At 45.0% G+C, this 144,179-nt stretch overlaps 2 protein-coding genes and 1 long non-coding RNA gene across 3 annotated transcripts; 2 read left to right on the forward strand and 1 right to left on the reverse strand.

The window, feature by feature from the left end:
• Positions 1–17,068: 17,068 nt before the first annotated feature.
• On the forward strand, positions 17,069–22,187 carry INS (insulin). Its single transcript, XM_006134914.4, has 3 exons — positions 17,069–17,339; positions 18,639–18,842; positions 21,169–22,187. Exons 2-3 carry the CDS (start codon positions 18,656–18,658, stop codon positions 21,300–21,302), a joined length of 321 nt encoding a protein of 106 aa, XP_006134976.1. The 5' UTR covers positions 17,069–17,339; positions 18,639–18,655; the 3' UTR covers positions 21,303–22,187.
• A 42,915-nt stretch (positions 22,188–65,102) lies between these two features.
• Positions 65,103–67,576, reverse strand: LOC142829245 (uncharacterized). The gene is made up of 2 exons (XR_012903672.1): positions 66,724–67,576; positions 65,103–66,078 (listed from the first exon to the last, which is right to left on the reverse strand). It is a non-coding gene; the product is annotated as an uncharacterized LOC142829245 (long non-coding RNA).
• Positions 67,577–67,705: 129 nt separating this feature from the next.
• Positions 67,706–105,862, forward strand: IGF2 (insulin like growth factor 2). Its single transcript, XM_006134915.4, has 4 exons — positions 67,706–68,026; positions 85,894–86,056; positions 98,654–98,820; positions 99,823–105,862. Exons 1-4 carry the CDS (start codon positions 67,928–67,930, stop codon positions 100,060–100,062), a joined length of 669 nt encoding a protein of 222 aa, XP_006134977.1. The 5' UTR covers positions 67,706–67,927; the 3' UTR covers positions 100,063–105,862.
• Positions 105,863–144,179: the final 38,317 nt, after the last annotated feature.

The raw sequence follows: 144,179 nt of genomic DNA on the forward strand, positions 1-144,179 counted from the left end.
CGGAATAGGCACCCTAGTCCGAACTACCTAGTTCGAGCCCCGTGTAGCCGCGCTACACGGGGTTCGAAGCAGCGGGGATTTAAAAATGGCGGCTCCCCGCTTATGCTAATGAAGCCCGGGAAATTCAAATCCCGGGCTTCATTAGCAAGTGCGGTATGCATACATTACCCTCCTAGTTCGAACTAGGAGGGTAGTGTAGACATACCCTTACTTCTAAAGCATTAGAGGAAAAAAAAATTCTTACTAGTAACACCAAGTGGAAGTTTGCTTCAGCCTTGCTTTCAATATTGGAAAAGAAGACTGAGAGGGGACATGATAACAACTGTCAAGTAGCTAACAGGGTGTTACAAGGAGGAGGGAGAAAAATTATTCTCCTTAATCTCTGATGACAGGACAAGAAGCAATGGGCTTAAATTGCAGCAGGGAGGTTTAGGTTGGACATTAGGAAAAATTTCCTGTTGGGGTGGTTAAGCACTGGAATAAATTGCCTAAGGAGGTTGTGGGATCTCCATCACTGGAGATATTTAAAGCAGGTTAGCCAGACACCTGTCAGGGATGATCTTGATGGAGTTTGACCCTGTCATGAGTGCAGCTGACTGGACTTGATGATCTTTCGATGTCCCTTCCAGTCCTATGATTCTATGACTAACTTTTGTCCATTCTAAAATACTATTGCTAGCCAAAGTTCAGGCATTAGTACTGGTGAGAGTGCTAGCTTAATCAATGTGTCTCTTTGTCCCTCTCTAGGGGCTAAAGTATTTGGCTTTGTCTACACAACCCAAGGCAGCCAGCCTCCCAATCTGGATCAACAGACTTGGGCTTGGGCTATTGCTCTGAACAACAGCTGTGTAGACAGATGCCATTTTGAAGTTGCGGCTTGAGTTGGAGATTGGGGTCAGAAGCCCATCCCACTTCCTGCACTTACAGCCTGAACTTCAGCTCAAGCTATAACAACGAAAAGCTGTCTAGACAGCTGTGTTTAGAACATTAGCACAAGCCCAAGTCTATTGACCTGCGTTTGAAAGCTTGCTGCCAAGGGCTGTGAAGATTTAACCGTAGGGAGGTTAATGAGTCTATTACCGTCTCAACAATAATGCAGTTGTCCTTCTGGCTCAAACATTAGTGGCTTATATTTTTAGAGCCTGTCTTCAGTACACGGTGAATGATCAATCCACCAGAGATCGATCAATCCACCGAATCAATCCACTGGAGATTGATTTATCTTGTCTGCTTAGACATGATAAATCAACCTCCAAGCACTCTCCTGATGATGCCAGTACTCCACCAAGATAAGAAGAGTAGCTGGAGTCAATGGGAGAGCAGCTCCTGCTGCCCTTACCACGTGGAAGACACCACAGTAAGGACATTAAATTCAGCTATGCTATTTGCATTGCTGAAATTGCATTGGTTAGATCGACACAGGAATGTAGTGTACAAGATGAGGTACTAGATCCATAAGTCCAAGCAGGGTCCAATCCTTGCAGATGACTTAGGGATCATGTAGGTATGACCATGAACAGCCTAGTTATAACATAACAAGTGCACGTATGACAGCAGAACGTTATAAACTGTAATAACACAAAGTGATTTTGATGGGGATGAAAATTGCACTGGCTTCAGCTACAGCTGGGCAGAGCTACCGACAAGCTATCTGCTGCACTGTGTACATTAGTGCTCGCTTCAGAGGAGCCACACCAGTGGTACCAAGAGAGGGAAATTATAGAGAGCAAAAAGTGGCATGTACCTTTCTGAATCAGTTTGTTGAGCTAAACAAACTTTGGATCATGCCCAATTCACTGCACAAACCAATGCAATTATATGTTTCAGGTTTTTATTACAGAAGATTTTGTCCTGGAAACATCTAAAGGTATTTTTAAGAAATATTTTGACTTTAACAAACAAAAAATTTCCAAATACTACTTTTTAAAAAAAATAATTGTATATTATTATTTTTCAGTGGCATCTTTTTAAAAAAATTGTGACAGCTGGATTTGCTGTTTCGCAACAGCAATCCATGAACCTAAACTCTGCCTGCTATATGTCACACTGCCGGTGTGTGTGTGTGTGTGTGTGTGTGTGTGTGTGTGCGCGCGCGCCCACAGGCACATATGAATTGATTTGAATAAAATAAGAACCAACCTGAATCTCACCCAAAATTCTAATCAAGCTCAAATCAACCTTTTTCAGAAAGAAAGAAAGAAAGAAAGAAAGAAAGAAAGAAAGAAAGAAAGAAAGAAAGAAAGAAAGAAAGAAAGAAAGAAAGAAAGAAAAGTTGGTTCTGGACTTTTCTTTATTAGTTTCAATAGTCCAGCTCTCTTATGTTTGGGACCGCAAGCAAAAGTCGTAAAGAAAAGTCGTGTGCTATTTCTGGCATAGCCAAAAGGAGGAAGTATCAAAGAACTCATGAAAATGCCTGATTGAGAAATTTTCATTCCCAGTTTGCTGACTCACTAAATTTGGAGAGATCACATAGGGACTGACAATTAAACATACACAAACACTGCCTATAAAACAGAAGTCATAGAACATTGTTGAGTTCTCAACATACAACTTCCATTACAAACTAAGCAAACACATTACAATTATTTTACAGCATGCTTTGTAGACTTAAGAGAATAAAATAAGCTGCTAGGGGCCGAATGTTCAAGCTTGCACACCCTTTCATATACGCCTGCCTTTCATAGATACATATTGGGATTTATGCATGACCATAAGCAGACAGATCTTGACTTGCAAGTACTCATTGGGAATTATACACACACTGCCATGTTTTAGCTCTGATGTGAACAGAGGAGTTTTGCATAGGTGAGTTTCAAAACTTGTGGTTATCCTAACTAGAGAAAGCTCCATTTCCCCCTCACCAGCCAAAGAATCCCAAACCCTGGCACTGAGCATCCTACAATTTTAAAGAACGTGGATACTGCTCTAAATTCACAAGGTCGTGGCTCATCCAATCCTAAGCCAGCCACCTCAGACTCTGAACCTTCAGAGGTTTGCCCTGCGATGATAAAGAGCTAGAGGTGGACATACATCGCTACATAATATACCAGCAATTCAGCCAGAGAGGTGCTGGAAGTGCTAATTAGGAATGAAACACAAGTACTTTTTGAGATGTGAGCCAAAGGGATGGCAAATGGATGACTCAGACTTAAGCAGGAACCATCTTAATTGGGCTGCATGGAGAAACAATGACGTAAGATCCATTTTTAGCCATGCTGTTAATCCCTCTTATCCTTTTATTATTTAGGGTGTTTTACTATATCTATGTAACTGAGCAACGAAATGATTTCAAAAATATTTGTATGGCCTGGGAAGTATACGGGCTCCTGCTCTGATGTCACAATCCCCAGCGAAAGAGAAAAATAGTGAGACTGGGGAGTTCATTCTTATTCCACTGAGGTCAGCCCTAACTAACTCTTCTGCCTCCCTTTGGGGCACAGGCAAGATAACGAGGACAACGATGTCAGAGCAAAGTGCGGGGGGCCCCTCGATTTATAGCGAAGGTTAAACCACTAACGAACAGATTGGAGCTTTCTTTCTAAACAGTGATAAGAATGGAGAGGAGGTAACTGAACTAATGGGAGCAGCTCTTCAGCGGGAGCGCCCCCACTACTAGTGAGAGCCCAGTGCCTCGAGTCACTTCCATGGTGAATGCTGAAGTGCCAGAGGTAGGCTGCACAGCTGGCAGCCTGGTGAAAGGCACAGCAGAGAATCCGCTCTCCACTAATCATCTCCTCTGAGGACTTAGCGATTCATGTGCCTGTCTCCAACCACACCACTCCCCAGCCTACCACTGGCTTAGTTTCTGTGGACCCTGAGCACTAAGGGTGCTTATCAGTGGGATTTACACCTCGTTGTCTAGGACCCCAGTAAACCAGTAGTCAAAAATCTACCTCCCAGTTTTTGCTGCGCCTCTAAGCCTTAAGTGCTCTGAACAAGCCACTTAGCCAGTGATTATTATTGGTATCTGATCCCAAGGGAGTTGATAGATTTCCAGAATAATTGGGAAAGTCTTAAAGACCTGGGTCTCTCTCCGTGTGTGTACAGGAGAGGATTAACCCTTCTGTAACCTCACTGTGCTTCTGAGGGCCAGGGGCTATCCAAGAGTTAAGTGTAAAGGATGAGACATAAAGTTATGGATAAAATACACTAAATCCAGGCACAAGCCTCAAAACAGTAGTCATCCTTCCCTGTGTCTCAATGTTCCCATCTGTAAAATGGGGCTAAATCGTGTCCCTGGCCCTTTTTTGTGAAGTGCTTTGAGATCTGCTAATAAAGATGCACCAGAGCTTGGTTTTACTAAGAAATCTACACAGCCCAATGTGCTTAGAGACATGCTGAAGGGCAAACTGGTTTATTTTCAGTAAGGAACACTAATGGGATGTTATGTGTAACTTAAACTCCAAACCACCTCCATGAGCCAGGCTTCCATCACACAAACAGCCCAGTCTTCTACTTTATTGCTTTGGAAAGAAGCGTATGTGGAGAAGCGTAACTAAAGAGGGAAGTATGGCTGGAAAGCAGAATTATCCAGACTCCTAGGGATGTGCAAAGGGATGAAGGAATTGGCCCAGCTGATTCTTCCCTTCTGCAATGTCACTGATGGATGAAGAAATCATATTAAGAGCTGGAGTCAAGAAGCCATCAGCTGTATATTGCAACAACTTTATTGAACTTTCTGCCTAACAAACAATGCTACGTATTCTTATATACTAGTATATAGCACTGCTTATATGTACCGTCTTCCTTCTCTAGCAGTCTTGGAATGGATCAGATGTGATGGGAGTGTCTGAGGGTACATCTACACTAGCCCCTTAGTTCAAATTAAGGAGGCTAATGAGGGTGACCGAAATTGCAAATGAAGCGCGGGATTTAAATATCCCGCGCTTCATTAGCATGTAGGCCCTCCACTTTATATTATTGCACCACTGCTGTGGTTGGCACTCTACAAACACAGAAGACAAAGTTCCCTGCCCAACGGAGCTTGGAAAGTTGTGAAATCCAGTCTGGTAGTAACAATCTTCCTTTAGCATCCTAGCTAGAGGGGAGATCAGGTCAGTTCCAAAGAGGTGTGCCAGTTGACAGCCTGGATTAGTTTGCAGAAACAAGCTGGTTTGCTTTGATTCCAGATAGCGGAGTGAAGTCCTTCTTGTCTTGCACAATGTTCTTTTTGACACAGTGATATCTCTCATTGTATGGCTCCAGATAAGCTTTTATAGCTTGCCACCACTGCTCTGGGCCTCCATCTCTCCCTCATAGGATGAAATTCCCTGACACACCTGCAGGTTGAAGCTACATCACTGTTCTGCTCCCACATGCTTTTAATCCTGGGTTTAAATCCCATTCCTGCTGCCAGTCCACCCAGCATTTCCATTGCAGATTCCTCATTTCCTCTATCGTTTTGCTATTGCATCAAAATAATGAGTAGTCCTGTGGCACCTTGTTATTTTGAAATAACAAGCAGAGTGTCCACGCTATCAGGACTGCTATTACAAAAGAAGGGGCTGGTTATTTTGAAATAATAACTCCTGTTTTCCGTGAGGGATAACGCTTATTTCAAAATAGTTATTTCAAAACAGCAGTAGTGTGGACACTTCATTGCTGCAATTTCAAAATAACTACTCCCCAGAGCCATTCAAAGTAATTAATCCCCAGTGCTTCCTAGGGCTCTAAGTCGAGGTAGCCCGTCCATATTAAGGGAGCCTGCCTCAGACTAATTTCGAGGCTTCCCTGTAGTGTGGATACGCTACTTCGAGAGTTATTATTTCAAAATAAGTTGTTTGGAAATAATTTCCTGGTGTAGACCTGCCCTGAGAGACTAACACAAATATATGTAGTATCATAGAATCACAGAACTGGAAGGGACCTTGAGAGGTCATCAAGTCCAGTCCCCTGCCCTCATAACAGGACCAAGCACTGTCTCGATCATGGACTTTCATTGGCACAACCCCTTTCATCAGATGAACTGGAGTGAAAAAAAGGGTACCCAGAATTTATAACAGAAAAATGAGAGAGAGAGAGAGAGAGAGAGAGAGAGAGAGAAATAAGTATGTGTCAATTGTATTGCCAGTGCTAATGAGGCTAATTGAGTGGACAGGAAGTGTCCCATACTTAGTTTTTGATATAAATGAGGTATTAAATGTATGGAAGTCTGGTTTTATAATGGGACATCCAGTTAATTTGTCTTTGTTTAAACCTAGGGAAACTGTCAGATTTGCTATCTTGTTTAAGGAAGTAGCACACTGAGGCCCCATTGTGCTAAGCACCCTGAGGATTTAATATGAGTAACAGAGAACTAATCTAACACGTAGTGAGAAATGGCCCCGGAGCTTCCAGTATATTGTAACACAGGACTTTGGGTAGAGGGGAAGAGATGAAATGACTTTCCAAGGTCACCCAAAAGAGAGGGGAACAGAACCCACCTTTCCTGATCTCTGGTTCTGTGTCCAACCAGACTCATCTCCTCTTTTCATTATGCTGAGCATAAGGATTTAGTAGGAGAGGGTCACATGCAGAGTGACATGGGCTGGGTGACCCTGTGAATTGATGCATTGGCCTTTTACCAGTAGACTCCATGATGCTCAGTTTTCCCACCACCAGTACAAAGCAACTGCCAGTGAAACCAAGGGGATTTACTTGCACACTGCAGTTAGAGAAACAGAGCCCCGGCTTTAGGCCCAGATTAGATCTCAGTTACGAGTGGGCTGGTCCTGGCCCTTGCTAGGTGGGCATCATAAAAGCTGCCACGGATGCCAATGCTTACAAACAGCTCAAGGGGCCTGTTGCTGTTGGATCGGTGTGAAGGTGCATTGGCAGACAGGTAAGGGGAAAGCTCAAAGAATTCTGGCATGCATGCTGCCTAGCTCTGCTACAATTGCTTTAGTAAGCAATGAATTTCCCCGCAATTCGAAAGAAAGAAGATGATGGCGATATGACAACACACGCTCCCTGAAGGGAATGACCCTAGAGTCTCTGCCCATTCCCAATAAAAATGTGCTCATAGCACAAAAACCATCCTCACAATGAACAGCCTCCTGCAGGGATAAAAAACAGAGCAATTGACTAATCAGTCAGCTAAGGACTGCACGTCTGTACCTGTTTAATGGAGAAAGGGCTTCACTTTCTACTGCTGATCCATATCCTTTCACAAGCACTTAACTCCAAACTGAGAGCAGATGGGTAACAGTTGGACACTGTTAAATAGCAGTGTGATAAGATCTGGCTGGTGAGAGAGCTGTCAGTGGCATGGGGACAGGGCAGCCCTCACTGTGAGTGGTGAACACAAGTGCAGCAGCTAGAGCCATGGGTGTCACTTGTGGTACCCATTGGTTTACTCAATGAGAACTTGTTCCCCTCTGAAGCTGACCTTTGGTTTCAGTCGAACTTGCACAAACTTGTAATTGTTAACCAGTTCCCCCCTTATAGTCCTGTTATTTTTCAGGACAGCGCTCGCAAATGCTAGACATCGACTGTAGTAAAGGTTTTATTGTGCTGGCAACAGACTGTAAAACCTGATTACACGACGCTGAGGATTGCCTAAACCAAGTTCCCATTGATGTAAGCGCTTAGGGTCAGGGGAGGCACAAGTCTAACTTGAAGATCGTTTCAAGTCACGTCCAGAGCTGATATGTCACACAGGGCAGAAGTCGTGAGCAATTCAACAACCCCCACCCAGCATGGCTTTCTGTCCAAATGACCAGAGGATGGGGCAATGCAGTGGGTTTGAACACATTGTTCGAATCTGGCCTAAAACCAAAGAATTGTTTATGATTTTGGCCCATTTCCATTTAATCAAATGAAAATCCAGGGGTAAGTGCACCCCAGAAAGAAACTGAGTCAGATGAGTTTTTTTCACACATTTTTCACTGGAAAATGACATTCTTACAAAACCCACAACTTTTTGCACACATTTGTCTTCCTTGACAACTTCCCTCTGGTGCAAAATTTTCCAGAAAGTTTGTATGAATATTTTATTAAAATTCATATAAAATGTTTCTTATTTCTGAAAGTCCGTGTTTGAAATGCAATATAAGTAATAATGATTTTGAGGGGCAAAGATCATAGAAAGCTTTCACCTGAAGTGGAAAATGGGTCTATTTTGAACCCTGAAAAGACTGACATTTTGAATTTTTACCCAAAATCACTTCCCCGCCATCTCTAAAAACTGAGCTGTTGGCAGAAATGGAAAATAAACTGAACAAAATGTAACACTCTAAGGCTATGTCTATACTGGCGCGATCTTGCGCCAGAGCTATGCAAATGAGACTAAGTGTGGAATATCGCTGAGCCTCATTTGCATATATAATGAGCCACCATTTTTGCAAAAGAGGCTCTTGTGCAAGAAGGAGCTGTCTACACTGCCCCTTCTTGCGCAAGAAAAACCCTCTTGCGCAATGCCATTATTCCTGAAAATAATCAGCGTAGCGGCATTGCGCAAGAGGGTTTTTCTTGTGCAAGAAGGGGCAGTGTAGACAGCTCCTTCTTGCGCAAGAGCCTCTTTTGCAAAAATAGCGGCTTATTATATATGCAAATGAGACTCAGTGATATTCCATGCTTAGCCTCATTTGCATTGCTCTGGTGCAAGATCGTGCCAGTGTATACATAGCCTAAGAGTCTTAGCAAGTGCTCTCAGCTACTCAAACCTACAGGAATTACTGTCTGGACAAGTGCAGTTCGGTTTGTCTCCTTTTTCACAGCTACCTGTTATTTTTTTTCTGAAAAGACTGGTGCCATAATAGACCACATGCATGCATGGCCCGCTAACAGCAGAGGGGGCAAAGGAAGCAGTTGCCCTGGGGCCTGGCAATTCAAAGGGGATTGGTGCTCCCAGCCACTGCTACTACTACTGTGGTGGAGGCTGGAGCCCTATGCCCTTTATATTGCTGCTGGAGAGGGCTGTGGGGAGGTGGGGAGGCAGGGCCCACTGCGCTCTGGGTGGTACTGGGTGGCTGCTTGGCCCCGCCCCTTCTGCCTGAGGCCCCACCCCATTTGGGAGTGCAGAGCTGCTCCCCCGCCTTGCTCAGGGGCCTGTGGAAGCTGTCGGCTCCCCTGCAAGAGTGCTTGCTACAGAAACAGGATGAGGTTTTCACATCTGCTTAAGGAATTTGGAAATGCAGAATTAATGGGAACTCTAGATGGAGGGATAGGCCTGTAGCCAAAATCCATGTAATCACCAACCAAAATGGGTTTTGAGTGCAATTGGAAGCAGTGATTCAGGCATCTGAGGAAGGCCCATCAATGAAATGATAGGACTAAGGCAGCTGGGGCAGCTGCTGAATCAGTGTCATATGGGCCACCATCCTTGGCTGGCGTAAATCAGAAGAGTCCAATGGACTTTCTGGACTCACATCAGTTTACAGCTGCTGAGGATGCTTCCTAAAATGTACAAAGTCTCCCACACCCTTGCTCCAGAGCAGGCTGCTTCTGGAAGCAGCCCCAAAGGCACTTTACCGGCTAGGTCAGGCAAATCGGCAGCCTTTCCGCTGTGAAGTGTGGCCAAAAGGCAGCAGCAGACTCTGGATAGGGACACATGCAAGATTCAAGTGGCTGCAAAGGCTGCTTAGCATAAGTGGGTGGGAGCAAGGACATCCTGACTCTGAGGCGGTGGGGCTTGTATTCAGACTTTTCCGGGCAGGAGCAGGATGCTGAAAGGGTCCTGTTGTATCAATGCTTGCTTTAAAACCTCCAGGGTTTTCAATAGATGTGAGGGTGAAGATGTGGGTCTCTTCTCTGCAGCAATCTGTCGCAAACACCGAGAGAGATTTTCCAGTCCAGCCTTCTTATCATGATGCTTTTGATGCTTAACAGCTGTCACTAGTGATTAAACTGACAACAAGCAGGGCTGAGAACAGAGAGCCTTGCATGGTGCCTCTGCTCAAAGGACACAGTTCTAAGGTGTGGAAGAGAGAAGAGGAAGAGGAAATATGAACAAAAGTCTAAAACATAATTAATGGCATAATTAATGGCACACCTATTACCAGTCATGCAAGTATGAGGGAGCATTAGGGCAACATTTAAAAAGGAAACACTTTTCTAAAATAACAGCTCTTGTAATTAATCTCTGGAACTCATTGCTACAGGATATTGTTGAGGCAATCAGGTTAGTGAACTACTGTTCTTCAAGAGCCTAAAATGTGCAGTATATTGATAGAGTAGTCATAGCCGCATTGCAGGAGGGGGAACTCAAAAAGACTAACTTGTAATGGAACTTGTGCTCCTAAATTGGTTTTGCCGATGCCCCCCGTAATGTCAGAAGCTTACCATTGTGTGGGATTTGTTTATTGGGATCAATATAGTAGGAGAAATTGTCAAAAGCACAAAGATTTGGTGGGCCCCAGTTTCTATTTATGGCTTTGAAAATCTTTGACCATTGTACCATCTCAGTTTTGTGGTTTAGGCACAAATACCTAGGAAGCAGGTATTGCTCTATCACAGATCAGTGGAAGTTGGCATGATTAAGTGAATTCACTGTACTCGGATCTTTTTGGAACCTGAGATCCTATGCTGGAATATGCAACATGTTACACAGCAGTGCATCAAAAGGCCTTTGGAAGGAGTAGTTGAAGATAATGTTACACATTGTGTAGAGATGCTATTAACTTATTTCGATGTCATCACTTAGGGTATGTCTACACTACCCCGCTAGTTCGAACTAGCGGGGTAATGTATGCATACCGCACTTGCTAATGAAGCCCGGGATTTGAATTTCCCGGGCTTCATTAGCATAAGCGGGGAGCGGCCATTTTTAAATCCCCGCTGCTTCGAACCCCGTGTAGCGCGGCTACACGGGGCTCGAACTAGGTAGTTCGGACTAGGGTGCCTATTCCGAACTACCGGTACACCTCGTTTCACGAGGAGTACCGGTAGTTCGGAATAGGACCCTAGTCCGAACTACCTAGTTCGAGCCCCGTGTAGCCGCGCTACACGGGGTTCGAAGCAGCGGGGATTTAAAAATGGCCGCTCCCCGCTTATGCTAATGAAGCCCGGGAAATTCAAATCCCGGGCTTCATTAGCAAGTGCGGTATGCATACATTACCCCGCTAGTTCGAACTAGCGGGGTAGTGTAGACATACCCCCAGATATATTAGCATGAGGAAGAAAGAGCGCAGATATAACAGAGGACATGATTGATAATGTTGTCTTATGGCCATTTGGTTACATAAATCCTCTCTAACTACTTATCAGAGATTTATTACTTTTCATAAGACGTTCTGCTCACATACTAATTTAGCAAACACATGATGTTATATTCCCTGAAAATATGAAGATGCCAAACAGGAGTTACTCCTTACTGAGCATTGGCAGTTATGGAAGACATAATCCCTTACCTAAGGATGTTAGCTCACGTCATCTTTTACATTGGTCAGACTAGTCATTTCAAAAGAATTCAGATTTATACAGGTGTAAAAGAAGAATCAGGCCCTTAATTTCTAGATTAAACAGGCAGGGAAGTTAAGAGCTATAAGGTCCTGAATTTCAGAGGTGCTGAGTGCCTCTAGTGAATAGTGTAACAGAAGGGCAGAAGATGGTCTAATCCCAAGAGTCCTGTTTTTTAAAATGATATTCTTTTGCAGTGGGACTTTGCAGAAAAAATGTTGTGAAGAAGGTGATGCAAGCTCATTGGTGGCAGCAGGTGTGTGAGCTCAAATGTACAGGAGGTGTAGCCCTATTGTGAGGGCAAGGCAAAAAGCGTGCCACCTGGGCTATGTCTAGACTGCAGGCTTCTTTCGAAAGATGCTCTTTCGAAAGATGCTCTTTCGCGTCTAGACTGCAGGCGGATCTTTCGAAAGAAAAATCCGCTTTTTCGAAAGAGAGCACCCAGCGAGTCTGGATGCTCTCTTTCGAAGACGGCCTCTTTACATTGAAGAACCCCTTCCTTCGAAAGAGGAACTTTCGAAGGAAGGCGTTCTTCCTCGTGAAACGAGGTTTACCGCCATCGAAAGAAAAGCCGCGTTCTTTCGAAATAATTTCGAAAGAACGCGGCTTGAGTCTGGACGCAGGGGAAGTTTTTTTGGGAAAAGGCTACTTTTCCCGAAAAAAACCCTGAGTCTGGACACGGCCCTGGTGTGGTAGGCTACTGCAGTGTTTCAAAGTTGAGCTTACTTTCAGGAAAATGAATCTGATGCCCATCCTTTGCTGGTCAATTATTTGACCTTGCCTATTTTGCGTAATGATGGTGTACAGCTACATAATATGATGCTTTCTTTCCTCTCTTTGCTGAGCAGTGTAATAGTTAAAACATGTCGACATTTAAAGTATCATCATTTGCTTCTGGGTCAGCACCCATTGACATGAACAGAGCAATTCACACCTGCTGTGAGCTATTCTTTCCAGCTCTCTGAAAATTCAGGTGCAACCATCTCTACAGTGTTTCCATGTTTTCCTGGAGTTCTCCTGAGGGTTTTCTTCTCAAACCTACCAGCTAAAGACTGGAGAACAATACGGAGTTCCACCCACATCCCGCGCTTTGGGAAACAATGGGCAAATGCAAATCAATGGAATGCTCAATGACAAGGTGTGTGTTGTGACCAGATAGTTAGAAAAAAGAGTGATTTTAGCAGCATAATCCTGTATTGAGTGGAGGGGAGTAAAATGAGTTTCAGGAGGGCTGTAAGAAGAGGGGGCTACTAAAAATAAAAGTGAGTGATCCACTTTTCTGCTGATGTCTGGTTGTTTTCCTATATGTGAGCTGGTTACACTTGAACTATAACTTCTTCCCTAGGATGTTCCTTCAATCTCTTCCTTTGCTCAGTCTCACCCAACCTTCATTCTGCCATGAACCAAACAACTACTCCCCATGCTTTTTACCTTCCATAATTCCTTTTATTGCTGTGTGATAGAGACACTACGGTAATAAACCTCTTAAAAGGAGCAGAGATGTCCACCTGTTGTATTTCCCCTATTGATTTTGTATCGTTTGGATACTAGTACGGAAGTACAGAATAATAATAATAAAACCTCCACACTCTGTCTTCAGTGTGTTTTATACAGCACCTTTTTATGCTGCAAGTGCTTTCCAGAGTAACATAGCACCTGGACAGGTAATTGTAGCTGTCATTGTGCACTCAGCAACGTGAACTCCTAAAAAACCTGGAACAACATTAACATCCCATGTACTCCGAGGAGAAACAGACATAATTCTGCTGTTATCTCCCTGCATTCTGCAGCATTCTAAGAGAAATTGGAAATACTGTGGCATCCTAGGGTGAACTCAAAAAAGCGTTTTGGTTTTATGACTATGGATAATTTATTCAGCACTGTAGACTCTCCATTATTTATTCTGATATTAAACTCTATTTATTTTGTTTTCTCCTCACATTTTCAATTTATAATATGATAAATGTTATCATTAGGATTCAGAATTAACATGCTAGTAATATAAATGGCAAAAGTTCCCACCTTCTCCAAGCTATTCCTTCTAGTTGTCTGCGGACATCAGTGTACTGCTTTACATTTGGGGTCACAGTTTTAAGCTTTCTGTTGGGATCCTGAAGGCAAGAAACCTAATTCTTAAGAAAAAAAATCCGAAGAGATTAATAGATTCCAGGGCCAGAAAAGACCATTGATATCATCTAGTTTGAGCTCCTGTATAAGAAAGGTCATAGACTTGCCCCCAAAATAATTCCTAGAGCATCTTTTAGCAAAATATCCAATCTTTTATTTAAAAATTGCCAGCAATTAATAGAATTTTGCAGAAAATTACATGGCTGCAGAACCATGGAATATACAAGTCCAGGAGTTTCATTCAGATAGGAGGATGGGCAGTATTAGTGAAGACTCAGATAATAAACGATATTCTGTTTTCTCTTTAACTTCTCCCTCTGTCCATACAAAGCAGGAACCTGATTTTCAGCATCCCACCATCGGGTATGTCTACACTACAACGTTAATTCGAACTAACTTAGTTCGAATTAGTTAATTCGAACTAAGCTAATTCGAACTAACGGATCCAGACTAAAAAACTAGTTCGAATTAGCGTTTTGATAATTCGAACTAGCATGTCCACATTAAGTGGACGCTGAACCGAGGTTAAAGATGGCCGGAAGCAGTGCCGGCAGGGCATCAGAGGAGGACTTAGAGCGTGGAGATGCTGTCTCAGGCTAGCCGAGGGCTGCGCTTAAAGGGACCCGACCCCCAACCCCGGACAGACAGTTCTCAGGGGTGCCCCGCTTGAAAACCAGTCCTGGCTTGTAGTGCCCGGAATGCCCACACTGGGCACATCACAGCACTCGGCCATCAGACCGGCTGCACTTGCCGCAGGCTGCCATCTGGGGAGAGGGGGCAATTGGGAGGCTGCAGGAGAGCTTCCACCCCCAGAAACCCACAGAGCCAGCCCAGTCTTCCCCATCGGGGGCTCGTGCCCCATTCCTCCCTCACCTCCTTCCACTTACCCTTCCCTAGCCCCCCTTCCTGATGTACAAAATAAAGGACAATTGTGGTCAAAAATGGAATCTGTCTTTATTGAACAAAACTGGGGGAGACTGGGAAAAGGAGGTGGGAGAGGGGAAGAGAGAGGGTGGGAGAGGGGAGGGCAACTAAAATGATCAGGGGTTGAGAACAGGTCCCATATGAAGAGAGGCTAAAGAGACTGGGACTTCTCAGCTTAGAAAAGAGGAGACGGAGGGGGGACAGGATAGAGGTCTCTAAAAACAGGAGTTGGGTGGAGACGGTGCATACAGAAAAGTTCTTCATTAGTTCCCATAATAGAAGGACTAGAGGACACCAAAGGAAAGGACTGGGTAGCAGGCTTCAAACTAGTAACAGAAAGTTGTTCTTCACAAAGCAAAGAGTCAACCTGTGGAACTCCTTGCTGCAGGAGGCTGTGAAGGCTAGAACTAGAACAGAGTTTAAAGGGAAGAGAGATCAAGTCATGGAGGTTGGGTCCATGGAGTGGTATTAGTCAGGGGGTAGGAGTGGTGTCCCTGCCCAAGGTTTGTGGAAGGCTAGAGAGGGATGGCACGAGACAAATGGCTTGGTCACTGTCTTCGGTCCATCCCCTCCAGGGTCCCTAGGGTTGGCCGCTGTCGGCAGACAGGCTACTGGGCTAGATGGACCTTTGGTCTGACCCAGGACGGCCATTGTAAGCTCAGGGCTCAGGGTCGGGGGTCTCAGTGGACCCCCTTGAATCTCTTGCACACCTGCTCCTGGGTGTCCAGGCTGGCAGCTCTCCTGCCCTAGCCGGCCGCTTTCCTGTGCCTAGTGCGGAGAACGTGGACGAGGTCCATGATGTCTGCACTAGCCCAGGCGGGTGCCCGCCTCTTGCGGTCCCGGGCAAGCTCCCGGGAGCTGCCAGCCTGGTCCCGGGAAGAGGGGGAGGGCTGGGGGGCATCGGGTGGGTGGCTCGATCCGTGCCAGGTGCAGGGTCTGCTGGCTGAGTGCTGGCAGACTTGCACCTGGCACGGGCACCATAGCCAGCCCGTGTCCCTTTAAGGGGTCCGGGGCCGGATGGCGGGCAGAAGAGTTTCCCTGGTGTTGGCCAGAGTGGCCACCAGGGAAAGCTGGGGAGGGCTAGCCTCCCACTAGTTCGAATTAAGGGGCTACACACCCCTTAATTCGAACTAGCTAGTTCAAACTAGGCTTAATCCTCGTAAAATGAGGTTTTCCTAGTTCGAACTAAGCGCTCCGCTAGTTCGATTTAAATTCGAACTAGCGGAGTGCTAGTGTAGCGCCTATTAAAGTTAATTCGAACTAACGTCTGTTAGTTCGAATTAACTTTGTAGTGTAGACATACCCATAGATAGCCCATCTTGAAGGATACGTCTACATTACAGCCTTAACTTAACCTGGATTCAGGCTAGCATGAGAAAATGTGACTTCACTGCAAAATAACAGCCTGCTGTAAGCCACCAAGCAAGGTAGTTGCCCAGACTACTGTTACCAGCAACCCACAGTTGAGGGGGTTTCTGTCTGGATAGGGGGGATGGGTTAATGGGAAAAAGTAAGCTAGACTTAAAGCTAATCTCTAATGTGGAGAAGCCCTAAGAATACAACAGCATCGCCTACCTCATCACACATTCTAAAGGTCACATACAAGCATAGGTCCCATTCTGGGACTCACTGCCTTCCGGTCTACAGGTGAGAGTGCTACCAATAAAGCCATTCTTCCTAATATAGCTCTAGAATAGAGCTGCTTGATTTTTTTTGACAGATCTTTTCTCCATTGAATGCTGTTGAATTGAAACCAAAAGGTTTCATGGAAACATGTCTATCTCAAACAAATGTTCACCAGGGAAGTTTTCCCACGGCCAGAATCACTTTCTAGTCAAAACGAGAGAGAGTAAGCAAGCACGCCATCACTGAATAGCCTGTTGGCTAATAAATAGAGCTGGGATATGGAAAACCCAAGTTCAAGTTGGAGTAGGGTGTTCAGATGGAGTAGGGACTTGAATGTGGGTCACTCACTTGGCTATTCCAGAGGTCTCATGTTTTTTGCTGTTTTCCAGCCAGTCCTTGTATAAGACACACCTGCGTATTCATCTCAGTGCTTCTTTTTTGCCCCACACAGACTTACCTAAGGCAGTGGTAGAAATGTAGCCGTGTTAGTCTGGGGTAGCTGAAGCAAAATGCAGGACAATGTAGCACTTTAAAGACTAACAAGATGGTTTATTAGATGATGAGCTTTCGTGGGCCAGACCCACTTCCTCATTTCAAAATGATCTGAGGAAGTGGGTCTGGCCCACGAAAGCTCATCATCTAATAAACCATCTTGTTAGTCTTTAAAGTGCTACATTATCCTGCATTTTACCTAAAGCAGTATCCCTGGCCTCAGATTTCCTTCCTTCTAATGAAGTGTTTTCTTTCCTCCTTAACACCTGGCTCTAGCACAATCTCATCAACAGCTCCAGCCTAGCATCAGTTACTCAGTGGGATGAAATTAACCTAACATATTAACATGTTTGCTCTTCTCTAATTTTACACTTCAGAAACAGCTGTTGAGACTGGCAGCCACTTAGCCTCCTCAATCCCAGCAGTGCCTATTGCCCGGCATTAGTGTAATCGTTAGCGCTTTAATAGCCGCATTATCTCCTGCTAAAAGGGTTGCCACCATTCAGGGCAGAGCTTCTGCCAAGCAAACATAGGCTTGCAGGTGAAATGAGATGGAAACTGCAAACTGTTGCTTCTATCTTAGCCCTCCTAAACACTTTGTTGACACTGTGCACTGGGGACTTAATGTGCCTAGGCAGCAAAAATTTTGGCTTGGGCATGCTGAGAAGGTGGAGTTCTGAATAACTCCTGTGTTATTCGGACAAACGTGAAGGATATAAATACAGGGAAGGAGGATGGCGCAGTCACTCTTGCCTCTCCAAGCAGACTTCCCTTGTCCTGCTGCACCTCATTAGGTAAGTCCATTTTCCTCGCTATCCTCTCAGCTTCTATCTGTGCTTTTTTCCCAAGCCCTTTTCTTAGGAGAATGTAGTGCTAGTGAACAGTATCGGCTTGACAGCTCTGGCAGATGAGGTCGCTTCTCTGCAGTATCAGCACAACACAGGAATCAAAATTTCCCGCACCCCTGGCAAAGAATCTCAAAGTTGGGCATGAATATGTTACTTCTAGGACACTAGCTTCTAGAACGGCAGCATCCACACCTGCTCAGTCTTTGTGGTCTCTCTGCTAGGACAGCAAACAAGGGTGCTAGCTAGTGCCCGCAGCCATCGCGGTTTTGTGATGTTTGTAGCACAGAGAGGCACCGGATATGGGATGAGATGACCGACAAGACTGAACAATTAAAGTCGATCTTGAGTGCTTTCCTCTCAAGTATTTATTGCTGGGGTAACCTGCTGGAAGGGAGAAAAACCCACAGGGCTTTAAGCAAATTTGAGCTAAAATTTAAAGTGCCCCCCTTAGTTTTTTATGACTGGGTGAGGGCTGCCTTCTTATCCAGGCCATGGCTGAATGCATTGGTAGGATGGGTATGGAAGCTGGCACAGCTATGGCACATGTTGTGCCTGCTCTGTGGATAAGCAGAAGTTGCTTGAGTGGGCCTGTGTCACCCTTTTGCGTGCGTCTTGGGATTAACATACCGAATGAAGGGGTCTGCAGCATTCCGTTCAAAAGACTAGAGCCCCGGTCCTGGTGTGTGGAGTAGCCATCCCATAGCTAGCCTCATGCGACTAGCATTACTGGTCGTAAAAGGCTCACCCTGCTCTAAGAACTCCTAGAGAACAACCCCTCAGCGCTGGTGATAGGAATGCTGACTGATTGCTGCCCCAGGATTTGGGGAGATCCTCAGCTCTCTTTGCATTCTCCTCCCGAGGCTGTGAGCGGTGGCTGATGTACAGAAGAGCAGCTCTCTTATTTCATACTCAGGCACTTAGGGTCCTGTCAAGTTCCTTGGGAGAAGAGCCCCCGGGGCAGATAAATTAGACATGAGCCATACATCCTGGGTACATGCTGCTTTGAAATATTATTTTTGTGGGAAGCACCAAAAGATTTCCTGTTGCTGGGATACATAAAAGCACCCTCTCACCCATAATTCTCATGGACTGGTAGCAGAGCCCTTCCATCATCTTGCATTGAATCTCTTGCCAAGAGTTTAAGATGCACGATGACACAAGCCTCATATTAAACGCTCTCCTCCCTGTCTCTAGCTCATTATCGGCCTCATTCTCCTCCTCTCCCTCTCTCTGCCGCTCTCTTAGGTCTCACCTCTTTCACCATGGCTCTCTGGATCCGATCACTGCCTCTCCTGGCCCTCCTTGCTCTTTCTGGCCCACCTATCAGCCATGCTGCTGCCAACCAGCACCTTTGTGGCTCACACCTAGTGGAGGCCCTCTACCTGGTGTGTGGAGAAAGGGGCTTCTTCTACTCTCCGAAAGCCCGACGGGACCTTGAGCAGCCCCTAGGTAAGTCAGTTCTTTCCAGAAGTCCCACTTGCATCTCCTGCAGCTCGCTAGAGCCTCTTTTACTTTGTAAGCCACTCCTCTTTACACAGGAACTCACAGGTGAGGTGTACGCAGGTAGGAAGATATTGCTGAAACAGAACAAGAAGATGTTTCTCCATCGGAGGGTGGCCAATCAGAAAAGGGGATGTCTGTATGACAAGTGATGGAAGGGAGAAAACTAGGGCACAACATGTCTCAGTAGTTCCCTCATAGAAATGATGCTGATTATTGATTAGTACAGAGGGAGAGCCTAGAAATCCCAGGCACAAATCTGGATCCCACAGTGGTAGCCGCTGCACAAATTCTGGGAAATCATCATTCAACTGAAGCACTTATTTTAAAAGGCAAAGGATGGCTGGTTGATCAAGCAGTACAGCGACATGCTGCCAGGCTGTAGGAATTATCACTGCAGGCTCACACTTGTCTTCTCCCCTGGAAAGCTGGAGCCAGAAACAGTGCTATTCCCAGCTCCTGATGGGCTCATGAAGCACTTCATGCTGCCTCGTGACTACATGGAAGTGATAGACAGGCACCAAGGCTCTTCTCAGACAGCTGGCACAACTTTTGAAGGAAGAGCAAGGCTTGTCTGCATGGTGGCCCAAGACTTTGGATGCATTCTAAGGTCTTGACTCTACTTCTCGAGAGAGCAATGCTCTGGAGATCAATTGTCCTGGGTTTGTTTTAGCAGGTCTAGTAAGGACCTGCTAAATCGACCACTGACAGCACCTCTGTCAGCCCCAGTACTCCACAGGGTCGCGAGGAGTAAGGGAAGTCAATGGGAGACTTTCTCCTGTCAACCTCCTACAATGGGGATGCTGCGGAAATTTAATGTAAAGTACAGTACATCAATTCCAGCAACGCTATTCTTGTAGCTGGAGTTACGTATCTTAAGTTGACTTTCTCCCTAGGGATAGACATAGCCTAAGGCAAAGAGGGGCTCCCCAGGTAAAAACACCATGGTGCAGAAATCTGGAGCTCACTTGGGCACCAGTGGCATTGTAGCATTGTTCTGACTGAGGTGCAGAGTAAGTGGGCTTCTTTTCAAGATACTCTCTTTGACAGTAAAAGGACTGGCTGGAAAATTTCAATTGAGCAGGAAGCCCCTTTGTGCTAGGTGCTTTTCAAACATAAAACCAAGAGCTCCAAAGAACTTGTAAACAAAGACAAAGAGCAGGTGGGAATGCGATGCACTAATAGAAAAGGTCAACAATTTTTCATCTCAACTTTTGTAGTTGAACAATTGCTTGTTTTTCGGGTTTTTTTTTAATTCCAAGCAAAAGTTTTCATTTCATTTGAAGTTTTCCATGTTTTCTATTAAAAAGCCAAATATTTCTATTGACCAAAAATTCAGTTAATCAAAAAATCTGGAAAAATTGGTTGAAATGTTTTGTAAAATATTCCTTTTTTCTTTTTCAAAATGTTTCACTAAACATAAATGTGTACCCTTTCCAGTCCTAGGGTATGTGCAGCCAAAGAAGAGAGACTATCCAAGATCCACAATCAGGGCTGTCCTAAAGTGGGCACAGGGTCTAGGGCAACTCCCTCTAGTGCCCTAAGCTCTTGGTCAGGGCAGCTCCCTCCGCCCCTCTCCATATCCCACTTCTGCTCCTCCCCTCACGCTACTCCTTTACCCCCTTGCCCAAGCAATGTGGCTTGGGTGATTACAGGGGTCTGGCAAGGCGGGGGCAGCGGGGATCACCTCCTCCCCCCATACACACTCACCATGCAGGCGGCAGGAACTGGAGCTTCCTGCTTCCAGCTGCTGCTGAAAAGCCACATGCAGCGGGGTAGGCCGAGCTGGCTTCTGGGCTGCTCTGGCTCCTGCTGCCTATGTGGTGAGTGTGTATGGGGGCAGGGAGGTGACCCCTGCTGCCTGACCGGGCCTCCGTAATCCCCTGATCCCTCCCGTCCATAGGACGGTTGGGGTGGCCATCATGGGGGGCCCCCTTGCCCCAAAAGTGCAGGGCCTGAGGTGGCTGCCCCTATGGATGAGATGGCTCTGTACACAATCCTGTGGGCAGTGCAGTTGTTTGCTCCAACTCACAAGACCGAGCCCCTAATACTGGGATTGTTCTGATAAAAGTGGCACATCTGGTCACCCTAAATACAGGGCCTTTGGATGCTACAAGTCAAAGGAAAATACATTCAGCTTGTCCCTATTTTCCAACCAGCTCTAGATCACAAGTACTGGTCACTAGAAAGAGGTGCCCCAGCCGAGCTATAACAGCCAACAGTAATTCTAAACGTATCCATAAGGTGTGGTTTTTTTTTGTTTGTTTCCTGGCAGTGAATGGTCATCTGCAGAATGAGGTGGAACTGCCATTCCAGCAACAGGAATTCCAGCAAGCAAAGAGGGGAATTGTTGAGCAATGCTGCCACAACACCTGCTCCCTGTACCAGTTGGAAAACTACTGCAATTAGAAGAGACACAGATTGGGGGAAAGGGTGTGTCTGTGAGAGAAAAAGGCACTTTTGGTATTGCACCTTCAAAGCAATTGAATAAAAATGCTGTGAATCTACTTCAGGAGCTGGGGGATCCATTATGTTTGCCCTGGGCGCCTGCTCCATATTTGTTTTAGGAATACGGAGTTGCAAAGTCCTTTGCAGTTGGATAGGTCCGTCTCAAAGGGATTAGAGAGGAGTAGAGTCACTCACCACGTAACAATACCTTTACCCAGCTCTGAAGACTTCTTGGGATGTGGAGAATCCTAAAAGCACCAAGGAAAACACAATCCTAAACTGGGCATGATGTCAGTTAGTAATAGGAACTACCATCAGTGACGTAGGGATGGGTGCTAAAAGGGGGAGGGGGCTAAGAGGAAGCACGTTTTGCCAGGAAATTATTGTACCATCTCCATTTGATACTGACTAACTTTCTGTAGGTCTATAGTCCAAATGCAGAAGTGCTGCTAGGAAAATGGATCCCATTCAGACAGCAGAAGCTAGCAGGGCTCAGGTTATTATAAGCAGAAAGTGGAGTAATCTCTTAACTATATAGCTGGTTATGTTAACCATTATAAACACCTGATTAAATGAATCCAGCCCGCTTTCTGTTTGCAAATCACCCACAAGGAGCTTACAGTTATTAAAAATGTGTTTCTCAAAAGTCTTTGACAAACTGTAGCTATAAAGCTAATTTCAGTGAAAGGAGTTTCCCCCAAACCATTCGTAGTGACGACTCATGGATTGTTCACTGTTCAGAACTTGCTGCTTGAGTTGTGGAACATGGAGTTGTTTCTTTTCTCTTTGCTGGGATTTTCCTAACCCATATAAACAAATGGCCGTTTCCACTCAAAACAAGCGGCTGCATCACAACATGAGTTTCATTTCTTGATTGGTCAGATCTCAGCTGCAACCCAAACTGCCTCGATTCAATAAAAAGAAGGTTACTGAGACTCCAATGCTGCATGCATAGGGAGACGATTCCCATCTTATATTTGCACCTAGGTGTTTGACTTTATCTTCCCTTTTTGTGGGGCGATCCTGCACACTCCTGTGCTCCACAGCCAGCCCCATTACTGAAGCATCAGCCAGGGATCTACCACTCTCCCACCCCCGGCCCACGCAAAGAAACAGATGGGAGAAGTCATTTCTTTTAACTTCGGATGGTGAGAGAGACAAGCATTATAAAGGACTTTTTGGTCCACTGAGTAAAAAGCAAGCACTTCAATGTGGCTGTGGCGTCCATTTTTTTCTTTCCTCTGTCACCACTGAATGGTTGCTTGTTTTCAGGAAAAGAAACCCAATTCTTTCCTTTCAGAGGCAAATTCTGATAATTTCACTTGGAGTTCAGTATATGAGGCAGGCTAATAGTAGTTGGAACATAGACCACCCGTCTTCGCTGAAGCGACACTGTCCATGGTTAATTTTAATTGACTGATAAACATATGGGCTACGTCTAGACTGGCATGATTTTTCAGAAATGCTTTTAACAGAAAAGTTTTCCGTTAAAAGCATTTTTGGAAAAGCACATCTAGATTGGCAGGACACTTTTCTGAAAAAGCACTTTTTGCGGAAAAGCGTTCTGGCCAATCTAGATGCGCTTTTCCGCAAAAAAAGCCCCGATTGCCATTTTTGCGATCGTGGCTTTTTTGCGGAAAACAAATCTCAGCTGTCTACACTGGCCCTTTTGCGCAAAAGGGACTTTTGCCTGAATGGGAGCAGAATAATATTTCCGCAAGAAGCACTGATTTCTTAGGGTATGTCTACACTACAGCACTAATTTGAACTAACTTAATTCGAATTAGTTAATTCGAACTAAGCTAATTCGAACTAGTGCATCTAGACCTAAAAACTAGTTCGAATTAGCATTTTGCTAATTCGAACTAGCATGTCCACATTGCGTGGACCCTGAACCAAGGTTAAGGCTGGCCGGAAGCAGTGCCGGCAGGGCATCATATTAGGACTGAGAGCGTGGAGCTGCTGTCTCAGGCTAGCCGAGGGCTGTGCTTAAAGGGACCCGACCCCCACCCCGGACAGACAGTTCTCAGGGGTTCCCTGCTTGCTTGTCTAACTCGATGAGGGACAGCAAAGCAGTCCTGGCTTGGAGTGCCCTGAGTGCCCACACTGGGCACATCACAGCACTCGGCCATCAGCCCGGCTGCACTTGCCCCAGGGTGCCATCCGGGGAGAAGGGTCAATCGGGGGGCTGCAGGAGAGCTTTCACCCCGAGGAGCCCACAGAGCCACCCCAGTCCTCCCCATCGGGGGCTCGTACCCCATTCCTCCCTCACATCCTTCCATTTACCCCTCCCTAGCCCCCCTTCCTGATATACAAAATAAAGAACATGTGTGTTCAAAAATATAAACTCTCTTTATTGAACTAAACTCGGGGAGACTGGGAAAAGGAGGTGGGAGAGGGGAAGAGAGAGGGTGGGAGAGGGAAGGGCAACTAAAATGATCAGGGGTTGGGAACAGGTCCCATATGAAGAGAGGCTAAAGAGACTGGGACTTCTCAGCTTAGAAAAGAGGAGACTGAGGGGGGATATGATAGAGGTCTATAAAAGCATGAGTGGTGTGGAGAGGGTGCAGAAAGAAAAGTTCTTCATTAGTTCCCATAATAGAAGGACTATAGGACACCAAATGAAATGAATGGGTAGCAGGCTTCAAACTAATAACAGAAAGTGAAACTCCTTGCTGCAGGAGGCTGTGAAGGCTAGAACTAGAACAGAGTTTAAAGAGAAGTGAGATAAAGTCATGGAGGTTGGGTCCATGGAGTGCTATTAGCCAGGGGGTAGAAATGGTGTCCCTGGCCTCTGTTTGTGGAAGGCTGGAGATCGATGGCACGAGACAAATGGCTTGGTCATTGTCTTCGGTCCATCCCCTCCATGGTCCCTAGGGTTGGCCGCTGTCGGCAGACAGGCTACTGGGCTAGATGGACCTTTGGTCTGACCCAGTACGGCCATTCTAAGCTCAGGGCTCAGGGTCGGGGGTCTCACTGGACCACCTTGATTTTCATGCAAACCTGCTCCTGGGTGGCCAGGCTGGCAACTATCCTGCCATAGACGGCCACTTTCCTGTTCCTAGTGCGGAGGTCGTGGATGAGGTCCACGATGTCTGCACTAGAAAAGGCGGGCACCCGCCTCTTGCAGACCTGGGCAGGCTCCCGGGAGCCGCCAGCCTGGTCCCGGGAAGAGGCGGAGGGCTGGGTGGCAGCAGGTGGCTGGTTCGAGCCGTGCCAGGTGCAGGGTCTGCTGGCTGGGTGCTGGCAGGCTTGCACCTGGCACGGGCACCATTGCCAGACCGTGTCCCTTTAAGGGCTCCGGGGCCGGGAGGCGGGCAGAAGAGTTTCCCTGGTGGTGCCTAGAGTGGCCAGCAGGGCAAGCTGGGGAGGGCTAGCCTCCCACTAGTTCGAATTAAGTGGCCACACAGCCCTTAATTCGAACTACTTAATTCGAACTAGGCGTTAGTCCTCGTGGAATGAGGTTTACCTAGTTCGAATTAAGCGCTCCACTAGTTCGAATTAAGTTCGAACTAGCGGTTTGCTAGTGTAGCGCCTATCAAAGTTAATTCGAACTAACATCTGTTAGTTCGAATTAACTTTGTAGTGTAGACAATACCCTTACAGTAGGAAGTCAGTACTTTTGCGGAAATTCAAGCAGCCAGTGTAGACAGCTGGCAAGTTTTTCTGGAAAAGCATCTGATTTTCTGGAAAAACTGGCCAGTCTAGACACAGCCATGGGTTCTAGAGCATCCTTGCTGGTCTGTAGTCTCACAAGCATAATGTGCCCTACTTGGGTTCTACCTGTATATGCCTCACAAAGATTCAGATTCCTTACTCTTCCCACAAGCCCTCTTCACAGAACCCAGCTGCAGAGATGCCAGAACTGCTGTTTCCTAGTATGGGATCACAGTAACCCAGGTGTCATCTTTTAATATTTTCCTAGTTCAACCACAGACACGATCTGGCAAAATTGGTGACAAATGCGAGGGCTGGAAAAATGAGGGCTTGGGTGAGCACCTTGGCAGAAGAGCAGGCAGGAAACACCACACCTGCACAAAATGGAAAAAATCAAACGGCATGAGACTTTCCATCCCGATAACTCCTTCCACTCTAGGCACGTATATGGTCCCAATTTTACAGCCTCATGCATTGATTTATTTATCCTCACTATACCCCGAGAGGGAAGGCAGGGCTGTTGTCCCCATTCTACTACTGGGGAATTGAGCTACGAAGGATTCAAGCCCAGTTCTATTGAAAATTCCCAGTCACTTACCAGGTCAGGATTTCACCTAAAGAAATTAAGTGCTTTGCTTAACATCACACAAGAAGCCTGTGGTAGAAGCAGGGACTGAGACTGGGTCAGGGGGTTCTTAGTTCAGTGCCTTAACCACAGGATCACTCGTATCTTAGCAGCTCACTTCTGCAACTTCCACCAACCTGGACTAGAGCACATCTCTTTTGCCTCTCTTCTGTAGAATGGCTGCCTGTGGTTGTGCTAGAGCAGTGTTTCTTAAATGTTTTAAGACCGAGGAACACCAAACAATAATTTTTTTTATGAAGAACACCAAGGATCTTTGGTTGAGCAAAAAAAAAAAAAATCAGGGGAGGGGGGAAGGATAGGGGGAAAGTTATTGAGCCAACCCCCCCCCCCAAAAAAACCCCCAAAGGTCGCCTGCCCCTGACATAGCCCCGAAGTGAGAAGCGGAAAGACACTCCCCTACATGCCCCTCGCACACCCAAGGTTGTGAGTTGGATCCTGCTCTGGCTTGCTTGACTCCAGCCCACAAGGTTCAGAGTTCCTCCCTGCACAGTTGGGAACCAGTGCTGGTGCTCCAGCTGTGCGGGGGGAACTGGGGTGGGGCTAGACCACATGTGCTAGCTCCCCACTGTGTGGGGAGGAGCTTGAGCCTAGGGGGCCAGACCCAGGCAAGCCAGAAGCCAGATCCAGCCTCCGGGCCTTAGGTTCTGCACCCCTGCTAGGGAGACCCAGGCCACAAGCCTGCAGCTGGGAAGATACCTCAAGACATTTGCATGGGGGGGCACTTTCATTGTAACCGGTCTCCAAACAAGGCTATCTGAGAAGCACTTCATTAGTTTCTAGGGAAGACCCCGGAGAAGCACTTATCACAGCTGCTCTAATGCCCAGTGAGATCACCCGGATTCAGATTATTGCAATAAAAATACCAAGAGCAATCGCTAATGATAAGGCTGTTATTTAATTAAATCCAGGCAGTCAGCTTGCGTTCCACCCATCACACACTCCCTGTCATGCCAGAGGAGCAGAGCTACATGGCGCCCCAGCGACAGAAGCGAGAATCCGATGCAGACTCCCCCTGCATACGTGGAACGCCCAGCAGCTCCAAAGAGGAAAGCTGCATGAACAAAGAATCATCGTGAGGCAGGCGTTCCTCCGGCTTCATCTACACTACGAGTTTTCTCGGCAAAAAATATGCTAATGAGGGACTCATTTGCATGAGTCACAATCTCATTTGCATCTTTTCTGCTGATCCATTTTTGCACTGGGGGTTTTTGTGCAAAAAGAAGCAGTGTGGACATTTTCTTTTTGCGCAAAACAGCCCTTTTTCTGCAAAATTGGTATACCTCCTTTTTTGGGGCATAAGGATCTTCCGGAAAAAGTTTTTTTTTGCGCAAAAAGAAAACGTCCCCACTGCTTGTGCAAAACGGATCAACAGAAAACATGCAAATGAGATCGCGACTCATGCATATTTTTTGCAGAGAAAACTTGTAGTGTAGACATAGCCTCTGTGGCCGGATTGAGAGGTGCCAGAGTAGTTCTTTCCTTAGAGAAAAATGCAGATTGGAGTCCTCTTAGCAATAGCAGCAGAAAAGCCCGGCTTAAGTAAGTCTCCTTCGAGGTCAGTCTGTTGAGACCTGCAGCACAGTGTGGGATCGACTTTCCATCAGGAGCAGCGCTTTAGAGAGTGAAAAGCTCAAGAAACACCCCCGGGCTGCAGCAAGTGGCACTGGCCATTCAGCAAATGGCAGTCTCCCCTTGGAATTGGAGCTAAGCCAGTGGCCTGGAGCGTCATCCTACTGCATGGGCTGGCTCGCGGGCCGCTTGCTCGCCTTAGCACAGGCTGCTTCACAGTGTTGCCAGACAGCAGCAATAGAGTCCCTGGCATTATGGGGCCCATTAGATTAGACCATTATTTACGCTCTTGCTCCAGTGCTGTCTGGTACAATGTGGAGGCTGCTTCATGAAGACAAAGACTGGGGGGAGGTCAGAAGTGTCTGAAGCCCCCAAGGGGAACCAGGACATCTCCCTATTTCTCTTGGCAGACTCTTTCTCCTCCTGCTCAGGAAACACCCCCCCCCCCAACTCCTCCTGGCCAAGCACATACACCACTTCTTTGCCCATATCCTACCCTATTGCGGGGGCTGAAATCTTACCTCCTTACCCCTCCCTCACTCTAGCTGGCATGAGACCGGCATAGGTGCTGGAGCTAGGGGTGTGGCGGGTGCTGCAGCACCCCCTGGCTTTAAGTGGTTTCCATTATCTACAGGGTTTCCAGTTCAACACCTCTCAGCACCACCACTCTAAAAATTGCCCCAGCACCCCTGGAGACCAGTTTGGGGTGGATGGGGAAAGTTATTCACTGCTTCCTGGGCTTTGCAGGTGAAAGCCCCATCAAAGGGCTTTTCAGGGAGCCACAGATTTACTACACCAGCCTGGATGCTATGGATGAGAATGTTCATCCTGGAGGCTCACCCCCCAAAAAGCACATCCCACTCTGGGTCCTCTCCATAGAGCCTGCCCCAAAAGATGCCAGAATTTCTCTCTGCTTCTTCTCCCAGAAGAGATTCCCAGCCTGGGCATTATTTTCTTGCACATGAGCACTCAGAAAGGAGTCTCTCACCTGCTTCCCATGACCACTGTCCTCCTCCCATCCCATCCCTTAGCTACTTTGTGTGCATATAGAAGAGGAGCAGGGATGAGAAAGGCTCCTAGTCAAAATCAGCAGCTCTCAGGCACCTGGGATTACTTTCCTGTGTATTTAAAGCACTCAGATACCACAGCAATGAGTGCAATAGCAGCACCTGGAGAGAAGGCAGTGTTACATTTGCTTGCATGCTGTCAGAGTGAAACAGTGAGGGCGCAATTACAAATACAATAATGAACACATTTGCATCCCTGAACATCCCTGGGTGCTATCATGTTTAAGCCCCCCTTCCACTGGTGGTAGGGGAAGCTTCGTACATTGCATGATTGCCACGGTGTAGGTGCTTATGGAAATTAGAGAAGTGTCTTCGTCCGCATTAGCTATTTGTAGGACGGTAACACCTAGAAGCCCCGGCTGAGGTCAGGACCCCCTGTGCTAGATGGAGCCAAGACACACGTAGAGCATCTCTACCCAAAAGCGTGCACACGCTCTTATCAGACAAAGGTTGGAGAGGACATTATTGTCATCCCTGTTTTACAGAAGGAAAATGGAAATACCAGCAGATTAAGTGACTTGCTCAGGGTAGCAGAGGAAACATGTGCCAGAGCCAAAAACTGAACCTGTATCACCCAAGTTCTAGGTCAGCACCTTAACCACAAGAATTATCTTTTCGTTCTGGTGTCTCTTCTGCTTGGTAGCAGTGGCCATTCCCCACTAGAAAAAGGGCTTCGTGTCATACCCAGTGAGCAGCACCCACTGAATGTTCTCATTGGATGTAGTCACATGCCTCTCCTGCCTCTTCTAATTCAACATCAGAGCCGGGGAAAGTGTGTGTGTGGGAAGGGAGGGGGAGAACTGGTATCATGAAAGGTCTCACATAGTGAGTAGCTGTTTTTTTTAAAGATGACCCACCACTGGGAAAAATAAATCCATGCCCTTTTGTGCTAAGTGAAGAAGATTTTGGAAAGGTACTATATTGTATCCCACTTCAGGGTAACAGAGTCCCCTTGCCACTGGGCAAGATTTTTTTTGTCTTTTTAGGCATTCCTCAGTTTCAGGTGCCACTTTTGCAAGAGATGGTAGGGGTTTACCACCAGAGGGCTCTCCACTCCTCATAGCTACTTCACCCTCTTGTAAGAGTCCCTACCTCTTGTAAGAGTCCCAGGGCAGGATCCCACTGCTTCCTCTCCTGCTAGGTCTCCTTCTTCTCCCTAACCAACTCCCCTTTCTTCAGTAGAGTGACTGCCAACTTCCTCCCTGCAGCCCCCTCTCAGCTTTATACTTGTACACCAGCTCCTCCCGCAGCTGTTTCATCAGCCATTAGGCCCTATGAAGTCCTGAGTAGTTTAATCTGGGATGGAAGGAGCCAATTAAAAAGATGGAATGCACCATGATGTTAATTGGCCCCTTCTGTCCCAGATTAATCTACTCAGGGCTTCTATGGGGGTGAACACTCTATTACACAATGCTTGTCATGTCTTAGTACCGCTAGATCACCAGTCCTCCATGGAATTTTCCAGCACTAACAGGGCAGTTCAAACCTGATACTTTTTATGAAAACAAAAACATCCCAAGCAGAAACAGCATTTTCAGCCCTCCTTCAGACTTTATCAAATAGTGGAGAGAGGAATACCAACGCAATGTTTTCCTTTGCAGGTCATCTCTAAAGCTCTCTGCAGATATAGTCTCATGGCAGACTCCAGTCTGTCTGGAGGAGCTGAACTAAAGCCAGGCTGCAAAGTGAGCAAAGATGGAGGTCTTGCTTGGTGTCAGGGCTGTATCCAAAGTGGTTGTCTTCATATCAGGCAACTGGCAAGTTCCTGAGGCATAACAGGCGCTTCCCTTTTTAGGGAGAGAATGTTTCCCCTTTCCACGCAACATTACCATAAACAAAAGCCTGTCAGTGGGATAAGATATGCAAGACCCATCACTGAGAAGGTGCATTCTGCTTGCTTCACAGGGAGCGTCCATAGGCTAGCCATGCAAACCTGCCTAGAGGCTAGGGTGGGGGTAGAGGAGGGAGAATGCAGAGCAAGCATTTCTGGTAACCGGAGGTATGAGAGAGCGAGCAAGGACCAAAGTCTATTCTCTCTGGGTCAGCTGGTTTCACATCAATAACCTTTAACCACTTCTGACACTGTTTGAACATTTCCAAATTGAATCCCCTCATATGGCCTATTCGTTCCATAGCTTCCTGCTCTGTTGCAGAGAAGGCACAGCTGGAGGAGAGCAGAAAAGGGTGAGTTAGCGGCCCCTGTATTGCCTAACCTTTTTCTAAAGATGACATAAACAATTTCTCAGAAAAAAAAAGGTCAAACGTGCCCTTAGCTGTCATCATAGCTCTTGACTGTGTTTTTCTAGGAATGGGAATGAGTCACATGTACTGTAACCTCGCCCGTTAGCTTTGCTTTCCCTGCTGCTCGAAGAGGGTGAGGATGGAAGAAGAGGGAAGGATCTACTTTACACGTGAAATGTATTTGCTAAAAATTCATCATTCACATGAAGGACACCATATTGGCAAAGGAGGGGGAGGGAGGAAGGGGGAAATGAAAGGAGAAGGTAAACTATATAGGTGCGTCTAGACTGGCAAGATTTTGCACAAAAGCAGTCGCTTTTGCGCAAAAACTTGCCGCCTGTCTACACTGGCCACTTGAATTTGCGCAAGAGCACAAAATGTACAAAATCAGTGCTTCTTGCACAAATATTTTGATGCTCCCACTCAGGCATAAGCCCTCTTGCACAAGAATACTTGCGCAAGAGGGCCAGTGTAGACAGGTGCCTTAATTTCTTGTGCAAGAAAGCCCGATGGCTAAAATGGCCATCGGAGCTTTCTTGCACAAAAGTGCGTCTATACTGGCCACGGATGCTTTTGCACAAAAGCACTTTTTGCGTAAAAGCATCCGTGCCAATCTAGATGCTCTTTTGCGGAAATACTTTTAACGGAAAAACATTTCCGTTAAAAGTATTTCTGTAAAATCATGCCAGTCTAGACGCAGCCTATAGGAAAATTTGAAGGCAAACTATAACTTTCAAGAATAGGCATCTCATCAGACCTTGCCTAAAAGACAAATCTAAGCCATCAGCATAAAGAAAGAAATCATTAGGGTGGGCTGCTAGCGCAGACATCACTAGGGCAGGCTGTGCCATGACAGACAGACATGATTTCCCAGACAGACATGAGCAAAATTTAGTTTCACAAAAGAGTCTATTTCCCTATTCTAACCAATCAAGCATGAACACAGACATGCTGTACCTCCATTATATTAATAAAACCAGAGCCAGGTCTTCTATTTCGGAGAGCATATACCAATTAATTAATACACCAATGCTTTATTTTAATGTAAACAGCTAGCAGCTTTTTCAGGCTTCATACCTACTTAGAACTAAGACTCCTAGCCCTTCATGCAACAAGTCTTCTGTAAAGCTTGAAATGGATTTATGGAGTGACTTTGGTTATTCCAAAATCCTGCAGGATTGTGGAGGGGAAATTCCCAGCACTTTACATTTGTTCTGGTTGCTGACATGGAAATGGTAGGTAAAATCAGAGGAAAAGCAAGATTATCTCATAGAAGATATCGTAGCTCTTTCATGCTAGCTTGATCTTTAGAGGGCAGTAAGGGGTGGGGAGAAACATGGGGGCTATGTCTACACTGGCATGATTTTCTGGAAATACTTTTAACGGAAAAGTTTTCCGTTAAAAGCATTTTCGGAAAAGCGCGTCTAGATTGGCAGGACGCTTTTCCGCAAAAGCACTTTTTGCAGAAAAGCGTCCATGGCCAATCTAGATGCACTTTTCCGCAAAAAAGCCCCGATCGCCATTTTCGCAATCGGGGCTTTTTTGCGCAAAACAAATCTCTGCTGTCTACACTGGACCTTTTGCGCAAAAGTTTTTTGGAAAAAGACTTTTTCCCGAACGGGAGCAGCATAGTATTTCCGCAAAAGCACTGACAATCTTACATGAGATCGTCAGTGCTTTTGCGGAAATTCAAGCGGCCAGTGTAGACAGCTGGCAAGTTTTTCCGGAAAAGCGGCTGCTTTTCCGGAAAAAGTGGCCAGTCTAGACACAGCCGGAAAGTAAGTTGTGTTCTTTCATATTTTATCATTTAGATAGGAGGAGATGGAAACTTGAAACACTTGTTCAAGAGGAATGACTGTTTCCCTCTACTGATAATAAAAAATACACCCTTTTCCTTCTCTTCTGAGAAATAGTTTTTTTCCTATGGTGTCAAAGAAAATACAAAATGGAAAGCACCAGACATTCATATATGAAGCACCCAAAAGGGATGCAGCTATTAGGCTTAGAGTAAGCAGGGAGCCATGGTGAGTCTTGATTTTCAGAGCTCAGTGATTAGGAGATATTCAAATCAATTATCTGGGTTGTTTTTCCTGGGAATACTCCAATGGTCAGTCCAATATTCACTTTGCACAACTCAAAAATTAAGGTTATTAGTTGCTGACTTGAAAATCAGTCTGAACTATTTAAAATTGTTACAATTTGTAATTCACCTGTAGTAAGCATTGTGGGAGTCCATTTATTTCCCAGAGTCAAGACTGGATGTCAATATAGCTTCGCTAGTAGTCAGCTGTTTCAGTGACAGGGCATTACCATCAAGGACCAAATTAACATGGATATAGATATGAACTGTGAGGATGCAGGAGTAAAAGTTCCCTTTACTGAGCCAATTGCCAGGTACTGAGGGATGCGGCTCTCCTTCCGCTAGGACGAATTCTGTAATGGACAGAGTTAACTTGAGAGAGGCTATCGTCAAATGGCTGAAGCAAAGAACTGGGAGCTAGGAATACCTGAGTACTTATCTCAAGTCTGCTCCTGATTCCCATGTGACTTTGGGCAAAACAGTTCATTTCCACATGCTTCTGTTTCCCCATCTGTAATAAGGGGGTAAAATTCTTCCTTCCCTCACAAGGTTTTAGGAGCAGTGTGGGTGCTATGGGAACACATCAACAGGAGAGAACTGTGCATCCAGATTCTAGACAAATGCAGCTTTTATTCTTCCTCTTTTCCTAACTTAAATCAGGGTCAGGGTTTGGTGGTGCCAGGACAATGGGATGTGCCTGGAATTTGATTGTTTCTCAAAAAATGGAAAGGGAGGGGTCTGGTAGGAGGGACAGTTATACTGAAGAATGACCACTGAGGGAGGTCAGCAGGGGGCCAGGGATGGGGACCAGGCAGCTATAACTCCATTGGGCCAACAGGGGGCAGGAGTGGAGAAAGGGACAGCTATCGACTATATATTTCAGAGATCTTGTCTGTGTGTCTGTCTGTATGTCTCTGTCCCGCAGCTGGGGGACATGCACACATCTCTCAGTTCTGCCCGCTGGAGCTGCAGCAGCCATGGAGAGTGCTTCTCACCTGGACCCAAACTGCTGCAGTGTGAGAGAGCTGGGGTTGTCCTCTCTCTTCAGGGAAGCCTGCATCCCGAGCCCCTCATTCCCAGACCCACCCTAAAACAATGATTTAAATGAAAAAAAAAAAAACGTATGTGAGTTAAGGACCTGAGCAACAGCATGTAAATCTTCTAATAGAATTATAATTATAATTATAATTAATTACTTGGGATTGTTGTAGTGCCAAGAGGCCCCAGTCCCAGCTAGCTGCTGTACAATTAATTTATATACGTTATTTCAATGCAGGTTTTTCAATTTCCAGTGATAGTCTGCTCATGGGAAACCCAATGTTTTCATCCCAGAGGGGCTTCTGCAGCCATGGTAATCTTGATTCCTTCTTGAAGATATTTTGGGGTCACTTTTAGGACCAAATTTTCAAAACTTGGCATCTAAGTTGCACTCCCCACATTTATGGTGGCACACATTTTGTGTGTACACTGCTCTGATGGCCATTTCCAAGTACAGGATGAGTAATTACAGGGGTATGTGTGTGTCTGTTTGTGCTTGCAGTTACCAGTTTTGCTGGCGTGTTTTCTGTTTGCCTACAGTTCTGTGTGCACTTGGGATCCCTCCCCATGCACATTTTTCCAGTGCTATTTAGGCAGCCACGGATAGATCCTCAGCTGGTGTCTGTTGGGGCAGCAGCACTGAAGTCAATGCCACACCGGTATATGCTAGCTGAAGCCATGGTTTGGAATATTTGGTGTGTGATGCTTCTCAAGCCCAGTGACAATGCAGCATGCAGGACAGCCCTAGATACACATCAAGAACATGGACAAGCAGCAACCTGAACTGACATATGCCTAGGACAGACAGTGTCCTAGTTTGTAGCTCAGGACAAATTTACATATGGAACCTCCTTCAAAGTTTGGCAGGCACATTGCACTCACATAGGAATGGGACAACTCCCCAGCCCTTATAATCAATCCAATGAAGAGCTGCCAACAACACTTGTAGATTCGTAAAGGGGTGAGTGACTCAGAGTGACAAAATGTGATAACCCTCTGCCCCATCATTGTGCTTTGGGAGGAGGAGAATCTATCCTGAGCAATTTATTCTGACTCAGCAATCCCCTTGAAGCGATTTTGTGGAGGTGGTGTGGCCTCAAGCCCGACTAAAATATCTTGGCTCTGCTATTCTTGCAACAAGCATACAAAGGTCTCATGCCAGCAGCGGAGGTCAATTTGAAGAGAAGGCAAACAAAGACTTAAGTTCATTCAGATTGTTTGAATAGAGAACTGGAAACTAAGCTGCAGAGCCAACGTGTTGTTAACAATGCCTAGAAAGAGAGGGATAAAAGTTACCCTCCGTCTCTGATTGTGTGCCTTTACCCCAAAGGCCTTGGTCTAGTTTCCAGGAAACAGGGTTGAATCAGTCTGACATAAACCCGGCATGTATAATTGTGAATCTGAATTACCTCTTTGGAAACCAAGGGAGATGAACCAGCTGCTGGGTGGGTGGCTGAAGCTGTCAATGCTGCTTGTGTGGCTGCCTCAGACAGAGAGTGACACATGATGTTGCTGTGTGACCAGAGAGCTCAAGAATAGGAGCTTGGCTTTATCTAAAAAGGAAGGGAAGCTTCCCACTTTGCTGAAGCTAATCTCACTGTATTATTTCCCTTTCCTGGAAGGCATGGACAAAGGAATGTTATCCATGGCCTTGAGGGCCCCTGGAGTCCCTCTTTCCTATGAAATAGCTAAACTGACCCAGGTTATTTTTAAAAAGGATTAGGCCAGAATATAGAGATGTGATGTGTTTTAAACCCACCTACAATCTGTCTTTTGACTTGGGAAGGTATTTTGCTAAGGAAGCCCAAACTACCATATAAAGCAGGGGGTCTCAAATGGCCCCAGCACTTCCCAAATGCGGCCCACGAAGTATTTTGGAAAAGTTCTGTAATAAGGCCCACCAGGCTGCCAGCCCAGGAGCAGGGGCAGTGCATGGGTATGCATCCTCTCTGGCCTTAAAATCCCCACATCTATTGTGTGTAAAATTGTTGGCCATGACAGGCTGAATAAAACTAAATCAAATCTGTTTGGACTGACCAGCACGAATGGTTACGTAGATCCAGCCCACTGCAGTGATTGCTAGATCACAAGGCCTCACTCATATCTATTTGAACAATAAAACAAAAATGCTATTTGTTTCCCAGAGAGAAAGTAACCTTGTTACTGTACGCTGAACATAGTCCTTCCTCCCTCCCCGAAAAAGTACAGTCGAGGTGTCTGTAAACCAACAATATCTTAGCACGTGACACTACATCAAGTCTTAGCATCAAGGACAGGGGACTAAAGAAAGCAGAACAGTAGCTAGAAACAGCTTGAACAATGGAGGGAGCGATGCGTAAATGCATGGAGTGTTTCTGATAAAGATTCCAGCAGATTTGTGGTTTTGGTAAACAGAATGAAGGGCGTTGCATGGCATCAGTTTGCAGAAGCACATTTGGTGACCTCGAAGCACCAGAGCACTGGGCGTTTGCAGGCGGTATTTCTGTTAGGAATGAAGATCATCCTTTGCCCCCAATGTGGCAGCTTTCATCTAAGGATTTAAATGGCCTTCAGAATATTTATTTCACAGCCAACAATCCACTCCCTGCCAGCCAGGCTTTGTACGAATTTTGAGGCAGGTGCAAACTGAGATACAGATATGCTACTACAGGGATGATTCTGAGAGTTCCTGAGCACCCACTGGTCTGATTAAAGTCAGGGGGAACTACGGATGTTCAGTACCTTTGAAAATGTGTGTTAAGCTGCTCACACAGCAAGTCAGTGGCACAGGTCCTGAGTCAGAGCAGCAGGAGATAACCAATCTGATGATTGCTCAGCTTTCCCAATTACTAGACAACACTCCTGCAGTAAGCAATTCTTTGGCCTGGGTCAAGGTGGGACACAGAGAGTGGGTGTGTCCTCATATTCTTTATTCTTGTCATATATAGAACTGGGTAGGAAATTATTTTCCTGGCTTGCGAAAACGTTTGTGAGTTTGGAAATTTTCCAATTGGCTGTCAGAATGAACACCAGATCCTCTTAAAAAAACAACCAAACAAAAACGGGAAACCCATCTGAACAAAGCCAATAGCCCAGTGGTTGGACCAGCCACCGGTTTGTTTTTATATGTTGTTACCCACTTGCAGGTGCTTTTACTAGCAATTGGGGTTCACACTTTCAAAACTGGGTCCCAGATGTGGGGCACCCAATTGGAACCTGATTTTCCAAAACTTGACAGCCGTTGCAGCTGCTGGTGCTCTGCCCTTCTGAAAATCAGACCCCTCTCCCCTTTTAAAGAATCTCATGTTGTCCAGTCACAAACAATGGCCATTTCTGAAAATTTTGGTGTAAATCAATCTGCAGCAGTCGCCTCTTCTTCTAGCTTCTCCCCTTAAAGGGAAGTTGGACGTCTGAGTTCATGACCTAAATGTAAAGGGGGTTAGATGCAACTCCCTTCCAAAGTAAACTGTTTGTCCAGCCACCATCTTCCCTGAGATTTAAAATTTGCTGATGTCCATGTGACACTGGCTAATTCTAGCTGGAACCACCTAGGAAAACATAAGGCTTCCACACTGGCTTTTAAGGAACTGCTGTGACTGCAATACTAAAAGCGCTGGCCCAGCTCCTTCTACTACATCACGGTAGTTTGTTCCCAAGAATCCTTCATCTCGCAGCAAAGCCTTCTGCCTGTCCCTGCAACAATGTCGAGCTGCCAGAGCCCCGCCCCCTCCCCGATCCTCCCTTGTGCAGTATATAAATGTGAAGTTCAAAACCAAAATGGAATTTACCTACCATTGACACTATGCCAATGCCTAAAGCCCCTAGCCAAGATTGCAGTTCCATTGGAAAAGTGTCTGAAATCTAAGTATCTTGTTCAGGCTCCCATGTGCATGCTAGCACCTGCATTCTCTGCCAGTCATTCAGGCCTGGGAGCAATACTTTATCATGTGTGTCAATTTAAGCATGTATGCAGTCTCATCATGGAAAGAGTTAAGTGCTTTGGAGGATTCGGACTTCAGAATTTCTTGTGTCTTCATTGTTTCTTGTATTGCTATGTCTGTAAATTGTTTAGCGCGTACATAGCATATTCTTTCACACCAGTGCCCTTCATCTTGAAGTCCTGGGGATAAGGTGAAGTTGTGTATAAGGTTGTTTTTTTTCCAAACTCTTGAGCTTGAGCTAAACTCATGATCTGTGAGAATGGCTAATGTATGAGCTCTACATGTTTGGGATAGGCAGTACTGCAGGAGTGTTCCTTGTTTCTCGCACCACTGTTATGCTCTTTCAATGAATGGCTGGACTCCCCACCGCCACCCTGCTCAGGCTGGCTTAACAAAACATGAACAGGCTTTGATCAAAAATCTTTGATTTGCTCTTGGGTAAGTGTTAAGGATTAGCCTATGTGGATGAGTGGGGGAGGGGGAAAGAGGCCTCTGCAGAAGGAAGGAATTGGGGGATAGTGTGACAGAGATTAATGAAGGCTCATTCCACATAGGAACGGGGAATAGTATGAATGGTCTATGGGGATGTGGATATGGATGGGGGGAGCGGATATAACCCTTCTCCTCCACCGTTGGGTTATACTTTGTTCAGCATAAAGCTTTTTCTAAATATGTGGTTAAATGAAGCAGATTCAGGGATGAAAAAGGATTTGGTGTTTAAAAATTCAGGAATAACATTTTAAATCAAAGCAAGTCTGAGACAGATTTTTTTGAAGTTAACAAATCATCTTCTTGACTAGGACTTGAACTCAGCGTCTTTGCAACATAAGACTGACACTGCCCGGAGAAAATTTAAGATTAGAGAAAGATGTGAATGTGTTGTGTTGGCCAGCAGAGGGTGCTCACATTGTTCCATCAACAGAACAAAACATAGTGGGGATTCAGGAGGAAAACAAATTTTAAAAAGGATCATAAGAGTTAAAAATTTGGTACAAAGACCCTGAGCCTGTAACAACCTGCTTGTGGATGTAAATTATATCCACATGGAGCTCCACTGAAGTCCCACGGGGGTCTGCCCATACAAAAGTCATTGCACAATCAAGGCCAAAATATGGCCTGATTCAAACCAGGCTTGATGTGCATGGAGTTCACAATTTTAAAAACACCAGATTTAAAGCACTGTTAGGTTTTGTTTGGCTAAGATGCAAAGGCATTTTAAAAATAACATGTGGTTATACATTCCTCCTGTATATGGAGCTCCATCTGTGAGGTTCAAGTGAGTTAGGAGCCCAAAGCCCCCCCTAATAAACCCAAGGCTCCTAATGAGCATTGGCCCCTAGACAAAAGAAAAAAGGTGCAAAAACTTTGTATTGCGGTTGTGTAGCAAAGGGGCGTAGCCTTCCACGGCGAATCCCAAAGAAGAGGAACCCAATGCCTTCTGGTGGCAGCAACTGGTGAAGTCTCTGACCCCTTGCTGGAAGCGGAAGGGTGGAGCCCCTGCAGGAACAGGAAGTATAAGAGGTGGGACCTGCAGCTCATTCTGGGATGAACTGCAAGAGAAGGCACAACCCTCCCCCCTGCACTCAAGTTGGGAAACTACCTCTGGGAGTGCTGACAACAGGCTGGGGGCCTCTGACCAGCAGTAAAGGTTGATTACAGTGAGCAGCGACTGCCATGCTGAGGGGTTTTCCAGGGATCTTGGACCACCAGATGCACCCAAAGCAGAGGAACTGTTGGGGCTACTCCTCGCTGCATACCCTAAGGAGGACACGGACGAGCTGCAGATGCAAATATGACTGAGGGGGAATTTAGGAAGTAGCCCAGGGGAGCGTAAGTATTGTTTGGCTGTGGGCTTCTGCGAGCAATGGTCAGTGTATTGTGGTGGGATTCCCTGCTAGCACTTCTGCCACTGAAAGGGCCCTGGGTTGGGGCGGGGCTGCCATCTATGCCTGGCAGCGAGTGGCAGTACTCCCCCTCCTCAGTGGACAAGGTGCCTCAAGCTTTTCCCCCACTCCCTAGACTGGTGCTGGGTGCCTCAACTCTGTGTTGTTGGGTGCCTGGAACCCATGCTCAGGACACAACCCACTGAACACATAGGTCCCACTCTAGAGAAGGACCTGGAGCCAGACAATGCTCATTCCCCACTATTGAACTAGTTCTAGAGCGGGAGTAGCAAAAGGGTGTGGCCTTCCATGGAGAACCCCAGCCCCTTTAATGGGAAGGCCTTGGGACATCCTGCTCACTACACTCCTACAACCTGCAACATGGCATCATTTCCTGGACATTAGGCCCTGTTATATGGCCTGATCAGAAGCCCATTCAAGTCAATGGAAAGCTCTCATTAACTATAATTTAGGATTATGTCCATATATTTGCATTCTCAAGTTCCTTCAGGTCACTGTTGCAAGTCAGGCATTCAGAGAAAATAACTCCCCCATTACTGCTATTATTTCTATTAAAGCACTTCCTCCTACCTTTGACCCCCATGGCACATAACACTGCCAGTGAAATGGCCTTTCAAGCACTATTTTAGTTCTGCTTCTAGTTTCAGCTGCAACCAGGAACAACACTAAGATATTTTGGAACCTGCACCAAGTTTAGTTCCAGTTTGAGCCAATTCTTGTGTCCGGCGTTACATTTTAACTAGAGCTTTGTTCAAGTCCAGAACAACAGAGAAAAATGAGCAACACAAATTTTTGAAAGTTTTCTTTGCCCATCAAGGGTCCAAAGACAATTAAGAGCAAATTTGTAATTTGCTCTTAATTTGACTCAGTAAAAGGGTTGCATTTATTCTCCACAGAGTCTCACTGTTCTCAGATACAATCACGTAAGCGTGGTGATAATTACATAACATTCTGGAGAATCTTAATTACTTAAATTCCCCAGGTTTTTAAATGAATCCTTTGAATGAGCAAATGGGCAATTATCAAATGTATTTCTACACAGATTGGTAACTGGAAAGAGACATAGGCCATGTCTACACTAGCACTTAGCTCCGCAAAACTTTTGCATTCAGGGTGTGAGAAAAAAACAGGGAGGCTTCAAATTTAGTCCATGGCAGGCTCCCTGAATATGGACACGCTACCTCAACTTAGAGCTCCAGGAAGCACTGGGGAGTAATTTCTTTGAATGACTCTGGGGAGCAGTGATAGAAATGTAGCCGTGTTAGTCTTGGGTAGTTGAAGCAAAATGCAGGACAATGTAGCACTTTAAAGACTAACAAGATGGTTTATTAGATGATGAGCTTTCGTGGGCCAGACCCACTTCCTCAGATCAAATAGTGGAAGAAAGTAGTCACAACCATATATACCAAAGGATACAATTAAAAAAAATGAACAAATATGAAAAGGACAAATCACATTGCAGAACAGAAGGGGGATGCGGGGGGGGGGGGGGGAGGGTGGGAAGGGGGAGGAAGGAAGGTGAGTTAATGGTATTACAGGTGATAATTGGGGAAACTGTCTTGGTAATGGGTGAGCAGTTATTTCAAAATAGCAGCAGTGGAGCAACCACACTCTCGCTATTTTGAAATAACTATTTTGAAATAAGTGTTATTCCTCATAGAAAGCAGGACTTATTATTTCGAAATAACAGGCTTGGAGACGCTCCGCTTGTTATTTCGAAATAAGGGGAGTCATTTAAAAATAACTCCCTAATGTAGACCAGGGCTCAGAGAGCACTTATTCCAGCAAAATTCATGTTGCTCAAGGGGGCGTGCTATTTCGAAATAGTTATTTCAGGAGTTATTATTTCAAAATAATTTCATAGTGCAGACATGCCCCCAGTGACAGCAATTGTAACTTGTTGAGCTGGTTTTATTACTTTGTCTCACTTGTATCCGCATAATGTGACTACACCGGTGCTCTTACAGCAGCACAGCTGTGTCAGGACAGTAGTGTCGCTGGAAACTTGTACATGTAAACATAGCCTGATGTAACATGAATACATCTACATTACAGAAAAACACCTGCAGCAGCAAGTTTGAGAGCAACAAGTCTCAGAGTCTATCTGTGCTCCTTTCAGGCCCATAGAGCAAGCCTCACTCAATGGATCCAGGATCTAAAACAAAGTGTGGGGTTTGTTTTTCAGACAAAGGCATAATAAGATCCAATGGCTAGAAACTAAAGCTAGAGAACTTCAGTTTAGAGAATAAGACAGGGTATGTCTACACTACCCCGCTAGTTTGAACTAGCGGGGTAATGTATGCATACTGAACTTGCTAATGAAGCCCGGGATTTGAATTTCCCGGGCTTCATTAGCATAAAGCCGGCGCCGCCATTTTTAAAAGCCGGCTAGTGCGAACCCCATGCCGCGCGGCTACACGCGGCACGGGCTAGATAGTTCGAACTACGTAGCCATTCCACGAGGAGTACAGATAGTTCGGAATGGCTACGTAGTTCGAACTATCTAGCCCGTGCCGCGTGTAGCCGCGCGGCACGGGGTTCGCACTAGCCGGCTTTTAAAAATGGCGGCGCCGGCTTTATGCTAATGAAGCCCGGGAAATTCAAATCCTGGGCTTCATTAGCAAGTTCGGTATGCATACATTACCCCGCTAGTCCGAACTAGCGGGGTAGTGTAGACATACCCACAGAGCATATCTTATTGGCTCTTTATAAATCTATGGTATGCCCCATCTTGAATGCTGCAGAAAAATATGGTTGCCTCATCTCAAAAAAAGTTATTTTGGCACTGGAAAAAGTTCAGAAATTGGCAACAAAAATGAACGTTTGGAATGGCTGCCATATGAGGAATTATTAATGAAACTGGGACTTTTCAGTTTAGAAAAAAGGAGACTAAGGAGGGATATAAAAGATGTCTATAAAATCATGAATGATGTGGAGAAAGTAGATAAGGAAAAGTTATTTACTGAGGGTATGTCTACACTACAGCGCTAATTCGAACTAACTTAGTTCGAATTAGTTAATTCGAACTAAGCTAATTCGAACTAACGCATCTAGAACTAAAAACTAGTTCGAATTAGCGATTTGCTAATTCGAACTAGCGCGTCCACATTAAGTGGACTCTGAAGCGGGGTTAAGGATGGCCAGAAGCAGTGCTGGCAGGGCATCAGAGGAGGAATTAGAGCGTGGAGATGCTGTCTCAGGCTAGCCGAGGGCTGTGCTTAAAGGGTCCCGACCCCCACCCCGAACAGACAGTTCTCAGGGGTGCCCCGCTTGCAAAGAAGTCCTGGCTTGGAGTGCCCGGACTACCCACACTTGGCACATCACACCACTCGGCCATCAGCCCGGCTGCACTTGCCGCAGGCTGCCATCTGGGGAGAGGAGGCAATTGGGGGGCTGCAGGAGAGCTTCCACCCCCAGAAGCCCGCAGAGCCAGCCCAGTCCTCCCCATCGGGGGCTTGTGCCCCATTCCTCCCTCACCTACTTCCACTTACCCTTCCCTAGCCCCTCTTCTTGATGTACAAAATAAAGATAACGTGTCTTCCAAAATGGAATCTGTCTTTATTGAACAAAACTGGGGGAGACTGGGAAAAGGAGGTGGGAGAGGGGAAGAGAGAGGGTGGGAGAGGGGAGGGCAACTAAAATGATCAGGGGTTGGGAACAGGTCCCATATGAAGAGAGGCTAAAGAGACTGGGACTTTTCAGCTTAGAAAAGAGGAAACGGAGGGGGGACAGGATAGAGGTCTCTAAAAGCAGGAGTTGGGTGGAGACGGTGCATCAAGAAAAGTTCTTCATTAGTTCCCATAAAGAAGTGAGATCAAGTCATGGAGGTTGGGTCCATGGAGTGGTATTAGCCAGGGGGTAAGAGTGGTGTCCCTGCCCAAGGTTTGTGGAAGGCTGGAGAGGGATGGCACGAGACAAATGGCTTGGTCACTGTCTTCGGTCCATCCCCTCCAGGGTCCCTAGGGTTGGCTGCTGTCAGCAGACAGGCTACTGGGCTAGATGGACCTTTGGTCTGACCCAGGACGGCCATTGTAAGCTCAGGGTCGGGGGCTCAGGGCTCAGTGGACCCCCTTGATTCTCTTGCACACCTGCTCCTGGGTGGCCAGGCTGGCAGCTCTCCTCCCCAAGCCGGCCACTTTCCTGTGCCTAGTGCGGAGATCATGGACGAGGTCCATGATGTCCGCACTAGCCCAGGCGGGTGCCCGCCTCTTGCGGTCCCGGGCAAGCTCCCGGGAGCCGCTAGCCTGGTCCCGGGAAGAGGTGGAGGGCTGGGGGGCATCGGGTGGGTGGCTCGATCTGTTCCAGGTGCAGGGTCTGCTGGCTGGGTGCTGGCAGGCTTGCACCTGGCATGGGCACCGTAGCCAGCCCGTGCCCCTTCAAGGGGTCCGGGGCCGGGAGGGGAGCAGTAGAGTTTCCCTGGTGTTGGCCAGAGTGGCCACCAGGGAAACCTGGGGAGGGCTAGCCTCCCACTAGTTCGAATTAAGGGGCTACACACCCCTTAATTCGAACTAGCTAGTTCGAACTAGGCTTAATCCTCGTGGAATGAGGATTACCTAGTTTGAACTAACGGAGCGCTAGTGTAGCGCCTATGAAAGTTAGTTCGAACTAACATCCGTTAGTTCGAACTAACTTTGTAGTGTAGACATACCCTTACTCCCATAACACAAGAACTAGGGATCACCAAATGAAATTAATAGGTAGCAGATTTAAAACAAATAGGATATATTTTATCACACAACACGGAGAACCTCTGGAACTCCTTGCCAGAGGATGCTGTGAAGACCAGGACTTTCACAGCGTTCAATAAAGAACTAGATAAATTCATGGTGAATAGGTCCATTAATGGCTATTAGCAGGATGGGTAGGAATGGTGTCCCAGGCTTCTGTTTGTCAGAAGCTGGGAATGGGTGGCAGGGGATAGATCACTTGATGGTTCACTGTTCTGTTCATTCCTGCAGGGGCATCGGGCATTGGCCAATGTCAGAAGACAGGATAATGGACTAGATGGACCTTTGGTCTGACCCAGTATGGCTGTTTTTATATTCTTAGAAATAAGATTCAGATTTTTAACAGTGAGGATAAATGACCATTAGAAGGTTTTATTTAGGGACGGTGGGCTGTCTATCACATGCAGTCTTTAAATAAAGATTGGCTTTTTCTCAACATTATGCACTGGGTCAGCCAGAAATGATGGGTTTGAGTCAAGGATCATTGGGTGACATTCTCTGGCCCTAATTTAGGCAGGAAAAACAGACTGAATGTTCATAGTGGTCCCTTCTGGCCTTAAAATCTATATAGGCACCAAAATAAGTAGCCAGATTTGCAGAAGGGTTCAACGTGCTGGGTCTTGAGACTTCCTCAAAATCTGATTTCAATTGTGGGTGCAGAGCACATGAAAATCTGGCCCTGAGTTCTTCGGAAATCTTCTTTTTCCACTCAGTTAGTAAATGTTTAACTCCTAAGCAGTGAGCTGGTACAACTCCACACTATGACCCGGCAGTGCTGACCATTCCCATTCTCAGGATGAATGATCTGATTTTATATCCTCAGTTGTGAAATGCTTTTCATTAGAGGTGAGCTTACCAAAAAGTTCTTTTATCTCCCTCAGGACTGGCATTTCAAAGTTGGGTTTCTGAACCATTTGGTGGCATGTTTGTATTAAAATCACTCTCAACCAAGCTAAGGACATGGTGTTTAGGTGTGTCCCATTATATTACTTGATGCTCCCAGTATTCAGTTTCTTTGACAATAGCTGAGGGAGCTATTGTCAAAATTCCTCATTATTTGAGGAGTACAGGATCTTTTGAAAAAGGGTTGTATTTTCGATTGATCCCCGTCTAAATGGCCGTTTTTCTTTTGAAAAGCCCCATTTGGAAAAAAACCGCGGCGGCCATTATACAAATGAAGCACGGGAAATTTAAATCCTGGCTTCATTTGCAATTTCCAAGTGTCTAATTTACATCACTTTTTCGAGAAAACGGATGTAGTTTATACACAGCCTAAGAGCCTGAAAGCTTCATCCAGTTGATGTCTGGTCTGTGGAGGGGAGGGATTTCTCCTTCCTCACCCACACCTGTGAAGATAGTCAGACTTCTTATTTTGGCTATAAGAGCCCCAAGCTACCATTAAATCATAGATTTTGAACATTATATGTAGCAAGCATGAGAGAAAGATTAGCACGTTGCTAAACACATACCTGTTGGTTCACTGCCCTCTTGTTTTCCTTTTCTGTACTTTTCCTTCTGTATCTTGATCCACCTTTTCTTTCGAGCATTTTTATTTTTTGATAAGCTTCTCCCATTCCATTTCTATCCGACTGCTCCTGCCTGCCCAAATCTATTGCCCCTCTTGGCACCTGTCCTCTTGATCCTCCATTATGTGCAGGATGACCGTGTCTAAGAAGGAGGATGAATTAGTTCCATGAGCCATTTTCCTAGTGTGAATGAGCTGCTGGGATTGGGTGGGTGGACTTCTACAATTTATTCTTCAAGTGAAATCAGTATCCAATAAGTTCCCCTACATCTTCATTATCCATGGAGGCTTCCAATACCCACTTCTGGATGGAGAATTCTGTGCCCAGGTTTCAGATGGATTCCTAGGATGCACTGTCCTGATTAGGCCTCCCATATCCCATAAGTGTCATGGGTCCTCCTAGTACTTTTTGTTCATGTGCTCCACTTGTCCTGAAGTAGGCGCTTGTCTGTATGGGTGGAGAAAGAGCCATGATAAACTAAGCTCTCAGATCTGTCATACAGACTCCTGAATATTTATAGGAGCTTATTCATGCCAAATTGCATGACTGATGGTTTGGATGCTCTAGATTCTCAGTAGGATTCTCAAACTGAGATTATTACATAGGTGGGTCACGACAAGTTGTCGGCCTCCACCTCAAATCCCACTTTGCATCCATCATTTATAATGGTGTTAAGTATATAAAAGTGGTTTTAATTTATAAAGGCGGGGGGAGGGGTGTTGTACACAGTGGCCTACTGTGTGAAAGGGGTCACCAGTACAAAAGTTTGACAGCCACAATTTTAGAGAAAGGCAATGTTTGAATTCTGTCTGTGCTACTTCACAGCTTCAACACAGCAATGATTTCATAGCACAACTGCCCTTCCCATCCCCAGATTTTGTTATTCCATTCTCTATACACAAGGGAGATCTGAAGTGTTCAACTGACTGAAGAGAGAGTGAGAAGAGTTTTTATTCTGAATCTCATGTTTGTTTGGTTTTCCTACAAGCACTAAGGCTGCGTCTACACTCGCATGATTTTGCGCAAATACTTTTAACGGAAAAGTTTTTCCATTAAAAGTATTTGCAAAGAGAGCGTCTACAGTGGCATGTGCTTTTGCGCAAAACATGTGCTTTTGCGCAAAAGCATCTGTGCCAGTGTAGACTCTCTCTTGCGCAAGAAAGCTCTGCTGGCCATTTTAGCCATTGGGCTTTCTTGCGCAAGAAATTAACATTGCCTGTCTACACTGGCCTCTTGCGCAAGAATACTTGCTCAAAAAGGGCTTATCCCTGAGCGGGAGCGTCAGAATATTTGCACAAGAAACACTGATTTTGTACAACGTCAGTGTTCTTGCACAAATACTCACGGCCAGTGTAGACAGGCGGCAAGATTTTGCGCAAAAGCGGCCATTTTTGCGCAAAATCTTGCCAATGTAGACACAGCCTAAAGGTTTCCAATGTAGGAAAGCCCATCTTTGATTTACTATCAAGCTTTCTAGTCATAATGATCATGCAACATGCCTTTAGCAGATTTCAGTTTCAAAATGCCACTGATGGTCGGAGATAGGTTTCAAGTTGGTACAGACAAACAATAACAACTTAGAGAAGTTTTCTCGGCAGTCATGTGCAGTTTGTGATATAGATGGTCCATTTAAATCCCGCAACTTGTTCTCACATCAAAGCTGGGCTGCTGGCCTTTTAGAAATGGGCCACATTTAATTATAATAATTAGAATGGAAGCAGAATGGAACAGGAAAAAAAAAACAATGAAAATAATCTGAAAATATGACTATGGATCAAATGTTGGGGCTTCTGAAAGTGATATACATGTAGTTGTAGATACAGGTAGTACAACTAAACGGCCACTATCTCTTTTTTAGGCCTGGAAGGACCTGCGGGCTCCTGCACAGCTTTATAAATTTCACTTCAGTCTTAACCTATAGTCCCCAACCTTCTTATATTCCACAAACTATCATTGCTGTAGGAAGAGTTCAGTTTGAACCACATGACATTTAACAATGCTTAGAGTAGCGATGAGAAATGTTGAAAAGTACTGCATTCCTGCAGGAGACACCTAACCTGGGCCTCAATTACCCATCTATAAAATGGGAATAATAATCCTCCTTTTCTCCCATCTTTGTCCAACTTATCTATTTATCCTATAAATGATTACACAGGCAGGCACTGTCTCTTATCACGTGTATATCTGGCACCTAATGCAATGACTAAGCTGGAGATCTCCAGGCATTACTGTAATACAAAGGGTCAGTGTAGTCCACGGTAGCAGGGGCTACAAGAATAAGTAACCCAATGCCCTAGACTTTGTGCTTTTATCTGTACCTGTGAGCGAACACTACTTCCCTGGGTAATTTAAACTACACGTATCATTGTCCACACTGATTCTCAGACATAAAGCCAGTCTTCTGAAAGTCTGGTGCCATGGTAACAAAAATGGTTTGGGTACCACTAAAAGTTCATAACAGGTACTGTAAGTGGCATCCTTATTTGGCTGACAGTCAGTTGGGGTGGGTGGTTAGTGATGACGGGAAGAATAGCCCAATACTTAGAATGTAATGCTATGTCTACATTCAGACCCATTGACGAGGGGGAAAAGGGAGGCTTGAAGGCTTGGCGATTCTAAGGGACCCAAGGCTCCTGGCCACTGCCACTGGTACTGAGGCAGCTGAAGCCCGGGCCCTTGAAAATCATCTCAGGAGCACCATCACATCACGCCCCAGAACCCCACACAACGTGCTCCAGTTGGTGCTGAGGACCAGTGGGGAGGAAGGTGCCATGCTATCTGGGCAACATTGGGGGCTGGATGCCCCTGCCCTTTCCATCCCGGGCCTGGCTCCTTCTGGGTGTGTAGAACTGCCCTCCCCCCTCACCCTCCCCCACACACATTACCGAGGGGGCCAGCAATCCTGTCAACTCCTCTGTGTACACTGCAGGGATCACTGGCTTAGATACTCGATACAGCTATGGCCACATAACCCCGTAGCATAGAGGCTACCTTACAGCAAAGGAAGGGCTCTTTCTGCTGGTGTCCCACCAACCCCTGTTCTTCTACTGAGGTGAAGGGTTAGGTTGGCATAGCTACACCTCTCAGAGGGGTGGGTTTCTCACACTCCTGAGCACCACAGTTGGGTCAGCTTTAAATTTTACAGGTAGATCAGGCCAAAGTTGACAGAATCAGGCCCAGCAATATGCATTAGATTTACCACACTATGGTCTTCCCTTCATCTCAAACCCATTTTTTTTTACTAAACAAAAGTTTTTTTAAAATTATTCTGCTTATTACAATAAATTCTACCCTCTTTCTCCTATGTCTCCCCCACCCCCACCCCCCCAAGCCCTTGAGGTCATGTTCTATACATGCAAAATCCAGGAAATTCAGAGTTAACCTTGGTGTTACCCCTTGGCCTGTAGCTGTGAAGGGAACAGCATCCTGAAAGTGCTGCAGTGCGTCAGTCTTTACCCTGCATTCCCTGGCTTTGCTATTAAAGCTTCACTGTGAGGAGTCCCTGTGGTACCAGAAGGGTGGAGGTGGATGGGAGAAAGCAGGCTGTAAAACATGCATTATTCACTGAAGGGGCTGTGGGCCTCCTGGTTACGTTTCTGTTGACAAGGGGAACCTTCCTGACAGACGCCTAGTGAGTAATAAATACCCTGATCCAGCAAGCTGCTTCCAAGTCAGTGGGGCCCCATTTGGGCACAGGGGGTGTACCGACTTGCTGAAGTGGAGCCTCAAGAGTGCTCAAGCATGGAAGGGTGCAATCAGGAAGGCCAAAGTGCAATTGGAATTGCAGCTAGCAAGGGATGTGAAAGGTAGCAAGAAAGGTTTCTACAGGCACATTGGCAATAAGAGGGTGGTCAGGGAAGGAGTGGGACACTTACTGAAAGAGAGAGGTAAGCTAGTGACAGATGATGTGGGAAAAGCTTTTTTTGCCTCTGTCTTCACAGACAAAGTCAGCTCCCAGCCTACTGCACAGTATGAGGAGGTGGGCAGCCCTCAGTGGAGAAAGAACAGATTAAGAACTACTTAGAAAACCTGGACATATATCCATGGGGCCAGATCAAATGCATCCGAGGGTGCTGAGCGAGTTGGCATATGTAATTGCTGAGCCATTGACCATTATCTCTGAAAACTCATGAAGATCGGGGGAGGTCCCGGACAATTGGAAAAAGGCAAATCCATTGCCCATCTTAAAAAAAAGGGAAGAAGGACAATCGAGAGAACTATAGACCAGTCAGCCTCACCTCATTCCCCAGAAAAATCATGGAGGGAATCCTCAAGGAATATATTTTAAAGCACTTGGAAGAGGGGAAAGTAATCAGGAATGACAACATGGATTCACCAAAGGCAAATCATGCCCAACCAACCTGATTGCCTTCTTTGAGGTAACTGGCTATGTGGATATTGGAAAGGTGATGGATGTGCTACCTGGAGTTTAGCAAAGCTTTTGAAACGGTCTCTCAGAGTATTCTTGCGAGCAAGTTAAAGTAGAATGGATTGGATAAATGGACTGTAAGGTGGATAGAAAGCTGACTAGATCAACAGGGTTAACGGGCAGTGATCAATAGCTCAATAGCTGGTTGGCACCAAGGAGAGTCCCCAAGGATTGGTTCTGCAACCGATTTTGTTCAACATCTTTATTAATGACCTGGATGAGAGGATGGATTGCACACTCAGCAAGTTTGTGGATGACATTAAGCCGGGGAGGGGGCGGGGGGAGGAGGGGAGAGGTAGATATGCCGTTGGGTAGGAAGAGAGTCCATAGTTACCTAGAGAAATTTGAGGATTGTGCCAAAAGAAATCCAATGAGGTTCAACAAGTACAAGTTCAGAGTCCTACACTTGGGACAGAAGACTCCCAACCACTGTTACAGGCTGGGGACCAACTGGCTAAATAGCAGTTTGACAGAAAAAGACCTGGGGATTACAGTGGATGAGAAGCTGGATATGAGTCAACAGTGTGCCCTTGTAGCCAAGAAGGCTAATGGCATATTAGGATGCATTAGTAGAAGCATTGCCAGCAGATCTAGATAAGTGATTATTCCCCTTTATTTCACACTTGTGAGGCCATATTTGGAGTATTGCATCCAATTCTTGCCCCCCACCCCATTACAGAAAGGATGTGGATGCACTGGAGAGAGTCCAGAGGACGGCAACAAAAATGAGTAGGGGGCTGGCACACATGACCTACAAGGAGTGGCTGAGGGACTTGGGCTTATTTAGTCTGCAGAAGAGAAGAGTGAGGGGGGATTTGATAGCAGCCTTCAACTACCTGAAGGGAGATGCCAAAGAGGATGGAGCGAGGCTGTTCTCAGTTATGACAGATGACAAAACAAGCAGCAATGGTCTCAAGTTGCAGTGGAGGAGGTTTAGGTCAGATATTGAAAATACTATTTCACTGGGAGGCTGGTGAAGCGCCTGGAGTGGGTTACCTAGGCAGGTGGTGAAATCTCCATCCCTAGAGGTTTTTAAGTCCTGGCTGGGATGATTTAGCTGGGAATTGTCTTGCTTTTAGCAGGGGGTTGGACTTGATGACCTCCTGAGGTCTCTTCTAACCGTATGAGTCTATGATTCTAATAGGAATTTAGGGTTCAATGTAAGGAGGTTGGTGGAGAACTTTAAAAGCACCAAAGTGATTTAAGAGCACAGCCAGTGAGATTAATTTAAAATTAAACTAAAATCCCTAAAGGATCTGGGCCTTCATGCCCCAGTGCATAGAGCACTGAACAGGGGCTTGGGAGATCCGGATTGTATTCCCTGATCTGTCACTGGTCTGTTGGGTGACCTTGACCAAGTCAATTCCTCTGTCTGTCCCTCAGTTTTCACATCTGTAAAATGGGAGTAATCAGACTGCTCTCCTTTGTGATCCACAGAGGGGGAGCCTTTGAAAATCCCTCCCTTTAAGATTAAAGCTGGTTAAAGTATGGGGGGAAATTATGAACATTGTCACAAAGAAATCTGGCCCTGCTATTTGTTGAGAAATTACAGACTAACAGTTTTTTCAGCTCACTCTAATTATGAGAATTCTTTGAGAAGCGGGCACTGAGGATGCCTACTAGGTGACTTTTAGAGGTTCTGTCTCTCTGTGTTTTGTTTTCTCTGCATACTAAACTAATCAAAGTCTCTGTAATTTTCTTGGTCACTTTGAGGAGTTATTTTTTTTTTAGAAATCACACCCCTATTTTGAGTTAGACTTGTGGGGAAAAAATCTGAACAAGTATATTTTCAGTTTATTGCACTTGGGTTGTTTTGAAAGGGTAAACCAGTAGTAATATATTTTAATTTAATTTAATGTTTTAATCAAATCAAAACCAACCCTAAATGTTTCACTCTGGGGCTAAGATCTGGTGCACCAAAGTTTCACCTGGGTGATGTTTATGGCTGAGTAATAAACCAATTCGGGGGACGAGAAGGAGGGGGGCAGATTTGACAGACTGATTCAATTTCCATTGCTGTAATTACATGCCTGTTAATCATTAATGACATTCATGTATTTGCATAGCTATGGAGGCTCAGTGTGTTAACCTTTCATAGCTGGAACTCTTCTATGCTGAAGACTTCACATCCCTTAGGGCCTGGTTCAGACTCTCCAGAAGTCAAGAGGATTCTTTCAATTGACTTCAATGGGCCTTGGACCAGGTCCTTAAAAGGGCGGGGAGGGAATGGGGCACCTGACATGATTGTAGATCCATGCAGCTTTGCAATGCTTATAGGAGAATTTACCAATCCAAGCTCAAAAATTTGCTCTTCCCGAGATGATGGATAAACAAATAATAATGCTGTGATCCAAACAGAAAAAAAAAATCCCATCCTAGAGGAGAAGTAGACATTGGCAAAGTGGATTAATTTTCCAGCTGTGTGAATAATTTACTGGGAATTATTTACTAGGTGAATTTAGCTTCTGTTTGAGGAAATGTCAGTGCAGATGTCAAATTCCCTCTATCATTCATTTGCATTTATTTCATGGTTTTTTTGGCCAGGTGTAGGTTGCTTTTTAATTACCAATTGGATGACACAGTAATCAGCTTGCTCACAGAGTAAGATAGAGTTTATATCGGCTGCAGAGTGAGGTAGAGTTTATATATGCTGGGATTCTTTGCTGTCCCTCCTAGGCTGCCTATGTCTGACATAGACTTCTGTAAGCCACTGTTGCATGCTCAAGATTCTGGGCTACTCTGGGGTCTGCCTATGCACACCCTATTACCGCCCTGCACACTCCTGCAACTGGCTCTGAACTGTCATTCATGTTAAAATTCGACACTTACCAACAAGGACTTAACAAGTCTTTGAACTTTCTCACCCATTATCAAGACAGTTTCCCCAATTATCACCTGTAATACCATTAACTCACAAACATCCCACTCTCCCTACCTTTAATATCAGCAATTCACAGACACTTACCTTCCTTCCTCCCCCTTCCCACCCCCCCGCATCCTCCTTCTGTTCTGCAATGTGATTTGTCCTTTTCATATTTGTTCATTTTTTTTAAATTGTATCCTTTGGTATATATGGTTGTGACTACTTTCTTCCACTATTTGATCTGAGGAAGTGGGTCTGGCCCACGAAAGCTCATCATCTAATAAACCATCTTGTTAGTCTTTAAAGTGCTACATTGTCCTGCATTTTGGCTCTACCCCAGCGCTGCAAACAATGTAGGCATGATGATGATAGTTAAAGTCCTGCCTGGAGGCTGTTTACAGTCCCTCACATACCAAACAGGCGAGCACAGTCTCTCCCCATGAGTGTTTGATATTCAAATTTCAATCTGTGTTGGTTAGCTAGCTGTGATTGGTCACTTAAGTCACAAGGTATTGTTTATTCTCCCTGATGGGATGAGTGTGGCTCTTGCAACTGAAGCAGAGCATATCAAAGACAAGGGCTTTGAATCTGTAAGGGAGTGAGCCGATAAGGGTACGTCTACATTGCAATCATGGCCGGTCTGTGCCAGTTGACTCAGGCTCTTGAGCTGTCTATTTGCCATGTAGACATTCCTGCTTGGGCTGAAGCTTGAATTCGGGGCCCTCCCACCTCAGAGTCCCAGATTCAGGGCTCCGTCCTGAGTCCAGATGTCTACACTACAATTAAACACTTGCTTAGTTTAAGCCCGCTGGCATGGGCCAGCTGTGGGTTTTTAACTTCAGTGTAGACAGACATACCCTTAGTGGAGTTAGGGAATTCAAATAAATAAACCTTTTCCTATGTGGGCCAAGCAGGTCTCACCTAAGGCATCATTCCTAGGGATTAAAAATAGGCTGCGGTAAGATTTATGAGCACGGTCCAAGTTATGAAGGGATGTTGTCAGAGCCTTGTCTGGCAAACATTGTCCCCTAGCTGTGTCCTGCAGCATTTCATCCTTGCCATGCAGTATGCCAAATCTGTTCACCAGGCCTCCATTTACAGCACCTACTCTCTGACCATGTCTTGGCCTTGCACTAAGATTTTGCTTCTGCTTAAATTACATTTGAAAAGTAAATCAGTTAACACATTTACTACTATTTCTATTCAGATATTGTTACATCAAGTTCATAGAACTCAGACCAGATTCTTATGAGAGGAAGAAGGGTCCAGTGGTTAGTGTGCCTAGCACTTGAGACCGCAGTTCAAATTGCTGTTTTGGCATAGGCTTCCTGTGTGAATCTGGACAAGTCAGTCAGTTTCTTTGTCTCAGATGCCCATCTATAAAATGGAGATATCCCCTCCTAACGTCACGGGGATATTGTGAGAACAAATATTTTAAAGGTTGTGAGGTGCTCAGAGCCTATGAAGACTGGGTACTACAGATGGATTCCAAATCTAGAGTAAACTTACTTTCTGATGTCATGTGGGATGACTTTCAACTCTTAATTGTCTAGGTTGGAAGTAGACTGTGCACTCCTTTAAACTGCTTGAATTGTAGTACGCCATCCATGATTAGCAATGTCCCAATTAATTCAACCAAGGATGGTTACCTCAGTTCCTGTATACAGAGGGTCTGACAGACTTACTGGGCCTCTGGGCAAGATGTGGGGGGCAGCTCTGCACCTTGGAAAGGGTGGGGTCTCTGGCAGAAGGAGCAGGGCTGGGGCTAGCTCCCCGCAGGTAACTCTCAGTGCTGCTTGGAACATGCTGCACATGGCTCCGGCAACAATTTAGAGCCTGGGGCTCTGGCTGCTGCTGTCAGGGGCAACTGCAGCACTTTTTTGAATTGCCAGGCCTCAAGGCAATTACCCTCTTGGTCTCGTCTCCCCCCCCCCAAAGAGTGGGCCTGCCTGCACAGAACACAACAATGATGCCCAGACTGTTCCCCAAACTATTGCCCCCTTGCAATACACCATACCTCCACCAGAGGGGGCATGTTAAAAAGAGGACAAAGTATCTTGGGAAATGTTGATGACTTGACAGTCTGAGGTCAGTTTGAGAGCAACATCTGAGAAGTACATTAAAGTTCTGCGGGGGTGCTGAATTACCTAACCCTAAGGTATGAAATACTTAGACGCTCTGGAGTCAGGGTCCAGAGTCAACTCATTTCTTCATCCTTCTCGGGTAGATAAATTGAGTTCCTTGCACTTTACTGTGTGTATTTTTCTGACGAGACAATAAAACCTAGGTCCTGCCTTCTCTACATGGGCGTCTAAGATTCCCATGGGAACATTTTGTTAAAAAAAAGTAATTGGGCAAGGGGCACTGGCCCAATGTCTTTGGCCAAACTTTCCTCATCCACATGTGGGGAAGGAGTTGCTGCTCTCTACCTCAGAGGTGATTGCACTTTAGTGTTATATATAAGCCTTTTAGCTCCTTGGGATCCTTCCGGATGGAAGATCCTGTCATCACTACGACATCTGAAATGATATTTTGAGAATGCCTGGTAGCACCCACCTTTATCTTAAGCACTGGATATCTAAATTGCACGTTGAATGCCTTTATTTCTTTTTAAACAGTGATTTTCAGCGTATGGTCTGCGGTCCCTAGGGCTCTGCAGAGTATGTCTAAGATTTCCAAAGGGGTCTGCACTTCCCTTTGGAATTCTGTAAGGGTCTGCAAATGAAAAAAATAAGTCTGAAAATCACCGTTGTTGTTTTAAAGACCTCTTTCATAACACCAGTTGCTTAATGCAGTGTCTGCCTGTTCTCTTCTATTGTTCTTGTAGGGATTTGATCCCTCTCATACAGTAGGATGACTTCTCTGTAGTGAGGTTACAAATTGGAAAGGCTGGCCTTTCTAATGGCAACACCTTCCACACCTTTTCCATGAAATCATTAGTCCACCTAGAAATCTTTTGTGTGTGTGTGTGTGTGTGTGTTTGTGTATGCACGTGTGGTGGTGAGGGGATGATTCTTCTGTTAACCGGATTATGGCTGCTTCCCCAAGAAGATAAATTCCTCCAGTAATTAACTCTGTTTTAAGAAGTATGACCAAGATGGGGTAGAACAAGCTCTCTCTCCCGCTGGTCTGTTTCAGCAACTCTTTATTATTATTATTTGAATTGTTGTAGCACTTTGGCTACATCATGGATCAGGATCCCACTGTGCCCCAAAGAGATTACAGTGCGTCATTGTTATTCGCTCTTCTCCATTGCTCCTCATTTTGTTTTAATTTAACGTTGGTGCTAAACCTCAGCCTAGATATTCTTCTGGAACTTCATTTCCTCCTCCATGATGCACAGATGCAGTGTCATCTGGGACTCCCCTTTCTCTCATAACTCTTAGAAGTGTCAAGTATCACAACAACTCAGCTTTTGTTTGCTTGTACCATGCTGTTACTGATGGGGTGTTAGTGGATCGCTTCCTGGGACATGGGTGAAAGGCCATTGGGGTCCCCAGACTTTGGATCACAACCCTAGTGACTGTTCTCACCAACAACCACTGTTGCTTCTCAAGCATTGCATTTGGCACCTGTGCAGCCTCCTGATAAGGAACTAAGGACTGAGTGGCCAACCAAACCCACAGAGGCAATGTGTTGAGAACTGAGGCTTAGTGGTGGGCAGAATTGATCAAGGAAAGTAACAAGATGTTGTAAAAAAATTCCACCCACTGAAGTGGATTCCATTTCACAAGTTTCAAAGCACTTTTCAGGATTCTTTTTAAAAATAATATTCCCACAAACACATAAAAAAAACCTGAAATTGAAAACCTAGGTTTGTTCTAAACACAACTTTTTGATAACCATTGAGACATCTGCAGAAAATATTGCGGAAAATTAAACATTTCTTTAAGAACCGACAGCGGTACCAATATTTTGGAGGTAATGGGGGGAGGGGGATTTAAAGGCAATTTTTCAACCATAAAAAAATTTTCATTAAAAAAAAAAAAAAAAGCCTGTGCTATACCTGTCCTATGGCTACTGAGGACTCCTCATTCTCCACAGGTGTCAATATAGCTAATTTTACCAACAGAAAAATACCCTAAAAATTAGAAAATGAGCATTATGTAAGTAGCTCATAGTGCATGCAGGTAATGTACAGAGGGTTAATTCAGTCTTCTTTATACTTTGATTTAGTGGTATGTGTTATATTATATTTCACTTTTATTTAAATTGCTGGGTTATTGGATTAGGTGAGGAATTCCATGATTCTTAGCTTTTCAAATAACATGTCTATGATTGGACCTCTCTCCTCCACCTGCCTTAGGAATCCATTTATCTTTTTTATTATCAATGCAACCAATCACAGCATTTGGACGGAACTTTAGAAATGTACAGGTGGGCATAGCTTGGAATGTTTTAGCCAGACGTGCTTGTTTTGCCATGGCAATTAAAAATGTCTCACCAATGGCATGTGGGACGGAAGCAACACTTTAAATCCAGGCACAGAAATCTCCCTGTCACTAACACTTAGAGTTGGTGTCTATAAATCAAGGGGAAGGAACTCTGTCTGTGGAAATGGACCATCTGTTTGTAATCCTGGGTCAATGCACACTTAGGTTATACAGGATAAAAACATACAAGGGATAGAAATTCTCAAGATTCAGGACATAAATCTCTCACTATTTGTTTAGAAAGAAATTTCTATGGACAGGTTATTTCATAACAAAATTTTGCTGCTGGAGGAGGAGCACGTGATGGGCATTTGGCCAGACTTCCATGTTGCTTGGAAACAGTGCCTTCTCTAGGAGATTTATGGAATACATCACCAGGGAACCAGGAGAGTTTTCCAAGGAGTTATGGGTGCTTGATCCCTCCTCCCAAAATTCCTCTGGGGATACACAAAATATCCCACAAAATCATTCAGTATCTCCAAGAATATGCAGCTGCGTGGAGCTGTGATGGAAACTCTAGGATATTTACCCAGGAGGCATTGCAGCTGAATTGACTGAGTGGAGCCCTAGTTTGGATGATGAGAAGTGTAAGTGGATTAAGCACCATTAGTCATGTCTTGAATGTTTATACAGATCGTTTCCTGCAATGAGCAGGTCAAAACAATTTATTGAATGAGGGCCTTTAGGGTCAGCTGGTATGATACAGCATGGCAATTCCTAAATGCAAAGGGTTGGGCCTTCACCTGATGTATAAAAATGACTTTAATGAAGCCATCATGACATACATGAGTGGCTTCTAATCTGTTACCTGTTGGGGCAGAACATAATGAACACTAAATCAAGGCAGTGGAGTTATGGGGGACAGAAGAGAAGAGATGGGCAGTTGAGCTGCTAAATGAGGTTGAAGGATTAACCACATTAACAGCTTATTAAAGGGTGGGTCCTGGTCACCTCTGCTGGCTCCTTTGTTCTGCCTTTCTGTCACTAATGGGAGGGAGCTGGTCCCTTAACAGGCTTGTTAACGATATCACTACATTTAATGATGTTATCAGAGCGTGGTTCCTCCCTCCACAGCTATCCACTATTTTCTTTGGACTAGCAATGGGAGAGTCAGGGAGGGAAAACTCAGCCCTGGGAGAGTGCAGAGATTGTGGAGCCCTGTGGCACAGCTCAGCCAATTAGGGCCCAGCAGAGGGCTGTGTAAATGGGGGCTCCTGGAGTGGGGGAGAGAGACATTCTTGCTCCAGCTGTGGAGCAGGAGGGACCTGACTCCCAGGGAAGCTAGAGGAGAGAGGCAGGCAGAGCTGGGGAGCCCTGGCCTGACCACACCTCACTCCCAGGCTGCAGGACCTGAGGCAAGGCCTGAAGGTGCTAGGGCTGCAGGGAGGCAGCCACGGCAGGTGAAGGCAGCAGGTCCACACCCCTTGCCTATGATAAGTGGCCATTTCAGACTGCACTTTTCCCCAAGGGCAGGGGCTAGATCAGGGTGGGCAATAATTTTGGAAGGGGGGACCACTTCACAAATTTTGGAAGTGGCCATAGGCTAATCTGGAAGGGACGGGGCCTCGGGTGGAAGGGGTGGGGTTGAGAACTTTTCTGCTGGGTACAGTGACCTTATTTTCTGAACCAGCTGCAGCTAGTAAGAACAGTTTAAATTATGAAACAAATTAAGTGTTTTAACTTTCTCATGTTAGTTTATCAAACTTCATTTTAAATAAAGTAAAATATTCTGTCCAACACAAAAGGTTTCAATGTTTTCTTTATTTATTGCAGGGGTGGGGAACCCTTTTTGGGTCGGGGTAACTGACCAACAAAAAAATCAATTGTAGACCACACAAGTGAGAAGCAAAATATTTCCCCAAACCTCCCCAATGCTCACTGATGTGGCCCCAACTGAGACACATCACTCCTCTGGTGCCCCAGTCTCACAGGTTGAGGGAAAGAGAAGGGCGGGGGGGGGGGGGAGGAAGGGGGTGGACTGATGTTCAGGATTTCCCATAGACCAGATTTACTTTTCTGGGGTTCTGGAGTTAGTGGATTTTATGGACCTCCTTAGGCTCTGGGGTAGGGACAAAAAGGAGAGGTACAGTGCATGAGACAGGGCTGCCATCCAAGTAGGATAGGGATGGGGTGCAGGATCTGGGAAGGGGCTGGGGTGCAGAAGCAGGCTGGGAGTAGGGTGTTTGGCCAGGAGAGAGGGTGCAAGAACAAGGGAAGGTGTCGGAGCAAGATGGGGTGCCAGGTCTTGGGGGGAAGGGAAGTAAGGGGATTGGGGTGGGGGGTGGTCTAGGCATGAGGGGGAACCTTACCTGGTTTTGTGCCCCCTTGCAGCAATGGCTGCAGCCACGCTATCCCTGCGCAAACCAGCTCCCGGCTGCCACCCCATGCTGCTGCCTCTGAGCTCCCGGCGGACAGAGGCTTCTTTGTGGCAGCCTCCTCTGTCCCCCCTCTCCCCGCACTGCTGACTCTAATTGAGGGTATGAGTGGTTGGGGGTTCCCAGAGGGGGAGGACCCCAGGGTATGGGGGCAGTGCAGCAGACCAATACCCTGAGGGAGGGGCTCTGTGATCTGGGAGGGACACAGATTCTAATACAAGGTAGAGAACAGACAAACAGGTAACGCAGGCAAACACTGGCCAGAGGTGGGTGGTCCAATGCTTAAATGAGTTAAATCCTCAAGTGTCCAGCAGGAGGTGCTGCAGTGGTGAGTCAGACCATGTTACAGGAAGCTATTCTTCAAAAATCTGTCAATGAGATGTCAGCTGTCATGGAAAACAGAGGCAACAGCTTTCTTCACAAGTCTTTCAACTAAATCTCATTGCTCCACACAGCCAACCACCAGCCATTCACTGGTCCCAGCATGACTTCTCATTGGTTATTTTTTGACATTGCTCCTTAGGGTCAAAGTGTAATATTTGTTCCCAAAACGGGTAGGTTCTGCCCTGCTTAGCAGTAGAAAGAAATAGATGCCATAACCCATCTCCTGTTTGTAGCATGGAGATTGCTTGTCTATCATACCCCAACCAGTCTGGTAATATTAGTACCAATGTTCCCTCTAAGTTTTTCCATCTATGTGCAGAATACATTTTTACATGTGCAGATGTGCACCACCAATAGAAACACATGCTTCTGGCTGTGATTAGCTGTGGGTGCCCTATTTTTCAGCTGGGCAGCACCCAAATCTCTCCTGGGTGGCCGCACACACACCCAGCTTACAGGGAACACTGGTTAGCACTCACCACCTCTATGGGTGTGTCTAGACTACATGGCTCCATTAACAGAGCCATGTAAAGTAGTTTACTCAACATAGTCAATGAAGCAGGGATTTAAATAATCCCCGCTTCATTAAAATAAAAATGGCTGCCGTTCTGTGCCGACAATCACTGATCCAGCACAGCGCGGCAGTCTAGATGAGGCGCGGTCGACAAGGAAAGCTTTTGTCGACCACTCCTGTAAATGCCCTTCAGAATTTATAGTCTAATCAGGCAAGACAGTCAAAGGGAGTGTTCTCATGCCCATTGTACAGATGTGAAACGGGCACAGACACAATAAAGCTCAGGCTTTGGCTACATCTAGACTGAAAGCCTCTTTCGAAACAGGCTTTCTCGAAAGATACTTTCGAAAAAGCCTCTTTTGAAAAAGCGTGTCTAGACTACAACCAGTACTTTCGAAAAAGCAAGCCGCTTTTTCGAAAGAGAGCACCCAGGGCGTTTGGATGCTCTCTTTTGAAAAAGCACAGTTTGCATTACATAGCGCCTTTTTTCGAAAGAGCACTTTGAAAAAAAGGTGTTATTCCTTGTAAAACGAGGTTCTCCGCAGTCAAAAAAAATGCTATAGTCTTTCGATTTACTTTCGAAAGAATGCAGCAGCAGTCTAGACACAGGGGAAGTTTTTTTGAAAAAAGGCCACTTTTTTCGAAAAAACCCTGTAGTCTAGACACACCCTTTTAGGCATGCACAGCCCCCAGCATCTCCTTATGACAGTAGTTCTCAAACTCTTTTTGTTGACAACTCCTTTCACACAGCAAGCCTTTGAGTGCAACCCCCACTTTCAACCCCAGGCAGCTGGGGCTAGGGCTGTCAGTCATATGTGTGATTGACAGCCCCAGATCCGCTGCCTGGGGACTGACAGTTTATGACCCCCCCCACACAAAAACACTGAGCGACATCCCCAAGGGGTCGAGACCCCCAGTTTGAAAACCCCAGTACTGCCTGTCAAGTTTTTACGGAAACCTGGCCAAGGTCACATAAGATGCCTGTGGCTGAGCTGGGAATTGAGCCCAGATCTCCTGAATCCCAGCCTGGTACATTAATCCCACAGTCATCCTTCATCTTTATTATGTACATAGCAGTCCTGAAAGTAATAACCTCGGAGGTGATGTGCTGTCTGGGACTCCCCTTGTTAGGCCTCTTCACCCCTTCCTCCTTGATACCGCCAAGCTATCCCTGCTGCTATGATGCTGGCTCACCTAAGTGCATGTGGCGGGCACATTTTCTGAATTGGGAACGTACCAGGGTGCAGCCAGGGGCAGATATTTTAGACATTGTGCTCCTGCAAAGGAGACTGTCCTCAGTACCCCTTGCAAGATCCTTATCTCACCCCTTTACAAATTACACACACAGAGCCCCATGCTGTCCTGTCAGAGTGCTCAGCGTATTTCTCAGGAGCGGAGTATAAACATTTCCAGTGAAGTGTACTCAGTGTATGTTCGTTTGCCAAGTGCTCTTGCCTCCCTTCCTTGGTTATGATTACGAGAAAGTGTTTTGGTTAAATGAGAAAACAAATCATTCACCTCTCCCACTCTCTTCTCCCTGTCCCCCCCCCTCCACCCCGCATTCTGTGAGTGCACATAGCCCTGGTACAGGGTGCCTATCCCAGGCAGAAAGAGAACATTTTTGCAAGGACCTCCTTTCAAATATTGGCAATTTACCACCAACTGCATAACAAGGCTTTCCAGTTGAACCCAGCCCCGTGTGTATCAGGAACAGGAATGAAAGCAATTGCACTGCCTCCAACATCATTGCTAATATTACAGTAGGATCTAGAGATCTCAGTGAAGGTTGGTGCTGTACTTACATACCACAAGGGGCAGTCTTTGAGCTGAAGCACTTACTATTTAAGGGTGTGTCTACACTACAGGGTTTTGTCGACAAAACTAAACCCGCATAACGTCGACAGAACTCAGCAGTCTTGTCGACGCTGGTAAACCTCATTTTACGAGTTCTGTCGACAGAAGGCGTTATTGCATCTAAACTGTCCTTTGCGTCTACACTGTCATGTCGACAAAGCGGCTTGCTTTGTCGACAGAACTGAATGTAGTCTAGATGCTCTTTGTCGACAGAAGCTTTGTCGACAGTATCTGTCGACAAAACTTCTGTCAACAAAAGCCTGTAGTCTAGATGTACTCTAAATGGACAAGATGGAGAGAAAGAGAGAGACAAGGTTAGGAAAGGTAATATCTTTTATTCATGGAAGGTAAAAGTTTCTCACCGAGAGAAGTTAGTTCAGTAAAAGATACTAGTTCATCTGCCTTGTCTCTCTCATATCCTGTGACCAACCGTAATATTGCAATCAAACATGGGGAAAGGAAATATTATCATCCCCATGGGGAGCTGAGGCACAGAGAGATTAGAAAACTTGACCCTGGTCACACTAGAAGACAGTAGCAGAGCCAGAAGCTGAACTCCACTCTTTTGAGTTCTAGACCAGCGTGTTAACCCAGGACTGTTGGCTTTCTCTGAAAAGAGCCTTCCCAAAGAACTACTCTGTTGTGGAAAGCCAAAGGAGTCCAAAAAGAGAGTAAGAAGAAGAGGTAGAAACAGACAATAAAAAGCCCTGTTTCTTCTCTCCCCAGGTTTTCACTGGGGTTTACTGCAACATTCAGATCAGAACTTCCAAACATCCATCATTGGATCTGAGAGGCCATCTCATTTTAAATGCACCTGGAACTTCAGAATGGGAGCAATGGGGGCTGAGTAAGGAATGATGGCAAAGATGAGGGTCTCTGATAAAGAGGGAAGTGGCTTCTGGAGAATTCTTAAGAATCACACCCAATGATCAGCCTGAAGACAATGAGGACTAGGCACAAGGACCCGCTGACTGAAGTGCAACAGCAAAGAAAAAAACAGTCTCGAAGACATGCCTGGGAGATACATAGCTGGGATTCCAGAATTCCTCAGAGGTATTTTGTCTTAGCCGACATACTGCGCTGTTTTAAAGCAATTAATTATCTCCACCATTCCACCCTCCTTAGAGTCTCTACGGCAAATCGAGATCTAGTATATATTTCATAAAATGTATAATGTGTACATTCAACAAGGAGCATCAAACACCTATAAAATATTAAGTAATGTGTGTGATATTTCCTGCCTAATATAGGAGCAGTACATGCGAATATCTTCTGGATTTTCTATGAAGAGAGAAACTCAGAAGTAGAGTCAACCTTAAGACATCTGTAGAATACATCAGGAGCAGAGATCTTGGACAATGTCTACACACGCACGTTTCACCTATTTATCCAAAATGTATGTGAACCCCTATGTGGATCCACTTAAATGTCTTTAGAACTGAATATATTGATTTTGTATGTGCCTGTACATTTATTATGGTAAATGAAACCAATATACACCAGATTAAAATGGATTTCAGCACAAAGGCTTATATCAGTTTATATACAAAGGTTTAAAATCACACCTTTAGTCAGACCTGTGCAACTTTGTTTCAACCAGACTGTAGGGATTTTCTGATGGAAGGCAGGTGTGATATCATGAGAAAGTGCCTTGTGTTGCTGCTGTTTCCGCAGTCATCCAGCGAGTGACAGAATAATATTGCTGTTTGTTAACAAATAATCCTTAGGGATCCCAGCTCAGATCAGAGCCCTATCATGATAAATGCTGCATGGATGGATAGATAGACACAGTCCCTGCCCCAATAGGATTCCAATGTATCAAGTTTCTTGTCCTGCACCATGTTTCCCAGGTGTCACTGGCAAACTGTTTTAATGTAAAGATTGTTCCATGGAAATACACAAAAGACAAGTCATAATTCTACATATGTGCACAATGCTATAAAGGCCAACTTTGTCCCTTGTTATTTGGGAAGGCTGATTGTGGCTCTTAGAATTTCATATCTGTGCTTAAAGAAGCTTGGACTTTCCTCCCCATGGCATTCCAGGGACTATTCCAAAGAAAGAAAGAAAGAAAGAAAGAAAGAAAGAAAGAAAGAAAGAAAGAAAGAAAGAAAGAAAGAAAGAAAGACCAGGTTAGCTGTCAATACAGCCTCAGAGCTATTTTTCTTCCCCATATCGTACCCTTTGGATCAATTCACCTCTCAGGGAATAAACTTAAACAAGGTTAATCTTCTCTTTTGCCCTCTCTCTCATTTCTTCCTACTGACATAAGGATGATATTTGCCTGAGGCTTAATATGTTTTTCTTTATTTTGCTTTGATTTTCAAACTCCTCCCAAATACAGACATACTCACTCCTTTAAAGATGGGGAAAATAACCTGATTTTTTTTCTTTTGGTCAACAGCTCTTTCTTTTGTGTCTTTCTTTCTTTCTTATCCTCCCCTGTCTCTCTTTCTTGACACAATGCACTATTTATTTGCACTGAAGGATAACTAAGAAGCAATTAAAAGATCAAAGGCACAAAAACAAGTGGATCCAATGGCAACTTGTGGGGTTTATTTTGTTGGTGGTGGTGATGTTGATGATGATGAAGACTCATCCAAAATGCTGGCTGTTTTCACTGAGCTGGTGAGATTCCTCACATGATGGGGTCATCTCTTCCTTAGAATATATTTTTGATGATCATTATTTGCCACCCTCTTTGTTTGCTGTTGCAGTTGTTTACTGGAAAGTCACTTGTTTTTCTCAGAGAGATTAGCCCTTTTACCCTCTTTAGGTTCCTTTTGTCTACTCAAAGGAGGTACTGGTGGAAAGTTGGGGGAAGGGAAGTCAATTCTTGTCTCTGGGCTGCTAACAGCCCCATTTGACCACAGTGGATACAGTTTTGTTTTAAAACAAATGGGGAAGGATCATTATGCAAAAGAATACAACTTTCTTTCTCATTTACTCTTTCTCATTTTACATTGGATGAAGTATAAAAATATAGGGCCAAGATTTTCAAACCAGTGTCTAAAGATAGATTCATAAATCCATATCTAGACACTAAATAAATAGTCAGGTTTTCAAATGTGCTGAGCACTTAGCAGCTAATTTCCACTAAGGGGTGGAAAACCAACCCACTTGTTTAAGTGCCTATATATGGATTTAAGTGCCTAACTTTAGGCTGAAAATCTTGCTTGTATGTGTGTTTTATCAGCACCATGCCCTCCTCCCGGGTCTGCTGACATCTTTATTTGAAGGCCGTTGCACTGGCATTGGATTGGCTGGTTGGTCTGAAATGCAATGACACAGTCCAGACACGGAAAGAAAATTCGGGTTGAATGTTGTGATCAAAAGAACAACCTGATGAATGAACAGATTCTTGAGAGGGCAACATGTCCTTCTGGAGGTCAAAAGCCAAATGAAAGAGAAAGTATCACTCCGTCCCCCTCTTCAGCTTCCCTTTGGAGGGCTTGGGAGAAATCTTCTAAATTCCTCCAGTTTTGAGAAATCCTTCAGTCAGTTTCCAACCTCAGAGAGCACACAAATCAGCAATTATAAAAATAAAGCATTATTTTGTACTGTTCAATTGTCCAGTAGCACATTGTAACCATGCCTTGCACCTCCTAGCTACTGAATTTCATCAATTATTTGGGTGCTGGCTGGAACCCAGGACTGACCTGGCATCTCTGATATTGACCTGCAACATGACCTTGGACAAATCAGTCCACCTCTCTTTCCCCTCCTATTCGTTGTCTTGTCCATTTAGAATGTAAGCTCTTCAGGGCATGGGACAGTATCTTACTTATGTGTATCTGCAACATCTAGCACAGTGGGGTCACTAGGCAATACAGTAATCAGTTGGAATAATAATACATTTAGTCCCCAACCTTGCACAGTTTTACACGCACAATTAACTATATATGGGAGATGTCCTATTATCTTAAATTATTCATATGTATAAATCTTTGCTGAATGAGACCTTAATTAAGTTAGCTGACAACTGCAAGTGATCATGAAAGCCAGCACACAGCAGTAGGTGCAGAACATACTGTATCTGTCTGCTCTCAGATAGGCAAAGCCTTCATATTTACCTTAGGATAGCATGGATGTTAATGAAGTTACAAATGATTAACAGTTTACCAATCACAGTGAACAAACACCTCTCATGCCTACCCCTTTGCTTCTGAAATCCCATGTGCTGAGTCACTTCATTGGGTAGGTGACTGTAAATTAAGCCATGCCTCCCATGCCAACTTCTTTACTGAGTGCAAATCGCCTCCTCTAATCACTGAAACAGTTCTTTACATCTGGAATTATTTTGAAGGTAACCTGGAGGACCAACGGTGAAGAACACCGGGGCTGAAAATAAAAATATTAGAATAAACATCTTAATTTTATTTCTTGGCAAGTGGAGGAATTTTGACCAAATGAAGGAGCTCAGAGGATGTCCTGTAAAAGGAGGAAAGATCAGATTCAAGATGAAACAAGCACCTTTAAAGAAAAGTACTCCCTTACTTGGATGAAGAGATTTCAGTGCGGAAAACTGGTGGTTCTCTCCCTGGAAAAGAATTATATGAACGCATTACCTGGTGCCCATTGGCTAATGAATTGCCATTCTGCTGAAATAGGATTTTTTCCTCCCATAGGAATATATTGGTAAAAGTAAAGGAGTTCAAAGACAACCATTCCTAAACATTTGGTAGTTTTAATATAGAATTTGGTCACCCGGTAGGACATTTGTCAATCTCAGAATGATCTGTTTTTTTTTTTTTAAATAAAACTTTCATTCATATGCTCACATACTTACTGCTCATTTTACCTGTATCTGAAGAGCAGCATGCAATGAAAGCAGACACCTTCTCCTGCCCTCACCCAAAGGACATATATATGTGTTCCTGCATGGAGCAGTAGCTACATTCAACCCTCTGACAAGAACATTCTATGAAACCAAGTTATTGAAACTTTTTCCTAATGTGAGCCTCGGGAGAGTTACACGAGAGAGAGGGAGGCAGGGAGGGAGGGGGAAAGAGGGGTTAGATAACTTCTGCAAGGTTATTGGCTGAGTTGCCTTGATCGCTATTACAGTAGAAGCTGGAGCATGCCCATTGGAGGGTGTATAAAAGAAGGGGCAGTGAGTACGCTCAGCCTGTCTCCTCAGTTGTGGAGCAGCTAATTGAGACTATTGCCGCAGCTGGGAGAACCAAGCCCCACCAGCTCAGGCTCTTGGAAAAGCAAGATCAAGCCAAGAGACAGCAAAGAAGAAAAAAACCCCCCACCACACATCCTCGTAAAACAAGGACTTGTCACCCCCAACCCCTTCCCTCCAATTCAACTCACCAGCAAAGAGACAATCGAGACACCCAAGCAGGGCAGAAGCATGTCAAGAGCAGAGCGAGACACGGATGCATGCTGCAGTCACCCAGCCTTCCTCCAGGGCTGCGCGCAAGAAGTTGAAAGTAGCAGTGGAAGTTTAAAGGTAAGGACGGAACGAAACAGCCCATGTGGGACTTGCGCGGGTATCCCAGCAGGCAGGGCTGGGGGGCAGCCAGGGGGCTAGCAGAGCTCAGAGCAGCCGCATCAGGCGTCTGCAAGGCAGCAGCCTGGGGGGCAGCCCAGCCGCCCCAGCCTTCAATCGGAGTCTTGGCGCGCGCGTGTCTCCCAGTGCACAGAAGGACGCGGGTTGGGGAGAAGTTAGAACAGCTACTCTGCTCAGTGCGGGAGACACCCCGCTCCTGCAGGGGTGGCGGGGGGGGGGGGCTTGGTAAAAGAAGCGCAGAGGGGTGATTTGTGTGTGTGTGGGGGGGTAGCTTTGGAGTCTTGCAAGCCAAATGACTGTTACACCTAGGAGCAGCTGAAATGTTTTATTTCTTGTGGGTGCATCCCCCCCCCCTCCCCATTTTCGGTGCCAATGAATGATGGGGAAGTCCTGGCAAAAGGGTGCAATGGGTGGCCGGTATAGGAGGGCGAGAGGATTTGTGAGCTGCTCCCCTCTCCCCCCCCCCCTTCCTTGGTTGCGTGTGGAGCTGGGGGTTTGGAAACAGAAAAAGAAAACAAAAATCCCCCTGGCTACAGTTCCCCTATACGGTCGCTAGAGGGACCTCAAAGGCCGGCCCAGGCTGAGCCGCCTAGCTCCAAGCCGGAGGACTGCATTTCGCCCAGGGAGAGCCGAACAGGTTAAAACAGGGCCCGGTGACCCACATTGCTGGCGGGTCTGTAACAGCATTGCACTGCGGGGACTCCCGGCTGGGGCCCGGCTGCCTGTGCCCAGCTCCAGAGGGCTGAGGCGGGAGCTGTGTCTGCAAGGGGGCGGCTCACACCAGGGAGAACTGGTGTGTGTCTGTGCACTGCCCCTTGTGGGACGCTGCACACTCAGGTGAGGGGAGTTGACACCTGTCACTGGGAACCCGCAGGAAATTCCTCTGCTAGCTCTGAGTCCTTGGAGAAATGGATGATCCCTGGCTTCTTGCCGGGATTCCCAGACTGGAGTTGGACCCTAGCATACTTTTTTTTAAATGGATTTTTTTTGCTGCTTGTGCATATGCTTATTTAAAGCTTACAAGTACCTGGGAAGCATTGCCCTTATATACCAACACCACAGCCAGTCTGACAGTATTGGCTGAATAGCAGGTGATCAGGGAAGGCTGTGCAAGGAGAATGATCTATGGAATTAAATAGCAATGTCTATTTCATAGGTAAATCCTAAGATCACTTTAAGTGTGCACGTGTTTATGTTAGAGGGCTCAAAGCACACCATTCAGATCTGCATGCAAATTATATCTGTTTGGTTCTGATTTCTATTATATGAGGTCATGCAAGGTCAAGTATGGGCTATTGGACAGAACTTTAAATAGACCTCTTATAACAAAGTTTTATATGCTTTTCTCAAGTCGTTTGGCAGGGGGAATATCAAGATTGTGTAGAAGGGACACACAGTTCTTTAGCTTCAGAGCCTAAAGAGATTATTAAACTCTGTTATGAGAAGCACTGCAGCATGTTTGGTCTCAGAGGAATGAAAATTCGGAGAGGAAAAACAAGAAAAGGAAGCCAAAATGGAGTGAGAGTTAATGGTTGGCATAGAGCCTTCTACTTTGTGTGGTGGAGTCTCCCCTCCTCCCCCCTTCCTTCCCAGTTGCTTTTCCCTACAGTAATTGTTTTAAGAGAGCAACTTGGAAAGGTTTTAGCACTCTGTTCAGCAGTAGGGAATTGGGGCACATGAGGAAATAGATTTAACATAACTGTACCAACAGATGTGTCTGGCTTGCCTTCAACCAGTGGTACGTTGACAGGGTATCTGATACACTAGATCTTGCTCAGGCACTATCAAACAATCAGGTGTTAAAAATAAGGTTTGTGTGGGTAGTTTTGAATAGACACTTTGGAAGAGCCTCTGTTTTAAACCCTGAGGCCGGGGGCTTTCCTGTACAAAGTATATAGTTTTGTTCCTAACACCAGGACAGACTGTGGACACCAAGATTTGCCGAAATAGGTTTTGGGATTTTTTTTTTTACATAACAGGTTGTTGGGCTTTTATTTTTTCCCTATGGTTTGGATCAAGGTAGAAGAGTTCAGGAGTCTGTGTCCCAGCTTTTGTGAGGGTAAGTCCAGTTGTGTATTAAGGAAATGATGAAACCCCATAATATGGGGCATGGAAGCCAGATGACAACATGCCTGGTTTGGGCTTTTCTGGACTAAAACTGACAAGTTTGGTGAGGAAGAATGGGTCACAGTTGCGAAGCCTGCTCAGATTTGTTGACAGGCACATTCTCACTTAACCTCTCAAAAAGGGTTTCTGTGAAAAGTTATGAAGGGAGAAACAAATCGACTTTTCTTGTAGAAACATGTTGGACTTTTCCCCCTTTCTCAGCAAAGCCAAAATGAATGTGTGTGCGTGCGTGTGTGTGTGTGTGTCTGCGTGCTTTCTACAGATGATCCTTCACTATAATCTGTGTGGGAGGAGGATCACACTGGCTTGACCAAACTACTACACCGAATCTTCATCCAAAACCCAGTGAAGTCAGTGGGAATCTTTCCATGGATGACAATGGGTTTTGGATCAGGCCCCAGCTGCATAACAGAGCATTATAATAAGGTATTGCTCTAGCTTTTAAAATAAAGCAAACACCGCCAGTAAGGTCTTATTTTTAGAGGGACAGAGAATCTGCTGCTTTTCCAGGATCACATCGGAGCACTGAAGGCAATCCACCCTCTCTTGTCTGCTACCAGTGCATATCCTGGGACTGACCTCTCAAATACTACTTTGGTTTGTCTTTGCTTTAAAAAGCTTCTATATGTAGAGAAGGGCTGGGGGAGGGGAGAATTGCTGACTTCAGTGGGAGAGGGATGAAATACACAAACTGATTACTCATAGGAAATGGGACTGAAAGGGTTAACTGTGCTGTGCCAAGACCTAAAGCCAGTTCAATGTGTTGTGGGAATATCACTTGCCAGTAAACTCCAATCACTACAATTTCTGATTAAATAGCTTAACTTGCTGTTAACTCTTCTCTTTGTGGTTCTGCTTTCTTTGCTGTATTTGCTTCCAAAACCTGGAGTAAATCAGAAAAAGTTAAGTGAGGCTACTAACACTGACTTTGAAATCCCTTCTCCAGATCCTGCCAGCTGTCTTTAGAAGAGTTAAGCAAGATTACATTTCCCTTTTTAATGCAATAAATCAAATATTTCTGGGCTGCATACCAAAGTTTGTGCAATACATTCCCGAGTAAATAATACTGAGTACCCCTTTCACCTTTTTCTGGTTTGATTCCTCCCTCCCCGAGCTACAACAGTTTTTGCTGGGGAAACTAACACCTACTATACAGAGACACCCTCCCCCCCCCTTCTCCAGTGGGGGAAAGAAAGGAGCTCTTTGGGTGGAGGATATGGAACCTCTGCACTCAATGTGGGATAAAGGGAGGAGCGGGGGATGGAGGGCGCTCCCCTCCCCGGGTGAGGTATGGAGGGAGCACATTCCCCATTTAAGACACAAGAAAGTAAGCGCTAACAATAAGGTTGCCAGTCTCTAACAATCATGACTCTGCCTTAAATCTCGTGATTTTTAAAACTAGCAAACTTTGGGGTACATGTGCCTTTGGTTTTTTGAGAGCTCTCAGGTTTCATATTTTCAAGCTTTTCCTCTCACCCATAAGGGTCAGAAAATCCATGTATTTAAAATGAAAACTGAGAGTTTCATACAATCACATGATTCCAGGACCCAGAGCTTTAAGGAAACACCAAATATCTTGAGAGCTTGCAAGACTGGCACATCCTGGCAGGCTGTACAAAGATTAGTTCTCAGAAAATTACAGATGTTACCCTGACACCACCCCCTAGAAACTCACCTCCAAAGCAATACATAGCAAAGGCCTCCTTTATAGTACTGCTGAGCCATCTGGCCTAACACTAGGCTCTGAGTTCCTCCCCGACCCTTGGGAGGAAAGGCTTCTCTTGCCTAACTTCTAGAATGGCAAAGCAGTCACTGTCACATGGGATGCGGATGTTGCACAACACGCCCATACTCGTGGCATCCTGAATATTAAGATTAAACACCTTCCCCAGCCCTCTTATAGCTTCTAGACATTCCCTGGTCTCTCAAATGGTGATATTACTTCTCTCCTGAGTGAACATTAAGTCAAGGCCTGATTTCCAAAGGTGCTAAGCATCTGCATTCTCCCACTGACTTCAGCTGAAGTTCCAGGTACTCAGCACTTCTGAAAATCAGGGTCCGGATTCTTGTTTATACTGCCAGAGTGGCGTCGAGGGGCCTTTAGAGAGGAAGCGTTTCCCAATGGTTTGAGCATCAGTCTGGGGTTTGGGAGACTGACTCTGCCCCAGACTTTCTGTGTGACTTTTGGCAGGTCATTCAATCTTACTGTGCTTCCGTTCCCCATGTGTAAAACAAGCATTGGCTTGTCTCTGTCACACTGAGGATAATGTCCTTGAAGATTGTGAGGAACCCCAGCATTATGGTAATGGGGAAGGCACATAAGTACCTGGGAGAATGCACTCCAGAATCAGGAAGTCACTTTGCAGCTTCCTGCCTATATGACTGAATTCATGAGCTTCAGCACATGCCTTCGTCACTCATTGTGTCTTATTAACCTAGGTTTATTTCTCCCTTGCTCCGCTATATGCATAACTACTTACCCCATACAAAGTGGGTTTGAAACGTTAACTCTAAAGCTAACCCCTAACCCTGTACAGACACATTCTGTGGTGTGATTTCCTCAGGGGAAGATTTGGGGCCCTCTGACTTGCATTCCAAATCTTGCAGATGGGCCCTTCTCTCTAATTTGCTCTTTCTGTTAACGTGAGCCAGACCAAAAGATCAGTCAGAAAATTTGGTATTTTGCCTGACTGGGAGTAAGGATATAATAGTGTAGTTGATTAACCGATAAGCAAAAGCGTATAGGTTAATGCTATAGAATACATGCATTTCCCTCCCCACCACTTCCAGTAAATTTTTTAGCAGGCTGGCCCACAGCCCGGCTCAGGCCTGGCTCACTCCAGGTCCAGGAGCTCAGCCCTCCCTCCCTACATTGCTGGTCCATGTGGGCAGCTGGATTTTAAACTGTCTCCTCTCGCGGACCAGCTCGCACTGATACAGAGGCAACAGTGCGGAGTGGCAGGGAGCTCCTTGGGAGTGGGGGTGGAGCACACTGGCTACTGGTCCCACCCCCCTAGGGACTATAGAATAGTCAAGTAACCAATAAGAATTCATTAGGTTAATCGACTATTCAGCTAACCGATATTTAACATGCCTACTGGGAGCTCACCTAGGAGAGAGGCATCACAGTGGTTTAGTAGCCCAAGTACAGACTCCCCACACAGGAAACTTCTCCATTCTCAGCTCAGCTCTGGTACTGTCCCTTTGAGTGCAGGTATCCTGCATAATTTCACACGGCCACTCCCATATTGTTGGCATACCGCTGCAACGGTGAGATTGCTATTTCAGTGTTTCTGAGTACACCTTAGGGTTCGTTTTGTAATTATTAGGGCTGTCAAATGTTTAAAAATAATTGTGATAAATCAGTTTTAATCGCATTGTTAAACATAGAATAATATTTACATATTCTGATGTTTTCTGTGTTTTAAAATATATTGATTTCAATTACTGCACAGAACATAAAAGTGCACAGTGTTCACTATATGGTATTTTCATTACAGATATTTACATTGTAAAAAAGAACAAAATATAGTATTTTTCAATTCACCTCATGAAAGTACTGTATGTAGTGCTGTCTCTTTTTATGGTGAAAGTGCATTACAGGGTGGGGAATTAAAGGTAAGACCCCTACATGTAAACCAATTTATCTTAGCAATTGGCTGAACAAGAAGTAGGACTGAGCAGACTTGCAGGTTCTAAACTTTTACATTGTTTTATTTTTGAGTAAAGTTAGGTAACAAAAACAAATCTACATTTGTAAGTTGCACTTCCATGATACAGATTGCACTGAGTACACTACTTCTATGAGCTGCATTGAAAAATACTATTTCTTTTGTTTATCTTTGTTTTATATTATTATTTTTTATTACAAATATTTGTAGAGAAATAAAGACTGTACCCTTCATATTGTGTGTTGTAATTGAAATAAATATATTTAGATATATAGAAAAAGAACTATACCAATTTAAATTTATTATAAGTATTTTTGAATTTTTTAACAGTGCAATTAAAACTGTGATTAATCACAACTAATTTTTAATCAAGTTAACTTGTTTTGAGTTAATCACTTGAGTTAAGTGTGATTAATTGTCTCGGGGGTAGCTAGGTTAGTGTGTGTTCTGCTAATCTGAAGAAGTGCGTTTTACCCATGACCCAAGAAAGCTCATGATAACTATATATAGTGTGTGTGTGTGTGTGTGTGTATATATATATATATATATATATATATATATATATATATATAGTTATTTGTCAGCCTCTACAGGACTACTCATTGGTTTTTTATTATTAATTGGCAGCCCTAATTAGTTCTTTTTTGTACTGGTATAGCTCTACCACGCGGAACAGAGTAGGTAGTTCGAATTAGGCTCTCTAATTCAAACTACCGGTAAGCCTCGTTCCACAAGGAGTAATGGTAGTTCGAATTAGAGAGCCTAATTCAAATTACCTACTCTGTGCCGCATGTAGCTGCGGACATGGAGTCCGCACTAAGGGGGATTTGAAAATGGCGGTGCCCGGCAAGATGCAAATGAAGCCTGGGATATTTAAATCCCATGCTTCATTTGCAACTTTGAATGCCTACATTAGCCACCCTAGTTCGAACTAGGGTGGCAGCGTAGACATACCCTGAGTGAGTGCCAGGCAAGTGATATGCTCCAGATGAATGGGATTCATGTTCTTTGTCTTGTTTTAGTTCCTTGCTTGTTCAATAACAGGGCAGGGGAAGCTGATGGATGGTTATCATCCAAAGGAGCCCGAAGTTTGATCTACATGACCACTGAGGAATCAGCCTGGGTGACTGAGAGAAATAACTTGATCTTTTTATATTATACTGCAGTGGGTCAGCTTTTGTGTGGGCTTCTCCGATAGACCCTCACCAACAGGGATGGCTTTCTGTGGAGGGGAGATGGAAATTCAGCCTCCCTCTCTCTCTGCCCCTGGCAGTTTCATCTGGTGCCCTCTACTTGTGATACACACAAGTAGAGGAACAGCTCCTCGGCTGAACAGTGTGGAAACATTGAGTAGCAGCAGGTGTTGCTGAATGAGCAGAGAAATTACAATGAACTGAGGAGAGAGCGTGGAGCCAGAGACAAATGTTACAGTAAAATTAGCCATTGTAGGGGCTACTACACTACAAACATAGCCATACTTAAACTCATATAAACTATACTTGTGGACCAATAAGATTTCTAAACCTGATGGATTTTTTTCTTGTCTCGGTGTAGAGAAAATCATATTAAAATTATATTAGAGGCTCATTTTTTAACCCTGGTAAGAACTGTGACTTCATGTCCTTCCAGGCAAGAAGAAACAACATTACACACAGCTGAGCTAACCTGATTTTACAGGAGTGCAACAGTTTAATTTTTTTTCCTAGCGAAGACCCTCCTATGCAGCTTACATTTAGCCAGAAAACTTGCTGAGTAGGTGGCTACGTCTAGACAGGCATGATTTTCCGCAAATGCTTTTAACGGAAAAGTTTTTCCGTTAAAAGCATTTGCGGAAAAAAGTGTCTAGAGTGGCACAGACGCTTTTCCGCAAAAGCACTTTTTGCGGAAAAGCATCTGTGCCAATCTAGACGCGGTTTTGCACAAGAAAGCCCCGATCGCCATTTTTGCCATCAGGGTTTTTTTGTGCAAAACAGTTTTTAGCTGTCTACACTGTCCCTCTTGCGCAAAAACATTTCCGTAAAAGGGCTTTTGCCTGAACGGGAATGTCAAAGCATTTGTGCAAGAAGCACTGATTTCGGACAGTAGAACGTCAGTGCTTTTGCGCAAATTCAAGCAGCCAGTGTAGACAGCTGGCAAGTTGCCAGACTTGCCAGTCTAGACGCAGCCGTTGACTATAGCCAGCCATTTTCAGACCTTATTTATTTGTATTACACTAGTAATTTGGAACCTCATTTTGCTAGATTTTTTACACACAGTTAGAGACTTTCCCAGCCCAGAAGAACATACAGTTGTGATCACCTCTATTTTTGCCAGTGGGGAAACAAGGCAAGGCCATATTAAGAGACTTGCCCAAGTTCTTACAGCGAGGCTGTAGCAGGGCCAGGAACAGACTCTAGATCTCTCCTACAATAACAGGCAGAGCATCCTGACTGGAATTTGGTTAGGAAGCTGCCTCTTGCAAAGGGATTTTGTAACCAGAAACAGATTGGCTTTGTAAATACTTCTCTGCATTGGAAAGGAAAGAGACCAGATTGAAAGATCTCCAGACACACACTGCAAGTGACAATGTCACAGAGGTCAGAAGACCATACAGAACTTTGTCATACAGTCAAGCCTGCTGGGTATTCCAAAGAATAAACAGGGCACATGGATAAATAAAGGTCTGTAGGCTTGCAGCTGCTTTATTCAGGGAGAAAGTACAGCATCAGGTAGCAAATATGCTTTTTGCCTTCTTGCTTTCCCATCTGGTTTTTCATTACATTGTTCTGTGGAAGGGAGGGGAGAAAAATACTCCAACATGAAAATCACCCTGAGCTCTGTCTGGAAAGAGCCAGCCTTCAGCGTGAGAGGAGGAGTTACCGACGAGGCAGTTCATTGGATCACACACGCCCATATCGGTATTGGGTTAGATTACAGCTTCAACACCATCTCTGTGCTCACAGCCTTTATTGCAGGCCTTTTAAAAGGAGCTCTGTACCTGAGTCACTGGGTCATTTTTCTGGGGAAGAGTAAATGGATGGTATGAGTTTACTCTGATTGTCTCCTCACCTGTTTGGGGAGGAGGGGCGGGGTCCGGATGAGCACTAAATAACAAACTAGGGGAAATGTAAGTCTGGAGGTGCGGGCATTTTCCAAAGGAACTGAAGTTTTTTTTCTCACAGAACTGGAGTGTATCAGGTCGCATTGCTGACAAAACCTCTCCCTTCTGGTATGTGCTTATTCTCTCATAGTACATAGTAGGGATGGGAACACTAAGGGAAAATACAGTTGTGGGCAACCCTGCTGGGGGCTGTTTCAGAGCCGCTTCTTTGGGTAAGATGGAGGCTCTGGCAGGGAGGGGGAAAGCTGAATACAAGTCACCGGCAGCTTAATGCATCACTGGTGTAACTCCATGGAGGCATTTGGCTGAGGGTGTTTAGTCAGCCGGGGTCTGTGGCTACTTGATGCTCTGTTTTCTCTGCTAGTGTACTCAGGTGGGTAGGAAAGGCAAACCCTCCCCTGTTCTGTGTCAAGCCGCCTATTTGGGGTGGAGGGAGTCACTGCCTGAACAGAGGACTTGTCATGAGTTTAAACTAGCGGTACCATGGATGAACTGATTGGTCTACTTCAGAATATCCCATTGGTTTCTTTGTGTGGTTAGGGAGAGGATGAAAGTAAGTAGCTAGGTACTGACTTGCTTGGAGAGGGGTAGATTGGAGGAAGTAGCCTTTGTTTCAGGTCAGCTACCCTTGTGTTTTGGGCACAGCTTATCTCTGGGTTGTCAGTCAGGCTCTCTGTATGTAGCATTTTTCAGAGCAGGCCCAGTCTGCTGACTGGCCACATGGGCGGGGTGTCGCTGCTTTGCCTGACATGTTCTCAAAGGGTGATGCTTGCTAATATTGCAGGAAAAAGTTTACAGGCTTGTGGTTTGGGAGAGAATTTTTATCAGGGTTCTGCCAAGATTTGGAGACAGACAAAGCCCCAGATCTTAGCTCTAATGAACCCCCCTGCCCCCACGGATTTGTCAACATACAATTAAGCAATCCACTTCTGAGGAACTGACTGTGGTGGGACGGGGAGAGGGGAAATGGATGACCAATTTCTTGGTTAACCATCGGGCTCATGTGAGCAGGAGGTTATTTGGGTGTCTTTAAGCCTCATGTTAGTGGCTTGTGCAGAGACGCTGCCTATATCCCACCTGCTGTCTCAGTGACAAACTGCAAGCTTAGCTTAAGCCCAGGGGTTATTAGCAATCAGGAGATGCCTAAAAATGGGATAAATAAGATAATTAGTAGGGACGTAACTAACTGATTAAACATTGCTTAACTGGTTAACAAATTAAAATGGGGAGGGAGAGTATAGGGGGGTCTCCATTTGACCTGGAGCAGCTCCCCTGTACACCCCTGGGCTGAAGCGGCTATGCCCTCCTCCACCACAGGCAGGGGCGCCTGGGTCTGCTGCGAACAGGCATCCCTGTCGAAGTAGCCACTGTCCACAGTGGGCCCCCCGTGGGGCTGGAGCAGCCCCCTGCCCATAATTACAGATCACAGCAGTAGGGTTGCCAGGTGTCTGGTATTTTCGCCTTCTGTCCAGTAAAAAAATTCAGAAAATACCCTAAAATGTCTGGTATTTTCTGATATTTTTCCTGGCCAGGCGGTGAAAATGCCAGGTGCTTACCGGCTACCGCAGGGGAGCTGTCCAGCCCGGCGCAGGGAGGCAAGATGGCAGATGGCTGCTGGCAGCCTGTTAGGGCCAAAAAGCCTCAAAAGCATTTTTTCCCTCAACAACTTTGGTCTCCCCCTTTTTTTTCCTCAACAGAATTTTTCCCTGATGGTTTTTTTTTTTTGGGCGGGGGGTGGGGATGTTCGATATTTTTGGTTAAGCCATCTGATAACCCTACACAACAGTGATGTTGCTACATCTGGGATGTGCCTAATGTGCACAAGAACCATTGAGGTAATGCCAAAAAGCACTGGCCACAACTGCCAGCCCCGGACATTTAATCAGGTTAAAACCTTTTAATAGGAAACACTCTTGCTTGGAAAGGTATATGAAAATAGAATCACAGCCCACTGATTATTCTGGTGCATGTCCGTAGAGGTACAATGCAGGCTAAAACCTTAGTAAGCGTCTAGGAGCTTGATCCTGTGCCCATTGAAGTCGTCAGTGATCTCGATGGTGCAGGGTCCAACTCTAAGGCTATGTCTATACTGCACCTGGTTTTAGCAAGAAATATGCAAATGAGGCTACGCATGGAATATCGCCAAGCCTCATTTGCATAATTAATGAGCGCCCGCTTTTTGCGCAAGAGGGTTTTGAGCAAAAAGGAACTATCTACATAGCTCCTTTTTGCGCAAAACCCACCTCTTGTGCAAGAGCCGTTTTTCTGGGAAAAAATGCAGAAGAACGGCCCTTGTGCAAGAGGAGTTTTTTGCGCAAGAAGGAGCAGTGTAGAGGGCTCCTTTTTGCGCAAAAGCCTCTTATGCAAAAAGCGGGTGCTCATTAATTATGCAAATGAGGTTTGGCGATATGCCACACAGCCTCATTTGCATATTTCTTGCACAAAATGGGTGTAGTATAGACATAGCCCTAATGTAGTAAGAATGGCCATACTCAGTCAGATCAGTGGTCCATCTAGCTCAGTGTCCTGTTTCTGCTCAGGCCAGTTCCAGATACTTCAGGGGAAATTATTGGAACAGGACAATTGTTGCGTGATCCATCATTTGTCATCCAGTCCCAGCTTCTGGCAGTCAGAGGTTTAGGGACACCCAGAATTTAGGGTTGTGTCCCTGACCTTCACTAATAGCTATTGATGGATGTTGATGACCCTTGTCATACTTTTGGCATTCACAACACCCCTGGGGAATGAGTTCCACAGGTTGAATCTGTGTTCTATGAATAAGAACTTTCTTATGTTTGTTTTAAACTTGGTACGTATCAGTTACATTAGATAGCCCCTGAGGCTAGCATGAAGGAGTAAATATCAGTTGCTTATTCATTTGCTGTCTGCCATTCATGATTCGATAGACTTCTATCATATCCTCCTTTAGTTTTCTCTTTTCTAAAATGAACAGTTCTCGTGCTGATAATCTCTCTTTGTAAGGAAGCTGTTTCAGATGCCTGATCATTTTTGTTGCCATTCTCTGTACGTTTTCCCATTCTGATTACGGTTGCCAGATGGTTTCAACAAAAATACCGGACATACTTGACATGACATCACAATCTACATTACATCTTATTTAGAAAATACCAGACATTGATATTTTCTCAATTTGTTTCCTGAACAGAAAGCTCAAATGCTGGACTATCCGGTTCAAAACCGGACACCTGGCAATCCTAATTCTGATTATCTTTTTTGAGATGGGGTGACCAGAACTGGACGCAGTATTCAAGGTTTGCGTGTGCCATGGATTTATATAGTAGAAATATGATATTTTCTGTCTTGTGATCTATCCCTTTCCTAATGGTTCCTAACATCATTAGTCTGTGTTCAGTCATCAGAGCAGCCTCTTCAGCCGTCTGTCTCAGATCAGCCTGTGCAACCTTTCCTGGGGTTTCCCTCCCCCCACTGCCTTGTTCTCAGTCCAGAATCCACAGCATCTTCTTCATGACTCAGCCCTCTGTCGGTGTCACCATCCGGGTTATCGCCTGGCTGGAGGGGGGGGGGAGTATGTACCAGTTCTACAGTCCAGCCATTTCCCAAGTGGCAGGGGAAAAGGAGGGGAGGCAGGTCCACTCATTATTTCAGGTCCCAGCCCAGCGACCCACTAGATAGAAGCCTCCAGCTGCTTCTTAACTTTTCCACTAGCACTGCTTACATTCCCTGAGCCACTTCCTTGTGGCCCCAACTCTTCCTTCATCCTCTTCTCAGGGCCTCCAGCCTGCAAGTCTCAATAGCCAACCTTGGTCTCTGTTAGCAGCTGTTCTGTCCAAGGTGCTACCTTCCTATAGCCTGCTAGGGGCACAGGCCTCCCTCCTTGGGCTTCCTGCGCTGACTCACTCTGGGCCTGCTACTCCTTTTATGTGAGCCCTCTGGGCTCTATTTGGCTGTTCTGTGCGGCCTCCCTTCAAATGACTACAACCTGTACAGCCTCCCTAGGTTTCTTTCTGGTGTGGGGTGAACAGCCCTTCACAGTCTGCCACTGCACGACGAGCAGATGTTTTCAGATAACTCTCGGCAGTGACTCCAAGATCTCTCTCTTCAGTGGTAACAGCTCATTTACACTCTGTCATTTTGTATCTATCTCAGGGTATGTCTACACTACCCTCCTAGTTCGAACTAGGAGGGTAATGTATGCATACCGCACTTGCTAATGAAGCCCGGGATTTGAATTTCCCGGGCTTCATTAGCATAAGCGGGGAGCCGCCATTTTTAAATCCCCGCTGCTTCGAACCCCGTGTAGCGCGGCTACACGGGGCTCGAACTAGGTAGTTCGGACTAGGGTGCCTATTCCGAACTACCGGTACACCTCGTTTCACGAGGAGTACCGGTAGTTCGGAATAGGACCCTAGTCCGAACTACCTAGTTCGAGCCCCGTGTAGCCGCGCTACACGGGGTTCGAAGCAGCGGGGATTTAAAAATGGCGGCTCCCCGCTTATGCTAATGAAGCCCGGGAAATTCAAATCCCGGGCTTCATTAGCAAGTGCGGTATGCATACATTACCCCGCTAGTTCGAACTAGCGGGGTAGTGTAGACATACCCTTAGGGATTATGTTTTCCAGTGTGCATTACTTTACATTTATCAACACTGAATTTCATCTGCCATTTTGTTGCCCCATCACCCAATTTTGTGAGATCCCTTTTTAAATATTTGCAGTCAGCTTTGGATGTATCAATCTTAATTTTATATCATCTGCAAACTTTGCCATCTCAATGTTTCCTGGTTTTTTTCCCCCCAGATCATTTATTAATATGTTGAACAGTATGGATTCCAGTACAAATCCTTGGTGGACTCTTTTATTTACTACTCTCCACTGTGATAACTGACCATTTATTCCTACCCTTTGCTTTCTATTTTTTAAACTGGTTACTAATCAGTCACAGGAGCTTCCCTCTTATCCCACGACTGCTTAGTTTGCTTACGAATCTTTGATGATGGACCTGGCCAAAGCTTTCAGGAAGTCCAACTACACTATATCCTTCAGATCATCCATTTCCATGTGCTTGTTGACAGCCTCAGAGAATTCTAATAGATTGATGAACCTTGAATTTCCTTTTACAAAAGCCATGTTAACTCTTTCCCAATATACCATGTGTCCAGTAATTCTATTTATTACTGTGGTTTCAACCAATTTGTTCTGTACTGAAATTAGGTTTACTGGCTTGTAATTATAAGGGCACCTCTGGGGCCTTTTTTAAAAGTTGGTATTACATTAGGTATCTGCCAGTCATCTGGTTCAGAGGCTGATTTAATCTGTAAGTTAAATACAACAGTTAGCAGTTCAGCGGTTTAATATATGAGTTTTTCTAGAACTCTTGGGTAAACATAATCTCGTCCTGCTATCTTATTGCTGTTTAACTTTTCAGTATGGTCCAAAACCTCCTCCTCTGTCTGGGACAGTTCCTCAGATTTCTCACCTAAAAAGAATGGCTCAGGTATGGGAATCTCCCTCACATTCCTCTGCAGTAAAGAATAGGGCAAAGAATTGCCTGAGTGCTTCTGGATCATCCAGTGGCCCAGTGGTTGTTTGACAGGCTCTGGCTTCTGATGTTGTTTAGTTTATATGTCTTTTGTTATTTGTTCTTCAGATTTTGTGTGGGTGGGGGTGGAGAACTGGCCTAATTTTGCTTTTACACTTGATTTGCTAGAACTTATACACCTTTCTATTTTTCTCAGTAAGATTTAACTTCTAATTTTTAAAAGAAATCTCTAACCTCCTCTTTTACTCTGTTAAGTCATTGTGGCATTTTTTGATCCATTTATTCATTTTTTTTAAATCTGGGGGTATGCATATAGTTTGAGCCTCTATTATGGTGGGGTTTTAAAATCCATGCAGCTTGCAACCTTTCATTCTTGTGATTGTCCTTTTCATTGTTGTTCAGCTGGCCTCCTCATTTCTGGGTAGTTCCACTATTTTAAAGTTCAGTGCTACTATGGTGGGTTACTTTGGTATTTTCCCTCTTAGAAGGATGTTAACTTTAATTATATTATGGTTGCTATTACCCAATGATTCACCTATATTCACCTCTTAGATCAGATCCTGTGTGCTACTCAGGACTAAATCAAGGGTTCTCAAACTTTCTGGCCTGTGACCAACCTGCTCAGCATAGATCTTTCTGTGGCGGGAGGGGTGCATTTGAGGGGGGATGAGGGTGCAATGTTTGGGTATGAGGATAGGGGGTGCTTAACTAGCTCCGTGCCACCAGCTGCTCCCAGGTAGCACCTCCAACTGCTCCCATTGGCCATGATTCCAGCCAATGGGAATAGCGGGGAAAGCCTCCATATGAGCATGTCCTGAACTGCCTTTCTCCCAGCTGGGTGGGAGGGAGAATGGTGGCAGACAGAGCCTTCCTCCCCTCCCCCCCAGGGGAAGCTGGTGCTGATGCTCCAACCTCACTAGGGGGGATGAATGTGGGACGGCGCACCAGCATAGGCTCCTCAGTGCAGAGGGTGTGAGCCCATAGCCCGCAGCCCACTTGCAAGGCTGTTGTGGACCATTGATGATCCGCAGACCTCATTTTGAGAACCATTGGACTAAACTAAGAATTGCTTTGCCTTGTGGGTTCCAGCACTAGCTGCTCCAAAAAGCAGTTATTATATAAGTACCCCCAGAACCTACAGTTTTCAGGCACACACAATTTTTTTCTACCATTGCAACACATTTGTTTAAACAACTTAATTGTAGCCAGGCGGGCAATGAAACTTGTGGGTGTAAAAAGTAAAAAATAATAAAGTGCTGTAAAACTTAAAACAAAATTCAGTTTTCTCCAAATTTCAGTTGTGTTGATGTACCCCCCCAGACTTCTCTCGAGTACCCCTGAGGGTATTCATACCACTGGTTGAGAAACACTGATATAAAGTATCTGTTTTAATAAATTCTCCCTTAAAGGAAGTGTCTGTCCAAACCTTGTGCTCCTCCATACCTGTGAGCTATCCTGCAGCCTTTAGTTTGCAGACTCCTCTATAATCTTTTAATTTTATGTGCCAGCCTGGATATCTGGCTTGAACTGCAGCATCCTCCAATAGGAGCATTTTAGGAGTGTTGCCAGATTAGGTAGACTAACAAGAAGTACCCACTCTGTTGGCTTGTGAGAGCTACAAAGGACAGTGGCAGATGGTATCGCTTTATGCCTCCTGTATGACCCAAACATGAGGGTATGTATCTTTCTCTTTGCTGCTTCTTCAGAGCATGTCTTCATACAAGCCTGAGAAATGATGTGTCAGGCATGGACCCGAGGCCTGAATCACAGATCTAGGGCAGGGATGTTCTGAACCACAGCTGTGGTTCAGGTCCATCTCGAATAAGAAATCAAATTTCAAAACTAACTGGAAAAACATGACACTCATTGGAGGATTCCTTGGCCACTTTTCATATTTTTTTCTCCTTGATTGGCCCACATTGTAAATGGTATTTTATTTTTTCATGATCTAAAGGGACTAGTAACCATTGTGAGGTCAGATTGTTTCTATCACTGGTGGGTTGAATTACACTTCACTCTAAAAATTGGTAGGAAGGCTGGCTTTGTAGCTAGGATATTGGCTTGATACTCAGGAGACTTGAATTCAGCTCAGTCACAGACTTCTTGTGTGACCCTGGGCAACTCTTGTTGATCTACCATGTGCTGCTATCCCTCATCTATAAAACAGGGATAAATCCATCAATACATTCAGAGATGTTCAGATGATGTGGTGGTGGGAGCTAAATGAGTACATTGTTAATACAGCATTTTTTCCTCACTAACTTAGCACCTCAAAATTGCCTTTTCCCAATTGCCGTCTTGGCATTCTTTCACCTTACATTTCTGACCCGATTTCAACAGCCACATTCACTGTGCCAGTTTATTTTAGGAGTTTCTGTGGTGATCATAACTGAGGTACCCTTATCTCCAGTCATGCACTGCTTTAGCCTCTTCACCCCTGAGAGGTGATATTAGCCCCATTTTAAAAATCCTGAAACTGGGACACTGAGATAAAGGGACTTGCCCAGACGTGGCTGGTAGCACTTACTAGAGTTACTATTGATATATATGCCATATGGAATCAAAACCATGCTGAGTAGGGGAACCTGAGGTACAGATTTTGTGATGCGGGGCATTAGGCCTTTAAACCTGGAGGTCTGGCTTCAAATCTTAATTTAGGCCACACATAACATAAGATAAATTGGTTGTTTGACCCTGGACTGTTGGTCTGCATGACTATCTTGCCATGCCCCTTTCCTGTACACACCTTTGTCAGTCAATGCTCAGAGACATAGGGCTGGAATAGAGGAAGATGCAGCATCTTAGTACTGAGGTTTAAGACTGGAGCTGGATAGAGAAATGATAGCACATAACAGTCCCACAGAATCGCAGTTTAAAGTATTGCTGTAGAAAACGTAGCCTTGCTGACAATACCTTAGTGTATGAAGTGCATGAAAGAATAACACGGGATTTCCAGAAGGAAGAAAATGAGAAGGGATCTTTTTGTAACCCCACCTTTAGCCTCCCAAAGAGTGTATTCAAAGCTCAGACGCTGTGACTGGCTGAGCACAGGGAGAAGAAATATCTGATGGCAGCAACTAAGGCCACTTGTCCTTGGTCATGACAAAAATGAGAACTTCCCTCAGAGGACTTGATGGAGGACTTGGGTGACAGAAAATGTGTTACTTTGAGGGAGCCAGTTGTATGCACATGGCAAGATGAATGTTGTCTGGCAATTGCTCATTTTTAACCACTGCCAGAAGAGTCCAAATGCTTTGCAAATAAGCTAAAGAGCACACGCTTCTCCTTACACAGTGACATGCTCTCCCATGCATGCTGTGCTAGGTGCCTAGAAAACACCGTAGTAGGTTTTTGCACCACAGTTAACATTTTGAATTTGTGTCTCTCAGGTACAGAGGATGTGTGCCTCTAGGCGGATACTGCTGCTCGCACTCACCTTCCTGGCATACACGGTGGACTCCACGTTGGCATATGGCACTGCTGAAACTCTCTGTGGTGGGGAACTAGTAGACACACTGCAATTTGTCTGTGGGGACAGGGGCTTCTACTTCAGTAAGTAGCTCTGGTATTTTTTGTCTTTCACTGATTGGCTACCTGCACATAGGGGAAACAGAATGGGCATGCAGAAGGAAATATTCTCCAAAGACACATTAACTGAGACACAAACAAACCTGCTTCATCCCTGTGGATAAACAAGTGACTTTTAAGAGCACTTGGTCCTATGTCCATGGTGGGCTGTTCACAGCACTAGGCAGCTCATAGACAGAGCTCATTCTAAACATCTCTCTGACTGTAAGTGCCATATTATATGCTCTGGTATCATGTATCTGCTGGGTGGAAAACTCTCATCTCAGATGTGGGGTAGGGGGACTGCTGGGAAGTGATACAAGAATGCAGTTGTCATAATGATTTTACCAGGCCATTTTCTTACTACTGCATGCTCAGTCTGTGCTCTACATGTGTGAAAGCTTGTGCAAAAATCCCGATACACGTATCCAATCCAATTAGCATTCTGCTTATGGTTTTAACTGAGATTTATGGACAAAAGCTTCTAAGAACAATATACAGTGATTTAGGAGGATAGACTCTGTTTTCCTTTATTTGTGCAGCTCTGATTGTCTGCATCCGTCTGTTTCACTACCGGGGAATTTCAAAGGCTCCATGCATGGATAATAATCCACTGCTGACAATAGGGATGAGCAGTCTTTTCCCACTCTTTTACTCTGTAACTGGAATACAAAAAATTGTTCAGATGCAGGCATACCGGGCAAAAATGTATTCTGTGAAGTTACTGGACATATGATAGAAACCCAATCACATCATACTTTTTGTAACAACATCACATTGTTTTGTCCGATTTACACTAGCAGCTAAAGGTTTCAACAATTGTTAGACCTAAGAAGGATAGGAAAGGAAGGATGAATATACTGTGGTTAGCACCGGGCCATTACCCTGGGGTAGTCAGGGTCATACTGTCTCTCTTCAGCCTGACATTGGGCAGCTCTATTGGTTTCAGTAGAGATGCACACTGAATTTGTCACAAGCTGATGTTCCCGTGTCACCAGTTGCTTCTCTCCTGACCACTAGCAAGTGCTCCATGGGCTTTAGTTCTGGAACCTGGTTCGGGACTCTGCCTTTCTGCTGGTGAGCTTAGCTGCAGTTCTAGCTGCTCTTTCTGGTTTTGTCTTGTGCCTTCCACGGTTGCTTCTGTCAACAAGCCACATGCCAAAGTTCTGCTGAGACTGTCAGATGGAGACTTGCTTTACTGGCCAGTAGTGAAGAGGCTCACTCTGTCTGGGTCTAACACCTCTTCCTCTCTGTCTATATATAGTTGAGTGTCTGTCTTTCTTCTTTTGTGCGTCTTTCTCCCCTCCCCCTCTCTGGAGAGGAAAGGGAATGGGGCTTTTGTTGTGCCGACATTCGGACCTCCTTTCACCTCAAGTAACCCTTTCTTCCAGTCCAAAATAAAAAACACTTTTGAAGGCAGATAAGCAGCTTCATGCCAAGTGGCAAATACTCTTTTCTTCTCTCCCATTTTTCTGACGGGTCCGTGTGCCCAGGGAGAGGAAATAAAACCATGCAAAGCCCATGTTAACCCTTTAACCACCTAACAAGGGTGCTTCATTGGGCTTGCAATGTAAAACAAATTTCACCTGGCAAGTCCTGGGAACATGTCAGCATACTCTTGATACTGGGCACAGAGGAGCATGGTATAGAAACATGTTTTTTAGCTGTGAAAAAGCCCTCAGTGGTATCTGAGTTAATGCATTCTAGTGATCTAAGGAACGTTCTTTTTAGTTTATCTCCTTCTCCTTGTGCTGAACTGAGTATTTGGAAAATTCTGGCTTTACTTTTCAAAACTGGGGCCAGATTTTTCGTAACTGCTTAGCACTGAGCTGCTCTCATTGAGAACACTGGCTGCTCAGCATGCCATTTAAACAGGGCTTAATTTGTAATGAATGAGGTGCCAGGGCTCAAGCAATTAGGTGCTGGGGCTCAAGCAATTTCTTTTTTTTTTTTTTTTTTTAACTTTCATAACTGATTCAGCAAGCCCAGAGGTGCTGGGGTTATGAACTGCCAATGCTAGCGGTGATGGGCTGAGATCTGTAAGTGTGTCTGTTTGTTCAAGAACTCCTCCTAAATGGTAGCACCACCAAATTCAGTATGCAGCTTCTTCCTATCCTAACTTAAAGCAAGGACAGGGTTTGGTTGTGCCAAGAAAAGGGGATGTGTCTAGAATGGGATTGCTTCTCATAAAACCATAAAGAAAAGAGACAGAATCACCAGGCAGGTGAAAGGGGCTGTCCAAGACTTCCTTAGCCGCAAGTCTCCCACCCCCCAGGCACTCTTTAGAGAGGGTGGGGGGGGGGGGCTAAAGCTCCCCCCTCTCCCTCTGATTCATACAGGGATACATAAAACCATACAACAAAGAGACAGAATCACCAGGCAGGTGAAATGGGCTGGCTGGGGACTTGCCCCTCCCCCCTATTCGGGATTGTCCTAGTCCTGAGCCTCCCACCTCCCAGGTGCACTTTAAAAAGGGTGGGGGAGGGGCTGCCCCTCCCCAATTTTGTAATGTATGGGAGCATTGCTAGCTGTTGCCTTGCTGCATTCCTCACTCTGGCTGGGGAGTGCAGCAGTCAGACAAATCTGGACCTACCCCAGCTGTGGGGACATGCACCTCTCCCCTGACTGTGCCCACTTGAGCTGCGGCAGCCATGGTGAGGTGCATCCCACCTGGACCCAATCTGCTTCTGTGAGAGAGGGCTTGGATAGGTCTCTCTCTGCAGGGTAGCCTGCATCCTAAATTCCTCACCCCCAGCCCCATCCAAGCCTTCCACTGCCCCGGTGCCCTTTTGGGTCTGAAGCTTTCCCCATCCCAATTTGTACAGGGAAACTGCTGTCCCAAGAAATGCTGGGTAAATCTTCTAGTAATAAATATTAATAAAGACTCCCAAGAGCTGAATCTCTAAAAGAAATACAGATGATCACTGATACTATTGAGTTGGAACAAATTTAAATGGCCATGCCTAATTAGTTACCAAGGGGCATTCCTGTTGGGTTGATAGTACAGAAGGATGACACATTGAGTCAACACCGGTGCTGGCCTTGCTCCACAGAAGGATGGAATGGATGTGAGAAATCTTTTCTTCTTATATAAACCATAAAAAAGTTTTGCCCTTTAAAAAATATATTTTTGCTTTGTCTGGTATGGTTTCTCTTGTCTGCCTAGACTGTAAGTTGAGTGGGACAGGGATGGGCATCATCTGCATAGCACCCAACAATGCACCTGCTGCTCCCTCCAGGAGCCCTGATTCCTGAAGACAACTCTGTGAGACATCCCCCTGATATTTCAATGGAATTCACACATGAATGAGATCTGCCATAATAGTCCAAAGACAACAGTTTAGCTAGGCGTACCCCTAACTCAATATGTTCTATCTAAAAGGTGGTTTTGTGTTGGTTTGGTTTAAGAATGGTTTTCAACCTGTGGTCTGCAGATCCCTGGGATCCGTAGACCATGTCTAAGATTGCCAATGGGCCTGTACTGCTATTTGAAAAAAATTTTAGGGGTCCACAAAGGAAAAAATTTAAAAATCATTAGTTTCTGCTTAGGGATATGCGGTCACCCGATCTTAATCTTGGACACCTATTAAAATTATTCATATTCAAACAAATTCAACTCCAATCAATGATACAAATGTTCAAAATAGCATGGAGTTGACTGAGCCCCTGTTAGAAAGAAATACTGGGTAATTGGATTCTGTTTATTTACCTTCTTTATGGCTTTAGTGTTCACACGGGAGGGGGTTCACACACCCACACTTCCATACACCTCTCTCACACAGGGGGCAGGTAAAAAGGGTGCATGTCTGACTGACTAACCCTCTCTGCCTGGTGATCTCGGTCCTCCTTCCCTGGCAGAGCCCCTAAGAGGGGCCCATCTTTCCTGGTACCCTGTACTGTGTCTTCCCAAGGCAACATGTGTGAGACGGGGAAATATGCAGGGTCACAGGTTGAGTCAATATTTTGATCTTTTTGATCTGGGATTCTGCTTCTGCTCCTCTCCATTTCTGTATACAGCAAGATAGGATACAACCATATTTTGGGGCAGCGGAGAAAAGTAGGGAAACAACAGTTCTAAGACTTGTGAAAAATGTATGTCCTCCTTCACCCCACCCTTCCAGCGTATCCTTTCAGGAGGAGAGACACTTTGAAAACATTTTGCATTGCAGACTCTTATGGCCCTCTAACAATGCAGTATAAACCTCTCCCTTTGTAGCCAGCTGGTGTAGTTCAGTGGAGCTTTTGCCAGTTTATACCAGCCAAGGATCTGGCCCTTGAGGTTAAGTGATCTTAGAGAACTTTTGACCTGATTTAGTATTTGACCAAGATGATTGTGAAGATTTTCCTCTGAGGCTGGTGAGAGGAGTGTGTGACAGAAAACTAGTTCTTTGATAAACACCAGCTTGCTGCTACACTGACCCTCGCACTGTCCAGTACAGTGATGCAAAGGCAGCATTAAAGGCTGTGCTTTTGACCAGGAAGCTTTCTCTGCTGACTTTGCACCAGTGTGAGTGACTGCACCATGGACGGGATGATGGTGATTCAAACACAGAGGCGTTAGAATGAGGGATATAGGGCCAAGAGTCTGACCAGGGCTAGGGTCTCCGCAGGAGCAAGGGACTCCTACTATGGGCAACCCCCCCCCCCCCCCCGAATAAAACAACTAAACAAACAAACAAACAAACAAAGAAACAAAGAAAAAAACCAGAACCAGGGAGAGGAGTGGGTAGAAAGGAAGACCTGGAACTGGAGTTGTTGGAATAGGAGGACTGCTGGGGGGGGGGGGGGGGGGGGGGGTCTGACTTCTCTGTAAACAACAGTTCCTGTTTCCTCCTTTCCAACAGCTGATAAGAATTTAGCTCTTTCCAACAGCCACTTATGCTGACAGGGCACATTCTTTCTCTCTGCTGTTCCTCACAATCACACTAGGAAAGGGGGGGGGGGGCGCAAGCTGCTGCTGGGTGGGGGAGGGGCGGGCAGGGGGACTGAGACAATGGCAGCGGCTGCCCAGGCATCTGACAAAGGCTCTCTTGTTGGCCTCTACATTCCTCTGACGGGAGAGAGGGTTGTTTACACCCAAAGTCTCATTCCATTTGGCTTGGTGCTTGACTGATTGGAGCCTTGGGAAGAGGGCTCCCTGAGAATCCTAAAATTTCTCCCATACGTGGCATGCAAAAACCCAGTCTCCTTCCCCACATGGCCATGAACAAGTACATGCATTTTCCCCTCCCCTTACACAGACATGCACATGTGCATTCCTCCCTGCCCCCCAGCTATGCACATGTATATAGAATCATAGGACTAGAAGGGACCTGGAGAGGGCATCTAATCCAGTCCCCTGCACTCATGGCAGGACTAAGTGTTATCTAGACCAATGGTCCCCAACGCGGTGCCTGCGGGCACCATGGCGTCCGCTGGGGCATTTATGTGCGCCCACGGCATGATCTAGGCTGGCCCCGCCCCCAGTGCACGGCACATGCGTGGTGCCGGCTCCGGACGCGCGGCGCGTGAGTGGCCCCACCCCCGGGTGCCCAGCAGCCCCAAAAGGTTGGGGACCACTGATCTAGACCATCCCTGACAGGTGTTTGTCTAACATACATTCTCCTATATGGATTGATTTCCATATGTGCATTCAGATGTAAGCTGCTAGTAGCAATTTGGATTGAGAAGCTGATTGGGCAGAGGGGGCAGGAGGGAGCCAGAGAAATGCAGGGTTGACCACAGTCTAGCAAACTTGTCCGCACTTTGTGGCTGGTACCCTGGGGCTGTTTGAATTAAAGGCACAGGTCAGCTGGCACCTCTCCTCCTGTCTGAGTGCTAAAAACAAACTCTAATCATTTGGCTTTACTGTGGCTAGTTTGCTTTCTGCAGATACTGGCTCTCCAGCAGTGGGCTCTGAGATTGGCAGCACAAACCAGTGACACTTGTTGCTGTGTCACACTATGAACCTCAGAGTGTTGGTATCCGGATATCTGCTCAGTCACACCTGCCATACTCACTTTGATTTGGCAGATTGGAATACAGGTGTAAAGGAATACAGGTGCAAGGAAAACATGAGCAGGACTGGATCTTCTTCCTCCAGCTCCCGGAGATTCATAGGAACCTGGAGCTCCTGGTCACTATCCCCGCTACTGTAGCGGCCAGAGCTCCTGGCCCCTTTGAACTGATGTGGAAGCGTGGCAGCACTGCTCTGCATGGTTCTGAGAGCTGGCCGTGGAGTGCACCGGGGTCTGGGTGATGCTAAGGGCTGACTGTCCTTGGGCCCACCCATTCTGCCATTGGCCCCACCCCTTTCTGGGTACATGGAGCCCTCCCACCTTGCCCCTGAGCCTGCCTTGGCTGTCGGCTCCCGTGGTAGAACATAGTTTCCTATCATAGTATTACCCAGCGCTAATGTGGCACTTTTCATGAGTAATCCCAACGTGGTATCCAAAGGAGGGCATTTTACAGGTGGGGAAACTGAGTCACTGCAAGGTGAAATGATTTGCCCGTAATCATCCAGAAACCCAGGAGCTCAGTGACGGATCACAATCATTTTTTCTTGCTGCAATCTAGCATAGGGGCCAAAAGCATTCAGAACACAGGCACAGAAAATTAGGCACCTAAGGAGTGTCGGCCAGATTTTCCCATGGATAGATGCTCCATATAGCTCACACTGAAGTCACAGGGTGCTACAGGTACTCATCACCTCTGAAAACATTGGCCAGGGGCAATGCAGAATACTTTGCAATGCAACCTTCATGTTAGCTAATATTACTGCTCAATCTGCTCCTTCTATAACAGACGTCAAACCAACTCCCTTCCCAGAGGGGCTTCTTAACTTGGGTGTGGTGTAATTGAGGAAGGATCATGTTTTCAAGTGACAATAAAAATGCTAGGGCTTCTGGGTAACTTGGCACAGCAATACTGGGGGAAAGGGGTCAATTTTGGAGGAGCACGCCCAATAACACAAGTGACAGGAGAGGGAGGGATTGTGCACAGCAGAGCATAGGATTTTTAGGGAATAATTGATTCATGAAGCAGGAAAGGAAGCAAGTCTCCTTGTGAAAGTACAATCATTCGTTCAATAGAGAACACAAGGGGAAAAGTAAACATTTAACTCTTGCATTAATGTGGGAGTGAATGGCTACTGATCCCCCTTCCACCCTGTCTGCCAAAGAAGAGATTCTGCACAGCATTGCATTTCAATGTGGTAATAGAGCAACCCAGCCTCCTCATATGTTTCAGTGACATTAAGGCAAGAGGCCACAGATGGGCCAAATGCCAGGAAATTCACCTTTCAGTCCATGAATAAATCACATTAGGGAACTAACACTTACCACAACCTAGTCCAGAAGCGTTATCACCCCTAACTAGACATTTCCTGGCTTCCATGCCTTTGGGTCATTATCTAGAAGTAGTGTCTGGTACTGAATATCCTTGTTTGTTGTTTTTAAAAGTACTAAATCTTTCTTGAAAGGTTGTATTGGCTTCTGGTGAGATTCAAATCCCTGGCTATCATACAATTATGTAATTGGAAATGTGTCCTATCATAGGAAAATAGTTGGCAGCAAAGTGAGCAAGGAAAACATCAGGCAGACACTTACACAGCAGATAACTTTGAAAATTCTCAGGGTTTTCGAGGTTTTTTTGTTTGTTTTCTTTTTGGTGGGAAAGGAATGCTGACAGTGGAGGAAAGGACTGAAGACTGGGAGGTGGAAATAGCAGAAGCAAAACCACAAGGCCATATTGGACTATTCACCTGCCACACTAAGCGGGAATTTCAAGAGGGTTTGGTGCTGCACTGACTGCCATTGGAGCAGAGTTAGGCCAGTGACATGTGTTTCTGAGGCCATGTCTTCACTAAACAGAAGATTGATGGTGTCAGAATTTGATTTAGCAAGTCTACTTAAGACTTGCTAAATTAAACTCAGAGGGTACTTCTGTGAGGAATAAGGGAAGCCAATGGGAGCAAACCTTGGCCTCCTGCTGTGGGGATGGGAGGGAATCTCGAGACAAGGTACATCAAGGTAATTGACGTAGCTGGAGTGGGATATCTTGATTCAACCTTCCCCTTTAGTGTAGACCTAGCCTAAGAATCCCACTGATGACTGTGTGCAATCTATATTGGTCAACATTTTCAAAAGCAACTTTGGCACTTGGGCTGGAATATACCAAAAGATTTAGGCACCAAATGCTTATTGAAATCAATAGGAGTTAGGTGCCTGTTTCAATCCCACCCTTAGGCTTCTAAATGATGGTAAAAGTTAGCGGAACGTAGACTGCTAAATCAACTGCTTTGGAAAATTTTACCCACAAATATACACATCTGACATCTAACTTCTCTCTTTGAAAGAAAAGTTAAGTTGTTAAAACATATTCCCTTCCTCAAACCTATGTACTTCAGCCCTTAGGACAGAAAAGCTGACGCAGCCTTCCACTCGTGTGAATGTGAATGGAGAACTAGCCAAAAGGGTCACTTTACTTTTTCTTGATTTTCACTTTACATTCCCTTTCCCCTTCCTGGAATCATAAATATGCTAAATATTTGAACTGTTTATAGCTTTTCAGACAGCAGGGATAGTGTCATAGTTAGGCCATGTCTACACTGCCACTTTACTTGTGCTGCAGCTTTCTCGCTCAAGGGTGTGAAACAAAACCTCCTTGAGCACAGCAAATTACAGCGCTGTAAGGTGCCTGTGTACATGGGCTCCCAGTGCAGTCAGCTACTCCTCCTGTTTAGGTGGTTTACAGAGAGCGCTGGCAGTGCCTTAATGTTTTAAGTGTAGCCTTATATTCTCCTCAGTTTCAGTTGCTTATAAAAATTGGTCCAGTAGTCTGCAGTAGAAAAGGGGACATTTGTGATGTTAGCTTTCCTGCATCTGAGTATGATCAGTTATCCAGTAGATGCTTTCACAGCTGTGGATCTGTTTTTAGAATGAACTCAGGCAAGGAGCTGTATTCCCTCCCTCTCTGCCTAGGCCTTCATTTATCATAGACCAGGGATGGCCAAACTTACTGACCCTCTGAGAGCGGGGCACTAGGGTTTCCACATGTTTGGTATTGAACCGGATAGCACCTGGGATTTTCACCTCCTGTCCAGTAAAAAAATTCAGAAAATACCAGACACCTAAAATGGCAAGATGGCAGGTGGCCATTTTAGGTCACCCGCCTGTTAGGGCCAAAAAGCCTTTTTTTTCCTCAACAGAATTTTTTCCCCGGGGGTGTTGGTATTTTTGGTTAAACCATCTGGCAACCCTACTGGGCACACCAGCTAGGCTGGGGGCTTCACCCCTGCAGTGGGGTAGTGGAGGTAGGGTTGTCTGCCCTATGGAGAAAGGGCTCTCGGGGCATTAGTCAACAGGAGGCACCAGTTGGGACTTGGGGCTTCAACTCCACTGCTGCTGGAGCCCCTAGCCCCAGCAGACGTCTCCCACTAGGCTAAAGCCTCTTCATTCCCTCTCTGTGCCAGCCCCACTACAGAGCAGAAACACAGAGCACTCATCTCCCCCCAGGCCAGTCTGGGAGGTACAGAATGGAGGGAGGGGACATGAGGGGCGCTCCACAAGCTGCACTTGAACTGTAAAAAAAGACAGCGATGTCAGTTCAGCACCCAGAGAAGAATACATCCACCGTATCTATAAATGAGACAGCTGCCTCCCTCTCAGCTGCCTTTACGATTAACCTGCTGGTGAGAAGGTCATATAAACTGGAATATATGCATAGATTCTCCAGTGGGATAGGTAGCTCCTGGGGACACTCCCACAGTGAGTCATTGGCTTTCCCTAGAGCAGTGTTTCCCAAATGGTGTTCCACGGAACCCCGGGGTTCCGCGAAGTGAAAATAAGGATCCTGCGAGAAAATTCCACTACAATCACATTTTATGATTACAAAAATAATAATTAATATGAAGTGATTTTTGTTTTTAAATATGTGCAATTAAACTAAATGTTGATCTCATGACCTTCTTTAGCATTTCTTTATTATTATCCTTACTTATTTGTGGTCTACTTTTTCAGCTCCATATATTAGACTGTTATTAGGGGTTCCGCAAAATTCTTTCGTGTTTAAAAGGGTTTCATGGCCAAGTAAAATTGGGAAAGACTGCCCTAGAGATAACAAGGCACTAACATGCACCCTTTATTTCCAGCCACTGGCAGTCTGTCACAGGGAAAGGGCCACTACGGCTGACTTGTGATGCCAGGGCACTAGTTCAGCCAATCAGGTTAGGGCTAGGATTGGAAATTAGAATTAAATGAGGAGCCGCAGTCCTAAGCATGGGGCTTGAAATACAACAATCCACATGCCGAGAGTTCACACGCCACAAACATTTTAATGAGAGAAATAAACACCCGACAATGCTTGTCTTTTTCCCTTCACAGAGCTTTCCTAGGGAGAAAACCACCCCTCTAACCTTCACGGCTCGCTTATTAAAGGTCATGCCTGAAATGTTTTCAGAAAAGGGAAAATATAGTTCTTTTTTAAATGATTCCAGAAGCTGGGCTAGACACTGTGAGTCAGCAAAGTCCCCTATAGCAGCTCAGATTCACTCTAGTGACTTACTTGTTCTAGTGACCTTAAAATGTGGCCATGAGGAGAGTTGGGTGGAGAAGGCAGAAAATGGGGACATCAGATGAAATAGGGCAGAGGTTCTAGGGTTTTTGTTGTTGTTTTAAAGCAATTAAACTAGTGGTGTGTCTCCAAGGGCTTGCTTTCATGCTACATATTTACTGTACTTCATAAACAGAAGAGTGCATGTGTCTATGCAGAGTCTGTGGGTTATTCTTTAATGGGTCTGCATAAAGCTCTATCTATGTAGCTGACAAAAATGCACTCCTAGGACCCAGTCCTCCTAGGTACTGAGCACCACAGTGAAGTAGATGTGAAGAAATTAAGCACCTGGCAGGATAGGATCCTAACATCCCAATCTGGGTAAAACACTTAAGTTTGAGTTTATGAAGAGTCCTGCACATGCTTACCTGCTTTGCTGACCTCGGATCTTTTTGCACACTTCTCTGTGCTCATGAAAATGAAAAGTGCAAGTAGCCTGTAGTGTTTATGTTCTGACTGGGTAAGAGGAGTGGAACTGGAATATGATTTCTATACCAGGATGTCCCTCTTCCTACCATCTAGATAGAACTGCCTGTACTGCACTCGTTTCAGAAGCATAGAAAGAGACGTCTCCAGGTCCACAACAGCTGAGTGCAAAAAAAAATAACAAACGCTTCTGGGGGAAGAATGTATAAAATAAAAATCACAATTTTGGTTCTAGGATATTTTGTGATTGAAAAATTTGGTATTTCCCAACTGACCTGCTTTACACTGCAGGGTGGGCAAATTTGAATGTTTTTTTTCTTTAAGATATTGGATTATCTAGACTTTTCCTCTGGTGTTTTTGGTTTTAATTACACGAGATTCAATCCCCTTGTTGCACAGCATTGGAAACTTAATTGCTGGCTACAGCATCATTATGCAAAAAAATACAGAGGAAGAAATCTGTATTAAAAGACTCAGTAGTTAAAAAGCTGTACTTGGATGGCTGCTGGATATGCTAAGGCATCATTCTTGCACTGAGGGTTAGAGGCTTTGCAGCTGCCTCCCAACCAGTGTATCTGGTACAGTTTCCCTCCATTGGTCCACTTCATGACTGGCATGTCAGCGTTCCAATACAAGTCTAGCACCTCATAAGCAGGGGATCTGCAAAATTATCTATTTACTCCATACCCCTAAAAAATGTGTGATTTTTCCACAGCATTTCTCAAACTGGGGGCCTCATCCCAAAAGCAGGTTGTTAACCTATTAGAGGGTTACAGTATTATCACCCTTACTTGTCTGGGGCTGCCTGAAGCTGGCTGGTGGGAGAGCAGCAGCTGCTGCCCAGGAGACCACCTCTGGAGGCAGCGCTGCCCCTAGCAGCAACAGAGAAGTATGGATGGCATGCTATTGCCACCCTTACTTTTGTATTACTGCTGGCCATGGTGCTGCCTTAAAGTCTGGGCATCCAGCCAGCAGCTGCTGCTCTCTGCTCTGCATCCAACCTGGGCATCTGGAGATTTCATGGGGGAGACCAGATTTCATGGTCCGTGACACAATTTTCATAGCTGCAAATTTGGTAGACCTTTACTCATAAAGAATGCTGCTATCTCTTTCTACTGGAATTACAATTGCCAGAACTAACACCAGAGGCATTAATTCTCTTCTGTGTATTATTTAGGCCTTGAATGCACTAAAAATAGCACCACTTTAACTATACCTCACAGAGGCCGTTATTTCAGTCTAACGGGGCTTTATACCAGTATTACTGCTCCCATACAGGAAGGGGAATGAGCTATTCCACTATAAGACAGTTTTATACCATTTAGCTGGGGCCATACTAGGGGTTGTACATATACCTACATCAGTTTAAAAAAAAAAAAGACACCCCTAACATAAATAGCGAGACTGGTACAAAAACTGATCACATGTTACATGTTTACATGTTACATGTGCTGTTTACATTGCAGTGGTACCTAAAATATTCTAGGTGCAGCACAGGCGTAGGAAAAGGAGAGGACAATCTAATTCAACACCACTGATTGCTAACTGCTAGGATTGCCGTTTCAGGTAGCCCCGTGGGACGAAATAACAGAAGATTCAACCGTGGCATAGTGGAGGAGTGCTGTTTTCGGAGCTGCGACCTCGCTCTTTTGGAAACATACTGTGCAAGGACTGTGAAGTCTGAGCGGGATCTCTCGTCCTCTTCTCTAGTGGTCTTCCCAGCACTAAGCAAGGTAAGTGAAGATTATATCTAGAAATCAGCTGCTCTTTTAAAAAAAATCCCATGCGAGAGGAACGTTCTTATATCTAAGATCTGCTGCTTCTGCAATAACAACAGGGCATAGAGACCTTCATGGCACATAGAGCAAATATTGTGAGTGGGTAAATAATGTAAAATAACCTGTTCAAAAGAAACCTATAATAAAGTGAGAAATCAGGTGACTAGATGTAAATAAGTAAAGGAAGGAGGATAAATAAAGATTAAAACTGAATGGCCAGGAGGGAATCAAATGAGTTTAATAAAACCAGACAGAACCACCAGATCATCTAGAAAATTTGTGCTGGTCGTTAGAAAGTGAAAGTCGCTCATTACCAAAAGTAATAATGGCTGCTGACGCAACAGCAATAGTACAGTCCACTGTGCTATGTGTTTTCTCAACAGTGGCGATTAACTGACAGTGTCTGAGGGAGATGGAACCAGGGGCTAAATCTTTCACTTTAGAGAAACCAATTTGCAAAAGGACAGTCTGGGCTGTGGGAACCCAGTTGCCCACGTCTCCTAGTGAAGCCCCACAAACAGAATGCATTTGGACTACACTGGCCTGAAGAAGCTAATCTAAGTAAAGCCTGGGCTTTGCATGTGAGCAGAGGTCTCCAGAGAAAGCAAATAAAGAACAAAATGAATGCAAATTCTTCAAACGAATTCCCCTTTCTCCAAAAGCAGTAACATATTTTCAGGGAAGGAAAGAGAAGCAAGGAGGCAGAAAGTGTCCATCACAGGACAAACTTCACATCAAGCAATGCATAAGAGCACAAATCCAAGAGGATGCCATCACCCTTCCCCTCTTAATGCAGACTCCTTGCTTTCAGTGCCTCAGGTTGGGCTGGTCAGGGCTGTCCAGCAAGGTTTCATTGTGGCACCAACAGCCCACAGTGTCATGGGGCTTCCAGCCAATGGTCTATTCCATAGGACCCTCATTTTGCTTTTCTTTTACCACCCTCCTTGTCTCTTTCAGGATGGCTTTCAAAAACCTTTGCACGCCAAGTACTCCAAATACGATGTGTGGCAGAAAAAGAGCTCACAGCGCCTACAACGGGGAGTTCCCAGCATCCTCCGCGCTCGCAGGTACCGGTGGCAAGCCGAAGGGCTGCAAGCATCAGAAGAGACCAAGGTGCATCGTCCTCTCATCTCTCTGCCCAGCCAGAAGCCTCCGGTAGTGCAAGTTTCCTCAGAAACATCAAGCACCCGGAAGTGAACTGTGAAATGGATTCTATTTTTTTTTTTAAATCTCCTGGGGGGGGCTTTTAAGGCATAACTTCCCTAGCCCTTACCCTTCTTGGCTGCGAAGCAAGAGGGATATTGCCTTTCCACCCAGAAGCAATAAAAAGGGGGCACTGTAATGCCAATTTAAAGAGAACCAAACAACTGACGTAGTAAGAATGGGAATACCGCATTGTCAGCAACAACGTAATTTCTGTGGCATTGTCCTTTAAGCATTAAAGTGTTTTTTTTTATAAACTTCTGTTTTGTTTTGTTCCCCTATCTACTCAGTATTTTCAAGTCCATACTTAAAAGGGACAGTTTGGCACTTGAACTTTTAAAAATATCGGGCAGGGTATGACATCCCATGTGCCAAAAGCAGAAGGCAAACGAGAGCGCAAGAGCAAGAAAAAAAGAATATGAAATTGAAAAACTGAAGAGTCCATTCCATATCTTTTTTGTCAATTAAGTGAAAAAAAATGGGGCAAAATTTATTTGGAGGCGTTCAATTTTTTTTTCGTTCTCACCCTGCTTTTTTGTTTGGTATTTTTTCTTATTTTTGTAAAGAGCAATTTTTTTTTTGCACCTTTACTTAAAAAGAAAAGTAACTGAGAAGAAATTCCAAGAGGACCCATCTGAATTTGTGTGTGTGTGTGCTTAATTACAAGATTCCAAATCTACTTGCACCTTTTTAAAATCACAGATGAAGTGTGAGAAAGAGGTAAAGGAAGGGGGGAAAATAAAAAAAGTGGAAGTGAACTCATGTTCACTTTAAAAAGAGGAGGCGTCTGCATTGCACATTTGCCACGGATTTAGTTGATTTATATATATAATATATATAACTTTTTTGGCAAAAAGCACTATTTTTATGGGACAATTTTGTGTAGTATCTGAAGAGGGATTGTAATGTTTAAAATGTGTTATGGTGCTAAAGTAAGTTGGAAGGGAAAAAAAACCCAGAAATAGCAGGGGTGGGGGTGGGGGTGGGGTAGGGAGGGAAGGACAAGATATTGAATACTGAACTTGAAATTGTAGCTTTTCGTTTTAGGAAAAGTGTGATAAATGTGTTTCTTTTCTCTTCTGAAATATAGCTTGGTCGTGACCATATGAGCTAGTTGGCTATCACTCATACACAGATGCACGCACATGCAGAAATACGTCTATACACATTTGTTTAGATCAAAAGGGAATTTTTTGAAAAAAGACAAACTATTCTGAAGTTGTTACAGTATCCAAGTTACAACTCTAAGCTCCCCCCTCTTCTGCAAGAGCTTAGGCGTGCGCTTAACTTCTCACCCTGAGTGTGGTTCCATCGCCTTTGGTGGAACTACTAATAGCATGGAAAGTTAGGCCTAAGCTTTTGCAGGATTGGGCCCTAGCATTCACATCCAGGTTTGTATGTCATTCACGGAGTCCTTTTTGATCTCCCTCTGCCACCTTCTCTCTAACCTTAAGGCTCAATGAGGCTCCAGAGGTGTCCAATGGGACTAGTCCAGTGTTTGAAGTGAGGCACAGTATCTTGCTGAATCAAGGCCTGAATGAGTTTCCTCAGAAGCAGTAACTCCCTGACTGATCATCTCCTCCCGCTACTTCCCTGGCCTCCTCCCTTTTCAGAGAAGTAAGCAGAGGCTCTGCTCCACTGTGTCCTCATATGCCATTCCAGGATGGATGGCGGAATGGTCCTTCAGGGAATATCCCCAGCTGATGGGTAGCGCTGGCAAAAGGATTCCAGGCCATCCTTCTTAAAAAGCCTGGCATCGAGGGGATAGCACGGAGGGGATTCAGTCAGGGCTCGCTGCACTCTGGTTAGTTTCGCTTTAGGAACCATGGAAAGTCTGAGTGTAACTTAGAGCACTAGGCTCCTCTGACCAACACTGGAGATGGGGCAGGCACCTGAGACAGCTTCATCATTCCAGAGGTGCAAAGGTGGCATGCCTCCCTCTCCTCTTTTTTGTGCCTAATGCAGAATCAAAGCTGACGCCTAGGTGGGAGAGGCAAACCAGTTTGCTTACCTGAGGCTCAATGCTGGGTGAGCTAACTGCTGTGTGAGGTGGGCAGAGGGCTGTACAATAGGTTGGTTTAATAATTATCAAATCTGTCTAGGAACCATTAAAAAGGGGGACATAACTACATTGCCCTCTGATATACTCTCACGTGCTAATCAAATGGGGACATTCTATTAACCAGTCATGTACTTGCTTTGCCTCATATAGCCATACATTTAAAACATTTTTTTTAAAAAGAGACTACTTGAATTGTATTCTATTTTGTGGTTTTGGGGAGTGAGTGGGAGGGGCTAAGAAGGGGAATATTAATGTGTAATCCTTTTTTTTTAATTAATATTACCTTGCAATATTGAGCCATGCAGCCTTTGTTTAAAAAATGGCACTGCAATACACAACACAAAGTAAAGCCTTTATTTATTATATTATTAAATATATATGAATGAAAACAAAAATTGTTCCAAATTTAAAAGGTAGTCTGGGAGGGAGTGGGGAAGACAATATATATATATATATATATATATATATATATATATATATATATATATATATATATATATATATATATATATATATTTGCAGAGCAACTGCAAAGAGCTGATTTTTCTTTTTGTATGTCTTTTTAGAAACCTAACTTTTATTTTTTAAAAGGGGGAAATAGGGAGGAAAAAAAAAAGCTTTCCTGGATGCTTTGTACCAAAAATAAAATATTTTTAAGTGGAAAATACCTATTAAGCAAATAAATATTCATCTGGAATATGAAGCATGCTTTCTTCTTTTTTTTTACTTTTATTTATTTTTACTAGTGAGGGGTAGGGAGAAAGTTGTGCCAAGAGACAATATTCATAAAGGCACAGAGGAAAATTTTTTAAGTATCCTCTTTTTTGGCTCAATCCTGCAAGATACTAAATACATTCTGGCCCTGATGTAACAAAACACTCAAGTGTGCACCTAACTTTAAGCATGTGAGGAATCTGATTGAAGTCAGTTGAACACTCACATAATGTCAAACATATGCTTATGTGATTTACTAGATCCCTTTCATGGGTTTTGCTAGGGTTCAGCACTTCACAAATTTTGGCCCTTTCCAAGGACCCAGGAATAGTTGGAGTTCTGGCTCACAGGAAAAAACAGGCCTAAAACACAAAAGTTCAGACTTAGATTTGGCTTGGGGTCTTGAATATCGTGGGCCTTGCTGCAGTTTCGTTCCCTCCACCTCCAGTCCACAGTTACCACTTTACAAATTGTGTCATGATTTGCACCAGGGCAAAGAGGTGGAGGTACCTGCTACCACTCACATTTGGTTGCAATTTCTACCCGAGTAAAGTGTGTGTACATGACGAGAAGAGCCAATTGGGCATCAGGTCCTTGGGCCTCAGTTCAGCAAGATACTCACAGACATGCCTAACTTTGTGTGTGTGTGTGCAGTCCCTTTGACTTTAGGGGCACTACTTGCACACTTAACGCTAAGCCCCTTGTTTAAGAGCCTTGCTGAACCTGGCCCTCGGTCTTCAAGTGGAAAGGCTCAAGAATGTCAAAACTGGAGCCAGCCAGCAGCTGAGGCATCAGCAAAGGCTTTGATTTGATTTGATTGGCTTTTTTAAAAAAATATGCCTTAAGAATGGACTTTTGGGGAGGTCTGATTCCATTCGTCATTTAAGAATATTCAGCAGGGTTTTCATTAATGTTCACCCAAGAGCATTTGGAATAGCTGCTTCCCTCTGAATACTTATTTTGCAGTCTGCAGAGGGAAAGGGTGTATTTCTCAGCTGTTTGATGTAACTGTACCAAAAGTTATTTCTTAAGGCTACAACGACTCCTTACTTGGTTGCTGGTGCTTGTGTGAGCAGCCGTAGGCTCAGTTCCTCTAGGTTAGTGGGATTATTGTTAATTATTATTATTATTATTATTATTTTATTATTCAGTGTTTCAACTCAGCAGCACTGTGGAAATAGCCCAGTGCACAAACCTTTTGTCCATCTGGGCTGTTTACCATGTGGCAACTCCGGGGAATAAGAGAAAGTTTTAAAGCTTTCCTGGCTGGAAAAAGAGGGCTAAATCACCTACAGCTGATGCCACTTCTGACTTCAACCAAACTTTTTCCCATCTGTGGTCTCTGGTTCCCATTGGGAGTGTAAGCAGAAGCGCTGGAAGTACCAAAACACCAAACAACCCCCTGCCCCCTATTGTAATATATCCAGCACTGTATTGAAGATGCAAGAAGTTTGGTTCAAGTTTTGAGTGGGCATTCAAACTAGGTGGAGCTGTGATGTAACTAAAAGGGGGACTTGCAGCCCTAACTTGATCAAAATCATTTAGTTAAAGTATCAGTAGTTGTTCCTCCTTTTGGCTGGTTCACTGCACTTGGCTAGATTGAATGGGCTAAGCTCCATTTAGAACTGGGCAAGGCCTGGTATCTTTAATGACTTATTCTCATCTGACATCATATGCTGCCTGAGGCTTATGTTTAGGGCATTGGACTAGTTGGGCTCAGCTACAGAAATATTTTGCTTCAATAGTGTGGATGGAATTGGAGTCAAGATCCTGCAAGCGAGAAAGAGGAGGGTTTTAAAAATCCCAGATAAGATCTTAGCAGGTAGTAGTTCTCTTGTTAGTCCCTCTATCTGATTCACCATAACTCTATCCTTTGCAGAGCACGAAAGTGCGCTCCAGGATACACAGGTGTAAAAAAGTGAGTGGATTTATACCAGTAGAACAGATCAGAATGTGACCTAGTGCATTTCTGCTCAGTAAGCACAACAGCTGGAGAGCTAGTAGGGCGCCACATGTACTTGTATGGAAAGAACCAATCTCGTTAGATGGCTAAGAGACTTGAACACCCAATTCCCATTCATCTTTTTAAAATCTCAGACTAGCCCATTCCAATTGGTCCAAGTCTGTCCCACTCATAACATGTTTCACACAGACTTTCCATGTGAAACTGCTAGTTCAGACAGTGCTTCAGAGAGCCCAGAGAAGCAGGACAATTTCACAGCTTTCTGTTTCAGCAGAGCATCTGAAACTGCCAGCACAATATGGGTTCAGTGCAGTTCCTCTGGTGCCCCAGAAGTCACCCTGAAAATCTTTTCTCTCCTCCCATCTCATGGCCATGATTTTAGGTATTGCTTTTCTGGAGGTGTACAGGTGCAAAGAGGGAGGGAAGAGAAGGGCTGAGAGGGAAGAGAAGGTGTTTTCACATTAAACACCTTTGTAGGGGTACATTTTCCACAATGATACACTGGGATTCTGGGGGGGGGGGTCAACTCATTTATGGAAGCAGCACAACTAATTTTTGGGCTCTAGTGTTTGTCGTGCATAAGTTAGCATCTCTGCATTTGGGGAAAATCATTTTTTCTTTGTGTACGTTACGTTATGGCTTGTTTGCTGGAAAACACCAGAGCTGTTCTTTCAACCTTCTGTGCTTAGCAATAGCACTTTAGGGATGGAGCAAGGTCCCCAACTGGTTCCATTGTCTTAGCATCGCACAATCACACCATCCACTTCTGCCTGCCTGATCTCAAAGGCTCAGTCTTTTGGTGATGGACCTAGCTGCCTCTGCACTAAATGAAGGGAAGAATTGTATTTGTTGTTTTAAAAACTGGTTTTGTCATGTATGTATTACTGTCTGCTCATGTTTTATATGGTGGGGGAGGGAGGGCTGGGAAGGGTATTAATGTATCTTGAATCATTTCACTTGTGTGCACTCTGCCTAATATGCAAGACTCAAACTGCCCGGATTCTGCACGTATTGTACTTTTCATTTGTATCAATAAAGCAATCAGTTATACTGTCCCTGTTGTCACTTTCATTTTTAATATAGAGGTACAAAATATTGCTCCTAGTTCTGCCAGGACGTTCATGCGAAGAGACCTCTGCACTTGTACGGGGACCCCATTGACTTCAGGAGAGCTCAGGGCAGATAAAGTGGTCAGCTGACAGTGGCCTCAGCATGGTATCAAACCCTGCATTTCTCTGTACATATAGCAGCAGTTAGTAGGGTGCAACCAGCCAATGCCTATGATGCTTATATAAAAGATGCTAATGCATCAACTTAGCCCAGAACCACTCTATAATAACTCCCTCACTTTATCCTGATCCCCAGGGGAAAAAGGGTTATACATTGGCTCAGTTTCTCCCAGCCTTTTTCAGAGGGTGTTGGGGAAAGGTTGCAAGACAGGCGTCTGGTGGTAGCAAAAGGAAGGTAAAACCCTTTGGTAGTAAGGTTTTTGCCCCATAAGCCCCAGGTTTGGGTTGAACCTCAAAGCTGGGGCACCCCCACCCCTAACCTCATCTTCTGCCACTTCACATACTTGTCTTTGTTTGAAGCATCCGTCATAACAAGACCTTGTAGACTGCAGCTGTACTTTTCTACTGAGTCCGTTCCACTAGCTTACAAACCCCTGCTGCCCTTGCCGACAAGAGTCTCTCAGCTGGCCTGATGCAAAGTGCAAGCTGTAGCAGCCCAAGCTTTTACCTCTAGCACAAACTACATTTGAATCAACAGTGTGACGCAGTTGCAGAAAAGGCAAACCTCATTCTGGGGTGTATTAGCAGGAGTGTTGTGAGCAAGACACAAGAAGTCATTCTTTCACTCTACTCTGCGCTGATTGGGCCTCAGTTGAGTATTGTGTCCAGTTCTGGGCGCCACATTTCAGAAAGATGCGGACAAATTAGAGAAAATCCAGACAAGAGCAACAAGAATGATTAAGTCTAGAAAACATGATGAGGGCAGCTTGAAAGAATTGGGATTGTTTAGTCTAGAGAAAACGGAGAGAGGACATAACAGCTTTCAAGTATCTAAAAGGTTGTTACAAGGAGGAAAGGGAAAAAATAATCTTAACCTCTAATGATAGAACAAGAAGCAATCATAGCAAGAGAGGTTTAGGCTGGACATCAGGAAAAACTTCCTAACTGTCTGGGGCAATGTCTAAACTACAAGCCTCTTTCGAAAGAGAGCGTCTAGACTGCAACCACTTCTTTCAAAAAAGCGAGCCTGGATGCTCTCTTTCGAAAAAGCACAGTTTGCATTCAAGAACACCTTTTTTCGAAAGAGCACTTTCGAAAAAAGGCGTTCTTCCTCATAAAATGAGGTTTACTGCGATTGAAAAAACTGCCACGTTCTTTCAATTTACTTTCGAAAGAACATGGCAGCAGTCTAGATGCAGGGGAGGTTTTTTAGAAAAAAACCTGTAGTCTAGACACACCCTGAGTAGCAGACCACTGGTATAAATTGCCTAGGGGGGATTGTGGAATCTACATCATTTGAGATTTTTAAGAGCAGTTTAGATAAACATCTGTCAGGTATGATGTAGATGGTGCTTGGTCCTGCCATGAGTGCAGGGGACTGGACTTGATGAACTCTCAAGATTCCTTTCTGTTTCACAATTCGGTGATTTCACATCTCTGGTGTGTTGACGAAGATGGTGGCTGTCACACATGGTAAAGGCAGAGATCCTGAAGAGAAGGTGAAAAAGTGGGTGCCCTCATAGCCATTGAGGTGTTGAAGAAACCTGTTGTGGGAGGGCAGTATTATAGTATAGATGTGCAGTAGTGCCAATTTGAATGCTCCTTGGGACAGGGACCATGTTAGTGGTGGAGTGGAGGCTGGCTAGAGGGAGGAAGGGAGGGGACAGATTGGGAATGGGAGGGTTAATCAGGTTGTATCTCTGTCCTGGCAGTTCTGTGCCCTGCCACGGCCCATAGGAGCAATGCCTACTCTAGCCTGAATAGAGGAGGTAGTCCCCACCTCTGCTCTGTCCCTGCACCACCCACAGGAATGCATCTGGCCCACTGTGCCCGCATTACTGTTGTGAAATCAGGATTGTTAAAATAATTCCCACTTTACAGAAGTTTAATGCTTGTGAAGTGCTTTAAAGTGTTCTGCTGGAAAGCATTCGAGAACTGCAAATATTAGTTGTGTCGTAAATACAGTTAAGTCCTCAGAGTTACAGACCCCTCAGGAATGGAGGTTATCACTCCAATGCTCTGTAGCTCTGAAGGAGAGGTTATGGACTTCAGCCACATTGGGGGTTGGAGTGCAGCAATAGTGGCAGGGAGGGTCAAGACTCCAGATGCAGGGGATCAGGACTTCTGACCTTTGGGGTGCCAGGACTCTGGGCAGAGGGCTCAGGGCTTCTGCCCCACAGGTACAACAGGGCTCAGCTCTTGAGACTTGGGGGGAATGGAGTGTGGGGGCTCAGGACTTCAACGCCTGGCTTCAGCCCCCCAAGAGTCACCAGGGCTTGGGACTACCCACCGCTCCAGTCCCTGCTTCTGCAGGGGAAGGGCATGCCAGGGCTCAGGGGTTTAGCTATGGGGGCAGCACTGGAGCTCAGATCAGCACTACCCTTGCAGCTAAAGCCCCAAGCTCTGGCACCCCACATGGGGCCAAGCCCCAACTCTCCCCCATTGATCTAAGTTCTGAGCCCCAATGCTCCTGCAAGTGAGGAGCCCCAAGTTCTGACCCCCCTTGCCCAGAGCCCTGAGAGACACTCCCCCACCCCCCCCACACACAGAGCTTCAGCCCCAACCCTTTATGGCTATAACCCAAAGGCGCTACCTGTATTTCCCCCTATCATTGCAGTTCTACTGTATACAGCACTATTCACAAGTCCTCAACAGTTGAACAAAGGCGACTCCAAACACGTTTGTTGCATGTAGAGTGCAATTCAATAAGTCACTTCCAAGTAGTTCCAAGAGGGAAACAACAGTTGCAACTGATCCTGTGTCTAGGCTAACGGCTTCCTTAGTGTTTTGAGGATTCAGGCTGGCGGCTGCTCTTTTCGCGTTCTCAAGAATTCTCTGGCTCTGGGTGTCAGTGGGGAGTACTCTGCAGCAGACATGACTTCAACCTGCCGGAAACTCATTGGCCATTGAGGAATCTTGGCCTGCGTCTCTGTTGTGCTACCCGCTGTGCATATACTTAGAAATGTACTTGCTCATTAAATTCATGTCAGCATTTGCAGGGAGTCCGGCAAGAGCTTCCTCTGCCCCTCCCTTCTGCTTCTTCTTGTTTTGGCCAACAGCGAATGGCAAAGCTGGAATTCCCGATTCGCTATGCTTATGCTCAACCACAAGATGTGGGCTTGATGCTGGAATTCAGGACATCAGACCAGACCACCAGAGTGGTCCCCTTCTGGCATTAAAATTGATGCAACTTCTCTAACTTCAGCCCTCAGTGCACCTTCCCAGAGCACACATTCCAGAGCGTAGTGCTCTGGGATGAATAGCATGATAGAAGAGATATGGGTCAGATGTGTATAAAGAAGAATGTTGCATGTCGAGTACAGCTGGTTCAAAAATATTGCATGTATCTCAATTTTGACAAACTCCAGGAAGAAAGAATCATGAAAAAGTCCTGGGTATTGGCCAGCTGTAATGGCGAGGTAATCCGCACATACCAGTACAGAAGGAGGAGTGCGAACACCTGTCTGTAGTTTTTAATAATAATAATCAGATGTGCTCAGCACTACCAAAGAGTCAGTGACAATTTCATGCAAAATGTGTACCACATTTTATATTAAAATAAAATGTCTGGTCATTTAAGGCAATGATGCAAAATTATACATATGAATAAATTGTGGACATGCAACACATTCCCAAAGCAGATATACTGGGTTGGTACATCTCAGTACCCATTAGCATCATGTCCTTGCACATCATTATTTTCTTCACATATTAAACGACATCCTTGCTGTGCAGTTCTTCCCATATTACACAGCATCCTTCAGTTTTCGTCTCTGTCATAGCTCGTCCTAGGAGCAGAGTTCTCGCATGAAAACCTACCACACGTTCTGAAATGGGCCAGGATTTTTTTTTAACTTGTTGTGGATCCATCCGTTTACACAAGCAAGTATTATTGCAGGCCATTTGTGCATGTCTGGATTAAAAAAAAAAAGAAAAAGTCGTGTCATAGAAGTCCTGATGTGGCAATGACTGTCTCAGACTAGAAATTCTAATACTATCATTCTTTTGGTGAAGAGATTTCACTCTGATGCAGTAAATCCCCTCCATAATTACTCAGGAATATTCCTTTGTATTATGTTGTTTAACCTCCTTTTCCCTACATGGCAAGGCTAGAATTTTATAAACAAACTAAGGGAGCTGTCTAGGCATTTGATTGCCTCAGCTTCATTTGAAACTCCCAGGCCAAACACTGTAAGACCACCCTCCATAAAGATCTTTACGTTGGAAATTAACATTATTGTTAATTGTCCCTCCCAATATAGTTTTCTTACAAATGGGAAGGTGGCTTCTCCAAGATGGGAATGCAATATTTCCAAAAGCACCTGTGAAATGTGGATAATGTAAAACTGGTTTAAATTTGTCAAACAAAAATTGTTTAATCAAAACCAGCCTTTTGTAAAAAAAAAAAAATCCATGAACAATTAGAAGGGTTTTATTTAAAGTTTCACTGAACCCCCTTCCTCCCTCATGAAACTTAAAAGTGAAACATTTACAGGTCCCTCCCCCATCTTCCTCCTCTTTTTACAGGGGGGAAAAAAAGTGGGGCAAAAACAAAAAGAAGTTTATGCAGAATTTTCAACAAAACAAAAATCTATTCATTATAGAAGCCCTTAACATTTTTTGCATAAAAAAATCCGCCCTTTTTGGAGCAGTTTCAGGATGACAATACTCCCACCTTTTCAAAAGACACGAGGGCTACGTTTACACCGGCATGATTTTCTGGAAATGCTTTTAACGGAAAAGTTTTCCGTTAAAAGCATTTTCGGAAAAGCACGTCTAGATTGGCAGGACGCTTTTCCGCAAAAAAGCCCCGATCGCCATTTTCGCGATCGGGGCTTTTTTGCGGAAAACAAATCTCTGCTGTCTACACTGGCCATTTTGCGCAAAAGTTTTTCGGAAAAAGACTTTTGCCCGAACGGGAGCAGCATAGTATTTCCGCAAAAGCACTGACAATCTTACATGAGATCGTCAGTGCTTTTGCGGAAATTCAAGCGGCCAGTGTAGACAGTTTGCAAGTTTTTCCGGAAAAGCAGCTGCTTTTCCGAAAAAGTGGCCAGTCTAGACACAGCCGAAGCATATTAGGAACACTAGGCAGGTGGGTCAGTTTTTATAATTGTAACTTTTTATAATTGCTGCATGTAGACAGCATAAGGCAGTATGTGACTGTCATGCCCCCACATGGAGAAAGTCAATGCTTTCCCAAACTGCCAGGTATGGCCCACCCACACTCCGCCCTCTGCTTCAGCACAACTCCTGGGCTTCAAAACTGGGGACGCTGGAGCAGTGCACCCACCCCATGCACCAGGGGCCTCATGTTGTCCTCCCTCCTGCACATGGTCCTCTGGGGTCAGGAAGGCTTCCCATATTATGAAGCACTTCCCCATCACCTGCAAGGCAAACTTACCTGGGCCAGCTTGCTATAGTCCTCTACATTAGTCCTGTACAACCACCAGCCTCTTATGGCACCATCCATAAGCCCTGCCTTCTAGGCCTCAGCAGGCCTCGTTCTCTCTGTGCGAAGTAGGGATAGACACAAACCAACCCATGAGTCTTAGGAACATTCTCTGAAGTGTCCAACGCCCTGTCCATTGAACACTCACATAATTACCCAGTCTATGGCTGCCAGCGTAACAGCACAAACCAGCTTGTAAGGTTCCACTAAGCATCACCACTTTGCTTAAAACCACATCAGTGAGACATATTTCTAGTGAGATGAGGAATACATTTATGACCAAAGAACAAAGAGACTCAAGTGATAGTAAGAATATTGGAAACACATGGTTACATAAAAATCATAACCTAATTTCTAGAAACTAAACTTTACCAACAAGTTACCCTCCTGTCCACTGAAATTTGTATATAATGTTTTCAGCCAGGCCTGGCTGAGACCCTATTTTCATGCAGCAAACTCATTATTGGTTTACTTCCTCAGTAAAGGATGCCAATGCATCTTCTTTCCCAGGTATACTCAAGCAAAGTTGTGCACCTCAAGAAAGGGTTCACACACCTCACTCCCTGCTGATCGCTTTTTCCTGTTCATTTCAGTTCTTTGACTTTTTTTCACAATCCTTCACTAGTAATAAGTTCAGACTAATGGAAGAAGACCCAGTGTGAACCATACAATACATATCTGACATGTGAATAGTCTGATAGATAACATTTCTTGTCTGACAAAAGGCCTGTTTTTCAGCTTTGCTGGTGACCAGACCCTAAACACAGACCTTAAGAACTCAATTTTCAGTATGTATATGTACCTCCTTGCATAACATCCATGCATGTGTTACGTAGTGATATTGGTGACCAGTGATACACTGGCTTTTATCTGAGACCTTGCATGACACTGTTTGGTGAGGCAGAATGCACTTGTCAGACCCACAGGTTCTTTATGGCTTTCCATGGCCCCTTGCCAATAGCATTAAGAGTTTCTTGGGTCAGTGTGTCCAAATTCCCTGGTGTTTGTCAGCTGACATAGAGGTACTGTCAGTAATATATATGGCACAGCAAACAGCAGGAGCAAACACCAGGAGTTAGATGAAAAATTATATAGCTTTCTCCAAAATTACACCTATTTCTGTCCATGGATGAAGAGGTGTACCATGGGATATAAATATAAGAAACCTTGTAAATGGCAAAGGAGCCACTCACTGGAATTCAGAGATTCTGGTCTCATAAACAGAGCTGCCCAAATCCCTGTCATGACCTGGGAAGGAGAAAAGCTACCGTTCTCCCCAGTAGGGAGAAGATCCATTACAGAATGGAGTAGTGAGAATCGAGGACTGAATGAAATACAGGGAATTACCAACACAAGGACAAAGTGACTCCACTTCCAAGCAGAACGTTCATTGTTAAAACAGGCTAGAACAGTGGTCCCCAACGCGGTGCCCGCGGGCGCCATGGCACCCGCCAGGCCATTTATGTGTGCCCGTCAAACAATCTGGGCCGGCCCCGCCCCCAGGCGTGTGGCACATGCACGGTGCCGGCCCCGGGTGCGTGGGGCATGGGTGGTCCCTGCCCTGGGGTTATGGCACATGCTGGTGCCGGCCCTGGGCGTGCGGCGCATGTATCGGCCCCGCCCCCGGGCACGTGGCGCATGCACGGGCGCGGCCCGGGATCGGCCCTCCGCAAGACATGTGGTGCACGAGCGGCCCCACCCCCAGGCGCCCGGAAGCCCCTAAAGGTTGGGGACCACTGGGCTAGAACATGTCAGGATGGAACTTTACCAAATACCATTGTTCACAAGGGCTCTCCAAGTTAGAATTGGGTTGCAATTAGAATTGGGTTGCAACCTGTAGGAAAATGTAGATGGATTGCTGCAAACTTGGGTATGACATTAGGGCAAACTGGCTCACAGTGCCTGGAAAGCGGAAAGCACCCCAATCTGTGACACACAATATTTTGATAAGGAAAAACAACGTCAAAGCAGGTGGAGAAATGAGTGTGTGTGGGGGGGGGAGGGGAATCAGATTTGTCAGAATGGCTTGTGTTTGATCCCTCACTGCTGGGCATATGAACCAGCCAACCAACCTCTGGCAATGACTGAGGGGAGCAGTCTTCATAGAAAGAGACAGTTGGAAACAGGGGCACTGGATCAATGTGTATAGTGGGGGTGCAGAGAGCTTTTGAACCAAATTCTATCCCTGGATGTGATAGAAACCACTTCAAGCCACGGGCTGCTCCCTCAGTGCCATCAAGTGCTCTTTGGGTTTACCAATCAATATTTGGAATTCAATTAGATTACTATCCATGATTCCTCACAACATCTATGGTAGATGGTATATGTGTGTGTGTGTGTATGTGCGTGCGTGCACATGTACACAGAACCCTAGAAATAGCAAGGGAACGACATGCATATTGTGGGGGCAGAGTTCCTCCATGCATCTCCTTTAGTATTAAATGTGACCATGAACAGGAATTTTAGATACTTGATTAGCCAAATCAGAAGGGATACACTGGCAAAGGTAATCTTTGTTTTCTTCACAGCTGATGCAAAGCTCCTAAGGGAGTAAGGTGATGAATACAATAATATATGAATGCTTCATCTTTTAAGATGCTGTTGCTTCTTTTCTGCCTCCCTCTCTCCTATGCTATCTGTGCTTCGCAAAAAGGCAGGGATGTAATTACTCAAGGCCTACAATGACGTCAATAGGCAGGGCATTTTTGTATGGAATTGAATCTAACAGTGGGGGAGGTTAGACTGGAGAAAGAGGGAGGCACAAAACTAGCCACTGGCAAGTTATAATTACTGCAGCAGCCTCCGAACATTTTCCTACCCTATTTCTGTGATTGGGATGCCCTGCCCAGAGCTTTTGGGTTGCAGAGACATGGAGAAGAAATGCTTGTCATTGGTGGACTGCCATTAAAAGCACCAGACAAAGAGTGCAAGAAGGTTATTTTGTAGCTGATGGCCTCACTTGATAAGCAATAAACCTCTTTTGCTGACTCTGGGAAAGTCAGCTTAATTGCTACCTTACTAAGGGCCTGGTGAAAAGCCCACACACGTCAGTGGCCATTGACTTCAATCGGCTTTGGATCGGACGTCAAGAGTGCTTTTTTTCTTAGGGTGTGTCTATGCAGCAGCTTTATTTCAGAATAACAACCATTATTTCGAAATAACTATGCAAGCGTCTACACAGCAATTCTGTTATTTCAAAATATCAGATGGCTTATTTAGACATCTGTAAACCTCATTCTATAGGAATAATACCTATTTCAAAATAGCTATTTCGAAATTTGTAGACACACCACTTCTGCTTTTTCGAAATAGCCCCTCACTAGGGCCATTCTAAGCTATTCCTCCTGGGGCTCTAAATCGAGATAGCACAGCCTTATTAGGAAATCCTGCCTCGGACTCATTTTGAGACTTCCCTGCAGTGTAGACATTCTATTTCAAAATAAGCTATTTCAGAATAACTATTCCAGAATAGCTTATTCTGAAATAGCTGTGCAGTGTAGACGTAGCCTAAGTCAATTCAGTTTTCACCCAGAAGAACCACATTAATCAGAAATTTTACATTAATCACTATTTTCCCTTTTGTTATCTCTTATTCTCCATCTGGTTTTAAGGTTCAGGGGCAACAAATATAAGAAGGCCAGAAGTTACTTAACTTGGAGACTGACTTCTCCCATCATCTCAGTAGAGAGATTCCTCCAGGCCAGAGATATTGACCATTGATGTCACAGGGTGTAAAAGCTAATAAGATTCAAGCAAACATAGAGAGACATATCCTGTCTTATCTGTGAGAGGTGTGTCCTTCCTGGGTTAGGATACCCACTAATGCTTGACCAGGGAAAGCCTGGTGTTAAATTAAGAATGAACACTCATTTCAACTCCTTCCACAAGGCTGAATATGGACATCCATTTCCTATTCCTGGCATTCTTCCTGATCAGATGAGGTATTAGCCGAGAGTCCTGATTTTCATTATCACTGTCCTAACGACTTGTACCATTGTCCTCAACGTCTGTCTTCCAAAACTCATTTTTGAAGAGTCAGGTTGAATGATTATGAAGCTTAAAACCTTCTCACCCCAAACCAGGCAGTCCCTTCAGATTGTGGGGTAGTGCTGGAAATCTCAAGAATAAATGAAAAAAAAAGGCCAATTGCCCTTGTTTCTCCCTAAAGAGGCTGATTACTTCACGTTAGTGTTGAGGTCTAACATTTAAGCAACGGGATGAGGGGGGAGGGAGAAAAGCTGACTAATTTGTACACAGAAACCAAATTCCTCTTCTCACTGCATCATCCTAAGCCTTTCCAGTCAAGGTAGAACTCTATTGTTGGAAAAGTATAAGGGATAATTCACTGCTTAATGATCATAGAAATGCAGTTCCTCTACCATCCCAGAGGAAAGCCTTCTGATTATGTCTGGGGTGTAACTAAGGAATCCAGCCCTGCATACCTTAACGTTATTTATAAGAACTCACTTCCAGGAATTCCAGTCCTGATTCCTGCCTATCACAAAGAAAAGGAGATGCCGTAAATTATTATTTGTTGCCAAGACTTTTTTTGTGCCCCTGAATGTGTTTCACTCTTAGAAACAGTATCAAGGTGTCAGCCAGACCCAACTTGCTGTTCCCCTAAAAGACAGGCAAATTCCAGAGATCTGTTTATGAGTCAGGCCATCTATGGTTATGTAATTACACACGCCTCCCTGCCAACAAAGTGTTGTTTGGTAGAACACAATGAGATCGCCTCTCAGTGCGGCAAAAGTGCATAATGCAGGCTTAGGATTTCTCTTTCATTAAACTGGTGCAAGCTGGGGTGTGCTGGGAGAGTAGTGCTACATGTCCTGAAAGGCATTCTGCAGGAGGCAGGGCAACATAAAACAGAGCTGGGACCCTGGTTTCAAAAGAGAACGAAGCAGAGAAAGTAAGGGCAGTAATAACCAAAGCACCTGCTGTCCCTCGGTTAGCTGATTCGTGCATCTCAGCAGATCATGCATTCAGAAAATTAAGCCTCTTTCTCTGACTGAAATTGTTTGAGCAGTTCAAGTCAGTGTTTTTTAAACTGCAGGTTGCAACCCCGTATTGGGTCACGGAACGCCAGACACTGGGTCTTGCTGCTACAGGGGTGATCAGTGGGGGTGCTGAGGCAGGCTTCTTGCCTGTCCTGGCACCGCAGACTGACTGTGCCCCAGAAGTGGCCAGCAGCAGGCCCCGCTCCTAGTTGAGGGGGGGAGCACACAGGGCTCTGTGCACTGCTCCTGCCTTGAGCACTAGCTCCACACTCCCATTGGCTAGAACCTGCTGCTGGCCGCTTCTGTGGCTCAGTGTGGCCTGTGGTTCCAGAAGAGGCAGGAAGCTGCCTTAGCACCCCCGCTGCACCGCTGACCAGGAGCAGGGCCAGCTCTATGAAGTGCGGGGCCCGATTCCGGGAGTGGGGCGGGGCTGCGCATGCACGGGCGGCACTGCGTATGCATCGCATGCTGGAGGCACGACGTATGCACCGTGTGTCCCGGATGTCATGACGCATGCGCAGTGCGCCTGGGGGCCCACGCATGCGCAGTGCCCTGGGAGTACAACGCATACGTGGCCCCCCTGGGCGCAAGGCGCATGCACCATGCACCCAGGACGTCACGACACATGCGCCGTGTGCCCAGGGGCCCAGCGCAAGCAGCGTGCTCCTGGCTTATGGCGCATGCGTCATTTCCCTGGGCATGGGGCCCCTTCAGGCGCGGGGCCCCACGCCAGGGAATCGGCCTAAGGCTGGCCCTGACCAAGAGCCACTCAAGGTAAGCCCCTCCTGCCCCAGCCCTGCCCCACCCCCAAAGCTGAAGCTCTCATCTTCAGTCCCACCCTGGAGCCCAAACTCTAGTCAGATTATGTTGGGTCGCAGGCATCAACAATCTTCTTCAACAGGGTCATGAGAAAAAAAGTTTGAAAACCTCTTGTTTAAGGTTTTGAATATACTATACAATATTTGCTTTATAATTTATATACATAATTCCTGGTCTATACACTGTTCCCAAATAGTTTGTTGAAAGTATATGCTCGTTCATAATTGGAACAGTTTTAGTTAGTTTTAATTAGACCAACAAGCCACATGAGGTTTTGTTTCGTGACTGGATGAGTATTTACATTGCTTGGAAGAGCAGGGAATGATACATTTAAAGGATCGCCTTTAGCATCTACATTAGCTCCCATTGAAACTAACGGAACAGTTCATCCCTTGGATGCATTGTTTCAGACTCTCTGCAAACTCAAGCTGAAGAAGTGGGCTGTGCCGATGAAAGCTCATGATACCATCTCATGATACCAACTACATGTTTTGTTAGTCTATAAAGTGCTACCAGATCATTTTTTTGTTTTTTAAGTTTATCCTGTACAGACTAACTCCTGTACAGACTAACCCTGATTACTTCATCAGTTATACTTGGGGACTGTTTTGATGGTTTTGTTTACAATCATAAGAGCTAGAGACTTACTTTTCAGAAACATGAATGATAAGACTCTGCAGAATAATTGCTTCATCCACACACCCTTCCTAGCTGACCTGTGAGCTTCCCCCTTCTGAGGGCTCATACCCCACACTTAGGAAACATTTCATTGAGCTATTGGATTCCAGAAGGATAGGGATATCTGAAGATTATTTAGACAAAATTGACATTAAAATGTACATATGGAGCTCATTTACACTGTTTCCAGTTCAAAACAGGGCACCAGGCATCTGTGAAGATAACTATTTCCAGTCAGTTCTGAATTTCAAGCAACTTCCCATATATTTCTGGGAGCTACTTACAAACTACTCAGTGTTGAAACAAGCCCAATCAATTGGCATGAATTCAAGTATTCTCTTTTCAGTTGTGCACATTTATTGGAAAGTTGACAGCAACCCAGAATGTGCTGGATCAGAACTGACCATCTTACACGGCTTTTCCATTTCTGATACTGATCATGGATTCTTCAGCAGATGGCTAAAAACGAATATCCATGCTGCACCCAGACCGTTTTGGAAATGTATTGCTGGGGCAAAGGGCGATGTTGGATTCTTGCCTTATGTGACAATCAGCTTGTTGACAGTCTTTGTAATTGTTGTTACTGTTAGCGTAACTGCAGATGCTATTCTTAGCAATAAGGAGTCTAATGGTTGGAAAAAAAATCTTACTGAGCTGTTACTACAACAATAATAACTTGTAGCAGAGAGGAAAAAGTGCAGGCCAAAAACATGCACTCCTGTTAGCCAAATAAGGACCCTTCCAAAAGCAGCTCTAAATGTTGGAGGCTTTAGGAAGTGCTTGGGGGTGGAAGAGTGAATCAGCACTCACATGTCACACCCACATGAATAATACCCTCTCACTTTCCTTCAATTGTACATTGTGATAAAGACCAAGCTGCCCTTTTTGGTATTTCAGTGCCTGCCCAAGAAAAATCAGAGACATGAAATTATATTTCCTGAACTGTAATACATTGATTTAATTCAGACTAAAAATGAGAATGAGAATTGGCAGGAGTCAAGAGGTCTGCTTTGTTCAAACAGAATACAGACTAATTTTGTTTGCACTATATTTATTATTGTTTCATCTACCTAGAAGTGATTTCATAAATTGGTCAAGGGATTGTCTACTGTTACTGCACTCCTGGAAACAATGTTGGCTAAATAATTACGTCTCTGATCCAGCAAAATCTTAAAACATGCTTTGACTCTACTACCATGAGTGATCCTGTGGATTTCACACTGAGGCTGAGTTAAGTATAGGTCCATGAAAACATGCAAGATCAGGGTCTAAATTTGTAACTTGTGAGTTTCAAATTGTGCTTTTCCTGGTGGTCCAGGGAAAGTGTTTCTGTAACACTAAAAAAGCAGCTGCCCCCATTCCTGCTGCAATGTGACACCCTCATAGTTGTATCTTCTACAGAATTAGCAAGAATTCTGGAGACCTTTTGGACCTGAATAATAACCACTCATTTTCAGGTGCTACTTTGCACAGCTGGCTCAGGGTAGGACAGAAACATACTGAATTAGTGACAAATGGATATTGTAGCAGTTGGGACTGTTGGTAATAAGAGAAGATTGGATACACACAGAGTGAAAGAATTACACACCAAGTAGAGGAAATAGCTGGATCACCAAAATGGGGAGATGTACCCTACTAGCAAACACTCATTATATGAAAGCAGAGGTGAAAGTAAGTGGGCGCATCCTGGTGCACAGTTCCAAGATCAGCTGGCTGAGTTGCAGCAAAAGCCAGCAGGGAGTTATTTAAAGAGTGGCAGGGACCCGTTACCCATAAGAAATTTTAAGTTACTTTCACTGCTGCATGAAAATAAATTTATTTTTCATCTGAGATGCTTAATACTTTTTTGACCATATAAAAGCCAAGCATCATAGTTACCTAGACTATGTGGAATCAGGTTTGAACATCTGGAAAAGGGGACCATCGGTTATTAAGGAGCAACCACCATATATGAAATGTTTGAAGACTTCCTGAAGTCTGCTAAGTATTTTGATAGTCTCGACTGAACTTTCTCAAAGTTAGCTGAGTCCAGTGCTGGTAAACAACTTAAAACCAAAGCAACCTGGAACACTAGCATTAAGCTCAGTTCATGGGGATGATTGGTGCCTTTCACACTTTGCCCACAGATTTATTTATTTTCCCCTTTCAACATTAGGATTGCGCTATGAATGTAGGTTTCAATTCAGGAAAGATACCTTTATTCATGTAAGGTGTTTTGCTTAAGTGCTCCCAGAGTATTTGGTGACGGCTACTTATCGTGCTTACCTCAGTGTTTTCTTGTTCTTCCCAATCTGTGTCTGTATCCATCTGTTCTCTTGCCTTACAATTAGACTATAAGGCAGGAAACAATCTTTTTGTTCTGTGTTTGTACGGTGCCTAGAGCAAGGGGGCCTTGATCCATGACTGGGGGCCCAAGGTACTGCCATAATACAGAGCTAATGAGCTATTCATAAACCACAGGTAAAGTTCCTCAACTAATTGGAAGAAGATGGTGTGGTTTATACACATCCTAGCCCCCTCCCATTCTCAGCATTTTGTATCCAGATCATGTTAAAAAATCTCAGTTATGGAGAAAGAGGAAGAATAATATAGTCAGGCCCACTTCTGGGATTTTATACTGATGATGTCAGATGAAAGGAGCCAGAGAATAAGACCAGAAACTGACGATTTCCTCAGAAGTCCTGAGGAATTAGAGTGCCCATATTACAGTGGCTGGCCAGCCTCTCTTTCACACAGACATACACCTTTCTCTCTCTGCATTATCAACTCCCAGCACACAGCCACTTGAATGTGAAGGATTGTTTTTTACACGTAATTCTTCCTACCTCCAGTGCTTGAGTGCAACCATTCTGAGCATGCTCTGTAAAGACTAATCAAAGTGCTATAAACAGGTTTCCAGGTCTTTTCCCTCTGCTCACACCAAGGGGACCCCACTTTAAATATTATTTAGGGAAAGACAGCTGCTTCCTGTTTGTATCATTAATTTATTCTATTTCCTGAAGGGAAGCTTGGGTGAAAAGAAACCGTAGATAACTGGAATGCCGCTCACTGCATAGTCCAAGGTTAAATACAATAGCTACGTTTATTTTTAAAATTATTATTATTATTATTACTGCTAAGCTCATGCAAAAGGTACAGTCAGCCTCCTCTAGTACAATGTAACTAAGCTTTTTACAGCTCTCCATCACAAGTTTTTTCCTTACCTTGCCACAAAAGGACGAAGTGCTAACTAAAGATGTCTAAAACTAAAACTTCCATTTCTCTAAAAAAAACCAGGAAATGTGAGAAGAAAAGTGGGGTTCTGTTTCTAGAACTTCTGACCACTGCTCATTTTGGTGACCCCGATGTTAACACCAAAACCAAACCAAAGCATCCTCATGAGCTCAACGAATTAATAGGACTCTGGAGCTCAGCACTTTTTTAGGTTGGTGGTGAAGTGTGACATTAACTTGTGGAGCAATAAGCATTGAAGTCCACTTCACAGGCATTCAGATGTGGGGGTTTGGGCAGTTCAACAGGAAAGGATACAGGCAAGTTCCAAATTTCCACTTAAAAGTTGTCTTCGAGTTATGTTATTTAAGCATCCTAGCCCTTTTCCTCAACTGTGTCCCCTTCCTGTGATTTCTGAACATAAGAGGGATGAAAATAAGGCCAATGGTATTTGATAGTTTCATAATCACCAATAAGCTTGTGTATCTTCTTATCCTACTGCTATGTACTGCTTCTACCACTGAGGTCCAATGATTAGAGGATTACCTAAGAGGTTATAGCACGTATAATGCAAACAACAAGGATTCTGGTGGCACTTTAAAGGCCAATGAATGTATTAGGATGGTAGAGCATAAGCTTTCATGTAGTTCACAAAAGGTTATACAGGCAGTCCCCGGGTTATGTACAAGATAGGGACTGTAGGTTTGTTCTTAAGTTGAATTTGTATGTAAGTCGGAACTGGTACATATTGTAGGGGAAACTCTAGCCAAACATTTCTCCAGAGCTCAGTTTTATTCTCCCACACCTCACTTCCCTCAGTCCTTTATTCTCAAGCTGAGGTGTCTGCTGAAAAAAGCCGTTCTGTGTCTCCCTGGTCTGCTGGGGGGAAGCAGCTAGTGCGGGGTTGCCTCACCCCGTGTGTAAGTAGGGATCCGATGTAAGTCGGATCCATGTAACCTGGGGACTGCCTGTATTCTAATACTCTAATAAATTTTGGTAGTCTTTAAAGTGCCACTGGACTCCTTGTTATTTTTACTGAAACAGACTAACACAGCTACCTCCCTGAAACCTAGCAGATACCATGAATTTCTGCCACATCTCAGGAAAGGATTATTTTGCTGGGAAATGATATCATGTTACAATATGTGTTGACTAGCATGGTTGAACTCAGTGTACACAAAGGCCATCAAGTTTAAAAACTGTGTCATCTGGTTGTGATCAGGTTTAAAGTTCTCCCTCAGGCTAACCGTGACCAGGTGACAATGTTAAACACAACAGTTCATGTTTACACTGGGTGCTCATTATTGTGTCATTCAACACATGCAATGACACAATGGCATTTCCCAGTGTAGACGATCCCCAGGTTTGCTCTCTACTGCTACTGCAGTGCAAGGTGAAACCCTGGAATTCCAAGAGGTACATTCAGGGATAAACTCCCTTTTCATACCAGGAGATGGTTAGGGGCCTTCTGAAGGTACCATTTCCTGTTAAAAAGGACAGGATTGTAAAAGATAAACTAAATTCCCCACTCAGTCAAGGAGGGAACAGTCTTGGCTTCGAGTGCTGTGCTGGGAAGCTAAGAGTATTCCCAAGTCTGTGTTAAGCAAGGTCGGCAGCAGTCTCCAAGATATTAATCTTTCACCTTTCATTCTGTGCCATGGATAATTAATCATTCGATTGTGTAACTTCTTGTAAAACAGGAAAAATAGGACTGCCTCTGCCAGCATTTTCAACAAAGTTATTATTTCATCTACATTTGAACTTTCTTCCAAGGCTTTGTGGGGTTTTGATTGTACTGAAAGCATCTCATCCAAACCCTTCCCCACCCATGAAGAAGAAAGATGATATGGAAGTGTCTGTTGCTTCAGCATGCTACTAGCTTAGGTGTCAATGAAGGGGTAGTTGCTGTAGTCACAAACTCCAGAAGAGTTTTGCAGCCTCTAAAGGGGAAGAGGAATTCACAGTATGAAACAGAGCAGCTCATTCTGGGAGGAAAAACTGAATGTGGTCCCCTTCAGTGGTGTTACTCTGCATTGACCACCGCCTGTAACTGAAAGTAGAATCTAGTCAAATTTACTGTTAACTCCTGAGAGCTGGAACTCATGCTGGAGAAGGACATGCTGGCATTAAGTCCTAGAAAGAGACCAGTTGTTATACAAGGATTCCCTGGGAAATGCTGCTGCAATGCACCCAGCAGTAGGAGACCTTTAAGAGATGACATTCATATAAACCTTGAAGGAGTGGCAAGCCAAATGGATTCTGGAACAGCTGCCTATAAACTAACCTCACCTCTAATACCTCATGCTGTGGGACTTACTGTTCCATCCTAACGCTACATTAAGTGGGAAAAAATGATTTAAAGAAAAATTAAACTTCTGTCATATGAGGTAATGAAAAATGAAATAAAGTGTTCAGAGGCGCTCTCGGGTAGTTTGTGGTGTCTCGGTTTATCCAGCTTAGACCCACTGCATTTCCCTTCACAGTCCTGTAAACACAATCTATCTGGAGGAGAGGTTGTGTAATACCAATAAAGGTACCTTTTGGGCAATGAATACATTTATACTGGAGTACACTGAGGAAATCCAGTGCTTCTAAGCTTGCTGCCTTGGATTTGTGTCTTCATGTCCAGTCTCTTGGCTCATTTTTAAGGTGGGCAGGGGGCTAATCCTTTATAATTCTGCAGATATTCGCTCTTAGTGCATGGTAGGAGACCTAAGAGACAATCTAATATAAAAGTTGAGAATTCAATACAGGCTCACTTAGGGTATGTCTACACTACCCTCCTAGTTCGAATTAGGAGGGTAGTGTAGACATACCCTTACTCCCTCAAATATCTTGGAGCTTATTTTCCTAAAGCCAACTCCTAGAAAAGCCATAAGAAGCTGATGACAATTTAAGGACTATATAGGGAGGATGCAGGAGTTAAGTCAATTCTATATCTGGTGGATTGGAGGGAAGTGGGAAGGAAAATGTTTTAATTACAAGAATTGAAATGTGAACCAGGATATAGCCAGTAATATCTATAGTGGTTATATCAGAAGACTTGGTTCACATTGTAACCTCAGACAAGCCATTTAATCTGTTTCTCTTATTTCTCCTGGGGAAATAAGAAGTGCTTGGAGATCCTCAAAGAGAGAGAGATTTTTTAGCCAGCCTAATTCCAAAGTATTAAAGTCAGCGCCATGTGTGCCATTTGGAAAACTGGTGCAATGAAATTTTTTTTTCATAAGCAACATTTATTGCTAGAGGCCTTGCCTTTTGGGGCACAGCAAAAAGGAAATCCTGTCCACATTCAGTATCCTACACTGCTTGTCTGCTGTGAACTTAAGTTTCTTCTGCTTAGAAAAAGATTGCTGGTTGTGGAAAGGAATTGGGAATCTCATCTATGGTAAGATCTTTCCAAAATAGAAGGAACACTTGTTCTCTGTGGGATTATAAAGTCGATACTGATTGAAATGGAAGAAGCAACTTTTTAATTCAATTGGTCAGAGTATTTGTCTTTGGTTTTAACAGAAAGTTCTATGCTAGAGGACCAAAAACTGCCGGGGAGGAAGAGAGGCAAAGCAGCCACACTGCAGCTAAGTAGCTGGGTCATTACAAGTGGTTGCAAGATCCTTCATTATGAAGTTATAGCAAAGTGTACACGAGAGTCACTAGTGCATCAGTGACAGCCCTTACACCAGGGGTATCCAAGCTGACACTGCTAAGGATTGGGGTTTCTGTGAGAAGTTGCTTGTCTCTGTTTCTTGACTCAAACTCAGAGTGCTTCACCATCAGCTTCAAGTATATGAAGGCTTCAATATCTGAGATATAGGTGAGAGGATTATTCTAGGAGAGGGTGGGTGAGATTCTGTGGCCTGCACTGTGCAGGGGGTCAGACTAGATGATCATAATGGTCCCTTCTGACCTTAAAGTCTATGAGTCTAGGAGCTACCTTCAAGGTTGTTAAGGAAGAAGAGGGGTGTACTCTGCATAGCTATCCCAGCAATCAGGTCAGTGGTCAAAAGTTTATTTTAATAGGATGTCACCCAGGAAAACTTTTTTCTTCTCTTTCCCTCCCCGCCTTCCAAGAAGCCTGGATCTTGAAGATTATTGGCCAGGGCATGAATGGATGAGCCTGCCAGGGCAAAACGCTGCTTTTTTTTTCTTTGTATAATTTCTTGCAAATCAAGCATTCCATTTTGATAAAGGGTAAACTGCTCTGGATTATATATGCACATTTGTTAATTCTATGTATGTGTGAGAGTGGGCAGGAGTTGTTAAGAAGGGGATACCATAATTAGGAAGGCTAAAGGTTGCATAATGTCTAGAGTGTGCAAATTAATATGGTACTGCTGCAGCCTCGTGCATTACAAGTTTCCCGAGGAACTTTGTAAAGCCACAGTGGTGAGCAGGGCAAGATTTCACTTCTCTTATTTATAGCTTTGTTGCTACTCTGCTGCTACTAGGCAATCTGCAGCATGGGTGAGAAGCACAAAGAGTCCAGAGACCATACTTGTAGTTCAGAAGCAAGAGTATTCCTGAAGTCCCTTTTGGGATAGGGAGCAAGGGAAGGTCACTCTAAGTGCACTATAAAGTTTGTTTCTGGCTGTTTTGTGACTTATTAAATGCCCAGAGAGATGCTCCTCTCCTGCGGTGGTGGAATGCTAGTGTAACACACACACTAGGTGTGGTTCACTGTCCCATGCAGTGGCACTGAGACCACTTACAGAGAGAGAACGAGTTTTAGCTCTAGCATTAGGGCTCATGCATTAAGCTCCAGAGCCCCAGGTTTGGTTTCACCTGTCGGCATTACACTAGCACGGGTTTGATGGTTATTTATTTTTCACCTTGGACAGATGCATGGAAATCCCAAATGACTAAAAACGCCAGTCTTGCTGCTACCTCGCTACTGAGCAGTGGAGGGCAAACCCCTCCAGGCGATTCATTGCTCTGGCAACTTCAGATCAGATGTCTCAGCTGGTCTTCAAATAGTTTCTCTCTCCCAACCTCCAGGATTTCCAGCTTCCCTGGTTTGAACTTGGCACCAGCAAGCTTGGGACACTGTCAATTCCCTGGAGGGGAATTATAGATATACAGAAAAATAAAAGACACAAGACGATGCCTTGAGGGAATCCACCTAGGACAGTTGTTGAAAAAACAACCTCCAAACCAGTATGTGGCACTTTAAAAAAAAAAAGAAAGATTAATATGGAAGAAATGCCTCTGTAGAGTAAGAGTTTCGCAGTGGGACATTCCTAGCAACCGGGTGATGTGGTGACAAAACCCTGATGGTGGTACCACATCCTCAGGCAAAGCATACATCTAGCAACTTCATTTAGGAGGGTCAGAGAGGATTTTCATGAATCTTTTTTTTTTTTTTTTTTTTAAAAAGAGTGAATTCAATGCATACTAGGAATCTATAAAAACTCAAGGAACTTTGCTTGAGAGGAACACGTCACCACAAAGACGTCAGTGCACTGGGCTGGGGGAGTGAGCTGAAGATTTGGCAACAAAGGCTCACTAGCCAAGAAGAAATCATAGTTTTAGTGAGGTAACTTTGAGGTTGCTTGCAAGGAAACACTAAACTTCCAGTATTTTGACTGGGTGCCATTAACTCCCCTCTCACTTGCCACCCCCCAGCCCACAGCTATTTCAACTAGAGGCCCATGAGCTGCGGATGAACACAACTATGGAGTCTAAGCTGGTCTGCAGTGGTGGAGTTGCCCCCAACTAGCTCTGCATCAGTGGAATGTGCCCAGTACCTCAGCAGCAGGGTCTCTAGCTGGCCAATGCCCCTGGAACTCTTCTGCTGGCTCCGTGGCATGGTGTTTACACAACGTAATGTATTCTGCTGACCAACTTGACCTTTTCAGAACAGCCGCTTCCTGTTTGCAGTGCTGGCAGCTCACTCAGGAGCTGGGAGAGACCAGCCTTAGAAAAAATCGTTTGTCTTTTGGCCCAGAGCTTTGGGTATTTGCAAGACAAAGTAAGTCATAGACTCCAATCCAGGAGAGACTAGCATCTGACCTTAAACTTGGCACCAGGCTTCTGAGGTCATATCCCCCCAGCACTACAGGGTGCGGTGCCTTTTGTTCCATTTCTTCAGATGCCAGGAAAGATGGAGACAAGAAGGGAAAAGAGTTGAGGCATTGCATATGGGATTTTGCTGCCGTTGCACCTCGCCTCTGAGCTGCTGTGGGATGGAGTGGGGGAAAAGCAGATGGGATGGAGTCTTTCTTGGATCAATATTTAGCAGCATATTTTAAAGAGTGAATTTTCTTTTTTGACCAAAAAGAAGGTAGCTGTGATTGGTTGTATAAATGCCACACCAGCATAGAAGGGTTTAAAAGGCTGTTTGGGGCTGGCCAAGCCTGGCCTTACCACACCTGCAAGTCATGCCAGAAATGGAGTTGTTGGAAAGGAGAAAGCACCCTGTGGCCACAGGCAGCTCTTGGATGGGAGTGAGTTGTAGGGTGACCAGGTAGCAATTGTGAAAAAGCGGGACAGGGGATGGGAAGGGTGATAGGAGTCTTCGGGGAAAAAAGCCCTGAATATTAAGGCTTTATAGACCCTACAAAATCTGGTCACTATAGTGGGTAGCTGGACTTCCCAGCCTCTGGGAAGAGGCCCTGTAATCAGAGTCTTTACCCTCCCCTAAAGGGCAGACAGATCCCCAGTGCTACAAAGGAAAAACAAACTAAATCCTGTAACGTGTGTTGGAGGGCCAACAAATTTTGAGCAGACTGTGGCCCATCCAGGGCATCTATGAAGAAAGAGAGGCTATTAGGCTGGCTAGACCTGCTGACGAGTTTCTTTTATGTTTTCCTTTGCCCTTTTGTTTCATCTCTTTGGCTGCCTGTGGCTTTTTCGTTTGACTTGGAACTCTGAAAACGGGAGCAATAATCAGAAGGCTTCAGCCAGAGAGTTGAGATCTTGTCTTTGCTAGACTGACATAGAACGTGCGTTTTGTGAGTGCACTTTCCATGCCACACCCACATTGATGCGCTAATGGTGATAGATGATAGTGAACTGTTATGAGCCCTCCCATGTACCCTATGTGCTAACACTCACACAATGCAGTCCATAGTGCAGGACAAGTGTATGTATTACATGGCAAGTATCTTAGGGCAAGGACCATGCCTTCCTTTTGGTCTTGTATGTGTCTTTAAAAACACACCATTGGTGTTTCATCATGATCTACATGCTAACAACTGATCTTATGGATTAATGATCATTAAGTTGTTATTTCCAATAAAAAACCCTCTTCCCTCCAGCTATAGACACACAAACGGGGCATCTGTAGCCACAAAGCTTTTATATATTTATTTTATTTCAGAACAAGGCTGACAAGTGACCAATGCCAAAAGAAAAATCCATTTGATCTTTTTTCAAACAATGTGGTAAAAATGCTTTTATGCCCAAGAAGACCTCAAATGAAGACATTTGGCACAATGGGAAATGTTAGAGGCGAATTACAAATCCCTAAAACTAGGATATAAAACTTTTATAGTCCCTCTCTCCCCACCCCTGAATGTTGCAAAAGCCACCGCACTTATATGCATTTGCCATTTGATTCATTCTTGTCTCACAAAAGGGGCACCTGGTCAACACCAAGAAATTCAGGGTGGTTTTGCCTCTTTAAAATTAAAATAGAATGACCATGACTACAGAAACCTTCATGTAGACATTAGCATTACCAGTGGAAGAAACATGTCATATCCTTGCATACACAGAGTGATCAGATCTTCTGGAAAATTAGTCTTCTTGGGCCAAACTGACATCGGCTGAGTCCTTGAGACAGTTCCTCCTATAGCTGTTTGTTTTTCAGCATTTTGTTGTTCGGCTGATGAGCTCTTCTCTGCTATTCTGGGAACGTAGGTTGTGTTTCCCTCAATGGTCTTCATTGTCAACACATGTCCCCAGGGAGCCCTAACCCACTGCTCCCATTGTCTATTGTCTTTCAAGCATATTTATAAACCAAAATAAACCCAGCACAATTAAAGCTAATAAAATCCTGAAGTGGAAATTGCAAAGGACTCCATAGCTCATTTGCTATTTCAATACCTTGCCATGGTGGCAGAGGCTGGCAGGGGATTGGTGATTGAGGGCATGATCTCCATTTTTTCTATAGCATCCAGTACCATACTATTTATTTTCCTTAAACTTATTGTTGTCTGCTTATGCTATAAACCGGGGGTGGGCAAATACCAGCCCATGGGCCAGCTCCAGTCTGCCAGTGTTAGTCTCTGGTGGGCTCCCACACTGCCATATTGACCTGTGCCTCCGCAGGGACAGAGAATCACAGCTCCCATTGGCCATGGATTGCTGTTCCCAGCCAATGGGATCTATGATCTCCCATACCTGCAGAGGTGCAGGTAAATACAGTGGCAGTGGCTCACCAGGTGAACTGTCATCATTATATTGCCCTGGTGAACTGCCATCATTTTATTGCCACCCCTGCTACAAACCTATCCAATGTATGCATAGCCCTCACTGTCAGATTTTTCTCATACATAAAGGACTGCATGGATCAAGGTTGGGCAATATTAAGGCTACTGATCTCCAAAAGGGGAAAGAAATTCTGTCATTAATATAAAATGCAAGTTTTTCCATTGCTAAGCTTTCCCAGGTTTTATTAGGCTATTCTAATAAGGACAGCAACGCTCTATTTTATAGCACTGAACTTGCTTAACCACCCAGCTAAGGTATGAGGTGAGCACAGTTCTGGGAGCTGGTTCACATGAAGAAGACACCATGGCAAATCTCTCGGCAAGGTCCCCAAACCATAGCAGAAAATGTTTGGACCCAAAATGATGGCATCTGGAGATAGGACTGTGACTGATTTTCAGCCTCTGATGGATGTGGTTGTAGAACTCCTGCATCCCACGGTAGTTTCAGCAAGAGTTGGAGGATGGTTGCCTTTTGGATGTTTATCTTTTCCACATTCCTTCACAGAGGATCCTTTCCCTCTTCATTACAGTAACTTCTGTGGCAGCAGGGTACTCATCTGAAAAACCAAAGTAGTCAGGTGTGGCAGTGAACATAAGAATGGCCATACTGGGTCAAACAAACGTCCATCTAGCCCAGTATCCTGTCTTCCGACAGTGGCCAATGCTAGATGCCCCAGAGGGAGTGAACAGAACTGGTAATCATCAAGTCATCCCCCTCTTGTCACTCATTTCCAGCCTCTGACAAACAGAGGCTAGAGACATCATTCCTATCCATCCTGGCTAATAAGTATTGATGGACCTAACCTCCATGAATTTATCTAGTTCTTTATTGAATGATGTTAGAGTCCTGGTCTGCACAACATTCTCTGGCAAGGAATTCCACAGGTTGTGCGTTGCATGAAGAAATACTTCCTTTTGTTTTAAACCTGGTACCTATTAATTTCATTTGGTGACCCCCCCTAGTTCTTGTGTTATGGGAACATAAGTGGTTCTAGATAAACAGGCATTTCAGCATAGGAAGGCTCAGTCAGCATGTTCAGAATGAGACTTACAAGATATATAAGTAGACTCCCTCAGTGCTGGCAGTTTGAGCTGAACTTCTTCTCCCTCCCCTCTGTGTTTTTTGCTTGTGACAATAATGCCAGTGTGGTGGGTACAGTTCATTATGGAAGGTTTTGTCATGTCCTGTGATTTGGGGGATGGAAATTACATTCTCCAAAGGCAGCAAACCTATCTCTTCATTATGGGAGTCGAGGAAATTTGCAAGTACTGGAAAAAAAATGTTTTCAATAGCAGTTGAAGGGACTCTGTCTCCTTCAAATATGTAGCCTCCTGCCACATACTCAGTTACTCATGGTGCCACTCTGTCAGTCAGAGGGTAGAATTTGTGCCACTCCTTGTACTGCGCTTTAGGACCCTTGTAATCTGTACCTTCAAGATGGATGTGAGTTTTTCCTGAGTGGCAGGGCCTCGTGGTATCCGATGTCCAGTCACAAGTCATTGGGCAACCCCATCCACCTCTGAGTCATGCAATATCAAATTAAATCTAAAAAATGGAAAGCTGGGTTCCAGTATTGTTGCCATTCTGTTGACTCAACTAGCATCAGGTCCTCTTCTCACTTCTACTTGTGTGCCCCACTCTCACCAGAGACCAGAATTAACTGGAGAAACCCCATTAGCAGACTTTTCACTCTCAGCCACCTTCTCCTCCATGTTGGCCAGTAAAGTTCTACCAGCTCCAAAACAGAGGGAAGCAGCGTGAGGTGAGGTCATTGCCCTGTGACAGAAAAAAAGTGGAACAAAATTAATTGTTTTCAACGAATGAGAAAATAGAAGGGAAACACTTAAGAGACAGAAAGGAAGTTCCAGGAGCAGCTGTGGCCTCTACTGTCTGTCTCTGACATCCCTCCTCCCACTCCCTACAAGGGATGTTTAGGTTGAGAGAGAAAGCCTCTCTTTATTTTTAACACGACTGGCGCTCTACTGCCCTCGGTCAAACCTTCAGAGTTTCCTGTCACATCCTTGAGCCCTCCAAGACCAGTTTATCCTGGCACACGATCTGATGTTCCGCCCAGCACCCTCATTTGAGGCAGTGGAAGAATAATCGTGGAACGTGCTTGTCATTTCCATTGTTTTGGAAAGAAGGAACTGACTTCAGCTCCTTGAGGGCTCCCCTCCCACCCCACCCCACGTTTCCTACTCTGCCCTCATTCTATGTGTTGGCTGCTTTTGTGTCTGTTTCACAAGGAGGGGGAAAAAACCATCAATCCCAGAAGGATGGTTTAAAGCGTCTCAAGAGCCTGAAAAAGTTATTTTACTTGAGTCTCTAAAGGGAAAGAGATTCAGGAACTTTAGTTGGAAGAACAGAATATTTGGTTAGAAGAACAGAATGTTGATGGGAGGTGACGTAGGTGACTCAGGCTAAACTAGATGGGGCAGCACCACTCAAAGTTAAGTGATAAATAAGTCATAGAATCATAGAGCTGGAAATGACCTCAGAAGGCCATCAAATCCAGCCCCCTGCCCAAGGTAGGACCAGTCCCAATTAAATCAACCCAGCCAGGGCTTTGTCAAGCCGAGACTTAAAAACCTCTAGGGATGGAGACTCCACTACTTCCCTAGGTAACCTATTCCAATGCTTCACCACCCTCCTAGTGAAATAGTTTTTCCTAATATCCAACCTGGACCTCTCCCACCACAACTTGAGACCATTGCTCCTTGTTCTGCCATCCATCACTACTGTGAACAGCCTTTCTCCAGCCTGTTTGGAACCTCCCTTAAGGAAGTTGAAGGCTATTATTAAATCCCTCCTTACTCTTCTCTTCTGTAGACTAAATAGGCCCAACTCCCTCAGCCTCTCCTCGTAGGTCATATGCTCCAGCCCCCTAATCATTTTGGTTGTCCTCTGCTGGACCCTCTCCAATGCATCCACATCCTTCCTGTAATTGGGGGACCAGAACTGGACACAATACTCCAGATGTGGTCTTACCAGAGCCAAATAAAGAGGAATAATCACACCTCTGGATCTACTGGCAATGCTCCTCTTAATGTAACCTAATATGCCATTAGCCTTCTTGGCTACAAGGGCACACTGTTGACTCATATCCAGCTTCTCATCCACTGTAATCCCCAGGTACTTTTCTGCAGAACTGCTACTTAGCCAGTTGGTCCCCAGCCTGTAACAATGCTTGGGATTCTTCTGTCCCACGTGCAGGACTCTACACTTGTCCTTGTTGAACCTCATCAGATTTCTTGTGGCCCAATCCTCCAATTTGTTTAAGTCACTCTGGACTCTATCCCTGCCCTCCAGAGTATCTACCTCCCCGCCTAGCTTAGTGTCATCTGCAAACTAGCTGAGGGTGCAATCCATCTCCTCATCCAGGTCATTAATAAAGATGTTGAACTGGTCCCAGAACCGAACCTTGGGGCACTCCTCTAGAAACTGACCACCATCCTGACACTGAGCCGCTGATCACTACCTGCTGGGCCCAATCTTCCAGCCAGCTTTCTATCCATCTTACCGTCCATTTATCCAATCCATACTCCCTTAACTTGCTGGCAAGAATATTGTGAGAGACCATATCAAATGCCTTGCTAAAGCCAAGGTATATCACATTCACTGACTTTCCCATATCCACAGAGCCAGGGTATGTCTACACTACCACCCTAGTTCGAACTAGGGTGGTTAATGTAGGCAATCAAAGTTGCAAATGAAGCCCGGGATTTAAATATCCCGGGCTTCATTTGCATCTTGTCGGGCGCCGCCATTTTTAAAGCCCCGGTAGTTCGGACTCTGTGCCCGCGGCTACACGCGGCACGGAGTAGGTAGTTCGAATTAGGCTTTCTAATTCGAACTACCGTTACACTTCGTTCCACGAAGTGATTAAAGCGGCGAGGAGTCCTGTGGCACCTTATAGACTAACTGAAGTGTAGGAGCATAAGCTTTCATGGGCAAAGACCCACTTCGTCAGATGCATGTAGTGGAAATTTCCAGAGGCAGGTATAAATATGCAGGCCAGGATCAGGCTGGAGATGATGAGGTGGATCCAATAAAGGAGGATGAGGCCCACTTCTAGCAGCTGATCTGGAGGTGTGAATTCCAAGAGAGCAGAAGCTGCTTTTGTAGTTAGCAAGCCATTCACAGTCTTTGTTTAATCCAGAGTTGATTGTGTCAAACTTGAAGATGAACTGTAGCTCAGCAGTTTCTCTTTGAAGTCTGGTCCTGAAGTTTTTTTGCTGCAGGATGGCTACCTTTAGATCTGCAATTGTGTGTCCAGGAAGATTGAAGTGTTCCCCTACAGGTTTTTGTATGTTGCCATTCCTAATATCAGATTTGTGTCCATCGATTCTTTTACGTAGGGACTGTCCAGTTTGGCCGATGTATATAGCAGTGGGGCATTGTTGCCACATGATGGCATATATTACGTTGGTAGATGTGCAGGAGAACGTACCAGTGACAGTATTGCTGATCTGGTTAGGTCCTGTGATGGTGTTGCTGGTGTATATATGTGGGCAGAGTTGGCACCGAGGTTTGTTGCAAGGATTGGTTCCTGAGTTCGAGTTATTATGGTGCGGTGTGTAGTTGCTGGTGAGAATATGCTTCAGGTTGGCGGGTTGTCTGTGGGCAAGGACCAGCCTACCTCCCAAGGCCTGTGAAAGCGAGGGATCATTGTCCAGGACGGGTTGTAGATCACTAATGATGCGTTGGAGAGGTTTTAGCTGGGGACTGTAGGTGATGGACAGTGGTGTTCTGTTGGTTTCTTTCTTGGGCTTGTGGGTACACGTCTGGCTCTGTCAATCTGTCTCCTCACTTCCTCGTGTGGGTATTGCAGTTTACAGAATGCTTGTTGAAGATCTTGTAGGTGTAGGTCTCTGTCTGAGGGTTTGGAGCATATGCGGTTGTACCTAAGTGCTTGGCTGTAAACAATGGATCGTGTGGTGTGTCCAGGATGGAAGCTGGAGGCATGCAGGTAAGTGTAGCGGTCGGTAGGTTTCTGCTCTTTTGGAATTCACACCTCCAGATCAGCTGCTAGAAGTGGGCCTCATCCTCCTTGATTGAATCCACCTCATCATCTCCAGCCTGATCCTGGCCTGCATATTTATACCTGCCTCTGGAAATTTCCACTACATGCATCTGACGAAGTGGGTCTTTGCCCACGAAAGCTTATGCTCCTATACTTCAGTTAGTCTATAAGGTGCCACAGGACTCTTCGCCGCTTTTGCAGATTCAGACTAACACGGCTACCCCTCTGATACTTGACACCATGCAAGGGTGATTAAAGTCTCCCAACAGATGTCAGGGTGATTAAAGTTCCCCATGAGAACCAGGGCCTGTGATCTGGAAACTTCTCTCAGTTGTCTGAAGAAAGCCTCATCTACCTCATCCACCTGATTCGGCGGCCTGTAGCAGACACCAACCACAACATCACTGCTGTTGCTTACACCTCTAAATTTGACCCAAAGACTTTCAGCAGGCTTTTCTCCCTCTATATACTGGAGTTCTGAGCAATCATACTGCTCTCTTACATACAATGCAATTCTTCCTCCTTTTCTTCCCTGCCTTTTCTTTCTGAACAGTTTATACCCTTCCATGACAGCGCTCCAGTCATGCAAGTCATCCCACCAAGTCTCTGTTATTCCAATCAAATCATAGTTCTTGAACTGGGCCAGGGCCTCCAATTCTTCCTGTTTGTTACCCAGGCTTCTCGCATTGGTGTACAAACACCTTAGATAACCAGTTGATTGCCCTACCCTCTCCATTTGAATCAGGGGTCTTCCTTTGTTATTCGTTCCTCTTTGCATTTCTTTCTGATATCTGACTTCCCCACTCTCCTCAGGGTTTTGGTCACCATTCCCCAACAAAGCTAGTTTAAAGCCCTCCTCACTAAGTTTGCAAGCCTGCCTGTGAAGATGCTCTTTTCTCTCTTTTTTAGGTGGATCCCATCTCTTCCTATCAATCCTTGTGCCCGGAACAGAGTCCCATGGTTGAAGAAACCAAAGTCCTCTGTCCGACACCACCTGTACAACCACATATTTACTTCCTCAATTCGACAATCCCTACCCAATCCTTTCCCTTCAACAGGGAGGATGGACGAGAACACCACTTGTGCTGCAAATTCTTTGATCTTTCTTCCCAACTCTATGTAATCTGCAATAACTTGCTCAAGGTCATTCTTGGCTGTATTGTTAGTTCCCACATGGAGAAGCAGGAAGGGGTAGTGATCTGAAGGTTTGATCAGTTTTGTAAGACTCTCAGTCACATCCTGAATTCAAGCTCCCGGTAAACAGCACACCTCTTGAGATTCCAGGTCCAGATGGCAGATAGATGGCTCTGTCCCTCTTAGGAGGGAGTCCCCGACTACCACCACCCACCTTCTTCTTTTGCGGGTGGTGGTCGTGTAATCCCCATCCCTAGGACTATGCATCCCATGCCTTCCGGCAGAAGTGGTTCCCTTCTGATTTCTTCTTTGTGAGAGGAAGTCAGAGTCCCAACCTCAGAAAACAAGATTTCTCCAGATAAATAAAGCCAATCCTAGCTTCTTCACCCAATGTGGAGTTTTCAATAAAAGTTGGTCCAATGCAAGATATTAATCCTTCCCTATCTCCCACATGCACACACACAGCTTTCAGACCTCTCAAAATGTTGCTGGCTTTTACAGCTTCCTGGCACCAATGGCACAGCAGTACCTAGGCAAGCTTTGGGCATGCTTTTCCGGCAGAGCTCAGTTCTACTGCATCCCTTGCCAAAAGTATGATCAGGTGATTAGTACACCAACTGGGAGATGGGATCTTTTCCTTGGTCTGTCACAATCATCCTGAGAGACCATGGGCAAGTATCTTTGGGCTTGTCTACACTATGGAGAAGATTGAAACTCTGGAGGTCGATCATCTAGCATTTGAATTAGCAGGTCTAGTGTAGACCCTCAAATCAAACACTGAGGGCAACTCCCGCTGGCGTTGTGCTGGCATTCTGTGAAGAGTGAGGTAAGCTGATGGGAGCATGTGCTCCCGTCGGCCTCCCGGCATGTAGAGACCATGGTAGGTTGGCTGAAGGTAAGCCAAATCCAGCTACGCATTTTACATAGCTACTTCACATACCTTAAGCCGACCTGCCTAGTCTAGTGTAGACCTTGGCTTAGAGTCTCAGCATCTCATCTGCAAAATGGGGGAAATAATACCTGTTTTCTGTCTTACTAAGCTTTTTTGGGATAGGGACAGTGCAACGTGCTTCTACAATGCCTGGCTTTCTAGAGCCAGCAGCTCCTGTCATATTCCACACAGATGCTTCTCCTACAAGGGGTGATTGTCCTACCTAAGCACCATTTATGTGATACATTTGGACTCCCTCCATCTTTTGGGGACCGCCATAACAACAACTGAAGTGATGGCTCCAGAAGCTGGTTGCTCCCACAGAACCTATTACTATGGAGCCAATGGTTTCCATAGTGATGGCTACCTCTTCAATTCGGTGTATCTAGGTTTTTAACCTTCTTCTGACCTTATATCCACAATCATACTTTGCTCTGTGGTGGTGGCAGTGGGGGTACTGCAATAGTTAGTGGACATAAGCCCAAAGCCAAGTTTGCTTTGAATGAAATGGAGAAACTGGTTTAAACCAGAGGTCTCCAAATGACGCATATTATATTTCATCTTCATCCAAACAACCAGGCATATAGGGTGTTTCATTGAGCAGCTATATTTCTATACTAAAATATAAGGGCTGGATTTTGGTTATCAATGGCCTATACGTGAAGATCATAATACAGTCTGGTTATGTGGACATATGAGTCTAATCAATGCATATTGTGTGGTGCCCATTACAAGGACAACAGTGAGATGCCCAAAGGCAGGCAGAAGTAGCGTGCTTTGTTAATAATGGCATTCATTCTCAACTAGATGGGATGGAACCAGTAAAACTTAAAAGTGACAGACAAGCAATAGAGTTAATGTTCTTTCCAGGTGTTCTTGCCCAACAGGATTCTCTCAAAGCACCATCTGGCACAACCTCAACTGAATAGTAAAGATATATAACATCTGAATTTTGGATGAGGTCATGGTTCAGTTACAAAATTACTTTTTCATCATTTGTCAGAAGAGTATTGCCTTCCTCACACTCCCAGAAAGTGGAACAAACTCTGGTCATCTGAAGAAGTGGACTGTGCCCATGAAGGCTCATGATACCATCTACATGTTTTGCTAGTCTATAAAGTGCTACCAGATCTTTTGTTGTTTTTTAAGTTTATCCTGTACAGACTAGCTCGGCTACCCTCTGGAGCCCCCAGAAAGGTAAGTTTTATTAAATCAGATTAAAATTTGTCATGGCATGGAGAGCTGGGGAGCAAGTTTATAATTTCACATTTCATAAAATATACAGCACCTAGCATGGGGTTCTGGTTCATGACTGAGATTCCTAGGTGCCCCTGCAATACAAAATAATAAATAAGGGACTCCTTTAGAAATGCATGGCTTAACACCTGTGCACAAAAGTCCGTTTTGTTAACATGCTCAGATGGCAGGTTGTGCTGCTGAATCGTGCTTTTGGAAATTGTGGGCTGAGTTGCTCCCCTGCTGGGAACTCTTCTTTCTGCTTCGTCTACCCTTGTGATGGAAAAGCTCTGAGGTCTAAAGATGGCCAGTTATCTTGTTTCCTCCATCATCATGGCTTTTCTTTTATGATTTCCTTTCTTATATTTTCTATTGCTTGCTCCAGTGTGATGCTTCATATACAATTTTTATTAAGCGTGATATTCATTTGTATAAAGAAATGTGTTTACCTGTCACTAGTTAGTAGCTCTCCTTTGCCACTAGGTAGAGGACCTATCCTTTCCTTCATCTTCCTCTTGTTTACAATGTATTTAAAGAACCTCTTCTTATTGCCTTTTGTGTTCCTTTCTAGGGCTCCTTTCATTTTGTGGCTTAGCCTTTCTGATTTTGTTCTTACATGCTAATGCTCTACTTTGTACTCCTTCTTAGCAATTCATTCATGTTTCTGTTTATTTTTAGGATTTTTTTATGCTTAAGTCACTAAAGATCTCTTGATAGGAAAAATAATAAGACACCAGTATGACTCTCTTTGGGTATGTCTACACTACAATGTTAGTTCGAACTAACATTCATAGCTGCTACACTAGCACTCCGCTAGTTCGAATTTGAATTGAACTAGCGGAGCGCTTAGTTCGAACTAGGAAAACCTCATTTTACGAGGATTAAGCCTAGTTCGAACTTACTAGTTCGAATTAAGGGGTGTGTAGCCCCTTAATTCGAACTAGTGGGAGGCTAGCCCTCCCCAGGTTTCCCTGGTGGCCACTCTGGCCAACACCAGGGAAACTCTATGCCCCCCTCCCAGCCCCGGACCCGTTAAAGGGGCACGGGCTGGCTACGGTGCCCGTGCCAGGTGCAAGCCTGCCAGCACCCAGCCAGCAGACCCTGCACCTGGCACGGCACAGAGCCACCCACCCGATGTCCCCCAGCCCACCCCCTCTTCCCGGGACCAGGCTGGCGGCTCCCGGGAGCTTGCCCTGGACCGCAAGAGGCGGGCACCTTCCTGGGCTAGTGCGGACATCGTGGACCTCGTCCACGATCTCCGCACTAGGCACAGGAAAGTGGCCGTCTAGGGCAGGAGAGCTGCCAGGCTGGCCACCCAGGAGCAGGTGTGCATGAAAATCAAGGGGGTCCACTGAGACCCCCGACCCTGAGCCCTGAGCTTACAATGGCCGTACTGGGTCAGACCAAAGGTCCATCTAGCCCAGTAGCCTGTCTGCTGACAGTGGCCAACACTAGGGACCCTGGAGGGGATGGACCGAAGACAGTGACCAAGCCATTTGTCTCGTGCCATCCCTCTCCAGCCTTCCACAAACTTTGGGCAGGGACACCACTCCTACCCCCTGGCTAAGACTACTCCATGGACCCAACCTCCATGACTTGATCTCACTTCCCTTTCAACTCTGTTCTAGTTGTAGCCTTCTCAGGCTCCTGCAGCAAGAAGTTCCACAGGTTAACTATTTGCTTTGTGAAGAACAACTTTCTCTTACTAGTTTGAAGCCTGCTACCCATTCCTTTCCTTTGGTATCCTCTAGTCCTTCTTTATGGGAACTCAGGAAGAACTTTTCTGAATGCACCCTCTCCACCCAACCCCTGCTTTTAGAGACCTCTATCCTGTCCCCACTCCATCTCCTCTTTTCTAAGCTGAAAAGTCCCAGTCTCTTTAGCCTCTCTTCATCTGGGACCTGTTCCCAACCCCTGATCATGTTAGTTGCCCTACCCTCTCCCAGCCTTTCTCTTCCCCTCTCCCACCTCCTTTTCCCAGTCTCCCCCAGTTTTGTTCAATAAAGACAGAGTCAATGTTGGAAGAAACGTTATCTTTATTTTGTACATCAATAAGAAGGGGGGCTAGAGAGGGGGTAAGTGGAAGGAGGTGAGGGAGGAATGGGGTACGAGCCCCCGATGGGGAGGACTGGGCTGGCTCTGTGGGCTTCTGGGGGTGGAAGCTCTCCTGCAGCCCCCCGATTCCCCCTCTCCCCAGATGGCAGCCTGCGGCAAGTGCAGCTGGGCTGATGGCCGAGTGGTGTGATGTGCCCAGTGTGGGTACTCCGGGCAATCCAAGCCAGGACTGCTTTGCAAGCGGGACAGCCCTTAGAACTGTCTGTCCGGGGTGGGGGTCGGGACCCTTTAAGCACAGCCCTCGGCTAGCCTGAGACAGCATCTCCACGCTCTAAGTCCTCCTCTGATGCCCTGCCGGCACTGCTTCCGGGCATCCTTAAGCCCTGTTCAGGGTCCACTCAATGTGGACTTGCTAGTTCAAATTAGCAAAACGCTAATTCGAACTAGTTTTTAGTTCTAGACGCGTTAGTTCGAATTAGCTTAGTTCGAATTAACTAATTCGAACTAAGTTAGTTCGAATTAACGTTGTAGTGTAGACGTACCCTCACTCCTTTGCACTGGGATAGTTTGCTGTTGCGCTTTCAATATTATGGTTTCCTCGAGTAACTGTCCAGTTCCCTTGAACTCCTTTTTTCCTCTCAGATTTTATTTCCATTGCACTGGACCTTGCCTACCAGTTCTCTGAGGCTGTCTACACAGCAGCACTATTTCGGAATAACTGCCGTTATTCTGAAATAGCAAAGAGCTCATCTACACAGCAAGCCATTATTTTGAAGTAATGAAAACATCTTATTCCAACTCCTGTAACCCTCATTTCACAAGGAGTAAGGGAAGTCTAAGGAAGAGTGTTCTTCCTTTGACTTCCTGCTGTGTAGACAGCACCAAAAACCGAAATAAGCTATTTTGACTTAAACGATGCAGTTGATGTGGCTCAAGTTGTGTAGCTTATTTTGGTTTTAGCACTCTGTGTAGACGTGCCCTGAGTCACAGGACAGATTTCTATGTCAGGGATGGATGAATGTGACCCTGATTCAGGTTAAAAGCTGGTGCAATGCGGATTTGGCATTTGCTGCATGAACTCTCTTCAGCATTTGTTTAGAGTTTGCCATTTCCATAATAACTTTTTGTGAATTTTCCTGAACCAGCTGAAAGGTGGGAGGAGTATTTTTCAAAATTCCTAGTGACCAGTTGCAGAAGATTGTTTTACGTATTTGCACAGCTCGTACGACAAGCCTGTTTGCTAAACAATGTTGCTCGGATTTGCCTTGTCCTTGTTTAAATGTGAAGGAAGGCTACGCTGCTCAAGAGAATCTTTTAATCAAACGAAATAACAATGTTTAAAAATAATGGCCTTCAGAAGAATAACGAAGACCAAGCTCAGCAGCAGCAGCTGAAAAGCAGCTACTGTCAGTCCCCCTCCTTTTCCTCACTCTAGGGAACTGTCTTCTGCAAGATTTTAATAGCCTGCTGGCTGTTTAATAAGTGAACATACTTTGTGGATACGAGAGTGAGTTGCTCATGTTTCCTGTCTGCTGCAGAGAATCCTTTGTATTCTAGACTCTGGGAAGTCCTTTCCTTTGTAGACTGTGTGACATAATAGCCCATCTGATAAGGAGCCCGATTCTGCACCTGCCCCAGCATACTGCAATTCTTTTTGCAGTCTGTGACCTGTCTTCCACTTTGGGATGTATCCAGAAACAGATCCTGTCTAATCAGGAAAGGCTTTTCTTTGGGTGGGTGAAGTTTCAATTTACCGGTTCTCAAACCAGCCACAATAGAGAGAGGCGTGGTACAAGCCTCCCACTGGCAGCTTTGCCAGTGCACCTCAGTTCAATCTGCTTTTCTGCTACTCAGCTCCTCAATTCAATCTAATCATTCTGGAGAAATCAGGCATGCTCCTTCCCTACCAGCTGATCTTGCAAGACTCCAGAGGGCTTCTAGTTTCCTTATTTTAACTGTGTCATGTCAACAACAAAAAATCAGCGTAGAGAGGAAAAACCCTAGATCTTGAGCTAAAGTAAGAAAATTAACCTAAATAACGTGCAAAAAACTATACAAGTGGCTTCAGTTAAGCACAGCCTAGAATGAGCTAATTAAAAAACTTCAGGGGAGCTTTCTACAGGTGTATCCTCACTCAACATCTCAGCCTGAATAAAAGCAGTAGAGCTACCAGAGGGCTTTTATAGCTGGGCAATCGCCAGCATTCCCCTTTTAAAGGAACCCTATCCTTTATTGCTAAACATTTAAAAAGAATTGAAGGGATTGTAAGGCCCAAGACCCTGTGTCAGCTCTAATAAAATTAATCTCAGCAGGGTCTAGCTTGAAGAGTCCAGAGATCCTAAGCTGCAGCACCTACAGCAGAGCAACTTGTATTCACCAGTCTCAGCCACTTGCTAAATTCAGGCAGGTTTCAGGAGTCCACAGGGCTATTACCTAAAAGGAAGTGTTCTAGCCTCCAGCAGCAGCTCAGAAACTTGTCCCTCAGCACAGGTGTCTTTCTCTGCAAGAGTCTGACCCTGGCTTAGTCACCCTCACATTTTCAGATGGGAGATAACAAAAGAAAAATAAGTAGGTGCATTGATCAAAGCTATTAGCTAGAAATATAAATGGGAGCAGGGAAAGAATGAAAGAAAGCTGGGACTACAGCATCTCATGTCACCAGTCTCCCTCTAAACTGGAGTGAACTACCCATATGCCCCAAGTATATTGAACCCTAGCCAGGGAAAATGAGGGCTGCCAACTTTCCCTCTTTGTTAAAAAACTCTCAATATACTTTTGAGGGAAGAAAAAATCCCTTTATTAATTGAGCTTGTTGGAAAAATTCTGACAGAGTTTTTTGTCAGAATTTACTGACTTGTTGAAATTGAAATGTTTCCCTTGGAAGGTTCAGTTTCAACAACATTCCTCAGGAAACCAAGCAGGATTCAAAAGGATTCAGATAGAAATCTGCCTGCTTTCCTGCCACCTCACCCACACAGATCCTCTCCAGCCCATCTGGTGGCATGCTGGGGTCCCTTGGTCTTTCAGGGTCCATGTGGACTGTCTTGAGGCTAGGAAACCAGGACTTTCAGGATCTTCCACTTTGAGACTGCCAGTAACCAGGCCAGAGATCTCAGAGTTTCCAGGTTTGTGTCTGTGGTTTTGGGACTGCTCACCTGGTGATAACTCTCTATGTCCTTTCACAGAGAATTTTGACTTTTTTTCATTCCAAATCAGAGCAAAACCAAATTTTGAAATAGCTAAATCCTTTATGAAACACGATTACCTTTCTCCAGCCACTGCTTCTAATCCACCAGTTTACTTGTAGCCCCCAAGGGCCCTATACACACACACACACACACACACACACACACACACACACAGAGTAAGAGAAAGTCCCTATCCTGAAGCACAAACAGTCTATACACACACACACACACACACACACACACACACACACACACAGTAAGAGAAAGTCCCTATCCTGAAGCACAAACAGTCTACTTACAAGAGAGACAGAGAATGGGAGGTGCACAAAGAGAAGAAATGACTTCACCAGAATCACACAGGAGATCAGAACTGAGAGAAGAACTCAGGTTTCTTGAATCTCAGGCTAAGATTATACTGACTGAGCTTTACTTCCTCATGCTGTTATAAGGGAAGCTGGTGATCCTCAGGGCTCAAATACTGGCTCTTCCATTTGATGACTACAAGCTTTTGATTTCCGTTCCTCCCAATGAACATAACTATACCATTAAAATAATCTGATAGATCCCAAGGCAGGGGACTCAGAAACCTGTTACACTAGCACCTAGTCCTGGACTGGGAGAGTACTGTGTTGTATGATGTTTTGGGGAGGTAGACAACGTAGGCAGTAGGCTGAGACCCCAGACACACTTCTGATCTAAATTAGAATTAAATGCAGATCTCCCCAGTAGGGAAAATTGCTGGCCCTGGTGCACCAGCTGGAGCCTCCATGAACAGGCACTTCACATGACTAGTTGAACACTTCCAGAAGAAGAACAGGAAGGCCAGCGCTTAATTTCCCACCCAGTTTTCTGGAGGGGTCAATGTGCATGTATCTCAGAACATTCACTTTCGCATCAGTGACTTAGGGGAAAAGAGCCAAGGTGGACAAGGAAATAATCTTTTCTTGAGCCAACTTCTATTGGTGAGACAGACAAGTTTTCTTC

The sequence above is a fragment of the Pelodiscus sinensis genome, chromosome 4 (genome assembly GCF_049634645.1).
Source record: "Pelodiscus sinensis isolate JC-2024 chromosome 4, ASM4963464v1, whole genome shotgun sequence".
In the NCBI taxonomy this organism is placed as follows: domain Eukaryota; kingdom Metazoa; phylum Chordata; order Testudines; family Trionychidae; genus Pelodiscus; species Pelodiscus sinensis.

Bases quoted from the DNA above. Each gene is read 5' to 3' on its own strand.
- IGF2 (XM_006134915.4), top strand. From the start codon at position 67,928: ATGTCAAGAGCAGAGCGAGACACGGATGCATGCTGCAGTCACCCAGCC. The intron at 86,057-98,653 runs GTAAGTAGCTCT...TTGCCGTTTCAG, and splicing joins GGACAGGGGCTTCTACTTCA to GTAGCCCCGTGGGACGAAAT. The intron at 98,821-99,822 runs GTAAGTGAAGAT...TGTCTCTTTCAG, and splicing joins TCTTCCCAGCACTAAGCAAG to GATGGCTTTCAAAAACCTTT.
- INS (XM_006134914.4), top strand. From the start codon at position 18,656: ATGGCTCTCTGGATCCGATCACTGCCTCTCCTGGCCCTCCTTGCTCTT. The intron at 18,843-21,168 runs GTAAGTCAGTTC...GTTTCCTGGCAG, and splicing joins GGACCTTGAGCAGCCCCTAG to TGAATGGTCATCTGCAGAAT.